The 144,179-nt window shown below is 40.5% G+C and overlaps 1 protein-coding gene and 1 non-coding gene across 2 annotated transcripts; both read right to left on the bottom strand.

Annotated features, from left to right (window-relative positions):
- Window positions 1–53,016: 53,016 nt before the first annotated feature.
- On the bottom strand, window positions 53,017–134,831 carry Sim1 (SIM bHLH transcription factor 1). Its single transcript, XM_042679627.1, has 12 exons — window positions 134,607–134,831; window positions 133,182–133,827; window positions 123,980–124,062; window positions 120,705–120,794; window positions 120,036–120,144; window positions 119,810–119,895; window positions 118,729–118,928; window positions 118,408–118,514; window positions 117,355–117,502; window positions 85,882–86,050; window positions 58,551–58,953; window positions 53,017–55,828 (listed from the first exon to the last, which is right to left on the bottom strand). The coding sequence occupies exons 2-12, from the start codon at window positions 133,354–133,356 to the stop codon at window positions 55,098–55,100; spliced, it is 2,301 nt and encodes a 766-aa protein (XP_042535561.1). The 5' UTR covers window positions 133,357–133,827; window positions 134,607–134,831; the 3' UTR covers window positions 53,017–55,097.
- LOC122107809 lies at window positions 99,348–99,454 on the bottom strand. The gene has a single exon (XR_006147418.1). It is a non-coding gene; the product is annotated as a U6 spliceosomal RNA (small nuclear RNA).
- Window positions 134,832–144,179: the final 9,348 nt, after the last annotated feature.

Here is a 144,179-nt window from a genome sequence, read left to right as displayed (position 1 = left end):
GATGGAAATGCAGTGCTAAGATACCCACATCACAGACATTAGACACCAGAGGGGAAATGGAGAAGCAGTAAGAGAGCCAAGGAAGACTGAAAGCACTAGTGAAGGAACTGGGAAGGGCTAGATGGTCTTTTAGAAGTGCAAGAGGTCTGTGGTAATGACCCATTAGAGCAATGGCTCAAAGGCCTGGGCTGTGCTTTCTCCACCACCTCAGAATATTACCTACCACATTATTGTTTTTCATAGTTGTATGAAACTCTCCTTTTTTGAAAGTCAAAAAGCTTGTTTTAAAGAAAACTTTATACATTTTCAAAAAATATTTATTTAAAGAAAACTCTTCAACATTACAAAAAGAAGTGACATAAATGAGAAGTAACCATAAAAAGGAAACAGTTTTCAAATGATAATATCCTTAAATCCTAAGTAGATGCCATTGTCTGTCAAGGTTCTGAGTGAAAAATTTGATCTTCCTTTTATGAAACATTTCGTGTGTGTGTGTGTGTGTGTGTGTGTGTGTCCTGTGGCTTAAACTCAAGGTTTTTGCTCTTATTCAATATTTTGCTCATGATTGGCACTTTACCACTTGAGACATGCCTCCAGTTCCAATTATTTGCTAGTAAATTGGTGATATGAATCTGGCAGATTTGTCTGTGTTCACGTTGAACTGCAATCCAAAATCTCAGCCTCTTCAGTTTGCAGGATTCCTGTCGTGAGTCAAAATGCCTGTATGTTTGGGAACTGAAAAAAATCTGAAATGCTCAATATAATAAAGGCTGTATATGACAAACCTACAACCAGCATTATACATAATGGTGAAAAACTAAAGCCATTTCCTTTTAACTCAGGAATGAGACAAGGATGTCCACTCTCTCTAATTCTCTTCAATCTAGTATTAGAATGCCTAGCTACAGCAATAAAACAAGATGCAAACATAAAGGGGATCCAAATTGGGAAAGAAGAAGTAAAACTCTCCCTCTTTGCAGATGATATGATGCTGTATTTAAAGAATCCCACGGACTCCACTCCCAAATTACTCAAGCTGATTCAAAACTTTGGCAAAGTAGCAGGTTATAAAATTAACCCTCAAAAATCAATGGATTATCTGTATGCCAACAATGAGAAAAGTGTGGCTGAAATTAGGAAAGCAACTCCATTCATAATAACCCCATAAAAAATAAAATACCTAGGAATTAACTTAACCAAAGAAGTGAAGGACCTTTATGATGAAAACTTTAAAAACTTGAAAAAGGAAATCAAAACAGAACTTAAAAAGTGGCAAAAACTCCCATGCTCTTGGATTGGAAAGATCAACATCGTGAAAATGGCAATACTTCCCAAGGCTATCTACAAATTCAATGTGATACCTATCAATATTCCAACCTCATTCTTCAAGGAAATAGAAGAGGCAATCCAAAAATTCTTATGGAACAATAAAAGATCCCGAACAGTAAAAACAATCCTCAACAGAAAGAACAGTGCTGGAAGAATATCAATACCAAATTTCAAACTCTACTACAAAGCCACAGTAATCAAAACAGCTTAGTACTGGCACAAGAACAGACCTCAGGACCAATGGAATAGAATTGAAAACCCAGAAATGAGCCCAAAGACCTATAGCCATCTAATCTTAGATAAGGGAGCTAAAACAATAGAATGGAAGAAAGACAGCCTCTTCAGTAAATGGTGCTGGCAAAATTGGTTAACTACTTGTAGAAAACTAAAGCTAGATCCTTATATATCACCCTGCACCAGAATGAACTCCAAATGGATCAAAGACCTCGGAGTCAAAGCAGACAATCTGAAAACATTACAGGATGGAATAGGAGAAACCCCAGTTCTCCTTGGCACAGGCAGAAATTTTCTTAATAGAGATCCAGAAACACAACAAATCAAACAAATGGGATTGCAGGAAATTGCAGAGCTTCTGCATGGCAAAGGATATAGCTAGCAAGATCAATAAAAAACCCACAGATTGGGAGATTTTTCACTAGCCATACAACCGACAAGAGTCTCATATCTAAAATATACTTGGAACTCAAAAAAGTAAATGCCCCAACAACAAATTCTCAAGGAAACAACTGCCCAATAAATAAGTGGGCTAAAGACTTACAGAGAAACTTCTCTGAAAAGGAGAGAAGGATGGCCAATAGACACATGAAGAAATGATCAACCTCTCTAGCCATAAAAGAAATGCAAATCATGTGATGTTAGGAAAATGAACCCTTAGATATGTATTTTAATGTTTTTTTTCTTTCATGCATGTGTTTCTAACGCATTTATAAGATTATTTCTTTGTTGCTTTGTATGTCCCTTCCCCACAGTGTAACCCCTGCTTTCACTATATTTGATGTCAGTATAACTTGTGGAGGAGATGGGGAAAAACAAGTCGTTTAAGGATACAGGTGGACCTGTTGCAACAATGAGAAGTACAAGTTGTCATGTCGAAAACGAGCTTTACAATGTTGGTGGGGGGAGAAGGGGGGGGAAGGATTGGGACGGGGGGGGGGAGGGGAGGCTGGGAAGGGATGTGAAGGATAAACAAAGGAGGAGGCTGCAATGCTTGGTAAGAAATGTACGCATTATCCTACCCATGTAATTGTAACCCCTCTGTACAGTATGTTCACAAATAAAATAAAATAAAATAAAATAAAACATTGAGATACCACCTCACCCCAGTTAGAATGACTATAATCAAGAACTCTAATAACAACAGATGATGGAGGGAATGTGGACAGAAGGGAACCTTACTGCATTGTTGGTGGGAGTGTAAATTTGTTCACTTTGGAAAGTAGTATGGAGGTTCCTCAAAAGACTCCACATAGAGCTCCCCTATGACCCAGCAATCCCACTTTTGGGCATTTGCCCAAATGTTCACAAACAAGACTAAACTAAAGTTACCAGCACAACTATGTTTATTGCAGCATTATTTACCATAGCTAAGATATGGAACCAACCCAGATGTCCCTCAGTAGATGAATGGATCAAGAAAATGTGGTATATATACATAATGGAATTCTATGCCTCCATCAGAAAGAATGACATTGCCCCATTTGTTAGGAAATGGAAAGACTTGGAAAAACTTATATTAAGTGAAGTAAGCCAGGCCCAAAGAAACATAGGTCCCATAGTTTCCCTTATTTGCAATAACTAGTATATGTCTGAGTCAAGCAGAAGAGATCAGATAAGTTGATGTTAGGGAAATGAAGTCTAAAATATGTATTCAAATGTTTATTTCTTTCATGAGATTGTTTCTAACACATTTATAAGATGATTTCTTTGTTGCTTTGTATGTCCCTCCCCCACGGTATAACCCCTGCTTTCCCTGTATTTGATGTTGTTATAATTTGTGGAGGGGAAGGGGAAAAACAAATCATTTAAAAAGGGATACAGGTGGAACCATTGCAACAATGAGACGTACAAGTCGTATGTCAAGAACGAAATTTACAACTTTGGTGGGGGGGGAGAGTTGGGGGGAGACGGAAGGGGGAAGGATGGGATGGGAAGGAGAAACAAAGGAAGAGGCTACAATGATTGGTAAGAAATGTACTCATTATCTTGCCCATGTAATTGTAACCCCTCTGTACAGTATTTTCACAAAAAATAAAAAAAAAATAAAGAGGAATGAGTAAATGGCTGAATCCATATTCAGAAAAGAGATCAACAATGCTCAATAGGAAATGTACTCATACACCTTGCTCATGTAAATGTAACTCCTCTGTACAGTATTTTTATAATAAAATTTAACAAAAAAGAAAAAAATATCAAATGAGAAAAAAGTTCTTAGAAAGTGATTCTTTTTTACTTAATGTCATCTTTTTTTTTTTTTTTTTGGCTAGTCATGGGGCTTGAACTCTGGGCCTGGGCTCTGTTCCCTCAGCTCTTCAGCTCAAGGTGAGCACTCTACCACTTGAACCACAGCACCACTTCTGGTTTTCTGGGGGTTTATTGGAGATAGTCTCATGGATTTCCCTCCCTGTACTGGCTTTGAGCTGTGATCCTCAGGTCTCCTTCTGAAAAGCTAGGATTATATGTGTGAGCCACCAGCACCTGGTTCTTAATGGATCTTAAACTGTAACTAATCATTGTATTTCATACCACAATGTGAAGATATCTACACTTTAGGAAACTGTCAAACCAACCTTCCTAAAAGAGCAGCAGAAAACATGTCTCACTGTATGTACATTTTCTGTACCCTATCACACTTGTGACTCACACCTGGAATTCCAACTATTGAAGAGGCAAAGATGGGGCCCATTGAAATTGGAAGCCAGCTTAATGGGGATAAAAGTTTTCAAGATCCCAGCAGAAGATAGTGGTTTATGCCTCCCATTCATGGGAGTGTAAATAAGGTGATCATAGTTTAGGCCAAGCCAAGCCTAAATATAAGATCCTATTCAGAAAAATAATTAAAAGCAAAACAAGCTGGAGCAAGCCTCAAATGATAGAGTACCAGCTTAGCAAGTGCAGGGCTCTGAGTTCCAATCTCAGCACCACCAATAATTAATAATAATAGTAATAGTAATTATTAATAATATTAATGATAATAACTCTTCCAGATAACTCCAATAAGATAAAAGTTTAGAACACTTGCCTTACAGTTTTCTTTCTGAGCCTCAGTTTCTTCCATTACAAACCAGTGATATTACCTCTTTTTTGCTGTGTCGCTGCATGATATGCAAAATAATGTGAATTGAACAAAGCATATGATACATGCTCAGTAAACATCTTTCAACTCAGTGATAGTTTTAAAGATACACCCAACCTAACACTAGTGGCTCATGTCTGTACTCCTTGCTACTCAGGAGTCTGAGGTCTGAGGATTGTAGCTTGGAGCCAGCCCGGGCAGGAAAGTCCATAAGACTCTTATCTCAGATTAATCACCAAAAAGATGGGAGTGGAGCTGTCACTCAAGTACAAAAGTTCAGAGACAGCACCTAGGCCCTGAGTTTAAGCCCCAGGACCAACACACACACACACACACACACACACACACACACACACACACACACACACACACGAGTGTTATTGGATTATACACATGTATAATCCAAATAATATGGTTGACTTGGGGACTACCTTCTAGTGTATTTATTGTTTAGGTATAAATTTTATTCAACATCTTCACAAAATACATGAAGCAGTTGGGGGTTAGGACAATATCACACAATAATGAAGCATCTTAAAAGTCCTTGTTCCCCATCTCTTCTTCCCATTACACCTTCCATAAAGGAATCCTCTTGCCCACTTCCAACACAACTGATTCATCTCTATCTCCAGTCTTACACCTGCTCTGAATCTATTACTATCTATTCTTATTCCTTACATATTACACACATATTTTATGTTTTTGTCATTCTGATTCTTTCTGGTAGAAATATGATTTTGTTCTTTTTCCACTCCTTCTTGACTAATGGATCTCAATTTAAAGGATTGATTGATTGATTACTGGTCCTAGTACTTGGAGCCTAGGCATTGTCCCTGAGCCTCTTTGTGCTCAAGACTAGCATTCTATCACTTGAGCCACAATGCCACTTCTGGCTTTTTCCGAGTAGTTTATTGGAGATAAGAGTTTCTTGGACTTTCCTGCCTGTGCTGAGTTTGAACTGCAATCCTCAGATCTCAGCCTCCTGAGGAACTAGAATTACAAGGGTGAGCCAACAGCACCTGGTTCATAGATTTCATTGCAAGTAAACCAGTGCATTATTTATTCTTGGTATTTAAGATGAGCCAGTGATGGTTCAAGCCTGTAATCCTAGCTACTTGGAAGTCAGAGATAAAGGGATCACAGTTAAATATCAGCCAAGGCAAAAGGAGTCCTTAACCTTCATCTCAACCAATGGCTGGGCACCATAGTATGTGCCAGCAATAGGGAAACACAGGATGCATATAGTAGCCCACAGTTGTCATCCTCAATGACATGTAGGAAGGTTGTAGCCCTGGATGGCCCAGACAAGACCCTATCTAACAGATAAACAGTACAAAAGGTATTGAAGTTGCATAGTGCCTGTCTAGCAAGTACAAGATCCTGAGTTCAATCCCAGTACCATACACACAGAAAATTCAAATTCAAATTAAATTAAATCAAAATTAAATTAAAACAATTAAAGTTGTATTTGACAGCATTGAGATGATGATGCTATTCATACCACCCAAGCATTTATAGAATAGAAACTCAGGCACACATTTCCAAAAATACACACACACACACATTTTCCAAAGTCCATTTTATCGATTTTTTTAATTTTTAGTATTTTATTAGTAAGTTTTTTATTGTGAAAATATCATACAGAGAGATTACAATTACATGAGCAAGGTAATGAGTACATTTCTTACCAAACATTGTTGCCTCCTCCTTTGTTTCCCCTTATGATCCCTGCCTCTCCCCCGCCCCCCGCCAAAGTTGTAAAGTTTGTTTTTCAACATAGCATCTTGTACATATTTTACAGATTTTTTAAGCTGATCTGAATATGCATCTAGTAACAATTACGTAATACTGACAGTGTTAAGTCAAGCTTTCCAAACCATTTTTACAAAGAACAACTGACTAGAGCTTTACAGATGTGCAGGACAGGGCTGGGGAAGTGGATCATTGCCCCAAGTGTGCCTGACCCTCCTCTACTCTCAGCAAAGCATGAGTATGACAAGCAGAGTGTCACAGGTTCCTCTGCTAATTATGGTACCATGAATCAAAAGCTTTCTGTAGAGTCCAGAGGAAGATAGTGTAGAAGACTCTGGGGGCTAAATAAGATCTCATGTAGAAACCAGTTTTAGTGTTCCAGTGAAAAGTTCAAGGCTAGAGAGTCACACAAAATATGCTATCATAGTACAGAGTTTGGCCAGAGAGGAAAAATTCAAGCAGCTTGGTTAAGAAGACAGATTCATGTACTTGCTGGTGTCCCCAGCGGTGGCCATAGCAGCTGCTGCTGCCACGGCTGCCATATCAACAGACAGAGCCAAGGACAAAGGCACCAGAGATGGTGTGCAAGTGGATTCTACTCATTGCCAGCAAAAACTACAAGGAGCAGAAATCTTCATCCTGCTGATCACAGACATTCGCAGACCGTGCATGGCCCAGAAACCAAGGGAAAGGCATGAGTACCCCACAAGACATCCTCACTCCTTCTCATGGAGCAGTGGTGGGAAGGTAGCCCCTCCTCCACCACCTGAGAAGAACTCCATCTTTGATACTGACAATCACCTGACCAGAGCATCTAGCACATAACTCAGGCCTTGGAAGAAGACAATAGGAGCCATTCAATACGTCAAAAGAACCTGATCTGTACGGCTCAGCTACACCTCCACTCCCTCCTCCCCACCCCGCTGTACCCTGAAAATTGCCCTTCCTAAACACAGCAAGCTCCACCCAGGGCGGGGTGACTTTCTTCACTGGACAGAGCCAGAGGCTGCCCCACTCCTCCATAGCACTGGCAGTAACTCAAGTTACAGGAGGGTAAAAGAAAAACAATTGGAAACTCAGTACAAATAAATCCTGAGAATGGCTCCAGGCTGAGCTGTGTGAGTGTCTCAGGAACTGGACCCTCAGGGAAAAGCTACTGATCATTGACAGGCCTCAACCCTAGCCCCACAATCTAGCCCCATCACAGCAACTCCAAGCTAGAGGAAACAGTCATCTCCCTTTTGTGATACTCAAAGCAGATCACCCTCCCAGTGAACTACTCTGCCAGGAGGTTCATAAAGTCCCTGGTAAGGCAGAGCTTCATTCTGCCTGCTCTAACTGATTTAAGGAACCAGTCAAGCCACAGGAAAACCAAACACCACAAGCAAACCAGAGACTCCACCAAGAGACTGGTTAGGGACACAGGAGAGACACAAGATCCGCCCCCTCCCCCCCCCAAAAAAATCAAAGAATTCTTTTTTCTACCTAATTTTTTCTTTTATTTTTCTTTTACATTATTTGCTGGGGTGGGGAGGGGTTGGTTGTGGAGCCTGAACTCTGAGGCTGAGTGCTGTCCCTCAGCTCTTCAGCTCAAGTCTAGTGCTCTACCACTTGAGCCACAGCACCACTTCCAGCTTTTTCTGCTTATGTGGTGTGAGGAATTGAACCCAGGGCCTCATGCATGCGAGGCAAGCACTCTATTACTGAACCACCTTCCCAGACCTCTACCTAATTTTTAAAAATTAAAAAAAATTGTTTTCTTTTTTTTTCATCATTTTTATTTTAGGTTCCCCCCCTCCTTTTACTCTTTTCCCTTTTGGTCCTTTATGTTTTTTAGCTTACTTAATTACTGTTCTGTTCATGCCAGATATATACCCATCTTCGATTATTAGACCTTATCCTTCATTGTGTGCAAACTTAACTCAGATATCTACTACTCAATTCACAAACTCTAAGCCTTAACTCCTTTAATTGTAGTATTATTTGTTTATACTTAAATAATTTTTGTGTTTATTTTTTAATTTTTCCTTTTTCTTTATCTCTCTTCTCCTTTCTTTCTATCCTTTTACTCTCTCTGAATTTAGGGCCTAGTTATTTAACTTCTCTTCCTTTACCTCCTAACATTCCTCTAATCTTAGTTTCTTCTCACAATTCTCCCTAAACCTATTAATTTCTGATCTGCTGACTCCTTCTTTGTTTTTTTTTAGTCCATTGATTCCTAGTTTTTTGTGGTTGAACTAGATTGTATCTGTTGAACTAGAATGTATCAGTACTCATTTTGACTACTTCAAACATCTGTGCAACTACAGGGCTCTGGTTGATGATGTTCTAGTGTGGAATTTGTTTTGCTTTCATACCCAAATGGTCAGAACAAGCCAGAGAAACACAAGAAAATGGCAAGACCAGGTAGCTCAACTCCTGCTTATGATATTCAGGCAACAGAGCAGTTAATGAATAATCCAGGAGACAGTTCCCAAAATGCTCTACAAACAGTACTAGTAAACATGATGAATGAAAAGCCTAAAAGCCTGAAAATGTCTCTGTGTGAGAGTGATAGAGAAATGTGTGAGCGTGAGGAGGCTAATCAAAGACTGATAGAGGAATTTCGTGAGTGGGATGAGATTAATAAAGGCGTTCATGGAATCCACAAACAGAAAGCTGGAGAATCCATGGAGGCCACAAGCAGAATGCTGAATGAAGCCCAACAGAAGGAAAGGAAGTCCAATGAAACTATAACCAATCAACTAAGGGATTTGAGAATGAGCATTGAAAACCAAATTAAAGACTTCCTTAAGTCCAAACAAGATCTAAAACAAAGTGCCAACAAAGAATTTGAAGCCATCAAATCTTACTAATTAGAAGGAAAGAAAATAAAAACAAAGTAGAAATCCTTGACAGTAGGTTAGACCATGCAGAGGATTGAATCTCTGGGATTGAAGACAGCCTAGACATTATAGAAAGAACAGACAAGTACTCAAGACAAATCCAAGAAATATGATAGATATATTCAACATATAGAAGACACCAGCAGAAGACCAAATTTAAGGCTAATGGGTGTAGAAGAGGGCCTAAAGACAGAAGTTAAAGATCTAGGAAATTTATTTAAAAGGATCCTAGCAGAGAACTTCCCAAACATGAAAAAAGGTAGGCCTATTCAAATACAAGAAGCCTTTAGAACCCCAGAGACTAGACTAGACCAGGACATCCTATTGTCACATTGTAATCCACATAGGATCAATTCAGATGAAAGAAAGGCTCCTTAAAGCTATCAGGGGAAAAAATCAATTACCTATAAAGGGAAACCAATCAGAATAACTTCAGATTCTCAGCAGCAACAATGAAACCAATGAGACCCTGAAAGATGTATACCATGCCCTAAAGATCAACTATCAATCAAGAATACAGTACCCAGCTAAATTCTACTTCATAATGGAGGGACAAATAAAAACCTTCCACAGCAAAGAAAAATTAAAACAATATATCTCCACCAAAAAGCCCTAAAAAAGATATTTGAAGATGTCCTACACATAGAAAATCAACAAGAGCACAATAAAGGCCAAGAAACAACCCCCAAACAGAGAATCCAAGAAGCATATGAAGAACTCAATTGGCACAGCCCCCAAGAAGGTGGATAACATGGCAGGAACTACCAAACGCCTCTCAGTCCTAACTCTCAACATTAATGGGCTTAACTCTCCAATTCAGCAACATATATTGTCTACTTGGAGCAAAAAGCAAGATCCTTCTATCTGCTGCCTTCAAGTGACAAACCTTGCCCACCGAAACAAACATATTCTGAAAGTGAAAGCCTGAAATAAAATCTACCAAGCAAATAGCCCCCATAAACAGACAAGAGTTGTAATCCTAATATCAGGTAAAATAGACTTCAAATTAAAATTAGTGATAAGACACAAAAAAGGTCATTACATACTAACTAAAGGATCTCTCCTTCATGAGGATATTACCATTCTAAATAGCTATTCACCAAATAACAAAGAACCTAAATTTGTCCAAGAAATACTACTTTCCCTCAAATCTCACACAGATCCAAAGACATTAATTGTTGGGTACTTTAACACACCAATATCACTGCTGGATAAATCAACCTGGCAAAAACAGAAAAATCTGGATCTTAACAATTGCATAGACCAACTAAACTTAACAGACATCTACAGACTATTTTACCAAGCAGCATCAAAATGCCTTTCTTCTCAACAGTACATGGAACATTCTCCAAAATCAACCACATTTTAGGTCACAAAGAAAACTTTTCCAAATTCAGAAACACTGAAATTATGCCATGCATTCTCTCAGAATAAAATTAGAATTCAATACTAAAAGCCAACAAAGAAAATCTTGTAACACATGGAGGCTGAGTAACACACTGTTGAATCGCCAGTGGGTCATGGAAGAGATTAGAAATGAAATTCAAATGTTCATGGTATTTAGTAAAAATGAACACAAATTACCAGCTTCTCTGGGACACAGCAAAGGCAGTACTCAGAGGCAACTTTATAGCTCTGAGTTCCTATATAAACAAATTAGAGAGATCTGAAAACAAAAACTTAATAAGACACCTGAAGCTCCTTGAAAAAGAGCAGCAAGCTAAACCTAATCCAGTAGACAGAAACAAATAATTACAACTAAATCAGAATTAAATCAATTAGAGTCCAAAAACCATAGAAAGAATCAACAAAACAAAGAGTTGGTTCTTTGAAAATATTAACAAAATTGACAGGCCCAAATCTTTTTTTTTTTTGGGGGGGGGGTCTGGTTGTGGGGCCTGAACTATGGATCTGGGTGCTGTCCTTCAGCTCTTCAGCTCAAGGCTAGTGCCACAGCACCACTTCCAGCTTTTTTCTTTTTGCTTATGTGGTGCTGAGAAATCAAACCCAGGGCCTCAGGCATGCAAGACAAGCACTCTACCACTGAGCCATCTTCCCAGCCCCCCTTAGCAAATTTTATCAGAAAAAGAATAGAACACACTCAAATAAACAAACTCAGAGGTGAGAACTCAAGATTCAGAACATTATAAGGGAATACTTCTCAAACCTTTATGCTAACAAGTTTGAGAATCTGGAAGAAATGGAAGAATTTCTAGCAAACATTGACATGTCCAAACTAAGCCAAGATGAGTTCAATCAACTTAACAGATCCATATTAAGCATTGAAATAGAAACAGCAACAAGACACCTCCCACCCAAGAAAAGCCCAGGACTGGGTGGATTTACAGCAGAATTCTACAAGGCCTCCAAAGTAGAACTCACAACAGTATTCCTCCACCTCTTCAATAAAATTGAAAGAGAAAGTTCACTACCTAACTCTTTCTGTGAAGCCATCATAACCCTCATCCCAAAACCAGGCAGGAACTCATCAAAGAAAGAGAACCATGCAGAGCTTCTGCAGGGCAAAAGACATAGCTAGCAAGATCAATAGAAAGCCCACGGATTGGGAGAAGATCTTTACTAGCCATACAACAGACAAGGGTCTCATATCTAAAATATACTTGGAACTCAAAAAATTAAACCCCCCAACAACAAATCCTCAAAGAAACAACTGCCCAATAAATAAGTGGGCGAAAGACTTAAAGAGAAACTTCTCTGAAGAAGAAAGAAGGATGGCCAATAGACACATGAAGAAATGTTCAACATCCCTAGCCATAAAAGAAATGCAAATCAAAACAACATTGAGATATCACCTCACTCCAGTTAGAACAGCAAAAATCAAGAACTCTAACAACAACAGATGCTGGAGGGGATGTGGACAGAAAGGAACCTTACTTCATTGTTGGTGGGAATGTAAACTTGTTCAACCACTTTGGAAAGCAGTATGGAGGTTCCTCAAAAGACTTCACATAGAACTCCCCTATGACCCAGCAATCCCACTTTTGGGCATTTACCCAAATGTTTACAAACAAGACCAGACTAAAGCTACCAGCACAACTATGTTTATTGCAGCATTATTTACCATAGCTAAGATATGGAACCAACCCAGATGCCCCTCAGTAGATGAATGGATCAAGAAAATGTGGTATATATACACAATGGAATTCTATGCCTCCATCAGAAAGAATGACATTGCCCCATTTGTTAGGAAATGGAAAGGCTTGGAAAAAATTATATTAAGTGAAGTAAGCCAGGCCCAAAGAAACATAGGTCCCATGGTTTCCCTTATTTGCAATATATAGTATATGTATGAGTCAAGCGGAAAAGGTCAGATAATGTGATATCAGGAAAATGAATCCTTAGATGTGTATTTTATTGTTTTTTTCTTTCATGCATGTGTTTCTAACGCATTTATAAGACTATCTCTTTTTTGCTTTGTATATCCCTCCCCCACAGTATAACCCCTGCTTTCACTATATTTGATGTCAGTATAACTTGTGGAGGAGAAGGAGAAAAACCAGTTGTTTAAGGATACAGGTGGACCTGTTGCAACAATGACAAGTACAACTAGCTTTACAACGTCGGTGCGGGGGGGGGAGGGGGGGGGGGAGAAGGATTGGGATTGGGGGGGAGGGGGGAGGCTGGGAAGGGATGTGAAGGGTAAACAAAGGAGGAGGCTGCAATGCTTGGTAAGAAATGTATGCATTATCCTGCCCACGTAATTGTAACTCTTCTGTACAGTATGTTCACAAATAAAATCAAATTAAATTAAAAAAAAAAAAAAGAAAGAGAACTATAGACCCATTTCTTTGATGAACATCAATGCAAGACTTCTCAACAAAATTTTGGCCAATCGACTTCAACAACTCATCAAAAAAACAATCATACACCATGAACAAACAGTATTCACTTTAGGGATGCAAAGCTGGTTCTGTATATGCAAATCAATTAATATAATTCATCACACCAACAAGAGCAAGGATAAGAACCACATGATTATCTCAATAGATGCAGAAAAAGCATTTGACAAGATCCAACACCCCTTTATGATGAAGGCGCTGGAAAAACTAGGAATCCATGGAACATTCCTCGATACAATAAAGGCTGAATATGACAAACCTAAAGCCAGCATTATACTTAATGGTGAAAATCTAAAGCCATTGCCTTTTAACTCAGGAATGACACAAGAATGTCCACTCTCTCCACTTCTCCTCAATTTAGTATTAGAATGCCTAGCTACAACAATAAAACAAGATATAAACATAATGGGGATCCAAATAGGGAAAGATGAAGTAAAACTCTTCCTCTTGGCAGATGACATGATCTTGTATTTAAAGAATCCCATGGACTCCACTCCCAAATTACTTGAGCTGATTCAAAACTTTGCAAAATAATAGGGTATAAAATTAACCCTCAAAAATCAATGGCTTGGGCTGGGAAGGTGGCTCATGGTAGAGTACTTGCCTTGCATGCATGAGTCCCTGGGCTGGATTCCTCGCAGCACATAAGCAGAAACAGCCAGAAGTGGTGCTGTGGATCAAGTGGTCGAGCACTAGCCTTGAGCAGAAGATCAGGGGGACAGTGCCCAGGCCTAGTCCAGGCCCCACTACTGTCAAAGGAAAAAAAAAATCAATGGTTTTTCTGTATGCCGATAATGAGAATAGCATGGCTGAAACCAGGAAAGCAACTCCTTTTTGTGATAGCCCCACAAAAAATAAAATACCTAGGAGTTAACAAAAGAAGTGAAGGCCTCCATGATGAAAACATTAAAAATCTGAAGAAGGAAATTAAAGCAAAACTAGGGAAGTAGAAAAATCTCCCATGCTCCTGGATTGGAAGGATCAACATCGTGAAAATGGCAATACTACCAAAAGCTATCTACAAATTCAATGTGATAGCTATCAATATCCCAACCTCATTCTCAAGGAAATAGAAAAAGCAAACCAAAAATCCACTTTGAACAAAGGAAGACCCCCCAAATAACAAAAACAATCATTAGCAGGAAGAACAGTGCTGGAGGAATATTAATACCAAATTTCAGGCTCCACTACAATTCACAGTAATCAAAACAGCTTAGTACTGGCACAAGAATAGACCTGAGGATCAATGGAATAGAACTGAAGACCCAGAAGTGAACCCACAGAACTATAGCCACCTAATCTTCAATAAGGGAGCTAAAAAAATAGAATGGAAGGAAGTCAGCCTCTTCAGTAAATGGTGCTGGCAAAACTAGTTAAACACCTATAGAAAGCTAAAGCTAGATCCTTATATATCACCCTGCACCAAAATCAACTCCAAATTGATCAAAAACCTCAAAGTAAAAGCAGACACCCTGAAAACATCACAGGAAGGAATAAGAGGAACTCTAGGTATCCTTGGCACCGGCTAAAATTTTCTTAATAGAGACCCAGAAACACAACAAATCAAAGGAAGGTTGGACAAATGGGATTGCATGGAACTGCAGAGCTTCTGCATGGCAAACGACATAGTTAGCAAGATCAATAGAAAGCCCATGGATTGGGAGAAGATCTTCACTAGCCAGACAACAGACAAGGGCCTCATATCTAAAATAGACTTAGAACTCAAAAAATTAAATCCCCCAACAACAAATCCTTAAAGAAACAACCACCCAATTTTTAATAAGTGGCCTAAAGACTTAGAGAGGAAAGAAGACTTAGATGAAATAAGAATGGCCAATAGACACATGAAGAAATGCTCAGCTTCACTAGCCATAAAATAAATTCAAATGAAGACAACGTTGAGATTCCACCTCACCCCAGTTAGAATAGCTATAATCAAGAAATGTAATAACAGCAGATGCTGGAGGTTATATGGACAAAAGAGAACCCTACTGCATTGTTGGTGGGAGTGTAAACTTGTTCAATCACTCTGGAAAGCAGTATGGAGGTTCCTCAAAACACTACACATACAGCTCACTTATGACCCAGCAATCCCACTGTTGGACATTTACCCAAATGATCACAAACAAGGCCATACTAAAGCTACCAGCACAACTATTTTTATTGCAGCATTATATACAATATCTAAGATATGGAACCAACCCAGATGCCCCTCAGTAGATGAACAAGCTCAAGAAAATGTGTGTGTGTGAGAGAGTGTGTGTGTGTGAGAGAGAATTCTAAGCCTCCATCAGAATGACATCACCTCATTTGTTAGGGAAATGGAAAGTCTTGGAAAAAAATATATTAAGTGAAGTAAGCTAGGCTCAAAGAAACATAGGTCCCATGGATTCTCTTATTTGCAATAACTAGTATATGCCTGGGACAAGCAGAAAAAGGTCAAAAGCTATGTAAATTTGACCATATAAGATGATGCTAAGACAAACCCCAAGATGGGGACACAAGTGTTTTTATCTTTCTTACTGTTGTTTTTATTGTACTTATAATGTACTATGTGGATTTTTTTTGTTTCTCTTGTATGTTCTTCCTCCAGGGTATAGCCCTGTTTTTTATTCCAGTGCCCTGTATCTTGTATATACATTTTTTCTAATTTGGGGAAGGGAAGGGAAATAACAAAATGCTGAAACAAGGATACAGGTTGATTCATGTAACAATGAGATGTACAAGACACTACGTTGAAAATGAACTTTACAACTTGGGGGGAGGAGTTGGGGAGATGGGGAGGGAAGGGATGGTAGAGGAAAAATAAAGGAGATGGTAATAATGCTCAATAGGAAATGTACTCATTAACCTTAATCATGTAACTGTAATCCCACTGTACAGTATCTTTACAATTAAAAAAAATATTCAAAAAAAGCTTTCTGTACCAGGCATAACTAACGATTATATTTAAGAACAGAAAAAGAGAAAAGAGTGCTTATATGTACTATAATTATATAGGAACATATTCTGTTTGTATATTATTTAATATTATATTTGTGTTTGGTATTAATGTATTATATTAGATATAATGTACATTATGTAATGTATAACAAGAAGGCATGTATTCTACAATACATATAAAGAGGTTTATAATTGATGGTGCCCATTTTGTATGTGTGTGCGTGTGTGTGTGTGTGCGTGTGTGTGTGTGTGCATGTGTGTATGTGTGTGAGAGAGAGAGAAGGGGGGGGAGAGAAAGAGAGAATACTTGGGCTTCAATTTAGGGCCTGATCACTATCCCTTAATATTTTCACCCAAGGCTGGCACTCTACTACTTGAACCACAGAACTACTCATGGCTTTTTGGTGGTGGATATAAGTCTTGTAAACGTTCCTGCTGGGGCTGGCTTTGAACCAGGCTTCTCCAATCTCAGCCTGCCAAATAGCTAGGATTATAGATGTGAACCACCAGCACCCAGCTGGATGATGTCCTTTTCCATCTATTCTCCCATGGTGGGGAGCTGTCATGCTAGCTCGTGAAGCTGCCACGCTGGTTTTCTGGTTAGATTTGGAGCCCCAGAGCCTATCAAATACTCAGAGGAAGAAGGCCACAGCTGTTTGTCACACTGAATGGTGACTCACCAACTGATTACCATCCCATGAGATATATAGTGTGAAAGCAGGTGGAGCAGAAAGAGAGAACAGACAGCAAAGTATGAAGTCAGATTACAAGAAATCTGCAAAGGACAGACTTGCCATTTCCCCTGGAGATTACCACAGTCTTCATCCAGGTCTTCTTCAGTGCTATGGCAATTTGCCAGGTTACTTACATCCCTTGGGCCCCAAGAAAAACCTCTCCCCTTGCGATTTCAGAACATGTTTTTGTTCTTTACAACTTAAAAGACCCAACACACTGATTTTATGACGTGAGATGTTTAAAAATTTCTCTGGATGCCTAAGCCTCAACCAGTCTCCATCCCTGCTTTCCCCCCTCCCCACCCCCACCCCTTGTTCTGAAAAAGAAGCAGGAAAAACAATAAAGATCAAATACTTCAATACTGGAAATAAATGATTTTATTTTCCGGAGCACAATTCTCTTATCAACTACTGAGTGAGAGAAAAAAAAATCTTCAAACTAGGATGGAAAATGTACTTTGAGCTTCACATCCTTTGTTTACCCTATTTAAATAAAATATGTGCAAAGAGACTAACACAATGTTTGCCATAAATGAACCAAGAGCACAAGGTCTGTGCAGTTTAACAGAATGGGCTGTTCCATTTAGGTCACTGTAAACTTTCATTGAAAATGTGTTACATTTTCCTTATTTTTTGTTGTTTGGGTTTTGTTGTTGTTCTTGTTCTTGTTGCTGTTTGTTTTGGTGTAGGTTCTGAGGTTTGAACCTTAGGCTTGGGCGATGTTCTTGAGTTTCTTGCTCAAGGCTATTGCTCTACCACTTGAGCCACAGCTCAACTTCCAGTATTTTTGTGGTTTTTTTTTTTTTTATATATAACTAATTGGAGATAAGAGTCTCATGAATGTTCCAGCTTGGGCAGGTGTTGAACCATGATCCTTAAATCTCAGCCTCTTGAATAGGTAGAATTACAGGCATAAGCCTGTAAAGAGCTGTTCCTCAGCTCTTTAGGTCAAGGCTAGGGCTCTACCACCTGAACCACAGCACTACTTCCAGATTTCTGTGTGGTTTATTAGAGATCAGAGTCTCACAGACATTCCTGCCGGGGCTTGCTGTGAACTGTAATCCTCAGATCTCAGGCTCCTGACTAGCTAGGATTACAGGCTTGAGCCACCGGCCCCAGGCATGAGCCTGGAATCCTATATTCTGGTACCCAGCATATTTTTGCCTTTTGTAATGATACCAGGGTGCTACTAAATGTGCTGATCCAGAAAGCGCCTATGGTACACATTTCTTTGATTAGGTGCCGGGGACATGAAGACCCAGAAAGTGAGGCTGGAAATCCAGAAGCTTAGGGAATGAGTGCTTCTTCTTCAACACTACTGGCCCTCTGATATTGTGTTAGGATAAGAAGTCAGCTCCTTTCTGGGAAAATGCATTTCATTTCATATAAAGGCAGCCCCCATTAGTATTCAGTTCCTGAGGGGGAATAAACAAATAAAAATTTAAAAGTAAATATGTAATAGAGTCCTCTCTTGTAGCTACAATATATGTGGCTCATGTGCATAGATGTTTTCTTCTTTTGTTCCAGTATTTGGAGGTCATGAAAAATGAATCAGCAAGAAGTGTTTCTTATTTCACAGGACAAAAGCCATGCATTGGTACCAATTTCTAATGAGTAATTCATCTATACATGTTATTGCCCCTTAGTTTCACTGTACTGTCCAACCCCAGGAAAAGGGCAGTCAACTTCTGCCTTCTCCTCCATTTCCTTGACTCATTCTTCTCTCTGTCTCTTGCTTGCTATTTTCTTTCTTTCTTCCTTTCTTTCATTCTTCCTTCCTTTCTTTCTTTCTTCCTTTCTTTCTTTCTTCCTTCCTTTCTTTCTTTCTTTTTTTCTTTCTTTCTGCCTCTTTCTCTCTCTCACACACACACACACACACATACATATATACACACACAGTGTAGAGTCTGAATTAACTGATAACTCAGTTAATTCAAGATAGGAAGTTCTGTCTTGCTCTCAACACCTGTATAACAGTTTGAGTGTCATGAATTGCAGGATAACATTCTGCCATAGCACCAGATAAAATTGAGTTTACAATGTTTAAGATAAACAACACTGAGGAACTCAGACAAGTAAAGGACCTGGAGATAAGATTCCTTCCCAGCAGTGTCAAAAGCAAAGAGAAATTTTAAAAGTAACATTTCTTTAAAGCTAGCCTTATACAATGCTTTATGAAAACAGAAGCCTCGTAGAAAATATAAGCTTGTACTTCAGTGTTAAATCAATCTGGACATAGATTTTTTTTTTACTCAGAATATGAACATTTTAAAACTGGATCAGAGATTGGTCTTCCCAAAAGATGTGTAGCAGCAGATATTGAAACAGGTTAAATTCCGGGACCTTTCCTCTCTGATCTTAGATTTTGTTAAGTAGCTTCAGCCAACGGTCCTTCTCTTCCACAGAGCCATGTCAATTGTGATTCCCATCAGCATTTTCTGGATTGTAAGTTTCCCTCTCCTTCCTCTGTTTTTAGTTGTATATATATGGGGGGGAGAGATACTATTTTTTACTTTTCTGTCATCATCTGAAGATCATAGAGGTTTTCAACTGGTAAGTCCTAAACATGCAGGCTCTGCTTGGAAGGAAGTCAAAACTCATGACTGGTTTGTTTCTGGAGAACTCTCTGTTTTTGTTTTTTGTGCAAGAACATCACACTCCCCTTGTTCTCAGGGTACAGTGCTGACACAGTTCACCAGTGTGCATCCCTTGGGTCGCATACCTCTAGTGTAAGTTATGATATCACTGGCCTGCCATGACCCTGGGTAGGTGTGTCTCAGAGTAGAGATCTGTGAATGTAGACTTCCAAGTAAAAGGTTTTATAATATGTAGTAACTTGTCCACAGAGACAACATTTAGCACTTTGTACAACGTAAATAGATTCAATGCATTTAATATGTTATATCATTAAAAATAGTTTAAAAAACTTTGAAAAGTAAAAAATTAGACACGTTAGTTAAAATTATTTTATTAAAGTCCAAGGATAAAACCTATGGTTTCTCTTCTTGCTTAGTTTAAGGAGCTCTTCAGCTAGTACTCCTCTTCCTAATACAGGCAAAGAGTTATAGCAATGAGTTTTCATCCATTCTTACAAAACTGAGACATACCACTCTGTCAGACCAGCTTGAAATATATGCTTTTGGTGTTTTGTAACCAGGAAGTATAAAATATTACTTTAACTCAAAGTACTGTAATATTTTTGATTCATATCCAAAGTCTATACAAAGCATGGCATTCAGTCTTCCAACAAATGTTTCCTGAATATGTATCTTGTGCCAGGCTCAGCTCTGGGCACTAGAAACTCAAAGATGTATAAGAATATTCAGTATAGCCATTCATTTGACCCAAAATTGGGGTGAAAAGAGCTGGGCACAGGTGATGGTTCGCATCTGTAATTCTAGTTACTCAGGAGGCTTGATATCTGAAGACTGCGGTTCAAAACTAGCCTGGGCAGGAAAGTCTGTGAGACTTACCTCCAATTAGCCACGCAAATGCTGGAAGTGGAGTTGTATCTTTACTAAAGATTATCTTAATACAATCTCATTATGGCCATCTATAACAATGCAAACCAAGCTAACACAATGAACTGTTAGCAATATTAACTGTTGAATAAGTTAAGTAGACATTGGTTGATAATTAATATGACATATAATTAATGACATAATATAATGGATGTTGACATAATTTATACACTTTTAACATGGAAATTATGCTGCTAGATATTAAACAAACATTTTTCTCAAATAAGTTACTCTTCAATGATTTTGTTCATATTGTGAATTTTCTTTTACTGTCTTATAATTTACTGAGATCAAACTTTATTTAACTCAGTTTCTTTCTAAATAACAAAAATTTCTACATAGAAAATAGACCAAGAAGATTTGGCTGGGCGCCTCCTCTATATGTTCTCTGCATTTGGTTCAACTACTCTCAAATATCACCTAGAACTTTCTTTTTAGGGTCTTGATGAGCAAGTCTGGAACTTCTTAGGGTTATATTGAAGCATATAAATATTCAGCTCTCCAATGAAAGATCCTCTGAGCTCAAAATACAAATTCTGACATCTTCACTTAGAGAAATAAAAGGGGCTAAGATGTGAGTACAAATGAAAGTAAGTGTAAAGCTTTTATGTATTGTAAGTATTTAGTAATTTAAATTATTAACATGTGTAAATTATACTAAATAAGTTAAAAAGACACCTCTTCCTGGCTTTAATATCATATTATTAGTATGTTTTATTAATAAATTTTATTTGTTGAAATAATTTTGTGTGAGAGCAATTGACCCCTATCAGAGTATTCATGAATTTAACAGAATATTTTTTTACTGGTGGAATTTGCAAGAATTTTACCTCGTCACAAGTGACCGCAGCATGTTTTTGTTACCAAGCAGAATAGAAAAGATACAATGTTAGGATTTACTTTCCCTTAGAACCCCAAAAGAGCTTTCTACTGCCTTTGCAACTTGAAAGCAAGGAAAACAAGATCCCCAATGCCTTCTTGTTGAACACTATGCAATTTAAATTCACTTCTCAGAATGTAAAATCAGGTCATTTAAGAGAGGGAAACGATCCAAGAAGAAGAAGGGAAAAAAAAATACCCAAGCAAGCCATGTGTCATTAATTTCGTTATAAATTATTAGCTGAAAGCAGCTTCTAGCATTTGTATTTGATGAACAAAAATTGATTGCTTCAAGGGCATTTCAATCCTTTTGATGTTCCCATCTTTTAGTTTACCACAAATCTGAATCCTTAACAGAATGATTATAGCATTATAGTAATCCTGAAAGCCAATACTAAAGGATTTGCAAGAGCAATGGAGATCAATAGTTTGAAAAAAGAATGTCTTTTTGAATTGACAGTGCTGTCTCGCCTGATCGTGAACCTGAACAAAATAAGTGCAGTCTAAGTACACAAACAACCGCACAGGCTGTATGATGAGCTGGTCCTTGGAGCATTTGAATAGGCCTGGGCGCTGAATAGTTCTCAAGGATTAAACCCCAGCTAATGGCAACCCAAAGATATTTTACAAACAATCAGCCTCCTCCAGAAAATAGTTAAAATCATACATTAAGGGTCTTGATTTGGTATTCAAAAGATTGGGTTCAGCTACAGGTTCAACATTTGCTTCTGCATAGTTTGAGATTATGGGAAATTGGATTAGCGATAACATGGCCTTAATGGCTAGCTTCTTTGGGCCATTTTGAAATGGGGAGTCTGTACCAAATTCTAGTATGAACTGGAAAGAACCGCATCCTTAATATATCTCACATTTAGTGACACAAGTGGTTTTTTTCTTTCTTGCTATTGTTTCTAATGTATTTATAAGGTACCACACGATTTTTTTTTTGTTGCTTCGTATGTTCCTCCCCCATGGTATAACCCTTGTTTTCACTGTGTTTGATGTCGGTAGAATTTGGGGAGGGGAAGGGAAAAAACAAAATGTTTCAATAGGGGTACAAGTTGACCCATTGTAACAATGAGATGTACAAGACACTATGTTGAAAAAGGAACTTTACAATTTAGGTTGGGGGGGGGAGTGTAGTTAATTGTGGAGGTGGAAGAGAAGGGATGGTAGGAGGAAAACAAAGGAGGAGGCAACAATGCTTGATAAGAAATGTACTCATTACTTTGCTCATGTAACTGTAACCCCTCTGTACAATATTTCCACAATAAAAAAAAACTTACTAAAAAAAAACCCACTAGAATAGCCTAGAAGTTATGCAAAGACAAAATCGCCCACATCTATGGGATTTCCAAGTTGTAACATTATCTAAACTGTCAAAAGACAAGACAAAAAGACAACTGACTGTAAAGGATCTTTGGACAATTCAAGGATTAGCATAAAATTATACATAAAGGAGAGTTAAGACAGCCGAGCACTCGCTCACCACAGTGGGGGCATTGTTAGTGAACGCAAATGGACTCAGGGAAAGGGTGAAGGCATCTTAACATTGTCTGAGGACCCACAGGCTCTAACGTGATGTATATATTTTCCAATTCTTTGTTTCCCTCAACAAGAGACCAGCTTAGTCCACCGGAGAAAGGAATCAGGAGGCTTCAGATGGCACACATCTGGAGAACATCCCATGGAAAACTGTGAATGGCTAAGTAATCTCTTTCAGTATCAAGACAAGGAGTGGTAATTTATGGCTTAACAGACTACAAAACCTGCCATTAATTCTAACATACAAACCTTAAATGGAATGATTTGGGGGAGTGAAGTATGCAATAGCAATTAACAGACATACAACAATCATTCCTGAATGACACAGGCTTCACACTATCATTGAAAGATGAAAAAAACTTTCTTCTGCCAGAGCTTCTATTGTTGGGCTACTACATGGAATAGCCCAGCTACTCTGTGGCACTGCTGTAATGGTTCAGATGCTCACATTTAAGACATCTAACGGAGTGGCTCAAATTAAAAGCATGTTAAAAATTGCAATCTCAGAGAGTTGTGCTGGACAGACCTAGGCATTTTATGTGGAGGCTGTGCATGATAACATATGATTCTTAAAGTTAACCCTTTTCTCAAGCTGTTTAAAATGTTTTGTAGCTGTTCTTGTCTACATGAATCAAAAGAAGGATAAGCAGGAACTAGCATAAATAATAGCTGCCTTAAAAGAGGGCAGCAAAATTGATAGCTCTGCAAATGGCAGCCACCTGTACCAGGAAAACTCAAAGAAAGAGAAGAAGTATTTGAAGAGAAAGACTAATCGGAGATGTGACAGCGAAGAATAGAAATCACTTCCCAGAAGGTGTTTTAAAAAGCTCTTCTCTCTCCTACTTAATCACTGCTCCCTTAAGCTATAAATTAAAATGCAATGCATATGTTATATGCATTATGAGTAGGAATACTCATGGAATCTAAAGCATCTTAATGCTTCCTGGCTTCTTTTCATACCACCAGACCCAATTCTATTAATGATCTATACAACGTACTATTCCATAACACATTTGATTACAATTGTATTGATCTTATTGATGAGCTGTTATCTAAAGCACTCTCATGAGTGCATAAAGAAAATATTGACTTATTATTCTTTCCTTTAGGAAAACTTTCAGGGATATGTCCCTAAATATGAAAGAAATCTGTATAAGGGGAAAGTACTTGCTAGCAATTTATCTTCTAGAATGTAAACAGTGTCAGTTGATAATAATAATGCTTTCATTCAACAATACCATAATACCTTTGTTGTGTTCAAATAAATATTTTTAAATGTTTTTTTTTTGTTGGTTGTGGGCTTGAACTCTGAGTGCTGTCCCTGAGCTCTTCAGCTTAAGGCATGTGCTCTGCTACTTGAACCACACCACCACTTCTGGTTTTCTGGTGGTTAATTGGTGATAAGGATCTCATTGACTTTCCTGCCTGGGCGAGCTTTGAACCACAATCCTGGGATCTCAGCCTCCTAAGTAGTTAGGATTACAGGCATGAGCCACCAGCGCTGGGCTATTTAAGTGGAGCATATTGTTAGAAAAATATATACACTGTCTCCAAACAAAAATTTATATTAAAAGAATAAAAACACCAACTCTTCAATACATTAACAACTCAATTGAACCTACATAGTTGACATCAACTTGCCTTCTGGTAAAGACCTACAGAGAAATAGGGCCCTCCAAGAGGCTTTCAATCTAGTAATCTACATGCCCTGAAATGTGTTTTGGTATACCACCAAAGGGTAGTCTTTCTTCTTGGTTTCTGAGCCAGAAACCTTTGGAATTGCCTGCATGGTAGGAGTCACTTTTGTCATTCATATTGAGTCCCTTTCTGTCCCAATTAAGTTTATCCAAATGAGATGGCTTAGATTGTAAGGCCTAGATTGTTTCTGTCTAAACTGGTCACCAGAAAGAGCACTTGAATAGCCCACTGGAACTTTCTATCCTACCCAATAAACTCTAGGCCAAAGAGGAAGAGTTGGAGATTAAGTTCAATTAGAAAAAAAAACTCATATTATTACTGAGATTTGATATGCTTCCAGTAGGGTGCTACTCTGGAGAGTTCTGCACATGAACACCCCAGGATACTCAATATCTTGCCTTAAGCATTTTGCTCATTTGGCTTTATTGAGTTTCAGCTTTTGGAATAAAATCATACGCGTAAATAAGTGTGAACTATTTGATAATCCATGCAGTCTGAGGAAGGGGTTTTGGGAGTTCTCAGTTTATAGCCAATGAGTTAGATGTACAGATATGACCTGAGACATATGATTGACAGATAAATTGGGTGCAGTATAAAATCCAGTGGATTTTCCCAGAGAATTGGGGAATTTTTTGGTGTGGGAGGAATAAACTCCACAGTTCTTCCTATTAGAAATGATGTGAATAAAAACTGTTTTCCTTTGATGTCACTAGTGTAATTGTTTCACGACAATGTTATCTAAAAGCAAATCTCATAAACAAATTATGATGATGATGATGATGATGATGATGATAAAACCTGCTTATTCCAAAAGATTTTTGGGATCACTTATAAATGAAAAGGCTACATTCAAGCAATAAGAGAACAAGGGAATCCCAATGATACCAGATGACAGAAACTTCCCCTGAGTAGTCTCCACTCAAACCATGTTCTACACAACATTAGACCCAAAAGATGTTCTCTGCAGAAAAAATGAGTCCACAATAAATTATGTTGGGAGGTATTACAACTACATACCAATGAAGAATCACAACCTGTATCATCCTATAAAGCTTCTTCTGAAAATTTCCTTCAATAAAAGAAAGATATTAACTCTGTTCAAATGGAGTACTTCATAGCATATTATTTCACACTGTTATTAACTTCTTCATGTGTTCCACCATTAACAAATCCTTGAAATCAGTCACCATGCCATAACTAGATGTCTCAGTCCCAAAGCCAAAACACCAGGAGAAAGAATATGGCTGAGTCAACAGCAAACCTTGGCTAAAGAGACACTAAGTGAAGCATATGGAGACAGGGTTCTAAGAGTCCACGCTATGAGGTTGAGGGACCGTTGCCAAAGAATCAAGATAGCGTATGGGTTGAGAAGATGCTTCAAAAGTGTTCACTGCAGTTGTTGTGGCTGTGATTTAGCAACTTATGTCTTCATTAAAAAGAAAGGCAAAATTGAACACAGTGGCTCAGACCTGCAATACAAGCTTTTAGGAAACAAAGTTTGGGAGGATTATGGTTTCAAGGCCAATCCAGAGAAAATGTTCATAAGACTTCCATCCCAACCAATAGCTGGGGTAAGGGCATTTCACACCTGCCAGCCCAGATATTCAAGAAGTGTACACTGGAGGATCGTGGAAGTTCAGCTTTGCCTAGGTAAACATTTGAGACCCTACCTCCAAAATAACTAAAATGAAAGGGCTAGGAACAGGGTAGAGCACCGGCCTAGCAAGCACAAAGTCAACTCTCAATAGAAGAAAGGAATGAAAGAAGGTTGGGGGACTTACAATCCCATCCATATAGAAAGATCACCAAAAGCCATACAAACAGATAATAACCTGATGAGCAAAATACCAATGACAGTAGCAGTGCAGTGGCTTGTGGGGTACTGTACTCTTCGTTTCCCTTTGTAGCTGCTTGTGTGAACTAGTATTTCGATCTGGGAAACACTTTTTAGATTATGCTGCAGAGATGTCCCCATTTAGTAATGATTTGAGACATTTTTGAGACACCCTCTAAGCTTTTACTTGTACTAATTCCAACAACTGTAAGATAATACCATCAATTTTTTTTATTTAAAATGAGGCAACAGATGCCCAGAGAAATAAGTTTTCAAGTGTGACACAGCTCGAAAATGGAAGAACCAGATTTTCAACCAAAGGAAACTTCAGCATAATGAATCTGTTCAAGCCAGTATCCAGGACAGAGGGAAACTGAGGCATAATCACTATTATGCCTATAGCATAGGTAGGTTTCACCTAACCTTGCCAGGAAATAAAACAGAGATACTCAAACTTAAAAGTACAATTTAAGTTGGGTACCAGCTGCTGCTGTCCATAATCCTAGCCACTCAGGAGGCTGAAATCTGAAGACTGCAGTTCAAAGCCAACCAATTCTTTTCTCTAATTAGCCAGGGAAAAAAAGCTGGAACTGGAGGTCTGTCTCAAGAGCAAGCGCCTCATCTGTGAGCAAAAGGGAAAAAAAGCCATGCAAGTGCTTAAGGCTCTGAATGACCCAAGCCTCAGTATGACCCAAAAGAAGAAAAAAAGTACAATTTAAGCCCCCATACCAATAAAAGCTACAAAACACAAAGTTCACCAGCAAAGCAAGATGGAAACTTATTGTCTCTGAAGTCAGTCAGGAACACATGCTTTAGACCATATGTAGAGAAAAATTCAATCCATAGGTCCTGGGAATTACATTTTTTTTCTTGGTTCCTATGAAATGAGGAAGAATTAAAAGATTTTTCTGTTAGGGCAAAATAACTTTCCAACAAGGTTTTGCTCACTGGAGTTAAAGAACAGTTAATTTTAAAATATGTGCACTTACAAAGAGTGTTTGATCCTCCAACAAGTAAACCAAGAATTTTCAGTAAAATGGAAAAAGTTTTATGAAGTCTGGAAGTGATATAAAATTGTCATGAAAAATAAAATGCTTCAATTGTGTTTTAAGGGCTTCGTGCCAAGACTGATAGGCACTGTAGAATCTAGAGATTTCCCAAACCAGTGCATATAGTTAGAAAATTTTATGGATACCAGTTGGGTCTGGGATTGTACTAGCCTTTTAGTATTAAGTCATTGACGGGCACTTGCATATCAGTTTTCCTCTAGCTTTATTCGGAGAGAAATCCTCATAGTCCCAATGTGGTAGCAATGAACATTACTGGTCTTTCAAAGTCATATTACTCTCTCTAGACACCCTTCCAGGTGAGGTGGGTGGGCTTTCTCATCAAAGGCCTCAGGATGCTCCCAAAGATTACCTGTGGTTTTTCAATGAGTTAAGTCTTCTCTCAGGTATGCAAACTTCTGGGTATTGAACTGTAAAGGCAAGTCAAGTTCCAATGGCTTGGAAGGGAAAAACTAAGTTCAAAGGTTAGGATGCACTAGAATTGGAAACAAATTCAAAGAAAGCCTTAGAGAGCTGAACAGAAGCATTTGGTCAGGGCAGAAATCTGAATGTGATTATCACATGGCTTCCTAAAGCCTGACTGGAATAAGGGAGAAGAATGCACAGTGGGAAGCATTATAATATACTTTTCCTCTCTGGTCCTCAGCAAAGAAGCCTTGACATTATCCCCAGACTCCACAACTAAGTACTCTGAGAAAGCTCTACTTCAAGAAGAGAAGGCATCTGAGCTGGAAAAACTCAGAATTCATTAAGTATAAATGATCCACAGTCTTCTAACAATACAATTAATAAAATTTGTGCCAGTTAATACAATGTTGTCATATATGTTATATTCTACATATGCTACTAGTTTGCAAAGATAAGAATAAAAAATGAATTTATACATTAAATGGATTGAGCTTTCTGATATGGGAGGCCCTGAAGCTTTCGTTCACCACAGGCATAACATCATTTAGCACCATTTATCATTTGGCTGAAGATGTGTGAAATTGCTAGTTAACACAATTCCCTTTGACACGCTGTCAGATGAAAAACAAGCTTTCACTGTTTGCAATATGTGTTCCCTATATGAATTAACATAACTGAAGCCTAAACCACAGCTAATACTGGCATTACCACCTCATTAGGGAAAGTGTCACTACCTGTTCAGAAACCCCTTGTTGCAGCCTTACACAGAAAACATGCACACTAACTAGCTCTGCATTTCACCCCTCTCCTTCCTGTCTCTCTTCCACTCTCCCTTCCACAGAGCTTGTGGAAGGGAGACAGGCTTGTATTTCTTACACCCTTTCTCATGTTCCTCTAGTCTCCAAATTAGAATGTAAAAATCCACCCAAAAAGAACCAACTGATAACATTTGATAGAGAATTACTACTGGAAAGTCTGGACACATGGAGAGAAAGAGAGGAGGAGGAGGGAGAGGAGGAGGATTTAATGGCTTGCAGAAAAATCAACCTTCTGTAGGAGCAGAAAGCATCACCCATTAGCATTCCAAACAGGCTGTGCAGAGCTTTCGCGTGAGGAGGCTTTTCCCATGGAGTTGGGCTTGCCCCTCTCCCCAGGCACACACATCCCACGGGCGCCTCCGAGCTGGAACGGCTGCACAAGCAGCGGGCCCAGCATCTGGGACTTAATCACCACAGCAGAGAATGGATCTGGACGGATCCACTGCTGGTTTCTCCAAATTTTTCTCGTGACTGAGTGGTTTGATATGCATTAACTCACATGGTATTCTTTGTAGTTTGACTTTTGCAGATCTTTTCTCTTTCGACACATTTGTTTTACAAAGAAGAACATATGTCCCCACCCCCAAACTATTCTATATGTATAAGTTCCAGAATTTTATATTTGTTTCTAATTTAGCTTCTTTTTTTTTTTAAAAAAAAAAAAGCTTTTTTACACTTTAAAGATGGCTTATCTACAAGGAACACAAACAATCACACTTAAAATACTTAAGGGAGGAAGTGGCACTATGGCTCCAAGTGGAAGAGCACTAGTCTTGAGCTAAAGAGCTCCAGGACAGCAAGCAGCCAAGCTCTGAGTTCAAACTCATGACCAAAAATAAAATAAAATAAAATCCTTAAGATTTCTGGCATTTGCTTCTGTATATTTTACTTAAGCTATAAATAATGATCTTCAGGGGGGTTAAAAAAAAAAACAAGAAGAACAAAGAATGGGTTGTGGAGGGTTGTATTTTTGTCTGTATCCAACATGTCTGCGAGACTCTGCCCCCCCCTAAGTTCACAATATCCACCTTTGTCCCACCATGTCTAGGACACTGGCCTTTCCAAGGCTATTTTTCTTTGATAACTGGAATGCAAAGACAAATGTGGATGAAAGGGATTAATGGAATGAAAGTACACTCAAAATTTAAAAGTAGACAGGCACTGGTGGATCACACCTGTCATCCTAGCTACTGAGGAGGATGAGAGCTGAAGATTGCAGTTTGAAGCCAGCCCAGACAGAAAAGTCCCTGTGAGAGTCTTATCTCCAATGAACGACTCAAAAACCAGAAGTGGCACTGTGACTCAAGTTTTAGAGCACTAACCTTGAGCATGAAGAGATTCAGAAACAGGGCCCAGGCCCTGAGTTCAAGCCCCACAACCAACAACAACAACAAAAGATAGTCCTGAGATACTATGTCTCTGCTGAGGTTTCTTGGGCCCCTTACAGACACATCTGATATATATCTACTTACATCATAATAATTGATGAATAATTATTTCCTAATGACTTAAATATTGAGGTTTTCAGTTATAAAAGTCCTTTATAGCTACTTATCATGAGTTTTTAAAGGACTGATCCATGAGCATTTCATGATTTATTTCTGCGGTGCAAAAATGATAAAAGCATGCTAATAGGCAAATATCAGAGCAAATGATTCAATCCATGGGAACCAGGGTCATTCTGTAGCTTTCAGTTATGGTTCTCTCATTCTTTAGCTGGTGGGGTTGATCAGGTGAGTTACCCTGTCTCTATCATTTAGCTAATATCTATATCTATTGAGATTAGCTTATTTTCAGTCATTTCTGTATTCGTAAATGTATATTTATTCTATTTTAGTCAGGGCAAGTAAAGTTAGTTGATACAACAAACAACTCCAAAATTTCAATGAACTTAATGCAAAGAAAGTATTTCTCCTTCATCTCATAGGATGTGAAGACCGTTCTAATTAGTGTAGGACCCAGATTCCACCTATCTAGTGCTTTCTCCATAGTATCTGGCCCTGGCGTCACTAGATCTTTTCCATTCAACTGCAAAACTGAGTTAAGGAAAATAATAGAGATTTAGGAGCAAGGACTAAAATGGCCTACTCAACTGCCATCACATTTCATTAGCTGGAATTCAATCATGTGGCCTTCTCCTATATGCAAAAATACTAGAAATGTATTTTCGCAGCATGACAAATGGAAAAGAGAGCATGAATTCTGGAGAGCACTGTGGGTTCTGTAGTAACAATATATTCATCTTAATAGACACCTTTGACAACAAAGGGCATCACTGGGAGACTTATGTGCAATTTAAAGAAAGAAAGAGTAAGCAATGTTTTTAGAATTCATGAAAGCAACAGTATGTGTGCTCGCCTCTTGGAGAGCAACTTTTTAAAACATCGAAAAGGAGCACAAAATGAATTTGCTTTATCTGGTTTTTCATTGTCTTTCTAGTTAAACCTGAACACAGTACCCTTTTCCAAAATATATCTAACAAAACTCCTGGTTAAAAGCTCTGTTTTTGTGAGAATGTACAAATTTTCCCCCTTTTTTTTGTACAGTGCTTTACATCTGCTAAAAATAACTTGTTTAATGCAAAACAGAAACTGGAAAGGTCAGTCATCCTAAAAAGTTGTTTTTTTTTTTTTTTTTAGGAAGAAGCTTTTTCCCTATGTAAGATGTCACAATACAGATTTAAAATATGGATTATCAATAAAATGCATAAAGTGATAAAAATAAATGTAAGTTTATGGGTAGTACCTGGCAACAAGTAGATCCTTAATAATTATCAGTTATTTTATTAGTTATTATGTATGGATTTACAAGCCTTAGGCATATCATCTACCAAGTACCTGTTGGGGGACTATAAAATAGCTTTTCAAAACCTTTCAAAACCTGTCTGTATGAACTTTTGCATTCTCCTTTTCCTCAAAACAAAATATCCTCAGCAATAAGCAGTTAAAGCCAAAAACACCAAAAGCATTAAGCATTATATTTTCTAATATCACTACTTACTTCTCCTAGGTCCTAACTTAGCTTCCTTTAGCTATGTTTCTGAGTCCAGAGAATGAAAAGGAGTAATAGTATGAGGTATTTGATGTAACCTGATGTAATCTATATCCTCCACCCATGGAGAACATAATCTTGCTCATAATTACTCTAGCTGACAGATCATGCTTTGCAAAAATGACTCTTGGATTGCACATATTCTACAGAAGTTCCAGACAACTAATGAAATTGGGAGTATCATTTTAAAGAGTAATAAGCTTTTGCCAACTTACTATTATACAATGTAAACCAGTTAGACAAGAAGGAAATATGTGACTCAAATCTAAAGACAACTTGCATTTGTCAAGTTATTACAATGCACTCGCAAATTGTTGCTTCCTTAGTGCTACCCTGTAAACCTTCATGTAGGAATCATGTTCCTTTTGTACAGGCTATGGTTATCAATGGAGCCTGGGTGCTCTCTCACAAAAGAGCATAAATTGCTTTCTGTCGATTTTTTAAAACTTTTTTTTCTAGGAGACTTTGTTTCAATTACCTTCAAGCAAGAAGAATAATATATAATGTTGACAAAACTGAAAGTGCAAACTAAAACTCAATTGTGCTTCCTATACTTGCTAAAAAAATATCAGCTAAGACATTTTTTGAGTTGTTGCTATGGGGAGCAATAAGAAAGAACCTACTTCTAAATCCTTTGACATAGATTCTATTATAAGCCCCATTGTACAGATAAAGAAACGGAGATGCAGAGAAGGTCAATAATTTACTTATGGTCATGGTGCTCACTTAGGGTAAAGCTGGAATTTAAGTAGAAGGAATCTGGCTCTGTCCATCAGCTTTGGAGTCAAAGCCCACATTTTAATCTCAACTCTATCACTAACTATCATGAGAACTTGAGCAAATATTTAACCTCCCAAGCCCTCAGTTTGTTTGGTCTGCAAAATGGAGATAATAATTGAATTTAATGCACAGGAGCGTAGTAAGGATCTGAAGTTCCCAGCACAGTTTGCCATGAAGTGTTTGATCACTGCTAATTATTATTACTATTACTATTACACAAGGAGTGGATTAAGAAAAAAGAACCAATTTCCTTCCTACACTTAGATTCTATGAGAAAATTAGCTCAACATGCCAGAATTACATCTCCCTGGTTTCCTTTTTTTTTCAAATATTTTACTCAGAATATGCAATGTAAATCTCTTTCTCCCACTCTCCCAAAGACCTCCAAATACCTTCTGAGTGGAACAACATTTGCTATTCTTGCTGAGCTACTAAACAAAACAAAGGAATTCAGCCTAACAGATAGTGTAAAATCAAAACAAGAATGATGAATTAAGAAAGAAACTTCCAAATTTCTCTTCTGACTTCTCTCCTTACCAAATATCCCTCCTTCTGAAAGCAATTGTGTGCTCCAAGTATTAGCTGGACCCTGAAATGTATACAAGATGACAAGAAAGGAAAGGGAACTTGGGCTGACAGGCACGTCAGAAGTTTCATGCTCACCCTGCATCTTGGAAACAACATCTTCACCCCCAGATGACCAGTGACAATCACACATAGGAGGCTGGCTTTGATGTGAAGGACAAAAGCTAGCATCTAGGAGTGGGTAAGTTTCTGAAAAGGGCTAGGTTTCTCTGCTCAGATAGGGATGCTGCCCTTCCCCCAGCCCCAAGTATAAGAAAAATTCAAGTTTACTGGCAGCCACAGGGAGGATGTACTTTCTTGCAGTCAGGGTAAATGGGTAACGTATGGACTGCAAAAGAGGATATTCAAATGCCCTTGGTTTTTTTTACTTTTGTCAGTTTTTGCCAATGCAAAGGGTGAGAAGTTTTCCCTCCCTCCCTCCCTCCTGCCCTTCCCTCTCTCTCTCTCCTATTCTCCTCTCCCTCTCTCCCTCCCTCCCTCCCTCCCTCCTTTCCTCTCTTTCTCTCTCTCTCTCTCTCTCTCTCTCTGTACACTGAAGGGTATTAACGTTTTATGGAGAGGAGATGGATTGGTCTTTTTGAAGTGCTTGCTTTGCTATTATTGCTCAAAGAAAGAAATCAGTTCCGCATTAAGCGGAGGCTCTCATAGTAGCCTGGGAGGCCAGAAGGATGTCATGTTTCCACTTTCTGAACTCAACACACACAGCTAAGAGAAAGTCGTGGGATTCCTCAGGTCTACTCAGAGCCACTTGCAAATTGGTTGCTGTAATTGGATCAACACTACCCAGCTGTTGTTTGTTGCTGACTGGGTAGAGCAAGAAGGGGTCCTTTTCCTCCCTTGTTGGAGAATGGGGGAAATGCCTTAATCAGACTGCAGATTAAGCCAACAGGAAGGTGACATCTCAGGCCTTAAACTGTCTGCAGCTTTTATTCCAGCTTTCCAAATGTGTAATGAGAAAACGTGGAAGGCCACTTCAAAAATGCACACAGCCACTCGGGGAAGGAGGAAGTGACATCTGCCACTGGCCTTCCTCACCATTATACCCAAATGCTAAGTGCTTTTCCTGGCTGTGGCTGTTCAGGTTAAGTTCAGAGATGAGACACACACTTATCCTGCATCCTGTTTTCTCCCTGACAGCTCTCTAGCAATCCTCTTCATGTCTCTACTGTCTACCATAGTGGCAGTTTCATGGCTTACATTTGTTCCTGGTCATACAGCTGGTAGGGCAGCCCAGGTTTTCCCAAGGCAGAGGCACAATACTGATATATGCCCTTTATATAGAGAGAGATATATAGATATAGATATAGATATGTATATATATATATATATCAATTTATATCTTAGCTTTATTACAAAGACCAAGTTTCACTGGTTACCCAAGTAATAGTTTAAAAACCTCATCTTCCCAAAGAAGACAGTAAGATTTTGGTAATGGTAAGACATCAGATTCCAAGCTTGTTGCTTGTTTTCTTTTTGTCCATTGCAAAGGTGACTTAACTCCATGCTGTGAGTACAATGAATGCTTCACATATGCTGGAAAAATTACCCAATCAAAATGCCCAGTGCCATTCAAGGTCACCCAACCAAATCTCAGATATGTGTATGCACTCAAATTCTCTATTGCTCAATTAAAGTTCTTAAGGCTAATGATCTCAGCAAGAGAGGGAAAAAATAACCTGAGTTTGGAAACCAGATTAAAGATATTACATAAAACTTCACTCTCTCTAAAAGGTTTTTATTGGTAAGGAAGGAACAATATGCCTGTCAGAATACATTCCTGTGTTGAAAGGAAGAATTAATCATGTGTTTCTCTGCCATTTTCCTCATGGAATGAAAGGGGAACTGTTAGGTAGATAGGTATTAAAAAGTGGCAAACATAAAATGTGGCAAATAACAAATGGCCAGCCCATTATGATACCTCTTGCTCCCATAGTGCCTTGGGCTCCTGATTCAATGCTTCTTCTTCACATAATGCCCTTAGTGCCCACGTAACCAATGAAAGCCAAAGGCCCAAGGGATGAGATATGGGAGGAGCTTCATATTATAAAAATCACTCTCAAAGAGGATACCATTGGATGGCCTCTTTGGGCCACTTTCAACATAGAGAGTCTCACTACTTTCCCTTCATGGCATTCTTTTGACTTTCAAATAAACTTGCTCTTTGTGCTTTTAACACTTTCTTGCCTTTAATTCTTCAATGGGCTGAGAAAATGAATCTCTATGCCATCAGCTTCATTTTTCCTTCAGGTTGACTCCCTTGTCCATCCAATATCTGTAGGAGAATTCCTCTGGGACTCTGAGCCAAATCAGAGCAGTAGAGTTAAGAAACAGTAAATTTCTGTTTCCTCCTGAGCATCAGAACAGCATATTTTATAGTGAGCCACAGCTGCTAAATTATTTGAATCCTTCTTCAGATGTTCCTAATTTACATTGTCTGGGGCAAATAAAAAGATAAGTACAATCCATATTGCAAATGCAGCATGCTATGATAAATCTGCAGCCTCCTTTCTCTGAGTCTTCTCCACCTCGTGGAATTTATATTGCAGCCATAATAATGTCAGATGCACACTATGAATATCTCCTTGCTAATTATGCCTAGTTTTTAAAACAGTGTCCATTTATGAAGACAGTATTATGGTATTCTTGATTATACCCTAAATAATTCTGTAAACATAAAACATGCTGAATAATATTGGAATTCCACTAAAAAGCTGCAATAAAGATAAAGCTATCACATACATGCTAGCATTTATTTTCTTTTCACAAACACCGTGCTCGGTAAGATGTCCTTTTAAACCCCTTGTACAAAAAATAGCCAAACATCAGAATTAGGACTTCAGTGCATCTCTAGAAAGAGAAATTACAGAATTTGGATCAAAGACCAATGTTAAAATAATAACAATTAGATGGATGTGGTGATAGAAGACCATAACCCCAACTACTCGAGAGACAGTTGGAGAGAGAAGATTGCAGACTGAACTTAGCCCAATCAGAAGCACAAGCCTTGGCACCAAAACAAAACAAAACAAACAAAACACAAAAAATAAGGCTCTATCTGCAAAACAAATAAACAAATGATGGTTCAAGTGGTAGAATGTTTACCTAGCAAACACAAGGCCCTGAGTTCAATCACCTGATCCCCAAAGAATAATAGTAAGTATTCTTGTTAGCAAAATACTAATTATAATAAGCAATATTTGCTGAGTAGTTTGCTGACAATGCTCTAGGTACTGTACATCCATGCTATGAAGAAAATACTTTCGCAATCCTCTATAATGTAGGGACTCTTGTTTTCTTAATTTTATGTTTAGGGTATAGAGTTTAAGTACTCTGTTTACAAACCCAGTGCTGGGGTGATAAGAGGAAAGTTTTAAGAGTGGAATAGGCCTTTCGCTCATTAAAAGCTGCATACTACTAATTCTCAGATTTCCCACACTCCAAAATCAGAAATTGCAGAAAGTCTTTAATGTGGTATCTAAATTATCCAATCCTTTTGTGTGTGCACAGAGGTAAGCTAGAAAGACCTAGTAGGCAAACTTACAATGGTGGGTCTTGTGCAAGAATTAGGCTCTAGTTCAAGGAGAGATCTCTTCTAAGTCTGACCTCTCAGTCCTTCCTTAGTGGCAGCAACAAGTTCCACCTTTTGGATTATAGTCTTATGTGACTGAAATCATTGATAGAGCTGCTTTGCTTTTCAAACTGTTCTTCTGATGTAACTCAGATTCGACTCTCATTCCGTTTGGGTAAGTCTTCAATTCCAATGAACATATCCAGTCCTATGGTATGCGATAGAGTGTTAGATGGGGCTCTGACTCCAACCCCTCTATCTCTCCATTCGCCTGTACCTGTGACCTGCATACGAATCTGGGATAGTCCTATGGGTTGGGAAAGCAAAGTGCTGCATTCAGAACACTTGGAAGAAATTATTCAATTTTCTTCAAATGGACAAACCTAAACATAGAGAACAAAATAAATAATAGCTAACATCACATATGCTACGGATGCTAAAATATTATTTTCTGAACTAAAAGACAAATCAAACCTCCTTATAATCTAAATTTTAAAATCGTGTGCTATTAAAAAAACTAATAGCTTCATTAAAACCTACATTTATCCTCACAAAATAGTTCAAATCTTACTCTGTATAATTAAGTGATCTGGCAACTTCCATATAAAGCAGCCAGAAATTACAGTAAATAGTTTCCATGTTCACCCCTCACTCCAGGACATCATCACAAACAAAATCTCACACTTAACACAAAGAAAATGACTCCATGTGCCTTGCAAGAAATTGGAAACATTAGCAGAGATCTGTGCAAATGAATTCTTCTTGATCAATTATAACCTATTAAAAAAGATTTGGTCTGAAATGAATATTACAAGGTTTGAGGTACAGTCATTTTCTTAATCTTTTGAGAGGTTCATATTCTTCCATCCTTTGAAGACTTTTTTTAATCAGTGTGAAATGAAAAAGAAAACCCAGTTCAATTCATTTCCTCCAATACAGCACACTTGGACTTACTCATTTAAACCACAGCCAATGTCCCCTCCCTCCTGTTTTCTCCTCCCCTGAGCCTGAGTCCAGGGAGACTCTCTCAATGTATGCTCAGCCACCAGCTACCTCAAGTCACTTAAGTAAACACAGAGGCACCTTGGTGAAAGCAATTGCATGGTCTGAATACCATCAACTGACACTTCTATTCAGTGACCCTCTCAGGTCTCAGAAATGGTCTTTTCAGATTCCGGGTCTTGAGGTATTGATTTCAATCAGCAGCTTTTCCTAAGAGCATCATTTCAAAAATAGCTCTGTCACAATTTCCACTATCTCATCTTAGTTTCATCTGGGCTTTGTATTCCTATTTGAAACCATTCAACAAGACAACACCAGAGGGTTTTACTGAGGCATTGATTCAGCTTCATACATAGGTAATAGAATTTATTCTCCTGTATATGAAAAAATACATTAATATTTAAGTTTGGTGGATGGAGCTTTGAGGTTTCAACAGTCCTATTTTTTTCTCTTCTTATAAAAATGAAAAGTCTACAATAGATCATTCTCATATGAGTCTTAAGCTTACTGATGAACAGGTGAAAGCAAATCAGTATCAATTCTGCCCTTTCAGGATATATTAGGAATGGGCTTCCTTTTTAGGTCCAAAAAATATGTGTGTGTGTGTGTGTGTGTGTGTGTGTGTGTGTGTGTGTGCGTGCGCACGTGCATGCATATGTGTGCAAGTGTGTGTATTTGTGTGTCTGTGTTTCTGTCTATGTATATATGCATGTGTTTCAAAAAGGAAACAACATCAAGCAATAATCTATATAATTGTAATATAAATTGTCTCTAACTGGCCCTGGTACCTATACTTTATTAAATTTCCCTGGAGTTGCAATTATGAGCTTCCCATACATTTTGCACTAAGAATGTCGAGGCTCAGCATCCCTTACAGTCTTCTCTGTTAAGGAAATTCTTGGGTTGCTCAGATAACTCTGCCATGACAGAAAGAAAAATCATGTTATTTCTCCATTTCAAAGGAAAAAGAAAAGGGCTGACCTTACACAGCTTCAATGCCCTGAACACCATAATAGATACTTTATGTGTGTTCTTTCATTTCAGCACTACATGAGTCCTTTGATGAGGTAATACCACACCTTGCAAATGAAGTAACAGATGTAATATTAAGTGCCTTATCCACATGGATAGTAAAAGGAAAGATTGGAGCCCTGGTATCATGTGTGGTATGCGATATTGGCAGTTGAATAGTGCATGGTTGCTGACCACAAAGGGTCCAAATTCACACAGAGATAGATACAAGGAAATTAATTGCAACTGAAAATATAGAGGAAGAGGCTTGGCTTTAAGCATCAGGTTACAATAAATCCACCTTATTTGTGGTATTGTTAAAATTTTTATTTTATTTTATTGTGAATGTGATGTTCAAAAGGGTTACAGTTACATAAGTAATGAGTACATTTCTTGTCAAACATTGTTACCCTCTTCCTCATTTTTCTTCCATTTTCCCTCTCCCTGACTCCCCTTCCTCAAGTTGCAGAGCTCATTTCTAACTTAATGTCTTGTGAGTATCTTTATTGCATTGGTTCACCTTTTGTCCTTTATATTGCCATTTTGTTGTTCCCCTTCCTTTCCCCAAATCATAAAAACATATATACAAGACACAGGGTACCAAAATCAAAAATCAGTGACAACAGGTGATAAAAGGGGGGGAAAATGACAGGAAAAAAGAAATAACTTCACATTTCTTACATGCTATTTTGACCAAATGTGTCCAAAGAAATAATAAATTTAAGAAAATGAAAATCCCAAAGCAAAAAATTTAAATTTTTGTGCAAGCACATACTACATAGCTCAGTAGTAGAAATGCTCAGTCCCTCACTAATGTGTTTAAATCCCCTCAGTTTTGTGAAATTTTGTCTCCCCCCCCAAAGCAAATGGTGTCACCCAGAACATGCACATGCACACACACACAAATACTGGGGCTTGAACTCAGAGCCTCTTGTTCTCACTTGGCTTTTTTGTGCAAAGCTGGTGCTCTACATCTTGATCCACACTTCTACTTCCATTATAATATTAGGAAGAAATGTTTCTGAGTAAGCAGTTAGGAAAGAAACATACTATCATTCTGAATGCCAAAAAGGCATTTAATAAGATTAAATATTCAGAAAATGACATTTAAAATTACTAATCAAAAAACATTAAAAGAAATGTTTAAATAGTGAAAAATAAATATTGTTTGCATAGAAAATACAAAAGAATGAATTTGACCCTATTGGTAATAACAAGAGTTTAATAAAAGGTGATATATTACGTGCAAAAACCAAGAAGCATTGTTCTACATGACATAAATTCTGAATTAGAAAAAACTATTAATAATTGTATGAATCATGGCTGGGAAGTTGGCTCAGTGGTAGAGCGCTTGCCTTGCATGCATGAGACCATGGGTTCAATTCCTCAGCACCACATAAGCAGAAAAAGCCAGAAGTGGCGCTGTGGCTCAAGTGGTAGAGAGCTAGCCTTGAGCTGAAGAGCTGAGGGACAGTGCCCAGGCCTAGAGTTCAGGCCCCACGACGGACAAAAAAATAAAAATAAAAAATAATAATTGTATGAATCGACCTATGAAACTGTACATTAAGAATAAGACACAGAATGATATACAGTTGAGAGGAGTTTACTTTTAAAATGATTAGAGAACTTGGTGTACTTACCAAATTGAAGAGATACTCTTCGTCTTACCAATTGAAATATTAACTTCCTTCCCTTCCTTCTTTCCTTCCTCCCTTCCTTCCTTCCTTCCTTCCTTCCTTCCTTCCTTCCTTCCTCCCTTCCTCCCTTCCTCCCTTCCTCCCTCCCTCCCTCCCTTCCTCCCTTCCTTCCTTCCTTCCTTCCTTCCTTCCTTCCTTCCTTCCTTCCTTCCTTCCTTCCTTCCTTCTTTCTTTCTTAGCAGTATTTCTTCCTTCTTTATTGGCAGTACTGAGGCTTAAACTCAGGACCTTATGTTGGCTAAGCAGGCACTGTACCACTCGAGCCACTTCATGAGAATGTTTTTGTATTTTGTATTTTCAAGATAGACTCTCACTTTATGCCCAGGACCACTGGATTTTGATCCTCCTATTTTTGCTTCCCTTTGTTGCTATGATGATAGTCATTTGCCACTGCTTGCAGCCATGGTACTTTCCTCCATAGCTTGGGATGATAAGTTATGTCACCCCACACAGGCATTGATTGAAATGGAGCCTTACAAACTTTTATACACAGGTTGACTTCAAACTCCAATTCCACAATTTCTGCCTCCCAAGTAGCTAGGACTGCAGGCTTGAGCCGCCATACCTCCTTGGATACTCTTCCACCAGGAAATATTATTTTGAAGTATTCGTTCTACTAAAATTCAGTCATGGATGTAAAACCATCTATTTTCAAAGATGTTTCTTGTACATATGCATACAATTAAAATAATAAAATTGACAAGAAGTAGATGCCTATCAAAAACATGGTAATAAACAAGTTAGGGCACAATCATACAATAAAATACAATTAATGAGCTGGGCGCCGCTGGTTCATGCTGTAATCCTAGCTACTTTGGAGGCTGAGTTCTGAAGATCACAGTTCAAAGCCAACTTGGGCAGTAAAATCCACGAGACTTTTATCTTCAATAGAATACCCCCAAAAAAGGATGGGACTGGAGATCTGGCTCTGCTTGAGAGTACTAGCCTTGAGCAAAAGAAGTTCAGGGACAGCACCCAGGCCCTGAGTCAAGTCTCAGGATAGGCAGGCACCAAAAAAAAAAAAAAAATCAAGGAAAGAAAGAAAAGATATTTAAATTGACATAAATGCATTTCCATGATACTTTATTGTAGGGGACAAAGTAGAGGTTTCAAATTTGTATGTTTTCACTTTTTTTGCTTTGTTTTGTTTTTTGTACTATTTTATTGTAAAAATGTTGTACAGAGAAGTTACAGTTACATGAGCAAAGTAATGAGTACATTTCCTATTGAGCATTGTTGACTCCTCTTTTGTCATCCCTCCCCCTCCCCACTGAGGTTGTAAACAAAACGCTTAAATAGGGATACAGGTTGACCCATTGTAACAAGGAGATGTACAAGACATTATGTTGAAAACGACTTTCACTTTTATTTCAATATATATCTGTGTATTACATCAGTGCCAACCACCTCTCAGTTTACTAATTTTTCAAATCCTACAACTCATGGTGCAATTGATAGATATTCCAATTGATAGATAGCAACCATGTATTGTAAGAACCCAGGAAGGAAAAAAAAAACTTTCCCAAAGGAAGTCAGACTGAACTATGCTCCTTGAAGGATGGAGAGGAACTTTCCCCAAAGAAACAGCCATGAAACATTCCAAAGAACAACCTGTGCCAAGGACTAGCACAGCCAAAGGCCGGCACATTCCAGGAAGAGTGAGAGCTTGAGCTCAGTACAGCCAAAACATAGTGTGTCCAAGTAGACAGGTAGAGAGAGGGTCAAATGGGAGATGTAAAGTACTTTGCACACAAAGCTAAAGGATTTTTTATTCAGCTACTTTAGAAATACAAACAAATGTGTGTGTGTGTGTGTGTGTGTGTGTGTGTGTGTGTGTGTGTGTGCGCACGCGCGCACGCGCTGCTCCTGAGACGTGAATTCAGGGGCTGGGCACTATCCCTGAGTTTGTTTTGCTCAATGCTAACCTTCTACCACTTGAACCACAGCTCCATTACCAGCCTTTTTGTAGTGTATTGAAGATAAGAGTCTCACAGACTTTCCTGTCCAAGGTGTCTTTGAACCACAATCCTCAAGTCTCACCCTCCAGAGTAGCTAGAATTGTAGGCATGAGCCACAGATGCCCAGCTCAAACAAGCTTTCTAGAGCAGAAAAATGACATACATTCTTTAGGAAGAACACCCTATTAATAATGTAGAGGATGTGGTATATCGAATAAGAGGAAGAAAACTTTCAGGAGAAAGTAAGAAACTTGAATTTGTGGTGGTATCTCATGAAATGATGGTGAGCTTTGGGAAAATATGTTTTAAGAATTTTTTTAAAGTTCTATCCTGTAATACAATGTAGAGAACTAAGGAATATGTATCAGATATACTATGATTTAGGGGGAATTTAGACAAAAGGTGAATCTGGGAAGAAAGCAGAGGTGGAAAAGATACTCCAGTATCAAGCTGCCACACATGCCATCTCCTTTTCTGTATAAATGGCAAGTCAAAATCAACCACACACATGAGATGCAGAATGACTGCTATTCAGGCTTTAAAATCTGAAGATTGTACATAGCTTCTGTTCCCCTCCAGCAAAACAAATAATAAATAAATAACCCTATAATTTTATTTATAAACACCAGAGTATTAACTGAGTAGCAAATATCACAGGAAGTTTTATAACATTGACTCTATACCTAGATGAAATAGCCTGGAATACATCACCATTTGTAAGGGTGAAGTCAGGTGCTCATCCAACATCAATTTATCATGTCCGATCATGTACCAGGTACTGTTCCCAGAGCTAGGGTTTGCAGGTATCAGGAGGCAGAGGGAACCATCTGTATAGCAAGGGCCTTGGCTGCTAATGAAAGAGTTCAGACATACTAAAAATCATGAGGGTATAGCTCCCCCAGGTTGGCAAAAAAAACATCTGGAGTTCAAGAAAAGTGAGTCCTGAGGCAATAGGAAGAGGGATCAAGAGAAGCCAGTTTCAGAGCAAGGCAGCATCTAGGAGAGTGAAGGAGTAGTCAGGGCATCTGGGCTCTCTTATCACCTCCCCAACCCACAGTGTTTTGGGTAATAGTCTGCAAGGCCAGGGTTGGAGGGTTGTCTGTAGTAGCAGTGGCTAGCTCAACGTCAGCTCATGGAACCATGTGGTATGTGTCAGTGCGTTGCTAACTGGATGTGGGGGTGGGGAGAGGAATTGAACTGCATGATCATATTCTTAGAGGTCTTTCACATTCAGTTCACATCTATTGAGCACTTGCTGTATCCTAAGGCCTCCAAACCACAAGCATGGTCTAACTAAAGGCTGACTCACAATAGCTTTTCAAGGTATGTCTGCATGGCATCTCCATAGGGAAACAGCTGAACCAGAGTTCCCCAAGTCACATTACTGGAAAGGAGTAGAAATTCTAGTGGGAGCTAAGTCTGATTATGCATTTGGTGTGTTCACTGTCCCCCTCCAAGATTAATGCTCAATAAGGCATCAAGACTGCACCTGTGCCTTGTGCATGACTGATTTTGTCGCAAAGGAATGAGAGACAATTTAGAAAATGGTGGTGGGGGCCAGATTGCAAAACTACTTAAAAGAGTCGAGGCAAAATGCTTTGAGGGATAGATGGTAGTTTGTGCACAATAAAAGAAATACTTTAGAAAATGTGTACGTTAGAAGATTGGGAGAATGCATAAAGAAGGAAGTAAAGTGTAAATAATTCTTACCAAAAACAACAACAAAAATGTTGGTAATAGGAACAGGAGAATAGGAAGTCAGTCAGACTGCTTGGATTTTTGTAACTTTCTGATTTCTTTAAAAAACTGAATGGTGAACATATGTTCAGAAACAGAAGCAAAGGAGCCAGTGAATAGAGAAAACAAAGGAAAGACTAAGGATGAAGTAGATCTTGTGTTACAGAAAGAAAAATTGTAGAATAGACTGGGAAATCGCCTTCCACAAGATGCACATGTAGAAAAAAAGGAGAAGATACAAGTATATTCTGAAGTTTTCAGAAGAGATAGCAAGCTATTTTGGGGAATTTCTGCTGTGTGATTCAATCAAGTGGACTTGTAGTTAATCTTAGTTTGACAGATTAACCAAAAGAAATAACAATTTTCAGTTTTGGTTGCCTACTAAGTACATTTTCTCTTCCTTTTTTTTTTTTTTCAGACATGGGGCCTGAACTCTGAGCCTGGGTGCTGTCCCTCAGCTCTTAAGCTCAAGGCTAGAGCTCTACCACTTGAGCCACAGCACCACTTCCGGCTTTTTCTGCTTATGTGGTGCTGAGGAATTGAACCCAGGGCCTCATGCATGCAAGGCAAGCGCTCTACCACTGAGCCACCTTCCCAGCCCTCTCTCCCTTCTTTTAAACAACAGAATCTTAGTAGTTTGTGAATTTATGATTTTATCATAAATTCAACTAAAATGTTAAAAAAGTGTAGCTTATCAGCAATGAGGCCCTCATGACTTGAAGACTGAACTCTCATTGGAGAGAAAAAGGAGACACACACACACACACACACACACACACACACACACACACACAGAGAGAGAGAGAGAAAGAGAATCTGTATACAGGGCACCAATGTACTTAAAAATGTGGGGCATCTGAGATGAATCAAAATGAGAGGAAGAGTGAATAGAACTGTAGAAGAACAGAAGATTGGGAAAGTCCAAAGAAAACTGTAAGCTCTTTAATCCTTAAAAGAAAATTGCACACTGATGTAACCCCCAGCCCCTTAAGTGTCATTAACAGATGAATGGACAAAGAAAATGTACCATTTATACACATATTCAATCATTAGGAAAAGTAGTCATGTCATGCAGCCAAAGCGAGTGGAACTGGAAATAATCGTGTTAAAACAAGGAGCTGTCCTCAGAAAGACAATGATCACATAGGTTTTTTCCTCATATATGAATCGTAGAAGAAAATACAAAAGACTATAAAAAGTAAAAAGGGAGCCATTAGCAATATGGAAGAGGCAGGGTGTAAAATAGGTAATAGAGGGAGATAATGTGATTAACGTACATTATATGTATGTATGAAAATGTCACAATGAAATTCTTTTCTTTGTGCAATTAACATATGCAATTAACAAAAGAAAAAAGTTGGATTAGCTGGAGTAAACATTGAAAAAACAAAGTTTCATAATAAGTACTATGTATGAGGTGACAAGTTATTGTTAATGTTGGTATGTGTGAAAATGATGCAGGATTTTTTTTATCATTTAAGCTGGTACACAAAAAGAAATACTAGGATATCTGCAAGTTAGGAGAGCTTTGGGGAAAAAATGTAAAAACTGGCAGCAATGCAATCTGATATCATATCTCTAAAGAGGGAAACCTAGCCATAAACCAATTAAAAAGGAAAATGAAGAGTGGCAGAATTTTTACATCACTATGTTTTGAAAAAATGGCATAGCAGCAGTATCTATGAAAAGGAAATAAATTTCAAAAGTAGGACATTAAATATGCCTTCTGAATATTTTAATTTCACATAGGAAAACTGTCAAGGTTAATTACACAGCAGATGCAAGTGTTTAAACAAGGAACAGGTGTGGCCTATAGATGTCTGTAAATAGTGTAAAACTGGCATAAGCCTCGTTGACTCCCAACCCTGAAAATTTTTACTTAGCAATGGACAATCTTTAATTATGTAACAGAATTGCAAATGTGCATGGGAAATGCATCTTTGACCTTTTAAATTAAAAAATATGTTTTAGCATGGCACCTTAGACGAGCCCTGTCTAGCCTAACTAATGCGACATGTGACTGACCTGGTGCTGAAATTGGAAATTAGAGATGTAGAAATGCACGGAATAATAAGCCTCAATTATTTCCTGAATGATTTCTTCTCACATTAGATTCCAATTATCCATCACTACGAACCCTGGAGACTTCATCCATAAGGGAGTCTTCGGCTTTTTATTGTTTAAGTATGTATAACCAAACAAAACTATCAGAAAATCCTTACCAGAAACTGAGAATGGTTTCCTTATGGCTCTGTAGATATTGCCAAGATTCTCTTTAAGATTTACTTAGATGGCACTCAAATAAGATTCCCATATGGAATTACTCCCCACACAGGAGCTTGACCTGGGGGAGCTGAAGAAAGCAGAGATTACTTAGTAACTTCCAAAGCAGGAACTGTTTTACATTTCTCTCACCCTGGATCTAATTCCATTGGTAAATACAATGCATATTAAGTTATAAAGCATTAATTATGAAAAAGGCCAAGAAGTACTACAGACCATCAACCCTCCTGGCACTGCAAAGATAGAGAGGCTGGCGGCCAGGAATGGCTAGATGGGGCTGGAAGACTGCTGGATTCCTGGCACCAAGAGCTGTGTCATAATCAGAGGCTGAGAGAGACAGACTGATCCCAGCAGGAACACACCATTCCTTGAAGACAATTTCTAAGATTCACCTGTGTTTTCAAGAAGGGCTTTCTCCAGCTAGCTTGTGGGAAGCGTCCTTTCAAATAGGAATGTAGGTAATGTGATCAGCACAACAAAGCCTTAAGATCTGTATGCAGAATGCCCTTAAATAATACAGTTGTTGCTGACACGTCTTAAATTTTGGTTAAGTGAACTTGGTTGGGTTTTTTTCCCAAGAAGTAAAGATTGCTATGAAGTCAAACAGAATATTTATAGGCTAGCATGAAAATATAATGCTTCTGTTTAGGCTTATAACCTGAAAATAAAAACATATTTTTTAAAAAAAGTAATACCAGAACATTCATTTAACAAAAGTTGAGACATGGGGGTGAGTAGTGCACAATTATAATCCAGATACTTGGGAAGCAGAAATAGGAGGACCACAGTTTGAAGACAGCTTAGGCAGTTAGTGGGGAGTACATCATAAAAAAAAAATAGAAAGCAAAAGTGTTGTAGTTCAAGCGGTTGCTAACAAGCACAAGATCCTGAATTCAATAATCAATACTTAGTACCACAAAAGAAAACATGGAGATAAAAGAGAAGAGAGAGAGAAGGAAGGAAGGAAGGAAGGAAGGAAGGAAGGAAGGAAGGAAGGAAGGAAGGAAGGAAGGAAGGAAGGAAGGAAGGCAGGCAGGCAGGCAGGCAGGCAGGCAGGCAGGCAGGCAGGCAAAAAAGAGTGAGTTGATCCATCTTTCTTCAAGACCATACATGGAACTAATGGAGCCACGATTTGACTGGATTGTTGCCATCATCTAACTATCAGCTAAGATAGTTTGCTTTCCCTTGATCTACTATTTTGACTATTATATAAGAAAACCAGAATAAAGTAAGGCAAAGTTTTAGAGTAAACTTGTCTGGGGTCAAATTTCATGTTCACTACATAAGCAGCTTCAAAGACTAGTTAACTGAACCATTCTAGGTCTCAGTTCACTCAATAATGAAATGGACACAATCATAATTCTTTCTATGCAGATACATCTCCCTAATCTGACTTCTCTGTCAATGTGAGCTTGATTCAGTACTGGATGCACATTGGTTCAATACGTCTTTTTTTAATGATTATTTAAAGAATTTTATATCAGCAAAACGCTATTAAATGAGATAAGCATTGGTTCCTCACCCATTTGCTATGCATAGACCATTGCTCTGCTTTGGGTCTGAACATTCTCCAGTGGCCCATGTATGAAAGGCTTAGTCCCAGCCTGATACTATTGGGAGGTGGTGGAAGCTTGAAGAGGTGGAGCTAGTGGGCAGTCCTCTCCTCATTGGTGCACTGTCTCTTTCTCATTTTCATGTCCCACCTGCTTTGCACCACACTACCTGCTCCCTGCATGACACACTGGGTTATCCTTGGGCTCAAAAACTGAGCCAAAATAAGTCTTTCCTCTTTGCAAATTCATTTTCTCAGGTATTTGTTAGTGTCACAAGACTCATGACCACAACATTGTAATAAATTTTGTGGATTAAATTGAAGTGCAGTTATCTCAGAAAAAAATAAAGTCGATGAAAAACTTATTCCTAGAGAAAAACAAACATGACTATTTTAAAAAATAATGTTGGAGAAAAAAGTGTTGGCTGGGCACTGGTGGTTCACACCTATAATACTAGCTACTCAAGAGGTTGCCATCTAAGGATCACCATTCGAAGCAAGCCTGGGCAGAAAAGTCCCCATAAGACTCTTATCTCCAATTAACCACTCAAAAACCTGAATTGGAGCTGTGGCTCAAAGTGGTAGAGCACCAGCCTTGATCAAAAGAGCTCAGTGACAGTGCCAAGGCCCTGAGTTCAAACTCCACAACTACAAGAAGGAAAGAAGGAGGAAATAAGGAAAGAAGGAAGGAAGGAAGGAAGAGAGGGAGGGATGTTGGGAGATATTGTGGTAGTAATGATAATTATATTTGAATATTTTGTTTAGCTTTAAGAAAAAAAGAACTGAAAAGTACAAATGATCTTGTGTAGGTTGGTTGAATTGGCAAGTGACAATTTCTGGAACACATTAAAGGCAAATCATAAATTCTTGAAGGGGGAACAAAGGAAAGAAAAGCATGAGAGGCACTACGAAAATTCTCAAGAAAAAATTTCCTAGAAATACATTTTTGTTTGACTTCAATTCCTAACTTTGAATTTTAAAAATACTTTGGATTCCAAAACAAAAATTATTCAGGATGCAATGTTTTAAATGTACTTTTGGTGCTTTTGAATGGCAGCAAAGTAAATCATCTCAATATTGTAGGTTTGCTTTTCCCTTAGGCATTAAAAATGCACTCTATACCTTCAAATTTTTACTTGGCAAAGGGGAGAAAGAAGTTCTGCTTAAATATGCTGATGAAACCGTGAGAAACCACCCTCCAGTGTCTAATATGAAACAGACCTGTTACTTAATAGTTATTATGTATATGTGTACACTTCTATTCTTAATTCTTATGTGCATTATGTGTGTTCATGTTTGTGCATGTATTGCATTGGGGTTATCCATTCCAGCATATCTTAGAGTTCAAATGGTCCTTATTTTTTTTATAGTACAAGGCTCTGCTTTTTGTGTTTTTTTTGTATTTTTTTTTGCTCTAGATATTTTCCTTTCAATGAACAATTCAGACTCAAACTGCATATTGGTAACTATATTTTGAACCAAAAATTCCTCACATAATAAATACATTTTATGCACATTAACTTCAAATTTACTTCAGAAAGCTATTTACAATATAAATAATTATAAAGGGGAACACTTTGCAAGATATCATTGACATAGCTAATATTTTCTACTTTACATTCCAAAGTAAAAGTTCAAATTACAACTGTATACTACAATATCACTAAAAACTATACATTGCAAGGTGGTTATTGGAATATTGGCAATCAGTATCTTTTCTCACAAATATAATCCCTTTTATAGCATGGCAGTCAAAAACAAACTAAATATTTTATCTTTTCCTTTTTGAAACGCCTACTCATATGTTTTATTTTTTGAAATATTTCCCTTTGGAGAAACAAAACAGAAAAAAATTACAGTACTTCTAAAAATTTTTCCACACCAATTTCATTTCTTTCAAAATGTAAACACATCAAGATTGTTGGGTATAAATTTAACAGTTATTAAATGTGTCCCAGAACAAACTCTTCCCATCCAAGTTTGTGAAGCAATGCAAAGTCCCATGCAGCAAAATTGCAATAAATAAAACTACAAAGGTCTGGTTTAAAGTTATCAATTAGAATTTCTTGTGTGAACTATAATATATATAGATGTATATATAAAATTGGATATAGCACATTCTATAAATCCCCAAGATGATACAAAAATCATACTCTGTGTGTGTGTGTGTGTGTGTGTGTGTGTGTGTGTGTGTATGTGTAGCTTCTGCAGTCTTAGAGAAAGAACTCTGAAAAAACACCTATTTGGAAATGAGTACAATCTCATTTTTTTACTTAAACACTACCCGTACAACCCTTGTGCACAAGAAATGAGCACTACACAAAAATTTCCCCCAAAGAACATCCTCTATGTATGATATTTTTGCATATGTCCATAGCTGTTCTATCACTTGTTTTAAGATTTAGAATGATGTTTTATTCACAGTATGTTTCAAAGAAAGAACTAGCCAATAGATGTTGCTTAGATTTAAATGCCTATTCACAAAAACTTGACATTTACAAGTTACATCACTTAATTGGAGGATCACAAGGTTTATGCTCTTTATCCAGTCATTCAGAAAACAAGATGAATATCTATACTATGATTTGGGTCAAGTTAGGGTGTCCAATCTGGCCACTCAAACTTAGTAAATCAAAGGACTGTATTAAAGCATCGATTCCAATAAACAAGGTGATGGGCTCCCAAATGGCCAAATACTCAGTTTTCCAAATGTCAGCATTTACTTAGTTACTCCCAACTACTCATACTTATACATTACACCTAGCATCTTGGTAATGCCCTGCACTTGAAAAAGAGAGGGCAGTTGGGCTACAAAATAGCAAATCCATATTCAGAGTGTCTCTCTAGCTGTATTCCTCTATCAAATTTATTTGGTCTAGATCTTGAGTGGGGAGCCGTCTTTCATGTTATTTTAAGATAGCTATGCATGTTTTCCAAATGATTTTGTATTAGCATTGATCCTCATCCTTCAACTTAAAACAGAAAGAAAAGTGGAACATATTATCCCTCTCTGGAAGATGCCATTAAAGTACATTTTAAGTGGGATTCTCTGCCCAGAGGCAGCATGTGGCAGCAGGGTGTAGATAGAATTAAGAACAGTCCTCAGTGGAAATATCCTGGCCCTATAAAATATAATCAGGAAATAATAAGTGGTTTTTCTGTATAAACACTGAAGGCAAATCATTTATTGCATCCTGTCTCATTGTGAGTGTCACATCAGCATTGTCATATTGCCTTATACTAAGAAATTAGTTTAGAAAGCTAGCACATTATACTCATCATATTATCTCAAAGGAATGGTGGAGCAGAAACACATCTATGTTTGACCTGGAGTGACTGTGACCATACTATGATGTATTTAAAATAATACATCCATAATAATTTTAACCATTTTACCAAGAAAGATGGGAGACATATTCATTTACTTCTTTGGTCATCTAAATTTTTAAATTGGCTCAAGCAGGGAAAATGAGCATTAAAGATATTCATACTAGAAAGCATGAGTTTTGTAATATCTAATGAATTATTACACATTGCATCAGTATAATGGGATATAATATGTTTCTATGAAACCCCAAGGTGATTTTTTAAAAAGCATCCTTTGCTCTATTTCAATCAAGTTTCATAGTTTTCAGAACTTGAGCAAAGTTATGAAAGTGACGGATTAAACTAAAACCAAGTTTAGTTTGATTTTCACCAATTAAGTTATTGAGAACGTATTTATTTATATCCCATATCTTTAAAAGACACAAATAATACCTTCCTTGTGAGGAAGTATGTTCCTGCACAGAATAAAATAGTGCAGATTATAAACAGATTTGTACACATCTACATGATTAGGAAGAAGTCACCTTGTCATAAAAATGTCAGTTTATTTTGGATCATTTTCATAATAATGTCTTTTTGCAAAAAAAAAAGGTAAACTAGAAGGCATTATATGTAATGAAATGAAATTGCTGCTACAAAATTATTGACATTCAGCAAATTAAGCAAATGGTCTTTACTTGAAACTAAGTCAATCTATCAAAATCCTTAGCGAAGATGTAATTTAGGTAATTTTCCCTCCCTTTAAAAATAGTGGTTATGGGTTGGAAATGTGGCTTAGTGGTAGAGTGCTTGCCTAGCATGTATGAAACCCTGGGTTCAGTTCCTCAGTACCACATAAATGGAAAAGGCCAAAAGAAGCATTATGGCTCAAGTGGTAGAGTGCTAGCCTTGAGCAAAAGAAGCTCAGGGACAGTGCCCAGGCCCTGAGTTAAAGCCCCAGGACTGATTTAAAAAAAAAAGTAGTCACTAGCTAGGCACTGATGGCTCATTCCTGTAACCCTAGCTTCTTCAGAGGCTGAAATCTGAGGATCACAGTTCAAAGTCAGGCAGAGCAAGAAAGTTTGTAAGACTATTCTCTCCAGTCAATCACCAAAAACCTAGAAGTGGAGTTGTGCTCAAGTGGTAGGACCACCAGCTTTGAACAAATAAAGCTCAGAGAGGGCACCCAAGCCCTGTAGTTCAAGCCCCAGGATCAGCTGAAAGAAAGAAAAAAGAAAGAAAGAGGGAGAGGGAGGGAGGGAGAGAGGGACAGAAAGAGAAAGAGAGAAAGGAAGAAAGAAAGGGGGAGAGGGAGGGAGGGAGAGATGGACAGAGAAAGAAAGAGAAAGAAAGAAAGAAAGAAAGAAAGAAAGAAAGAAAGAAAGAAAGAAAGAAAGAAAGAAAGAAAGAAAGAAAGAAAGAAAGAAAGAAAGAAAGAAAGAAAGAAAGAAAGAAAGAAAGAAAGAAAGAAAGAGAAAGAGAGACAGAGACAGAGAGAGGCAGAGAGAGAGGAGAGAGAGAAAGCAAAACTGTCATCCATCCTAAGAAACATTATTCTCCTGATGAGCCCCTATCTGTAGAATCCATAATTTATTCCTCCCATTAATTAGCCTACATATAAAAAGCCACTGGAATTACTTTAGTGACAGACTTTTCTTTAATAGCAGTTCCTTTACTTTGTTTCCTGTTTCCATTTCTTTTCCGGTATTTGTTCTTGACAAATTTGGTGGAAATTTTTCTATAAGTAGAAAACAGCTGCACAAATTTCCTTTCCTTTGTCAGACACTCATGTTTTGAAACATTTATCTGTCTATAGAATTCTGCAAAACCTTTAGCATTCTTAAAACCTTATTTCACATTGCAAATTGATCAGTCTATTTTAAATGTTTTGGAGGTTCAATACAAATAGTTGTCTTAAAAGTACTTACTAGTCTTTGTTTAGAAATTAACTCAAAATTGACTTTTATTGTATTTGAAACATTTTTAATGTAGATATGATTACTCCCTTTCTTATTTCTTTTTAGCATTTATATTGACAAATGTTGCTGTTACACAAATGATTAATTATATGTAACATCTTTTCTCCTGTACAAAAACCCCGTATTCAACTCTCAAATTATATCATACAGATTATCAACAATCTAGACTTCCAAATAATTGTATTAAACGAGGAAAATATAGTATTAATCCCTGAGTGTCCAATGTCATGTTCTGTTTTCAAAATGGTAAGTCATGTTCTTCTAGTACATTCCCCTCCTTGAATATGGCAAAAGTTTCAGACATGAGACTCCTACAAAATATTTTCTATGAGGCTTCTCTGATCAATTGTGTCACTTCACTTTGATTACTAGAGAATAGTGCATTAAATGAATTCTATTCTCCCTTCCCCTTATGAATTTCTAGCATCTACACTTTGTTTGATTCTAAGAGAAGTTTAACTGTTACTATACCTTCCTAAAAGAGCCCAAGTACCTGCTTAAGCTACAAACCATGAAGATCTTTGCATGTCCTGGCAAAACCAGGACAACTGGTCTTGACAACTCAGTGCAGAGTTAAGTAGCTCCCCACTCCGATTCTGCTGCACCAATGAACCACAGAGCCGTTGACCATTAGATCTGCCTTTCAGCACAGAGATCTGTGACCCAGACATGCCATGTGACCCATCTGAGATCACAAGAATCATTCACAGGCAGAGTCAGAACCAGAACCAGAACCCAGAGATCTTGGCATGTAGTTTCATTAGTCTTTCTGCTATATAGCACACATATAAAAAGCAAATTTTTTTGTTTTCATTGTTAACAAACAATAAAGAAACCCTGCTTATTATTTCCATCAGAGTACTCCTCTCACCCCCTTAACCACTTGCTTATCTGCTTTTATCTTAGCCCCTCTCCCTCACTACGGCACATCTGTGCTTTGAAATGTTTTCAAACTCTTGCCCAGCTGTCATATCACACACTTCACAGGTTTGCCTTCATTAATTCTACACTTAGCAGCCTTTTTTAATTTCTTAGGGAATTTGGTTTGAATTTTCTACTTGGTTGGTTTATCAGCAAGCCCCCAAACATGTTGCTTACTTAATTCTGAGCCATCAATTGTTTCGAGATAGCATTTTGTCCTTCTCTGACCCTGGCCTTGCCATCTTCATTAAACTACTTTCTGCTGAGCACACCACACTTCAGATGTGTTTCCTACCATCTCAATGCTGCTACTTAGAAAACCCCTTACTCCTATGACAGTGCAATTCTGGCCCTTGTCTATCTCAAAAAGTAAGGTGAAAACACACCACTTTCTGATTGTTTATACTGGATTGCAGGTGAAAGCACATTCTTGTGCCACAGCCAGACCATTTCTTTAATTTATGCCTGAACCAAATGAGATGACTGGTTTGAAACCACAAAGAAGAAATCAATTTATGAGATGTATCTCTTTCTTCCTTAGTTATTTTGAGCAGGGACATTTTGTTTAAGAAGCTTCATATAGTAGAGTTAGGGAAAGGTGCCCTGGTCTGGTGTGTTTATCATATATGTTCTCTATTTCTGCATGGTTAGGTGTGTTTCTGGCATATATTCTCTATTTCTGCGTGTAAAGTGCACATAGCATTTGTGAAGAGTGAGTAATCTGTCTGTAGGAATTTAATGGATCATTACAATACAACATTGCCATTCTTCATCCCTTCCATGTGGCATATATGCTTCCTTGATTTACATGAGTATTTTTCAATTCAAATACGTATCGATTTTAGTTCCCATATAATTGGATGGGCTATTTATGTAGTCACTTTATCTCCATTATCTGTATATAACCCAGAATGTTAGTGCTATGTTTTCTTCTTTGATTTCATGGGAACACATGTCATATACCCAGGAACTTAAATTACCCTCTCTTGACAATCTGTGGTGTAGTAAGTGCTGGTAATGGGACATTAAACTATAAATATGTTTCAGAGACCCTTGAAGAACAAAACATTTTAGAAAAACATCAGCTTCCATTGGTTATTATAACAGATGTTCCTTTGTGTCCTTGTGCTGGGTCTGGCTGCATCCTCAGATGGGAAGTTACATCAAAGTGGGAGCCATTACAGCCCAACGAATAGTTTCTGATGGTTTCACTGTCATATAAGTGCTCCAGGGCATATCCAGTTAATGTGTAAGCATGCTTATCGAAATACTGCCGGTGGGAGCCAAAGCAGTTTGGAGAGACAGCAGAATGGTCTCCTCCTGTCTGATGAGGAGACATATCTGCATGCAGATAGTCTTTAGCTAGGATCAAACTGGATTTTGAAATACGATCGGAATTGGGGCTACTTATCCGAGACAGTGCGGTGGGACTGTTGTCATAGTCATTTTCATGGGGACTCAGCATCTTTCCCTCTCTCTGCTGGATGTGGTCGCAGGGTGACGTGCTGGCAAGGGTGGAGCTATGGCAGACTTCACCTGTTGTTGGGGGCTGTGGGTAGTTTGCAAAACAGAGAGAGTGTTTTTTCCCAGCTCCGTTTATGGAAGCCAGTTGGTCTGGGGGAACTTTTCGGAGCTGCAATCTGTTCTCTTCTTCTTTAATCATTTGTTGGGTAGCTCTGATCAGAGTTTCAATTTTGCTTGGTTCCTGTGGGCTGCTTTGATACTGCTCCGTGCGGTATCTCTCACCAGATTCACTGGCTGACCCTGGGTCTGGGGAACTAACCACACTATCTTCATCCCAATGACCTCGTCCTGGAAATCAGAAAATGTAAAAAGTAAATCGGTTAAAAATTCATGCATATGTGCACGCATGCATGTGTGCACGTGCGCGCACACACACACACGCACACACACACACACATTTCTTTTCCTATTAAAGTATATCATACACGTTTAGTTTTTTTAACGTAAAACTTAAGTTAGACACACACCTACGTGCCAGAATAGTTGCTTTATTGTGCTGGAACTTGTGTTGAGATCACATAAAGTTGGTGGACATTAAGTACAGATAAGATTTATAAAAATATTTTTAGACCATAGCCTTATTGTGGGTTGTGAATGCCAAATGGCAAATTAGGAATGTTTCTACCTCTCTCTTTGCATTTTATTGGATCTTTCCAGCTTCAAAAAAGAAGGAAGGAAGGAAGGAAGGAAGGAAGGAAGGAAGGAAGGAAGGAAGGAAGGAAGGAAGGAAGGAAGGAAGGAAGGAAAAGAAGGAAGGACATAGAAATTGGTTTATGGTATTCTTGAGAGCGGTGTTGATTAGAGTGATGCCTGGAAAATGCTTTCAGTTAAGCTTGAAAAAGACAATAGCATAGACTGAACCTTTTTTTTTCTATACTACATAAAATAAATCACTGAAAATGTTAATGTCATTCAATGAATCTAAACAAGGGTTATATAAAAGCCCTTTAATCTTAACTTTCAACTAGTCACGGATTAAAATATATCTTTTACATATATGTGTGTGTGTGTGTGTGTGTGTGTGTGTGTGTGTGTGTGCGTGTGTGTTGATGGATAGATACAGATATATTTTGTCCCAATCAAAATATAACACTACTTTATTAAAGGACAGGGTAAGCATTCCAACTTCCAAGGTCATTTTATAGGAACTCTGATATCTCAGATGGCTTCTGAAGCAATATGAAGAATAAGTAAATATTAGCCGAGTGCCAGTGGCTCCCACCTATAATCGTACTACTCAGAAGGCTGAGATCTGAGAATCATGGTCCAAAGCCAATCTGGAAAAGAAAGTCTATGAGAGTCTTATCTCCAAGTATTTACCAAAAAGCCAGAAGTAGAGCTGTGGCTCTATTGGTAGAGTACTACTCTTGAGTAATAAAGCTTAGCAACAGTGCCAGGGTCCTGAGTTCAAGCCCGGGATTGGCACGAGAAAAAAAAAAAGAGTAAGTAAATACTAACAATTTGAATAACTTGCTCTGAACCAAGGAGAGAAACATAATATAAATAAAATGGATACATAATGCATCCAAAATATATTCCAAGGCAGTCTGATATCAATGTAAAAAGCAAGGAAAACAATCAAGCAGAGACATACAAAAACTGAAAGCTTCCTAATGCAGCAGAGTTGCTGTGGATCACGCCATCGCTGCTTGCTTCCCTTTCCTCTTTCTTTCATATGTTATTTCTAATATTTTCTTACAGACCAGGTAGGTGAAGCCAGGATTTCCCCTGCCCTTCTTTCTTTGACAAGCAATTGCCCTTTGATCTTCATTACTAGACTACTGAAATGTTCCTTGATTCAGAACAGCCTGTCTACTCAAAATAAAAGCTGAAGACTAAAAAAGCAAGAATGGAAACAAATTAAAATTATTCCTAGAAGGCCATTAGTGTCTGGGTGGCATCTGACAGGAGACTTTATCAATGGATAAAGACGAGGAGAGTCATTGCCGGCCTTCTCATCAATATGTGCCACTGACTGACTTTTAATGAAACAGTGAGGGTTTCAAAGAACCGGCCTGGACCCAAGCTTGAAATGCACAGGGTGGGTTCTCCAGCTTACTTTGAAATGAACAAAGAAAAGCATTTCCAATGATCAAAGCCTTAACTTCAGGGCCTATTTCCATGTGTTGCAAAGGCTGTGTGATAATCCTAAGGTGAAAATCTCTGTGGTTACTAAATGTCCTCCATCCTTACTGCAGGCCACTGTGGTTGTCATCATGCGGAGGGACAGTGGGTGGGGCAGTTAATGGATCTGGGTACTAAATGCCAGAGAGGCAGAAGACTATGGCATCAGTGACTGACCTCACCAATCTATCGATAGTCCCCTCACTGCAAATAAACCCTGTTATAACTCAGTGAACCACTATTCACCTCCACCTTTGATTCCTGGCACACAGAAATACATGCATACATGCATGCATGCATGCATGCATGCATACATACACATGCATGCATTTACATGGACCTATATGCATATATGCAGATGTACACACATACATATATAGAGATGGCAAGTTCAATAGGAAAAATTTGACTTTGATTTCTACTTTTCATGATTTTGGTTTTGTGCTGATACTGGGACTTGAACTCAGTGCCTGGCTGGATGCTGTTCCTGACTCTTGTTCAAGGCTAGCACTTTACCACTTTACACCTCCACTTGCGTCTCTTCGGTGGTTAATTTGGAGATAAAGATCCTTAGATCTTTCCTTAGATCCTGGGTTCTCAGCCTCCTGAGCAGCTAGGATTTCAGGCCTGAGCCACCGGTGCCCAGCACATTTTCCTTATTTTTTTTAAGATGAGAAACTTGTTGATCTCACTTGTCACATGTTCTGCAACTATGACCCAAATGAATACACTCAGCCCGAGTGGCCTTGGTTTTTTAACATTCCGAGCGAGTGCCAAAGGAGAGGCCCCCTGGAGCGGGCCACTCCAGACTCCGAGGTACTCGTGGCACCTGGCCCGGGAACCCTCCTCCCGCGCTGGGGGCCGCAGGAGTCCCAGCCGCTCTTACCCTGGATCCTGTGCACCGAGGCGATGTGCGGCATGCTGTTCTCGTAGGCTTCTCGGCTTTCCGGGGAGGCCTTGGTCAGGGGCAGGGCTGCCCGGGAGCCCCACCAGGGCTCCCTCCCGGCCTGCGGCGTCCCCAGGAAGTACCTGCCGGCCTCGCAGCGGCCCCCCTCGCAGGCCTGGGTGTGGAAGTGCCGGTCCTCCACCAGCCGGGAGTGGTCGAGCGCGAAGCCGTAGCAGAGCGAGCTGCGCTCCGAGAACTGCCGGTAGGCGCACGACGCGTCGTGCTGGGACCCAGCGCGCTCCGCGGGGTCCAGCAGCTGCGGGGACGCCGTGTCGGTCAGGGGGCTCCCGCCCCACTGGCTGTCGTGATCCGACTCTGATCGCTCCGTGTGAAAGCCCGAGTACTGAAACGGGGAGAGGGGGAGAGAAGGCCAGGGCCAAAATACATAAATGAGCTAAATACACACAAACAGACTTGGGTGCCCCCCCACCACACACACACAGCACCCCTAGAGTCAGGTTGGCTTGAGGCTGCCAAAATAAGAGTCACTGCAACTCCTGGCCAGCACCACCAACGTGGAATCGCTTAATAAATTGGATGATGCCTCCATAGAGAATCCTAGTGGTGGCCGAAAGCAGGAGTTTAATAATAATGATGAGAGGAGTAGGAGTAGGAGAAGTAGTCAGCCAAACTTTGGTAGCTCAATCTGTAACCCTAGCTACTCAAGAGGGTGTGATCTGAGAATCAAGGTTAAAGCTGGCCTGCAAGGGGTTGGGGACCCCCCGGGGGTAGGGGGGTAGGGGGAAAGAGGGTGTAAGATTCATCTCTCCAGTTAACCAGCAAAAAAAAAAAAAAAGCTGGAAGTAGAGTGTGGCTCCAGTGGTAGAGCACAAGCTTTAAGCAAAAAAATGCAAAAGAGAGTGAGATAAGAATGTGAGACTCTAAGTTCAAATCCTAGAAGTGGTTAAAAATTAAATAACAACAACAATAATAATAATACATAGCGAACATTGAAGTTGCAGTAACTGGATGAAGTCTTCCCAGTGAATTAGTCCAGCAAGTTCCTCTAGGAACACATTACTGACAACTTTGCTTTCCCCTTTGTATGCATAAGGGAGCTACAGCTCAGAGAAGGAAAGTGATCTGCCCCAGCCCACAGGGTTAGTCTGAAAAAGAATCAACAATCAACCCAAGTTCTTCATCATGCCCAAATGGTCTAATTTTAATTTTTTTCCAAAAAAAAAGCCTTATATTTTATTTCTTTTTGCTTTTGCTTTCCACTTTTTTATTCTTTTTCTTTACTCTTTTTTTTGGGGGGAGGGCAGATCTTGGGGCTTGAATTCTAGGCTTGGGCACTGCCTTTGAGTTTTTGTGTTCAAAGCTAGTCCTCTATTACAATGCCATTTCCAGCGCGTGCTCTCTCGCTCCCCCCCCTCTCGCTCTCGCTCTTTTGCACTCTTGCTGCGCTCTCTCTCTCTCTCTCTCTCTCTCTCTCTCTCTCTCTCTCTCTCTCTCTCTCTCTCTCTTGCTCTCTCTTGTTAGTAGTTAATTGGAGACAAGCTTCTCAAGAACTTTCCTACCAGCCTGGCTTTGAAGTGCGATCCTCAGATCTCAGCCTTCTGAGTAGCTGGGATTACAGATGTGAGCCTGTACATTTTAATTAGAAAAACAAAATACCAGCCTCTCCACCCTTTCACCAAAGGAAGTAAGGATGGCGCCCCTGGCCATACTGAGTAGGGCTCCCTGTATTACACAGCATCCTCCCCCATCCAGCCACTTGCCTCGGGGAAACAGAGCATCCGTGCTGTTCCAATATAGGAATTGCCCGCTCTCTGCTTGTTTTTGTAAAAGTAAAAACCAAGCCTATTTCTGAAGTACCCCAATCAAGACTTCTGAGCCCTGTTGAGAGGGAAAAGCCTTCCTGAGTGTACACGGGGAAAGTGCAAAGAACATTCTGCCCTTCACTTACAAAGGAAATTCAACACAAAGCATCCCTGCCATATAGGAGATGCAATTCAAGAGCACAGAAAGAAGAGTTGAAAAGATAAGCCTCTTGTCAATAGCCCAGAAACAACAACAGTAAACACACCACCCTGGGATATTCAAGTGAAGTTGATGGTTCATTGAGACCAAGACCTCATACTGCTTTGGAGCTACAAAGAAGAAGCTTAATCTCAACTTTTAGTGGGTTCTATGGTTGCGGTAGTTAAGAAAACCTATGGACATGAACCAATGTGCATCCTCAAAACTGCCATCCATCCTCACTCCTTTAAAGTGAGTTGTACTGCATGTTAACTCTTTTGAGAACATGACAACTTCATTTCTCAGTATAAACTATTTCAGGTGTTCATTAAATAACAGAAGAAGAAGAAAAAGAGAAGACTTAAAGAGAGGAAGAGAGCCAGCCAATCTACGCAGGAAGTGCAACATCATGATGGTGAATAAACACTGCATAAGAAGGCTTCTGGTCTTTCTTATCGCCCTGTAGCCATTTCTGCTTTCAAGTCTTAATTTCTTTTAACAGGAAATAATGTCATGATGACAGTAACCTACCAAGTGCTAAAACAGAGTTGGAGGTATTAGTGATGGACAGCCAGGCAAACTTGTTTCCAGGGCCATACCTACTATACCCTGCAGGATCATCTTGGGTAAATGATTATGTGTTTCATAGTGTCCTCTTGAAAATGATATGTTAATTTGATTAGACATTTTCTAATTTTCTGATAGTCTTTGTGCTATTGAAATACATGATTTCTTTGCTACTCTGTACATTCCACTAATTTGAAGAAGACAATCACAGACAGGAGGTGGTTCACACCTGGAATCCCAGCATTTGGGATGATGAGGCAGGAGATTCTTGAATTTGAGGCCAAGCTGCACTACATAGTGAGCTGCAGGCCAGCTCTGTGACTTTGTCTCTAAATAGATAAATACTGATAACTATAACCCAAGTCGAAGAATTTTTATTGTCCTAATAAAAGAAAGTCATGGGGCTGGGAAGGTGGCTCAGGGATAGAGTGCTTGCCCTTGCATACATGAGGCCCTGGGTTCAATTCCTCAGCACCACATAAGCAGAAAAAAAGCCAGAAATGGCACTATGGCTCAAGTGGTAGAGTGCTAGCCTTGAGCTGAAGAGCTGAGGGACAGCACCCAGGCCCAGAGTTCAGGCCTTATGACTAACTAAATAAATAAATAATTTTACTGCAATGCCAATTTTCCTTTCTATCCTATTATTACACAAGTTAATGAAGGTACATGCCTTTTGGTCTGTAGTACATTCTAGAATATAGAGGACATTTTATCCTTTTGAGCATAGAAAGTGATGACAAGTCATTTAAACCTAGCGATAGCATACCTTCCTTTCAAACTACAGAGTCAAGAAGCACAAATTATATCACATGTAACTCACAACATCACTAATATCAAAAAGCAGGAAACATAACTAACTTCAAGTTATTTATAAGTGAAAAAATGTATTTAAAAATTAAAAGATCAGCATTAGTTACTATGAACGTCTGGATGTAGAACTGGTAAACATAGTATAAGGGAAGGCAGAAGAGACTTAGAAGGAAGGGTGTTGACTTCAGTACATAGACTAAGCATTGATTTTTTTTAAAAAGTCACTTCTTGTTATAACTTCTTTCAAAAATAATTTAAATTTTTTAAAATCACTCTCAGAAAGGCAAATACAATTTTAAATGCCAGACTATAAACACAAGTCAGAATCTGGTGGTTTGCCAGTCACTGGGAAGGATGTCACAGGTGTACAAAATTTAAAGTGACAGCCTTTTTTAAAAGAGTCATTTCCACATGAGGAAAAATAGTCAGTTATTCCTCAGAGAGATGGCAGTGAAGGGAAAGAAGGAAGACGGAAATTTAGGGATTCATTAGATACATAAAGCATAAGACAGGCTAATCTAATTCTAATTTACCCCTTTCACCACACCATCATCCACCAAAAAAAAAAGCCCCTATTTTACAAACTGATAGGAAAAGGTAGTCTTATAATAGTATCACAGCCTATGAAGCATTAAGGAAGAATGAAAAATTAAGCTTCATATGAAACCCAGGGTGAAAGAAAACACAAAAATGAAAATGCAAATGCCTTGAGCTAATAAAAATTTTTAGCAAATAATTATGAAAGAAAAATTGTAACACTCCAAATTGAATTAAAATACCTCATAAAGTGTTTTCAGGTACACATACATAAACACACATGTGGCCCACTTGAAACCAGAAGCTTTTGCTTCACATGCACAAGGATTGGCTTGGTACCCAGCACAGCAAAAATAAATTACTACTACTATTGTTATTATCAGTGCTATGATGATTCACAAGTTGGAAAAAGAAGAATAGATGTGGTTGAAAACTTAATAGAAGAAATTGAAGAAAATCTGGAAAACATCTCAGAGGATTAAATTACAGAAATTAAAAATACCAGAAAGATTATAAAGAAGATATAAAAGGTTTGATATATGTATGTTTACATAGAAAGAAATGGAATTAGAATTGTTTAAATAAAAAAAGAGAACATTGTTTAAACACAAGAGGAGACTAAACTTAGAAAATCGATGTACATAATTTCAAGATTTAGTATATAGCTACTAAAATAAAGAGTGGTATTTATGGAGAAACAGAGATTGATAGAACAGGATAAAAAGAAGCCTGCAAAATCAGACCCACACAAATATTCTCAACTTATTTTTGAGAATTTAATGAAGGAAAGTTAGATTTCACAACCAATGATGCTGGACATTCATAAGCAAAAAAACAACTGGACTTCATCCTATGTGATCTATTAGTGGTTGCTTTAAAAAAATAGGTTAAACAATCACAGAATTAAAAATAGCACAAGAAAATTTCAAAATCTAGGGAAAAGTGAAAAGTTCTGAACTTGACAACAAAAGCACAATGCATATAGAAATATGATAGCTTGGACTTTAAATTTTAAAATCTCATCCTACAAAAGAACCTATTCAGATTATGAATAACAAACTACAAACATGGAGAAAATATTTGTAAACTATATAACTAACAAAGTACTAATTATCTAGAACATATAAAGAACTGCCTAAACTCTATGATTAAAATACAATAGGAAAAGATATCCAGATGGCAAATAATCACATGAAAGATGTTTGAAAACATCAATACGTAGGGACATGCAAATTAAAACCATTAACAATACAGTGAAATATCACAGCACACCTTTCAGGCTGGCTAAAATTAAAAATAATGATTCTACTAAACTGGCAAAGGGAACTAGAATACTCAGACACTGCTGATGAGATAGCCACTCCAGAGACAGTGTTACTGCATCTTAGAAACCTATATGTGCACATGCCACATGCAATCCCAGACACCTATCCCAGAAAAATTAAACTACATTTATTAAAATACCTGTGCATCAGTATCTATAACAGTTGTCCCCACATCCAGGTTCACTTTGTTTCCTTAGGACTTATCATCTGGCAAACGTTTAGGTACACGGTGGTATTATGTACGTTCACCATCACCACTATCCAGCTCCAGAACCCTTCACCTTGGAAAACTAAATCGTGAGCCCATTAAACAAGAACATCACCCTCCCCTCTCCGTGTGACCCCTGGAAACCATTTTTCTACTTTCTGTCTCTATGAATTCAACTATTCAAAGTATCTTGTGGAGGTACAAACATACATTATTTATCTTTTTGCAAGGCAAGCGCTCTTTTTTTTTAGATTTTTAAAGTTTTCTTGTAAGTGTGACATCCACAGGGGTTACAGTTACTAAGTCGGGTAGTGAGTCCATTTCCTTTTGAACAGTGTCAGCCCCTCCCTCACATTCTCCTCCCAACTTTCCTCCCCCTCAAGTTGTATAGCTCGTTTCCAATATACTATCTAGTGATCATCACTGATGAATTAGCTCACCCTTTGTACCACCATTTCTGTGCTCACTCTTCCCCTCCCCAAATCGGATAAACGTATACACAAAACAAAGGGTACAGACATCAAAATTTGCCTTTTTGTGACTGGCTTATTTCACCTAGAATAATATCCTCAAGGTTATCTAGAAATGTTAGAATTGCTTTCTAAGGTTAGCTGATAGTCCACTATACATCTATATTGCATTTTGTTTATACATTTATTTGTTGATGACTTGCGTTATTTGACTATATAAATATATGACTGTACCTATGAATCAAATAACATAGTACCATCATGTATATAAAGTAGAAACTATAGGAGACATAAGAACAAATGAGGAAACTTTATAATATTATATGTTGTATTAGATATATATGAAGAAAGATACTTTATATATTGGAGATTAACATCACTCTCAGTCTAAGACAAGTGAAGTTTAAACTATAATAAATACTATATATGGTTTTTAAAAACAATTAAATGATATGGCTATATCTCAAACTTTACATATTACCAATATAAAAGAAACTCTAGAAGTACTGAATTAAATTACATTGAGAATAGTCAAATCAAATAGATCACTCCATGGAATAGGAATAGTCACTCCATGGAATGGGATTAAGTTTGACATAGGCATATTAAATGTTAGGAAAACAAGATATTTAATTTAGTCTCAGGAAAAAATTAATTACTTTAATTTTTTTTGGGGGGGGTCCGGTCGTGGGGCCTGAACTCTGGGCCTGGGCGCTGTCCCTCAGCTCTTCAGCTCAAGGCTAGCGCTCTTCCACTTGAGCCACAGTGCCACTTCCGGCTTTTTTCTTTTGGCTTATGTGGTGCTGAGGAATCCCCAGGGCCTCAGGCATGCAAGGCAAGCGCTCTACCACTAAGCCACCTTCCCAGCCCGACAATAATTTTTTTAAAAAAAGGAAGAACACTTGTTGGTAGTTTTCAAAATTGATCAAATGTTAGCCCACAAAGAAAGCCTTAGTAAATTTCATGATGTGGGAATATTATAAAGAATGCTCTCTGATAGCAATAAATAAAAATAAAAATTTAAAACAAAAAAAATTAAAAAGACCCTTCTACCTAAAAAAATGTGTTAAATAACAGCTGGAGGGCTGGGAAGGTGGCTCAGTGGTAGAGTGCTTGCCTTGCATGCCTGAGGCCCTGGGTTTGATTCCTCAGCACAACATAAGCAAAAAGAAAAAAGCCGGAAGTGGTGCTGTGACTCAAGTGGTAGAGCGCTAGCCTTGAGCTGAAGAGCTGAGGGACAGCGCCCAGGCCCAGAGTTCAGGCCCCACGACTGGACCCAAAAAAAAAAAAATAACAGCTGGAGAAAATAAGCAAACACAAACACAAATTGCTCAAATTAGATTATAGTTTTTTGGAAAAATGATCATTGAAAATGCTATATATTCAACTGTATAGGATTAATAGTATTAAATATCCAAGTCAACTTAACTAAAAGAATAAGAATAAATTCATTCTCAGTTCAAATCTTGGAAACCACTACAAAGCAAAAGAAATCATAATAAGAAATGTTCAAAGATATAAGGATTGGGAAAAGAGCCCAAATCCTAAATTGAGACTTCAGGAAGAAAGGAAAGGAGGGAGGAAGGAAAGGAAAGAGGGGGAAGTGAGGGAGGGAGGGAGGGAGGGAGGGAGAGAGGGAGGGAAAATGTCCAAAGATACAAGTTGCTTATCCACAAAAATATAATACCTCTAAATACGTGACAGCATATTTAAATCTTAAGATAGTGCAAATTAAAAAAAAAAACACTAAGATATGACTTTTTGGCTATTAGCTTAGCAGCAATTTCAATGCTAGACAATGTCCTGGCATGGGGGCAGGTAGCAGGTGCCCCCACATCTCCTAAGTGGGAATGCAAACTGGTATACCCCCTGTTTAAGGAAATCTAGCAATGCCTTGCAACCAGCAGCATTTACTCCTTGACCAAGAGGTTTCTCACTGCAAAAAAAGACATCCTAAAAATACACCTCCACTATTAGTAAATAATCATACATAGGTTGTTTACTATACCAACATTTGCATTAGCAAAATAGCAATCACCTAAATGTTCAAATACAGGTGCTAATTGAATCAGCTTACTATATATGCATTTATCGTTTTTCACAGGAAAACATATATGAGAGAGAATTATATAGACATATATAGACATGAATATTCTTATATAGACATAAATATATGTGTATATAGACATAAATATTTTTATAATATATAATAAATTATATGTGTATGTGTGTATACATAATATATTATAATATTTAATGCACACATCTAATATACTGTTGTACATGTAAAAATAGAACAAGTAAAACATGCATGTATGTTCTAACTTTTATGAAAAGAAATCAAAGAAGGAGGCTAGAAAACAAGCCGAAGGATGGAAGGTAAAGGGAAAGAAGACAGAAGGATAGCGGTTGGAAATATAAATTTATTCTGCTACTGAAAAAGCCTAGAAGCAATGATAGGACATTAATACAAGCACACTTAATATACAGACCTTAATTTCTTAATATCCTTTTCCACTAAAAGGAACCAGAGCTTCCTGAAGAAATTGCTGATTCCAGGGTTGGGGTATGGAAAATGAAGGAGGATTTGAAACATTTCAGTAAGTCACAAAACAGGAAAGTGTGCTCACAAAATAAAAATGATGGGGTTGTTCAAAAAACACATGAGGCAGCTTGAAGAGATTCTCATTCACATACAGGAAAATTTTAAGCAAAGAAAATTCACAGCAAACTGTGAATTTTAATCCACTAAACAAAATAGTTATCAGTGAATTCATACAAATAAGCAAATTGATAAATGGAGGAGAAAAGAGAAATCTTCTATATAGAAGAGTGTTTGTCAACTGGTAAGTGTGGAATATTTAAATTAGAAAAAAAGTACTTTGCAATCAGTTTGAAGATTTCTGTGAGTGCAAGTTAGCATAGATGGTAAATCTAGGGAGGAAAGTTTTATAGGGAATGTGATGTTTTATAGTTTTAAAAAGTTGTCCTCAGAAAACTGTTTTAATTGACAGGGAAAATAACACTAATGATATCATAGAGAAACCTTGACCAGGTAACCAAAATTAGTATCTCCAACTCACTCAGAGTAGAAAGACATCCCATGCTTCTGAGTGTGATAGTCTGAAGACAAAATGTTAGTATGGAGTGTTCTAGCAGATAATCTATTGGAATCTGCCCATGAAGAAGCAGCACACAAACTCAACTTTTTAAAAATTGAGGTTTGCTGGGCTGGGAAGGTGGCTCAGTGGTAGAGCGCTTGCCTTGCATGCCTAAGACCCAGGGTTCGATTCCTCAGCACCATATAAGCAAAAAGAAAAAAGCTGGAAGTAGCTCTGTGGCTCTATTGGTAGAGCACTAGCCTTGAGCTGAAGAGCTGAAGGACAGCGCCCAGGCTGAGTTCAGGCCCCACAACCAGACCCCCCCCCAAAAAAATTGAGGTTTGGCTGAAGGTATGGCTCAAGTGGTAGAGCTCCTGCCTCACAAGCACAAAGCCGTGAGTTCAAATCACTGTATCAGTATCACCAATAATAATAATAATAATAACTGAACTGTAGTCCTCAAAAAACCTATAATCCCAAGGCAGGCAAAGATTGTAGGAATGAAGTTCAAGGCTAGCCCAAGCACAAAAGTTAGAGAGACTCCATATCAATCAATAACTAGGTGTCATGGCATGTACCTGTTATCCCAGCTATGGGGAAAATGTAAGTAGGAGAAACACAGCCAGGGTAGTCAGGCATAAAGAGAGACCCTCAAAATTAATCAGTACAAAGGAACCTCAAAAATAACCAATACAGGGGCTGGGAAGGTGGCTCAGTGGTAGAGCGTTTGTCTTGCATGCCTGAGGCCCTGGGTTCGATTCCTCAGCACCACATAAGCCAAAAGAAAAAAGCCGGAAGTGGCGCTGTGGCTCAAGTGGTAGAGCGCTAGCCTTGAGCTGAAGAGCTGAGGGACAGCACCCAGGCCCAGAGTTCAGGGCCCACAACCGGACCCAAAAAAAAAAAAGAAAAAAAAAAAGAACCAATACAAAAAGGGGCTGGAGGTGTGGCTTAAGTGGTAGGGTGCCCGCCTAACAAGCATGAGGCCTTGTTCAATTCTCAGTACTGAACAGAATCGAGTAACATGTAAGAAATAACAAGGAAGAAGTACTGGGCTTAAAGACATGAAAAGTACCTGCATATAAAATCCTAGACTTAATCATGTACTGAATGAAAACAACAAATGCTATTAGGGACAATACTGGTAAATTTTACATCTGGATGGTAAGATTAGATAAAACTATTTATTCACATTATACTTCTTAAGTGTGATTATGTAGAGAATATAAGTCATTAGGAAATCTACTTGTGAACCTAGGTATAGTACACAGGACCTAAATCTACTGTGACTTGCACCAAAGTCATCTTTCCTTGGGCCTTGTGTTACCCATTGCACAAAAGTAGGGACTGTTTTTCAGGATTTCAGTGAGAAGCAAAGAATTTATATCACAGCACATTTTAAAATGCAAGCATCAGCTGGGCCTTGGTGTTCACATCTGTAATCCTAGCTACTCAGGAACTGAGATCTGAGGCTCATGTTTCAAAGCTGGCCTGGGCAGGAAAGCCCTTGAGACACATCTCCAATTCACTACTAAAAAAGCTGGAAGAACTCTTGCTCACGGGGTAGAACTTTATTAGTCTTGAGCAAAATCAGCCCAGGGAGTACCTAGGCCCTGACTTTAAGCTCCAGGACCAGCACCAAATATTTTTTAAAAAGAAGATAAAAGGCCAATATTAGGATGAGGGAGAACAATGAAAGGCTGGACTTTGATTAAGGAGCACTGGACACCCTGTGTCTTGTATATGTTTATCTGATTTGAAGAAGGAAGGGGAAATCACAGAAATGACGAGACAAAGGGTAAACCAGTGCAATAGTGATACAAAAGACTATGTTGGGAAAGAACTTTACAACTTAACGGGGAGAGGAGAGTTGGAGGAGAGGAAGCAGGAGAAAATGAGTTCTGTTCAAAAAGAAATGAACTCATTACCTTACTTATGTAACTGTAACCCCTCTGTACATCACCCTTATAATTAAAAAAAAGCACTGGACATTTAAATGCACACATTAAATTGCAGCCCCTTGTAAAACCTTTTGAAGTCCAGAAAAAATAAATAAATGTATAAATAATCAATTCCATCTTCACAGTGAGATGGGTGAAAAAAAGAAATATGTGAATGCAAATATAAAAATGCAAACATATTGCAAATATGAGCCTATCATATAAAATATCTCAAGTCACTTCCAAGAAAGCAAAACATTATGTAAAAGTGATTTATCTTGTAGCCTACATTATCTAGAGGCCAGAGTTTTAGACCCATCTTACAGACATGTTAGAGGGTTATAAATAAAACAAATATATGTGTATGTGTCTGTGTATATATATATATATATATATATATATTAAATATATACATATTACACACACACACATATATATATATATATATATATATATTAAAGGATCACAAATTCAACATTCTCAACAGCCAGTCACTAAAACAAAGACTTTTTCTTGCAAATATTCCAATTCTGCCAGTGTTTCTTATCATTAGTTTGGTGAAAAGTCGTGGGGTTTGAACTCTAGGCCTGGGCACTGTCCCTCAGCTCTTCAGTTCAAGGCAAGTGCTGTACCACTTGAGCCACTTCAGCCAGTTTTCTGGTGGAGATAAGAGTCTCACGGACTTTTCTGCCTGGCTGGCTTTGAACCAAGATCCTCAGATCTCAGCCTCCTGAGTAGCTAGGATTACAGATGTGAGCCACCAGCACCAGGCTTAGTTTGGTAAAAAGTCTAAAAATGTGTTGTAAGGATAACAAGAAGGAAAAATCATGGTCAGTTAGGTTACAAGCAAGCCTATGGATGTTCTCCTAATCATCCTTGGTATCTACTATTTTCAAGTAAAATACAAATCATGTTTCATGAGCTACTAAGGTACCTGCTCTTCTTCCTTTGGAAAAAACAAACAAACAAAAAAAAACCTTTTCTGCTATATTTAAAGCTGAGAAGCCGGGTGTTGATGGCTCATGCCTGTAATCCTAGCTACTCAGGAGGCTGAGATCTGAGGCTCGCGGTTCAAAGCCAGCCCGGGCAGGAAAGATTATGAGACTCCTATCTCCAACAAACCACAGAAAACCAGAAGTGGCACTATTGCTCAAGTGGTAGAGTGCTCGCCTTGAGCTGAAGAGCTGAGGGACAGCGCCCAGGCCAGAGTTCAAGCCCCATAATCGACCAAAAGTAAAAAATAAAAAATATTAAAAAAAATTATTTAAAGCTGAGAAACTGAACAACTTAGTTCTCAATTTTGAGAATTTACATTCACTAAAGGAAGTTCATGGAAGATGAGTTTTTGGTTAATTTTTGTAGAAAATTCTATTTTCTCTTCATAGAAAATTTGGTGTTGAAAGGGGTAACATTGATCAAGACATATCACATTCATAAACTGCTTTGTACAATTACTTAAAGATAATAAAATGTATTTAAGAAAAAAGAAAAGAAAGAAACTTTGGGCCGGGCAACGGTGGCTCACGCCTGTAATCCTAGCTACTCAGGAGGCTGAGATCTGAGGATCATGGTTCAAAGCCAGCCCGGGCAGGAAAGTCCATGAGACTCTTATCTCAAATAAACCACCAGAAAACTGCAAGTGGTGCTGTGGCTCAAGTGATAGAGTGCTAGCCTTGAGCCTAAGAGCTGAGGGACAGCACCCAGGCCGACATGAAGCCCCATGAGTGACAAAAAAAAAAAAAAAGGAAAAGAAAAGAAACTTTGGTGTCATTCTGAATAGTCTTAATTAAGCCTAGTATCTGTTTTTAATAGTTAATTTACAGAACAAGCATTCATGTTTGCAAATTTTAAAACAAATCTATAGAAGAATGCCCATGTTCTTATAATACATGAAAAAGATGCAACCCCAAAAGTTCTGCCCTTGGGATTCACCTTATAAGACAGTCATGCCTGCATGCTTAAACTTACCACCTCCTTAGACAAAAGGTCTGAATCACAGGGATTTAAATGTACCTGAAGAGAACTATTTGCAATGATTTCTTCTAATATTTATTAAGCACCTCTATTTTCAAGGCAGTTAATATGAAAAATATAGCCTGGCCTTTAAGGAATTCACACTAGGAAGGGTGTAAAATGCACAGAACAATTAATGTAAGATAGAAGATGGCAAACATAAACAGAGGAAGTATAACAGAGGAGATAAAAGAAGAAAAGTAGTCTTCCATACCTTAAGTTATTTAAGAAAGGGACATGAACTATGACGGATTAAGAGACAATTATAGTCAGATGCCTGCATCTCATGCCTGTAATACTAGGTACTCAGGAGACTGAGATCTGAGGATCCCAGTTTGAAGCCAGCTGGGACAAGAAAATCTGAAACTCTTATCTCCAATAAACTACCTCCATTAAAGCTAGAAGTGGCACTGTGGCTCAAGCAGTATAGAGCAAGCCTTAAGCAAAAGAAGCTCAGGGACAGCATCTAGGCCCTGAGTTCAAGCCCCAGGACCACACCCTCCCACCCCCCCCAAAAACTATTTGCTTCATGCTTCGTATATACTAATACTCATAGCAAACAATAGTCATCCTTAGAAAATACTTGTTACTTGTTCCTATTTTGCCAAGATATCCTTGACAAAGTATTATTAAAGTCACAGAAATGTGGCTATGTCTTGCTCCAAAGAAGCACAACTATGAAGTTTGAGACAAGAGACAACAAACAAGACCCTTTTTTACTTCCCAATTCAATCTACCTAGAGAACACGTAAGCAAGTCCTACAGCTAACGTTTTTACAGAGGAGATTTTTTTTCCTCCAGCTTCCCACCCTAGTCAACTCCACACACCCCTAGGGTGTGCTTTAGTCACTAACACAGTCTTCCAGCACAATTATGCCCACAGACACTCCTCATTTAGTAAGGAGCCTGAGATCCAGTCCTGCTTCAGAGGCCTCCTCCAGACAGGTGCGCTGCATTCGTCTGGATGTGGCAGCAACAATCCACTCAGGAAACATGCCAGATGTTCCAACAATAGACGTTACAGTTATCTATTTTTGTTCTGGCAGCTTATTGAGGGTTTTTTTAATCATTTTTAAGCTGTAAAATATAGAAAGAGACCCTCTGATGGCAAAGCCCTGTTTTCCATGAAAAAACTTTCACTCTATCAGGCCAAAGCAGCTTTCCTCTTGATTTGTGTCTGAACTGTAAGAAAGAAAAAAAAAAAAAAACTTCACAGATGCAGACTGTGCATTGTACGAAGAACATATGCATGCTTTTAAATCACTTTTATCTTACTTTTTACTAATGTAACCCTGAAACATAAAATATGTTCTCTCTTTTTTTTTTTCATTCGCTGTTATGGGAAGAACAGATGGTGAAAGAGTTAGATTAAAGTAATATGGCATGTCCATTAAAATAACCCCCACTGCTGGGTGCTGGCCTCAAACAGGAGTCCTGTTTATGATAAGGAACGGCATGGGTTTGCACTCAGTGGAAATTACCAAGGATTTTCCTAAGGATAAGCAGAAGTGTAAGCAAAAACCTAATGGCAGAATCAAATGACAATAATGCAAGTTAATTTGCTCATTTGAGAGGCTGGCTGAACCCACAAGCCCGTAATCATGAAATTGAACAATAAGGTACACTTGTAATTTGAGAAATTTTAGGTCCTAGGAAACAACTAACTGAAATTGCAAAGAGAATGTAAAGTAGAAAATATGGTGCTACATTTTTGGACTCCTATAAGAAACCTTGCACTGGCTTCCATCTCTAATTTATTGGCTTAGAAATAAACAGTAAGGATTGTTCTGTAGATAAAACACACTAAGAAAGGTTAGATGTATTTACATTTTTACCCAAGTTTGGCAAATATTTAGCTTTGGAGAAGAACCCTCCTGAGATTTTCTTTTAAGGAATTCACTTTAATTCCATATGGCTCAAAAGGTGTTAAGAGTTTTAAAGCCAGTTCAAGTCCAAGAAAGACTGGACACTTAGATAGATGAATTAAATTATCATTCCTTTGTACAACCTTTTGAAGTTTATTTTTTAAATGAAGTAATAATAAATGTGAAAACAATAAAGGAAAGATTAGAGTTTTTTTTTTCTTTTCTTGATACTGAGAATAGAATCTGGAATCTTATGCATGCTAGGCAAGCATTCTACTACTGAACTACAATCCTCCTAGCTCAGAGAATATATTCTCTTTTTTTTTCTTTTTTTTTCTTGTTGTTGTTGTGGCGCCTGAACTCTGGATCTGGGCGCTGTCCCTTAGCAGTTCAGCTCAAGGCTAGCACTCTACCACTGGAGGCACAGCTCTACTTCCAGCTTTTTCTGCTTATGTGGTGCTGAGGAATCAAACCCAGGGCCTCATACATACATGGTAAGCACTCTACCACTCAGCCACCTTCCCAGCCCTGAAAATATACTCTTGAAAACATCAATTTTAAGTGACATTCCAGAGTTGAGAAAATGGATAGTAAATATATACATTAATACTATAAATTACTGGAAAGGAAATACTGACTCAAAAGTTCAACTGTAAGTAATATAAAATGTTTTAGCTATTTATTCTCTCATTTTTAAGAATTAGTATAAACTATCAGCTTCCCACAATCAATATTTATGAATGGGTTCACTGACCAACATTTATTGTTTTCATAAACTGACATGCTGAATCAAACCCCTTTTGTGCAGCTACTTAGAGATAATAAAAATAAATGAAAGCAAGAAGAGAGGATGGGTTCATAAAAAATAAATTCACTCATTTTAATGATCACAGTATATTCTTCTATTATTTATTTGATTTTTTTGTAAGTTTAGTTCATATTTTTGTTATTTTAGACCAAAAATATCCTGGCAAGAAGTTCTACATACATGTAAATACCCTGATGTATTTTATAAGGTTAGAAACATGGGAAGCTATTTGAATATGCCTCAAATACAGTTTGGAATGTCATAGGCCTTCTCTTAATCCACCCCCTATAGTTACAAAAATGTTCCTGGGATTCCATTCACTCATTGTTCTCACAGAAAAGTAACCATAGTCGACATCTCGTTAGCTGTCAGAGTGACATGCAGCTGGAAGGGAATCCGCTCACAGAGCAGGGGTCAGGTTTCCTCCAGCATAATTCTATAAGGAATGGCCTATACGGAGAGAACTGTTCCCAAACCATGAAATCCACTCTCATCCCTTTTGTAAATCCAAAGGTGAAGTCTTAAAAAGACGTATGCGCATTTTCCATTGTTCTGGAGATTGTGAACAGGTAATAACAAGCATGCCATAAGCCTTTAATTACATCCTTTACCTCATGGCATCCTCAGCTGTAAGTGAGCAAGAATATCCAAACTTGCACAGATAATATAGAACGAGCTCTAGCTCACTGGGGAAATCCTGGATTTCCAGGACCAGTAGCATTAATTTTAATGGTAATTATCTTCTGTGATAGGCCTCGGCCATGAGCCAGAACCACTTCGACAAGCCCTTTGCTGATGGATGCACTCTCTCTCTCTCTCTCTCTCTCTCTCTCTCTCTCTCTCTCTCTCTGATTTTCCGCATGTAAGTGGCAGATTAGATGGGCTTGAGTTAGATGGGCACAGGTGGTGCCACCTGCTCCAACTCCAGACTTCAGTGTTGCTTGGCCTTCCCTGCTTTATTCTAGGAAGAGACAAAGAAAACGCTTTCTGAACTTCACTTGGCAGTATCCTGAAGCTGCGTGTCAGGTCAGCAGGCTAACCTGATGGGCTCTTCATACTCAATGTGGAGGACTCAGACTTGTGACTTTGTTGGGGGGGGAATGAAAATTGAAGGACCTCTACCAAGATAATCCATTTCAAATTGGTGACTCGAAGTGGAAGAATGGGCCTACCTTTTACTCTTCTAAGTTAAGCACTATGATAGGAATATTAAGGAAAAGGAAAAGAGCATGAACTGTGAAACAAACAATTCACACCAATACCTTCTCCCCAGCTATACTGAATTAAGGCCTAAGCAACAAGTATAATTATCACACATTTGACATATACAAAATGTTGATTAGCTATAAATATATGTTCTAAAATTATTAGCACAGTCACATTCGCTAACATATCCATCACCTCCTTCACTTTCCTTTGTGTGCCTATATGTATGTGTGTGTATGTGGGGGGCGGGTAGAGACAGAGAGAGAGAGAGAAAGGAGGAAGAAAGAAAGAAAGAAAGAAAGAAAGAAAGAAAGAAAGAAAGAAAGAAAGAAAGAAAGAAAGAAAGAAAGAAAGAAAGAAAGAAAGACAGAGAGGAAGAGAGATGGAAACTCAGAAGAAAACTCAGAAATTTCAGGTATACAATAAAGTATTAGTAACTTTCATCACAATGCTCTGGAATAAATCCCCAGAATTTATCCTTCTTTTATTTTTTCTTTTAGGTGGTACTAGTGTTGGAACTCAGGACTCGAGCCTTGGCCATGGTAGGCAGGCATCCAACCACCTAAGTCACACCTCCAGCTTTTTTGCCTTTTTATTTTTCAAATACTGTTTTATTTTTTGCCCTGGCTATCCTTGACCACAATCCTCTTATTTACACATCCTGCACAGCTGGGATGACAGGCATGAACCACTGTGTCTAGCTTTATGTACTTGAAGTAATTGATTAAGATGAAGAGGTCTCATTAATTTTTTCCAAGCCTGGCCATGATCCTCCTCTTCTCAGCCTCCAAAGTAACTGGTAATACAGGCCTGGCATAGAATGGATTCGTTTTATAACTGAAATTTTTTTACCCTTTAAACTACATCTCCCCATTTCCTACATCATAATTTTGACAAACCAGCTACTCTGTATCTGTGACTGCCTTTTAATGGTCCATAAATAAGTGAAATCATACAGTATCCATTGTCTGGCATATTTAACTAATTTGTCCACAAGAGACAGGATTTCCTTATTTTTTATGACCAAACAACCTTCTATTATATAATCACATTATCTTTGTCCCCTCATCTATCAGTAGATATTTCACTGACTCGCTATTGGGAAAACTGCTTCAGTGAATATGGGGATACAAATACCTCTTTGAGATACAATCAAGAATTGGGGTTGCTAGATCACATGACAGTTCAATTTTAACCCTTTAAAAGAACTTTCAGACATTTAAAATACTTCCTAGTTTGTCAATGTCCTTGATCTGTTGGAAAAACAAACTCTCTTCTATTGATCTTTACTATTGTTTTCTACTCTGAAATTCATTAACTTCTGCTCCAATCTTGTTCCTTCTGCTAACTTTGTGTTCAGTTGGTTCTTTATCTTATGTTTCCTTTAACACAAAGTAAATGAAATTAAGATCATTTTGCTTTTGTTTTTTGTTTTTGTTTTTCTGGTGCCAGGGATCCAGCCCAGTGTCAAGTGCTATATCACTGAGCTACATTCTCAACTCTTATTTGTATTTAAATGTTTATATTTAGCCCAGTAGAGTAGTTCTAACCTATAATCATAGCTACTTGGAAAGCAAAGATCAGCTGATCATGGTCCAACATGGAATAAAAATTTATCAGATTTCATTCCAACGAATGGTTGGGTATGAGTGCACATGCTTGGAATCCCAGCTTCAGGGAAAACATGATGGCTCTGCACAATGGTGCCTGACGGTCATCCTCAGTAACACAGGAAAGTAGGATCTCAGCCAACGTCAGCCTGGCAATAAAATGAGCCACCACCTCAAAAATAACCAAGGCAAAAAGGGTGGAAGGTATGACTCAAATGGTAGAGTGTCTGACACAAGGCTTTGAGTACAACCCCCAGGTTGGCAGGTCAACCACCAACAACAAAAACATTTACATTTATACTCTTTCTTATTGGAATTATTTTCACTGCAGTCAATAGCTCTGGCATGTTCTTTTTCTGTTTTCATTTGTTCCCCTCTTTTTATTTTTACTTCAATATATAAGTTGTTCAGGAGTTAGGTTGTTGAATTTCCAACTATTTGTGAAATGTTTCAATTTTCCTCCTGTTACTGATTTCTAGTTTCATACCACTGTGGTCAGAAAAGATACTTGATATGATTCCAACATTCTTGAATTTATTGAGGAAAGGATGGGCCAAAGCCAACACCCCCAGATACCACTGTCTGCTCCCCCTCCAACCAGTTGTCAACAGATAAAGAAGGCAGAAACTGTGATCATGGCGCCCTAAGACTGACCACATTATGTAATTTCCCTCCAAAAAAAGTTGTTTTGGCTCTTTATCTGATCCACAGATATACTTTGTTAAGGACTCGACTTTAGCATTGTATTTAAGCAAATACAAGAGTTAGTAAAGGCCAAAGATCATACTTGAAGCACAGAGATCTTACTTTGTTGAGCAAAAATTTTCTAGCTGGACACCAATGGCTCACACCTGTAATTCTAGCTACTCTGGAGGTTGGGATCCGAGAATCACGGTTCAAAACCAGCCTAGACAGAAATGTCTGTGACACTCTTATTTCCAATTAACCACCAGAAAAACAAGAGTGGAGCTATGACTCAAAGTAGTAGAGTGCTAGCCTTGAGCAAAAGAGCTCAGGGACAGTGCCCAGGACCTGAGTTCAAGCTCCACAACTGAAAAAAAAAATTTTCTACCTTCTTTTTTTTTTTTTTTTTTGGGTCCGGTTGTGGGGCCTGAACTCTGGGCCTGGGCGCTGTCCCTCAGCTCTTCAGCTCAAGGCTAGCGCTCTACCACTTGAGCCACAGCATCACTTCTGGTTTTTTTCTTATGTGGTGCTGAGGAATCGAACCCAGGGCCTCAGGCATGCAAGGCAAGCGCTCTACCACTGAGCCAACTTCCCAGCCCTGAAAAAAAAAATTTTCTAAAGTAATGTCCACATACAATGATCATCTGAAAAGACCTCCTTCTCGCTCTATAGTAGGGGAGACTAAATCCAAATTTACATATGTCCAGGAAATAGAAACAAGCCAGTGCATTACAGACTTCCTGGGAACATGACTTTTTTTTCAATCTTGGTGGGGTATTTTTAATAAGTTTTTTATTGTGAAAATAGTGTACAGAGGAGGAGTTACAGTTACATGAGCAATGTAATGAATACATTTCTTATCGAGCATTGTTGTCTCCTCCTTTGTTTATCCCCTACCATCCTTTCCCTCCCGTCTCCACAACCACACTTCCCCCCCTCCATGACTTTATTTTTATGCAAAATGCATTTGGGATTTTTATTTTATTAGTGATCAAGGATTACATGTTTTTTCTGTCACCTGTAAAAAGGAAAAGAAGGGGTATCTATGTTGGCAATGGTAACAGTACTGTGTAAAAGAGACAAGTTGCCTGCAAAATAATTGCCACTTCTTTTCTCTGCCTCTCAGAAACTTAGATTCTCAAAGTAGTAATCACTAGTGTACTTCTGAGGCCAAGAACAGTTGCAGAGACAGAGTTTCTACATTCACCAAAAGTGAGCAGATTGCTGGTAATGAAAATTAAGAGGGTTCTGTGGGATTGTTTAAGGTAACAGATGCAGGAAAGATCTGTAAGCATTATAGTGTATCTGAAGAAGTGATTGAATGCTTTCAGATTTCAGAAGCCTGAAGAGTGCAATGTATGGATTATTAGGAAATAATTCAGTGACTGTATTGGTTACTACTGATTAGGGAAAAGACAAGAAGAGACAGAATGATATCATAACGTAGTGTGGTGTGCTCTGACTATATTAAACACAGCCATAAACATGCTAAGGTTAGAAGTTCAAAAGGAAACACTGAATTCCAAGGCAATTTATCCCTGGTGGACATGAACAAAACAATAGCAAGATAACTTCCAAGACAAAGTAGTGATGACTAGTTGCATAAAAATAGATGGAGCCAGGTGCTGGTGGCTTACACTTGGAATCGTAGCTACCCAGGATATTGAGATCTGAGGATCTTCGTTCAAAGCCAGCCTGGGCAGCAAAGTCCCTGAGACTCTCATCTCCAATTAGCCACCAGTAAACCAAAAGTAGTGCTGTGGCTCAAAGTACAAGAGCACTAGCCTTGGGCAAAAAAAGCTCAGGGTCAGCACACAGGCCCTGAGTTCAAGCCTCACTACCAAAAAAAAAGAAGAAAAAAGGTAAAAATAAGTGGAAACTCTTATTTCACAACAATTTCTTACAACAGCTTTTCCAAAATCATTCAGAACAATTCTATTTTGACCTCTCCTGTCCTATGTAATACATAGAGGTACAAAGGTGGCTGAGTCATTCATTAAGTGGCTATAATACAATCAAGTTTAAAATTGTTCCTAAGGGTATCTGACACCAGGAAGGGAGCTGGAGGTTCATCTGCTTCTGCACACTCTGGGTGGTGGCAGTGAATTTTAATTAGTGCCTGTCATGATTGTTCATTTAAAGATGCCTGAACAATTTCACAAAGCAATGTTGCTGTTTGTCATTCATCAGATATCTGTCGAAAATTTCTAAATATGGACAATGTACAATAGTCAGGGGGGAAAAGACATTAGTAAATAACACAAATTATTAAATCACCATCTGCTTAACTAATAAGAGACACAAGATAATACCCTCTGAACTCAGTTCTGCTGTGGAAAGTGACATCGGAAGAACCTGATGAGAATTGCTATGCCAAAAATGTGTATCCACAAAAATAATTAAGAAGAAAAGATTACTTTGAGCTAGAAGCTGGTGTGGCTCATGCCTGTAATCCTAGCTACTCAAGATGCTGAGATCTGAGGATCATAATTTAAAGCCAGGTCAGGCAGGAAAGACTGTGAGGTTCTTATCTCCAATTAACCACCCAAAAGCCAGAAGTAGAGCTGTGGCGTAAGTGGTAGAGCACCAATCAGGCTAAAAAGCTATGGACACACCCTGACTTCAAGCCCTAGTATAAATATGCAGAAGTATTTAAAGTTAAACATGTACAAATAAAACTTTCTTCAGCCAGTAAAAAGGAATATATTGTGTATCTGTTAATTTATATGAGGGAATTCAACACAAGTTTAACAACTGAAAGCAAGTTGTAAAAGTAATTTCAGAATCACTCTATAATGTCGGGCACTGGTGGCTCACACCTGTAATTCCAGTTACTCTGAGATCTGAGGATCATGGTTCAAACCCAGCCTGGGAAGAAAGTCCCTGAGACTTGAATCTCCAATTAACCACAAGAGAACTGGAATTGGAACTGTTGCTCAAAGTGTAGAATGTTAACCTTGAGCAAAAAAAGCTCAGGGACAGTGGCCAAGCCCTGAGTTGAAAGCCCATGACTAACAAAAAAAAAAATTCCTCTGTAATGAACAAATTTTATCTATATCAAGAAAGGACAAAGAAGTCAAAGGTAAAAAGATTTTTATCTACTTCTTCCTTTGCATTATTTTTTACATCAGGAAAGAACTTTAATTTACATCTTCATAGATGTACCTCAGAAGCAATTAAAATTACTCCCTTAAATAGTTTTCTTTGCTTGACCAGATTAGTCCTTCCCTGTCCTATTCAAAAGTCTTCACTCTTTCTTTACAAGATGAATGGAACTTTTAATTCAGTATATATTTGGAACCAATCAGTGTGTCTAACATATTACTACGAGTGCTCATTCAGAAATGTCACCACACTAACAAGGTCTTACTACATTTCCTCATAACCATTTTCTCTCTGAAATCCCCACTCCTTTCTTTCACCCCAAAATGCCTGAACCCTATCCTCAAAGACAAGTTACCCACATCTTTCTTAGACAGGCTGGAGTCCATGTTACCAGTCTATTCACAAAGTCTTCTGTATGCATCATCTCTTATATACTACTTCTTTTATTCTGTTCTGTACCATTTTGAACCATACTGCAAAACTTCAGGATATTTTTTATACACTCCTGTCTAGTCAAGCACCTTTTACATAAGCCGTAACACCACAATGATTATAAGCAGCATCTTTCCAAAGCAGACATTCCACTGGAGTCTTCTGAGTTCAAAACATAGAAGAACAATGATGCTCAAAAATGTAAAGTTAGAAATTGTGTGTATATATATATACATATATATGTATATATATGTATGTATGTGTGTACATATATATATACATATATATAACCAGCTTTACAATTATTACAAATTTTTATTTTGCACAGTTAATAATAAAGATATTTATTGCTACACATTAGTGGTTCCTACCTGTAATCCTAGCTACTTGAGAGTACAGACTGGAAAGATCATGGTTTGAGGTGGGCAAAGGCAAAGAGCTCATGAGACCCTATGTCATCTATGGGGTACAGTGGTGCATGCGTGTCATCCAGGTATGTGGGGTGGCTAAAACTGGGAGGAGAATCTTAGTTCCAGGCCAGCCTTGGAAAAATAGTCTGAGACTCCATCTCAAAACAAAAACAAAACCCTGAGTGTGATGCTATGCGCCTATCATCTGGCTACAAAAGGAAGTATAGAAAGGAGAAGTGAGGTCCAGGCCAACCTTCATAAAAAGCAAGATGCTATTCAACAATAACCAAAGTACAAGAGGCTGTAGGCATAGCATAAGCAACAGAATGGTCTGCCTAGCAAGCATAAAGCCTAGCTCAAATCCTAGTATTACAAAAAAAGTATTTATTGAAATAGAGTCTAAACCATCTCTAAAAAATAAATCACTGGGGGGGGGGGGGTGGAGGGGGGGTGGAGATGGGAGGAGAGGGCAGGGATGCGTAAGGAGAAACAAAGGAGGAGGCAACAATGCTTGATAAGAAATGCACTCATTACCTTGCTCATGTAATTATAACCACTCTGTATGGTATTTTCACAATAAAATAACTTAGTATTTAAAAAAATATAAATAAATAAATAAAAATAAATCACTAACAGTTCTAAAAAAAAATGTAAAGTTAGTTATCCATTAATGTTAGAGGAATACTTTGGACCAATTATTTTTTTCAGTCATGGGGCTTGAACTCTAGTCCTGGGTGCTGTCTCTCAGCTCTTCAGCTCAAAGCTAGTACCCTACCACTTGAGCCAAGCGCCATTTCTGCCTTTTTCTGCTTATATGGTGCTAAGGAATCGAACCCAGGGCCTCATGCACGCAAGGCAAGCACTCTACCATTGAGCCACCTTCCCAGCCCCCAAGTACTTTTTTGAGAAGCTAGTCGTTTTTCTTTAAAATTTCTGAGGGGCTAGAACACAAGATAGAGGAATTTCTCCGTAGTTTTCTTCCAGCAGAAATCATGCTGAGTTTGCCCTGAATGTCAGCCTTTGTCCATGGAGAAAACACCCTTACATCATGACAACTCATTGCAAATGTCTGTTCATTTATCTGCCGAAACCAGTGGCTCTTTGAAAGCAAAAGATGTGTGTTCCATCTGTATGTTAGCAGCCCACAGAGGATGAATTCCGTCAATGGTCATCTAGCAGGATGATTATCTAAAGTAAATACAGTTTGAAAATCACCTTTCGTAGGCATATAAATGTTTGGTAAATTTAATTTATGACTATGGTGCTTCAAATGGGAAACATAACCAAAATTCTAAGGACTGTGTTTATGCAAATAGTAAACAAAAGAATGGATGTACAAACATCAAGAGAAATCCTACATGAATTTACATATCTGCATGTATGTAATTTTTATACATTGTGGAACATTATTCTAAAAAGTAAAATGTAAAGCTGGGTGCCGGTGGCTCACGACTGTAATCCTAGCTACTCATGAGGCTGAGATCTGAGAATCACGGTTCAAAGCCAGCCAGGGCAGGAACATCCATGAGACTCTTATCTCCAACTAATCACCAAAAAGCTGTAAGTGGTGTTGTGGCCCAAGTGGTAGAGTGCTAGCCTTGAGCTGAAGAGCTCAGGGACAGTGCCCAGGCCCAGAGTTCAAGCCCCATAACCAATAATAAAAAAAAAGAGAATAATGGATAAAGGAGGATTTTTCTACGTCTCAGTTTGTAGGTTTTTTAACTATATAACATATGTTTTAACTATTCAACACAATGATTAGTTAAAATATTTTTAAATGATGCCAGGAGCTGGTGGCTCACACCTGTAACCCTAGCGACTCATGAGGCTGAGATCTGAGGATCACAGTTCAAAGTTAGCCAGAGGAAGGAAAGTCTGTGGGACTCTTATCTCCAATAAACTTCCAAATCATTGGAAGTAGACCTGCGGCTCAAGTGATAGAGCACTAGAGAACAAAACAGATCAGGTACAGTGCCCAGGCTCTGAGTTCAAGCCTCAGGACTGGTACAGAAATACATATATTTTAAATAAACATCTACTGTTAAAGTGAAAAAATAGAAATTTTGGATGTTGAGACAAAAGCATGAAAGAAAGTATAGAATGAGGATTTAGATACCCAAAACAAAGATGTGCCAAAATGCTTAATTTTTTTTATAACAAGGGACAAACACAAATCTCTTGTTAACTTCTTATTTCCTAATTTAAATTCTTTTATATGTCTGTCCAACACTGATCTATGGGCCCAGCTGTTGGCAGTATTTTGGAAAATTCTAGAAACTTTGAAGGTGGAACCTAACTAAGGGAAGTAGATCCCAGGGGGTAGATCCTTGGAGTAATCTGGTCCCCAACCTCTTCCTCTGCCTTCCTTTCTTTTCTGTCCACAATGACGCTAAGCTTGCTCTGGAACACCTTCTCCACCAGGATGAACTGACACCTCTGAAACTGTATGATAAATAAATCTTTCCTCCCTTAAGTTGTCTCTGTGTCACCACATTTTTAAGTATTATTAAAAGTAATTTAAAACAGTAATTTAAAAGTACATACAGCAGGGCACCGGTGGTTCATGCCTGTAATCCTAGCTACTCAGGAGGCTGGGTTTTGAGGATCCCGGTTCAAAGCCAGCCCAGGCAGGAAAGTCTATGAGACTCTTTATCTCCAATAAACCACCAGAAAACCAGAAGTGGCATTGTGGCTCAAGTGGTAAAGTGCTAGCCTTGAAGTGGAGAGCTCAGGGACAGCACCCAGACCCAGAGTTCAAGTCCAACAACCAACAACAAGAACAAGAAAAAGTAACTAATATAATATATAAAGTTCTCAGTACTCCTAATAGAAGTTGTGCACTGAAAAATATGTAGATTTTGTATATTTATTCTCCTTCCTCTCACTGAAGTAAAGGAATCTTGTTGTCAGAGAAAGAGTTCAAACCATGTGACATAAGTCTCTTGGAGATAGGGATAATGGTCTTCTCAACTTTGTATACCAACTTGCTAAGATACGTTGGCAGTTATTTTGTATGCATGTGTACCATCAGGTCAATGAACATTTCTTCAAATAATAAACACTTGCAGGTATCAACAAAAAATTCCTCTGACAAGTAGGGAAATCACTTGAGTAAGTAAATGGTTGAGAAACTAGTTTAGTATACTACCATCCTTGGAATCATCTCCGGGCTTATCCCCATGTATTTCAGGCAGTTTGACATGGCACTCTTACAGAAAAGGAATGGAGGAGAGGTTACCACAAGATGCTAGCAATTGAGCCTAGCACCTGTGGTACATGCTGGAATCCTAGCTACTCAAGTGGCTGAGATCTGAGGATCACAATTAGAAGCCAGCCCCAGCAGGAAAGTCTGTGAGACTCTTATCTCCAATAAAGCATTCAGAAAAAGCCCAGAAGTAAGGCTGTGGTTCAAGTGGTAGAATGCTAGCCTTGAGTAAAAGAAGCTCCAGGTTAGTGCCAGGCCCAGAGTTTAAGCCTCGGACTGGGGGGCGGGGAGCAGCAATGGGAAATCCACACTCATATCCAACTTCCTTAAGGCCAGAGCAAATAGACACATACCTTTACTCAGTCTAGTTTCTATATCTATGATGAATCAGAATGATAACATTTTTCCCTCTAAGACCCCAGGACTTTGCTTTGTGTCTTGCAATGTTACTAGAAACTCTCCTTTGGTCTCATCTCACTACCTTACAAAGATGAGAATAGAAAGCTTGCCTTCTAGAAGGTCCTTCCTGTCTGATTCCCACACACAAATATTCAATCCATGCTCAAAGTTCATAGCGAAAACAACCTTCATTCTTTGCCTCCACCTCTTAGCTTTCTTCTTTCTTAGTTTCTGGTCAATTTATTTTTCTGTATCAAGCTCTTATTTTCTATATTTTGGGATGTTGGTTGTATCTTTCTTTTTATCATTGTACGTGGAACAAAACTAGGATCAATACCCTTGAAATAGCAAAGAAGTTGTGGTTTTGACATCCAGACTCTCATGACCTTTATATAAAAGCAGTAAGCCACAAAAATCATTTTAAATTTTTTACTAGCCCTACCCTTTTCAAGGAATCAGAGAAGATAGTTTGGAAACCCTTCCAGATTTATAAATGTATCGACTCTATTAAAGCCAGATGATTAATTCCAAATAGTTTTAATATTTCTTCAACTCCAAGATCAAACTCAGTGTTGCACACACACAAAAGCAAGATTTTAGAAAGTCAAAGCATTTACCTGAGGGTATGGAGATGTCCTGGATTTTGACTTGGAGCTGGAGAGCCTTGCCTTAGTCCCCTTCCTGCTGTCAGCCATGGTGGGTGTGGCGCTGCTGGCATAGGAGAAGGCTGGTTTGGAGGCTGAGATCTGATCCAGAGAGAGCTGCAGCCCTTTGTATTCTGTGTCTCTGTGGGGTGGGAGGACAAAGCCCTTCATTATCCACTGCAAGAAAGAGACTCATGCTTTATTCTGGAATGACAGCCATCCATATGTGGAAGGGGATGCAAGCAAATATTAGCCATGTAAGCCATTTCCAGAACAACTGGAAAGTGTAACATTTTAGCTGATGTGTGTGAATGTAACTGCCACACATCCCCAAACCAAGTTATATGCTAAGTCACAAAGCAGTCTGTATTTTAATTTTCTTTTCAAGTAATAAATAGAAACCTTTAATTCAGTTCCTTTGAGCTTTTGCTCTAAAGATTTCTTAGATGAGGAGAACCCAACAGACAACTCATGCTTCCTAGTTATTGCCAAGAATTCTTCTATCAGCCATTCCAAGATCAGCGATTTTGGTAAACCTTAGAGACATTCTTTGTTTTTTTTGGGTCTGGTCGTGAGGCCTGAACTCTGGGCCTGGGCGCTGTCCCTCAGCTCTTCAGCTCAAGGCTAGTGCTCTACTACTTGAGCCATAGCTCCACTTCTGGCTTTTTGCTTTTTGCTTATGTGGTGCTGAGGAATCGAACCCAGGGCCTCAGGCATGCAAGGCAAGCGCTCTAACCACTGAGCCACCTTCCCAGCCCCTTTAGAGACATTCTTATAGCTGGCTAAATAGCATAACCAAGCTTATATATAGTTAAAATATAATTATAAGCATAACCAGTATAAAAACCTTTTCTATAGCTCATCAGGGTACACTTTACCACCAGACTTATTTATTGAGCACTTTGTCTGTGTACTGTGTGGAGATGTGAGAATAAGTTAGACATCTATAATCCCTGCTCTACAAGTTATAATGTATTGGGAAGAAGTAAAAAACAAATAAGTCTATATAATAACTGCAGGGTATGGGTTGGAAGGGATAAAGAGCTTATGTTAGGAAAACCATTACAAAAGTCTTGCATGAGATATTTAAGGGCATAAGATGACAGCCATGGTCCTGCTCATGGACATAATCCCCGTCCCTACACCCCCCCAACCTTCCAAGCAGCAGTTTTAGCCACAAAAGTAGCAAAAATTTAGAGGGGTTTCCATAGTGTAGTGGTTATCATGTTCGCCTCACACAAAAGTAGCAAAAATTTAGAAGGAAGACATGCATGTTATCTTCCAGGCTCACAAAGTCTGATTGTGTCACAGTCTGCTGAACTGTTCTAACCACCTTCCGAGGACACCTCAGATGACCATACCCTTCTGTCAGAAATTCAAGGTCTTCCATCCATAATGTGGCTCCCACCCATTTTTCCTACAAACTCACAAATGTAATAGGAAATCCAAATAATATTCTCCCAAGCTGACCTTATACTTTTTAAACTTTCTCCCTCCATGAATACACACCTATACAATTACTCTTATAAAGAACCAGCTCAGCTCCCACTTGTCTCCAGGATGCCTTTCCTCACTGACCATTAACATCATTCACCCAATTTATACTTGATGAGTATGAGTTGATCTCTTCTGTATGAGGCTATCCCCTGGAGGCTAAGGAGACATTGATACACAAAAGACTTAAGTCTCTTATTCCTCATGAAGAAGATGAGGTCTGGTTCCTGAGGGAAGTGACTAGAAACTATGGAGGTGTTTTTTCCTTCTCTAACGCTATTTTTTAAGTGATTATGTCTTTCCCCATGGATTCTAAGCTCCTAAAAGACAAGAATCAAGAGCTCTTTTATTATATTTCAAGGATCACTGCATAGATTACCAGAGATGGAAGAGGAAGTAGATAACAAGGATGCAACTAAGGATTGTTTTCCCTGATAAGGTCAAGTAATTTGCTGTACAATAGCCTTTTCCAGTAGGAAAAGAAATGTTATGAACTGTGCATTCTCACTCACATCTTCCATTTGATAATAGTAGACCAAGCAAACTAGACTTTGACACAGGTTAGAGCCTTTGCCATTGGCCATCTTTTGTGTCAAATCCATTTCTAACCACTGGCAAGCAGAAGCTCCCATCTGACAGGACATACACAAACACCAAAAATCATTCATCCAAGTAAATGTGGCCAAATAACTTTGTAATATCATTCCTAATGCAAAATCTCAGCCAAGGAATTAAGTAAGCAAAGATTCATTTTTCTCTTGCACTTTCAGATTCAAGAAGGTATGCATCTCAGCTATTGAAAGGTATTTCCAAGGAAAACTAATCTGCTCCATACTCATACTATGAAGCTAACATTATCATAATACCAAAACCAGATAAGGATATGTGCAAACACTTGCTTGCATGTAACTACAGACCAATATTCCTGACAAACACGTTATAAAATTCTCAGGAAAACATTAGCAAATCCAATCCAATTGCACATCAAAAAGAGATATACAATGATGGAATGGGATAGCTCAACACATGTAAATCACTAGTGTAATGTATCACACCCACAGAATGAAGGAAAAAAATCATATGATCATTTATTTCTTCAATTGATGCAGCAAAACAACTAGGTAAAATTAAACATTATACTACCATCAATTTTAATAAGTTTTTTATTGTGAAAATACTGTACAGAGGGGTTATTAAAATCACAGGAGCAAGGCAATGAGTACATTTCTTATCAAGCATTGTTGCTTCCTCCTTTGTTTTTCCCCTACCATCCCTTCCCTCCCATCTCCATGACTACCATGACTATATCCCCCCCCTCACCTAAATTGTAAAGTTAATTTTTCAACATTTCGTCTTGAACATCTAATTGTTGCAATGGATCAACCTGTATCCCTATCTCAGTAGATGAATGGATCAAGAAAATGTGGTATATATACACAATGGAATTCTATGCCTCCCTCAGAAAGAATGGCATTGCCCCATTTATTAGGAAATGGAAAGATTTGGGGGGGAAAAACCCATATTAAGTGAACTAAGCCAGTTGCAAAGAAATGTAAGTCCCATGGTCTCCCTTATTTGCAATAACTAGTATAGGTCTGAGACAAGCAAAAAAGTCAGATGAGATGATGTTAAGCAAAGTGAACCCCAAGATAAGGACACAAATGGCTTTTTCTTTTTTTATTGTGAAAATACTGTACGGAAGGGTTACAAGATAATGAGTAAATTTCTTATCAAGCATTGTAGCCTCCTCCTGTTTCCCCTTCCCAACCCATCCTCCCCTCCCCCCGGCCCTCCCACCCAACCCTCCCCCTTCTACCAAAGTTGTAAAGTTCATTTTCGACATAACGACTTGTACATCTCACTGTTGCAATGGGTCCACTTGTATCCCTATTTAAATGATTTGTTTTTTCCCTTCCCCTCCACAAATTATAACAACATCAAATACAGTGAAAGCAGGGGTTATACCATGGGGGAGGGACATACAAAGCAACAAAGAAATAATCTTATAAATGTGTTAGAAACAATTTCATGAAAGAAAAAAACATTGGAATACATATCTTAGGGTTCATTTCCCTAACATCAACTTATCTGCCCTTTTTCTGCTTGACTCAGACATATACTAGTTATTGCAAGTAAGGGAAAACTATATAATTTTTTCCAAGTCTTTCCATTTCCTAACAAATGGGGCAATGTCATTCTTTCTGATGGAGGCATAGAATTCCATTGTGTATATATACCACATTTTCTTGATCCATTCATCTACTGAGGGGCATCTGGGTTGGCTCCATATCTTAGCTATGGTAAATAAGGCTGCAATAAACGTAGTCGTGCTGGTAGCTTTAATGTGGTCTTGTTTGTGAACATTTGGGTAAATGCCCAAAAGTGGGATTGCTGGGTCATAGGGGAGCTCTATATGGAGTCTTTTGAGGAACCTCCATACTACTTTCCAAAGTGGTTGAACAAGCTTACACTCCCACCAACAATGCAGTAAGGTTCCCTTCTGTCCACAAGTGGTTTTTTCTTTCTTGCTATTGTTTCTAACGTATTTATAAGGTATCAAGTGATTTGTTGTTGATTTGTATGTCCCTCCCCCACAGTATAACCCCTGTTTTCACTGTATTTGATGCTGGTATATTTGGGGAGCAGAGTTTTTTGTCGGTCATGGGGCCTGAACTCTGGGCATGGGCACTGTCCCTCAGCTCTTCAGCTCAAGGCTAGTGTCCTACCACTTGAGCCACAGTGGCACTTCTGGGTTTTTCTGGTTATGTGGTGCTGAGGAATCAAACCCAGGGCCTTGTGCATGCAAGGCAAGCACTCTACCTCTGAGCCACCTTCCCAGCCTGGGATCAATATTCTTAATTCAGTATAGAAAGGACATATCCCAAGAAAACGTATGATAAACCCACAACCAGCATGATAAGGATGGGAAGAAGGCTGAAAGCATTTCTTCTAAGATCTAGAATAAGGCAAGGATGTTCACTTTCACACTCAGAGTTGACATAGTACTGGATATATTAGCAAAAGCAATCAGAGAAAGAAATAAAAGATTACAAAAATAATAAGGGGAAAAGACCACAATTATTCCTATTTCAGAGCACCTGATACTATATAGAGAAAAGCTTCAAGACTCCACCAAAACATTGAAAAAACTGATAAAACAAAATCAACATACCAAAATTAGTAGCATTTTTTACACAAAAATAATGAACTTGGTAAGAACAGAAATCTAGGGAAAGCAATCCCATTCTCAATTGATATTTAAAAAAATAAGTTTAAACAAGGAAGTGAAGAACTTCTGCAATTAAAATTGAAAGACATAAAATAATTTTCCACAAAGACACAGAAACATGCATTTGAGAATATACAGACCCTTTAATAAATGATACTTTATGAAGTACTAGGATTTCAAGTGCTCCTGGCACTGTGGCTTATACTTGTCACCCTAGCTATTTGGGAAGTGGAAAAGGGAAGATTGAAATTCAAAGTCAGTCGGGGGCAACGAGTGGGCAGTGATACCTCAACTCAATCAATAAAGCAAGCATGAGAACATGAATCTATAATTCCAGCTATGAAGGTTAAAGTACAAGAATAAACCAAGAAAGTAGCTCAAATGGTAGAACACTTGTGCAGCAAGTTTAAAGCCTTGAGTTCAAACCCCAATAGTGCCAAAGGGAAGGTAGGGGGAAGAAATGATAGAGATTTTTTTTAAGTCCTTATTACTATCATTCAATCAGTAGGCATCATGTGTTAAACACGTGTTAAAGCATGCATTAAAATATCACAGTGTACCCCCATAAATATTTGTTTTTTTGTTTTTTTTGTTTTTTTTTGTCAGTCGTGGGGCTTGAACTCTAGGCCTGGGCCTGTCCCTACACTCTTCAGCTCAAGGCGCACAATCTACCGCTTGAGCCACAGTGCCACTTCTGGCGCTAGTGGTTTATTGGAGATAAGAATCTCATGGACTTTCCTGCCCGGGCTGGCTTTGAACAGTGATCCTCAGATCGTAGCCTCTTGAGTAGCTAGGATTACAGGCATGAGCCACTAGCACCCAGCTCTTGCAGTTTTTTTATGGAAAGAAATTTTTTTTTAAGCCTTTCTAAAGTTTTTGTGTATTTCCCAACAACAACAAAACTACAAATCAAATAAGTCTAAATAATATTTTAAACCCAGTATCAGATTTAAAATTCTACATATGCACATGGAAACACTGTTAAATGTAAGCAGAGTTGATGAATTAAAATTAAAATAGTAACAATTAAGATTAAATTAAGATTAAAATAGTAACAATTTGGTGCTCCTCAAACAATATTTTCTTTGTTGTTGTTTGTAATAAACTATGTGATTTTTTTATTTGTATGTTTTTCCCTCTATGGTATATACCCTGTTATCACTGTAATTGATTTTGGTATTGTATATACGTTTATTTGAATTAGGGAACAGAAAAGGAACAACAGAAGGACAAGTGGAAAACCAATGCAATAGCAATATACACAAGACAATGTGTTGGAAATGATCTGTACAACTTGTGGGAGGGATGGCTGGGGGACTGGGGGGAAGGGAAAGCAGGAGAAAAAAATGAGGGAAGGGGTAACAAATTTGACAAGAAATGTACTTATTACCTTATTTATGTAACTAACCCCTCTATACATAACCCTGATAATAAGAAAAAATTGCTGAAAAAATTACAACAGGAAAAAAACAGCAAGTGGAGCAGAGGCTCAAAGTGGTAGAATGGTAGAACACTAACCTTGAGCACAAAAAAGCTCAGGGGCGGCAACCAGGGTCAGTATAAATATACATATATACTTGCGTGCTCACCCACACCGTACACACACACACACACACACACACACACACACACACACACATATTCTATCAAATTTTTGCAGAAGTTAGGTAGATCAAGGGTACAGCAGCCTCTGCCTGACTGTCTAACAGCCCATATGAGGCTTATCTTATCCCGGGGACATGATAAGATTAAGACTAAATAGTGTATGAAAAACCCATAGCACAGTACCTAGAACACAGTGAATTCTCAATAGCCATATTATCTCTTAACTTCCAAACTCTGTAACACTTTTTAGCACATCATAAATACCTCTCTGTGCTGTATTACTTGACCTTTCACTCCAAATTTACTACCAAGTTTACTATATTATTTTTCAAATCTACTGCAGAGCTGGGCACCAGTGGCTCATGCCTGTAATCCTAGCTACTAAGGAAGCTGAGATCTGAGGATCGAGGTTCAAAGCCAGCCCATTTGGGAAAAGTCCCTGAGACTCTTATCTCCAATTAACCACCAGAAAACTGGAAGTGGTGCTGTGGCTCAAATGGTAGAGTGCTAGCCTTGAGCTTAAGAGCTGAGGGACAGCTATCCCCTCCACCCCCCCCCCAAAAATATATATATATATACTGCAGAGCTGGCAATGTGGTTTATGTAAGGTCTGCTCCTGGATGGTGAGCAGACTCCACCCTCTTCGCAGCAAAGTCTCCACCCAATACCTGCATTACCTAGACAACTGGCACACCTGGAAGAGGTCACATCTGCATCCGCTGAGGTCACATCTGGATTCTATGTGGCCACACCTTTCACCGCCCCTACCTAGATAAGGCCTAGCCCAGGGCCAGACGCCCTCTTTCCCAGGCCTTTCCCAGCCACATGGAGTGGCACTCCATGGAGTTGGCAACATGGCCTGGTGCCAGCCAGAACGATGAATAAACTTAACCCTTACCTGCATACCACTGGTATGGTTCTTACTCGGCAACCTCTCTTTAAAAACCTAACAGTGCAATGGTAGAGTGTTTGTCTAGTAGCATGCATGAAGCCCCAGGTTCGATTCCTAAGTACCACATAAACAGAAAAAGCCAGAAGTGGTGCTGTGGCTCAAGTAGTAGAGCACTAGCCTTGAGCCCTGAAAGACCCAAGGACAGTGCCCAGGCCCTGAGTTCAAGCCCCAGGAATGGCAAAAAAAAAAAAAAAAAAAAAAAATCTACTGCAGCATGGTCAAAATGTTTATCAAAAAAAGTTCTTTATTGCTAAGTTTTCAAGTGAGGACCTTTAGAGAAATGCAATCACTCTGAGAGGTCTTCCTGTTTCACTGTTCAAAACCCCAACAGCTCTAAAGATATATTAATATGAAAAGCATTATATATATACATACATATACATATATGTGCCCACTTAGATTTCAAGTGTGGTTGATGTGCTGCCGAGAGCAGCTCCAAATACAGATGCACAAAGAACAAAGCATTTGTTTTACTTTTAGAATTCTATGAAATGGAGCTTTTCATTTGTAGAAGTTGCTGGAAATCACATTTACCAATTGTGTGTCCATCTCCAAACTCAAGCACACAGAAGAGCCTTGCCCTACTGCTCACCCTGACATTTGGAAGTGTATTCTGACATCACACATGCCCTCAGAGTTTCCCATATGCTTAGCGAAGCCATTTATTTCATGTTTCCCCCATGAAGTGGGAGAAAATTAAAAAAATTAGTTGACAGAATTTGAACTTTAGAGAGAGAAAAATAGGCCCTAGCTATGTGGATAAAGAGCGAGAGAGAGGGAGAAAGGGGAAAAAGGAATAGAGGGAGAAAGGAGAGAGAAAGAGAGGGAAAAAGACAGGGAAAGAAGGGAAGAAGGAAGGAAGGAAGCAAGGAAGCAAGGACAAGGAAGGAAGGAAGGAAATTAAAATTCTCTAATAGGAAACTCAGAAAAGATAAAGTTATGTAACAAGAATACTGTAGAAAACATAACTGATTTATAGACAAAGGACACGGCACTTCCTTGGGAAGTGCTACCTAGCCTCAGTTTGGAGTGCCACAGCTGATCTCATTAAGGGCAGTGCGGGCTGTTTCCCAGACACAATTGATACAGTGAAAGAGCAACTGTGGCATACACGATCCTCTTCAAAATAGTAGTGAGAACAATCTACATTTGGCTTTCTCTCCTTTTAAGGATGTGCACAAAAGCTACAGACACCTTAGGTAGCTCAGTGCTGAAAGCAATGTGACATGGGTAATTTTGCATTTCTAAGACTGGGGAGCTTGCTAGTCTCACCCATATTTGCATAGGCCAAAGTAATCCTCTTATTCCATTATGGACATTCAGAAATCACTCAATTTGCAGAATAAACCACCAGAGTCTATTTTAAACTTTATAATATTCATGTACATATTTGGAATAACTCAAATACCAATAGAAAAAGAATGAAACCATTGTGCATCATGCCACAACCACTCATGAGGTCAAAGCTACTTGTTATAAGAAAAACTCAGGCTGATACCAGCCAGAGCTAACTGAAAGGTTCTTCACCACCAGATGCTACCCTTAGCTTCAGAGAAATTTGCATTATTATCCCTATATTCCACCTTGAATAGTCTTTTTTTTTTTTTTTGGTCCGGTCGTGGGGCCTGAACTCTGGGCCTGGGCGCTGTCCCTCAGCTCTTCAGCTCAAGGCTAGCGCTCTACCACTTGAGCCACAGTACCACTTCCGGCTTTTTTCTTTTTGCTTATGTGGTGCTGAGGAATTGAACCCAGGGCCTCAGGGATGCAAGGCAAGCACTCTACCACTGAGCCACCTTCCCAGCCCCTCCACCTTGAATAGTCTTAATGCTGATAGCTATACTAACATATGCAACTTTAGGTGAGTTGGAATAAATGTACAATGATTCAATCAATACTATTTTGATAGTTCAAGTTAAGTCAAGATTCTTTGTAACAATTTTTCTTCTCAAAACCATACTTTAGCATGCTGGTGGCTCATGCCTATAATACTAGCTGCTCAGGAGGCTGAGATTAGAGGATCAAAGCTCAAAATTAGCCCAGACAGGGAAGTTTGTGAGACTCATGGTTAATAAACCACCAGAAAACCTCAAGTGGAGCTGTGGCTGAATGGTAGAGCCCATGCCTTGCCCAAAAGAGCTCAGGGCCAACACCCAGGCCAAGTTCAAGCCCCAGTTCAAGCCTCACACACTTTTTCCCACTTGCATTTTAGACAGATGCATTTTTGCTTTTGTTGGGAGCTTCTTGGTTGACGGGATGCTATGTGACAATTCTTAAAAGATGCTTCCAGATTCCTGAATTGAGCTAAAGGTAATCAAATTATGCAGGCAAAACATGGAAACCAAAACACAAAACTGATTTGGCTCCAAGGGCACTGATTGAAATAAGCAGAGGATTGCATTAAACTGTGATCCGATTAATCGGGAATGACTGGGCCTTACACTAAACTTTTTAATTGGATTCTAAAGTCACTGTTACATCAAGTGCATGACCTTCTTTATATTCTGGCAGAGTGACTGCCTAGTCACTGGGTAAACCTCAGCAGCAGAGAGACCTGTTTTATGCTTCAATTTCAGGCTCCCATGGAGCCAGGCAGAAAGATGAGAAGGAGAACTCCATACTGTGTGGAGCTCACACACTAAAGCAATCTGCTGGAAAATTAGGCTAATCTACCCTCCGAAATGGAACAATCTCATTCTAATAAGTGGATTTGTGTTCATTTCTAAGAGTTGTTCTCCCACAGTCTTTGACTTTGCATAAAGAATGCCTTTGCCTAGAAACCATCTTTCTCCTCTATTTTGAAAGTTTCATTTATTGCTCGGTGGTTCAGATGTCACCTCAAGAGCAATGAATGGTTTGGACATGAAGTTTATTACTGCATCTTGAGATCAAGAGGGAACAATATGCAAACAATAACCAGAACATAAGGCACTAATATATATATATATATATATATACATATATATATATATATATGTATATATTTATATACCCATCTGTAATATGATATGGTATAATCATTCATCTTTATAACGGAAAAAAACATAAAACAGGTGAAATATAGCTAAGTAGATCACTTTTTTCCTTCCCCTGCATGGCCACAGTGATTTCTCTTTGCTTTTCTTTTGGGTTCTGTCCATACTCTACTAATCACATAGCACGTCTACTATTTTGTCTCACAATATGGCGAGTGTGGAAACTTCACCACCACCTCCAAATTCCTTCTTATATGATAGCTTTCTTTTATTGTCTAAGACAATATTTCACATGGAACAGTTCCCTTGTAAGTGAGTAATAAAAATAATGTTCATTGCAATAAACACCGACTCATGTCAATCCAAATGACTGAAAATTAAGCTTTCCATACAACTTCTGTTTTGGCAATACTAGGATCTGAACGCAGGGCCACATACTTGCTAAGCAGGTACTTCACCCATTGAGTCATTCCAACAGTCCCTTTTTGGCACTGATTATTTTCAAGATATGGTCTCACTACATGCCTGAGCCCATCTGGATTGTAGTTGTCTTATATGTGATTCTTTTTATTGCTAGCTAGGATGACAGGCATGTATCCAACCATTGTACTTTCCCTGTAGCTTGGATAAAAGGTACCCACCATTGCACTCAGCCATTGGTTAAGATGAAGTTTTGTGATCAATTTTTTTTTTTGTTTGTTTTGCTGTTCCTGGGGCTTGAACTTGGGATCTAGGTACTGTCCTGAACTTCTTTTGCTCAAGGCTAACATTCTAGCAATTGATCCACAGCACCACTTCTAGCTTTTTCTGAATAGTTTAGTGATGATAGGAGTCTTTCCTGCCAGGTCTGGCTTTGAACTGTGATCCTCAAATCTTAGCTTCCTGAGAAGCTAGGATTAGAAAGCATGAGCCACCAACTCCTGGCAAGTTTTGTGAACTGTTATGCCCCAACTGGCCTTGTACCTTGATCCCTGATTTCTGTATAAATAAAGCCTAGTTCTATTTGAATTAGGAAGAAATATCCTCTAAGCTGAATTTACATGAGATTTTTCATGTAATTTCCAGATTCTAATTAATAATGAACATTCAGAAATTCTGTGAAATACTAAATCAAATAAGCAATATTTTCCTGTTTCAATGATATGCACACTAATAAAATAAACTTATTTTATCAGATAATAATTTTGGCACTGCATACCTGATATCATGTAAACTAGAATACTGAAGTTAATTTCATCCCCAACCACGGACCTTGGAACTATTGTAATTTTATTGGCAGAGGGAGGAGAAATAGTGCTTTGACTCTAAAGAGAAATACATTCCACAAATCAGTAGTGAATACAGATATCTCCATCAGCAAAATAAAAGGAGGTAAACATGTACAAGTTGTTGAGAAATGGTTTTTAAGAGTTTTCACCTTACAAGTAATAACCTATAGGAATTAAAGCAATTGAGAAATGACCATTTTTGCTTTTATATTAACAGGGTGTCGTTTTTTTTGCCTGTGGAGGGGATTGGGGGCTGGAGTCTTTTTGTCCCCTTTTTGACAATACTAGGTTTCAGTTCAAACCTCAAGTCCCGAGTTTCTTAGTGCTCTATTAGGAGCCACACCCCAAGCATTTTTTAAAGTTATTTTTCAGATAAAGTTCTCCTGAATTTCCCTGAGGCTAGCCTCAGATCTTAATTATCCTAGCATTGCTTTTCAAATAGGTAGGATTAAAGATACGTGCTACCACATCCTACCAGTAAAGAGTATTTTTATGACGAAAGGTAATGAGATCATTGGAAATAAATGAGTGTGCCTTTACCATTTGGGTTGCATGCCCCTGGAGCAGGATAAGATACAGTGATGTTTGAATCTGCATGGTTTACCAGGCTCTGTTTTCTCAGTGTGGTGTTGCATAAAGAGGCTGTTACACACAGAAGCATCCCTCCCTCAATTACCTGACTGAGTTACACTTTGTTCCTAAGCTTTTGGTACTTAGTTATTCTGTCTGCTTTCTATGTGTTCCACTTTGTACTCATCTATATACTATATTCCTGATTAGATTTGTTTTTCTTATAAACAGGAATTCTTTTTTAGGCCAATATATGAAAGTGTGGCTATACGATAAAGAAACTAAATGCAGGTGTATTTATTTTTCTGTAAAACTATAAACTGTAAGATACTCTTATCTATATAGTTTTCCCAATTCTATGAAAATAAAACTTGACATACATAAAGGAAAGAAAGGAGAGAGAGAGAGAGAGAGAGAGAGAGAGAGAGAGAGAAGAATAGTACTCTGAAGAGTAAGCAGTAATATTTATCAAGAGTCTAAATCTCCATGTTTGTAAATCAAGTAATTTTACTTCTAGAATTGTAAGGTCATAATCAAAGGTGAATATCTACATTTATATTAAGTTGCTTAGCAGTATAATTTCTTACCATTAGAAATAATGAAATAAGAAGTAAATAAATTGCAAAATTGTAGTAAATCTATTTGATAAAAATGTTATGCAGTCATTGGATATTTTTACTCCAATTTTATGAAAAATACTATAATTGAGTGAATTTTTTGCTCTTTTTAAGTTAACATGTAATAGGTGCAACAAGAAGCTATGAACTAAAATGTTAAATGCAGATGTCTGGGATATAAATTTAAAATCTGTTTTCTTCCTCTCTTCACTTCAATATCTTAGGTTTTCCTTTAGTAAACATGTATGACTTTTGTTACCAAAAAATAACTTTATTAGAAAACATACTAATTGAGGCCAATTTCAGGAACTCTCACCTCATATTAAAATGGCTCCCCAACCTCTTTCTTTTTATTTTTAGGGTAAATACAAAAGAAAAAGCACTGCTAAATTTATCTTCTCACGGGTTCAACTTCTCTGGAACACCCTTTATAATGTTTACATGTCCAAATGTCCACAAACTTTCCCAGTAGCAGCATATTCCACTTCTTGATCTATTTTCTACCCTTCTGTTCTTACAGAATTATCTTTCTGGGAAGGTTTTCTTATGAACTATGTGACTTCAGATTCACTTTTTTGAAGAGTACAACTTAAGTTATTAGCACAGTTCAAAGGGAAAAGTTTTCTTTCACATGGTTTCTTAAAACAAGTTAGATTTGTGTAAGCTAAAATAACACATTTATCAGTGTTCAAATAAAGTAAATCCTAAGAAGCTGTTTTGTTGTTCTAAGGAGGCTTTTTGAAATACTTCATGAATTTGCCTGTCATCCTTGGGCAGTGGTTATGATAATCTTCTCTGTATCATTGTAATTTTAGTATATGTGCTGCTGAAACAAGCATAGGATTATTTTTTCTTTGAGATATAGGGTCTTGCTATGTCTACCAGGCTGGCCTCAAATTCTCTGGCTTCAAAAATCTCCCTCTCTCAATCTTCTAAGTTCCAAGACTGCACATGTGCATTACACTGTACCTGACTAGAAAGTTAATGTTTATGCTTAAGAAAAAATTATTCTAGGGCTGGGAAGTTGGCTCAGAGGTAGAGCTCTTGCCTTGCATGCCTGAGGCCCTCGGTTCAATTCCTCAGCACCACATAAGCAAAAAGAAAAAAGCTGGAAGTGGCGCTGTGGCTCAAGTGGTAGAGCACTAGCCTTGAGCTGAAGAGCTGAGGGACAGCGCCCAGGCCCAGAGTTCAGGCCCCATGACCGGACCCAAAAAAAAATTTATTGTATAGTTTATTATTAATGTTATAAATATATTTGTGAGTCTGTTAGGCTTAAGATCTAAACTCTATTGATTCATTACTTTTCTGTTCTTTTATTTTTACTTTTCTTTTCTTTGGAAGTAGGAAAGATTTAGGATACCACCTTGAATTAACCAGCAACACAATGGAGGCTTGGCTTAAATAAATGGTAGAACACCAGCCCTGAGCAAGCAAACTGAGTAAGATCACTAAGCCCAGAGTTGAAGTCCTGGTCTAAGAGAGAGAAAGAGAGAGAGAGAGAGAGAGAGAGAGAGAGAGAGAGAGAGAGAGAGAAAGAGAGAGAGAGAGAGAGAGAGAGAGAGAGAGAGAGAGAGATTGTATTGCCTGTTTCAAAACAGGAATACATTTTTAAAAAAATCAACATTTGCTGATGCTGGTGGCTCACATCTGTACTACTACTCATGAAGCTGAGATCTGAGGATCATGGTTCAAAGCCAACTGGGGTAGGAAAATATGAGAGTCTTATCTCCAATGTACAACTACAAAGCCAGAAGTGAAGCTGTGGTTCAAGTTGTAGAGTACAAACTTTGAGCAAAAAGCTCAGGGACAGTGCTCAGGCCCTGAGTTCAAGCCCTAGAACTGGAAAACAAATGAAACAAAACCAAAACAGCAACAACGTTCTCTTCTTCCACAACATGAACCCCTGATATGGATCTCTTCTGGCAAGGTCTCAAATATAAACAAAGAAAAAGTAATATTCATATTAGTCCACTTTTGTTGCTTTTTAAAACACTTCAACAAAGAGTCAATAACATGCATGCATTCTTCTGGCCTCTCTTTTCCACATCTGCGCTTCTTTCCCATCTATCTACCCACCTGTCCATCCCTCATACTAGGCAATTCATGGCTATTTATTAAGCTGATGCCTTTCCAATGTGTGGTCCATCTGAACTCTTCCAGGTCTTCTGAGAAGCAGTGGCACATGTCATCAACCTCACACCTTAGCTGTGCCTAAGACTGTTCTCACAAGAACAACTTTCTCATCTGGTTATTCAAATCCACAGCAAAGCTGATTCTTAAACCCTAAAACTATCTCCTGGCAGAATGGGTAAAAAGGGTACATCTTTTGTAGTTGTTGTTTAGTTCCAGACCAATTTCAGAACCAAAAAAGAAACAGCTACAACCAAAAATAAACCATCTTCACACCACGTTGGTAAAACTGACCCAATCACGAAGACCACAATGTACTCAAGTTCCCCATATTCTGTGGGGAGACCTCACAAAGCCAAATATCAGGACACAGTTTGAGGCTCAATCCTTTTCTGCCCAATGCAAATCTGCTGGCATTTCCGTAAATCATATAGATGTAGAACCTCAGACTTTGAACTCCCCAGGAAAAGACCCCACAAAACCAATAGTGTGATTCAATGCTTTCTGATACACAAATCATTTGTTTAAATTAAATATTTTTAAAGATATCCTATAATATTGATTCCTGATTAAACCTCCTTTAGATCATTAATCATTAATGGTTTCTTTACAGTTGTTGTGCAAACAGTTCATTCATACCTATGACATATCAAATCTCAGAGACATGTTCTTTAATTGGATTCATTTATTTCTAATCTCCTTAAGCCTTCACTCCAGTAATGCTTGACTAAATATACATTAAACTCTATTATTTAAATGGCTAAAATAAATTTAAGATGTTTTATGAATAAAAATTCACAATTCTGTGAATGTTCTACCTTCATCGTTACTGTATGTGCTGTGGGCATCCTTTAAAACTGACTGATAGGTCAGCCATGTTGAAACAAAAGAAGTTCTGGTTGCTAGAGATTTTGGATTGTCCACTAAAATACTAAAAAGCTTTTCGGTAATTGGTGTCAGAGAGTTTTCTAACACAGAGTAGTTATCAATAGAACCTATTGAAAAGGACAGGCTGGGTAGTGGCATCTTGTTATAATTTGTTGCGTTGAAGAAACTTCCCTGTCCATCTCTGTGAAGACATCTCAACAGTGGTCCACAGGCTGAGCTTAAAAATCTATTTATTTCTTTGATTTTACATAGTTGACCCAGAGACAGATAATAATGCATGCCTCCTCTGTCCTCTTAGTCCATCAGCTCCTTCCTGAAAAGCAGTGGCTTCCCAGCTTCAGTGTGCATCAAAACACAAGGGCAAGACACAACCTGCTGAGCTCTGCTCCCGGAAGTTCTCACTTGCAGATGGATATTGGCCATTTACCTTTTTTTTTTTAATGCTTGTCTTGGGGCTTGAACTCAGGCCCTGGGCACCATCCCTGAGCTTCTTTTGCTCAAGTCTGGTGCTGTACCCTTGATCGACAGCTCCACTTGCAACTTTTTTTTTGGGGGGGGGGAGGATTAATTGGAGAAAAGACTCTCATGGACTTTCCTGTCACAACTGGCTTTGAACTGTGATTCTCAGATCTCAGCCTCCTGAGTAGTTAGGATTAATGAGTCACAGTATCTGGCACAGCCATTTGCCATTTTTTTGAGGTATGAAGTGGTGCTGATGCTGCCAGTCAAGGCCAAGGATATGGGGACAGACAGCAACTATTCAGAGAATTAGAGTAATGTTATCTGAGATGAGAAAAATGAAAGGAATGGGGTCTGAGGACCGCAGGGAAATGAGAAATGGAAAGATCATCCCAAAGACAAAATCAACCTCAAAGCCTAAACTCTTCACTGAAACTTACCTCATCTCCTCATCAGGTTGCTCCCTCTCAAACTCCTGTTGCTTCTCTTCTTTGTTGACACATAGTCTCTGATGATCTCATTCACTCTACCAGCTTCAAGTTCTGCACACTAATGACCCTGAGTCTGTGTGTGTATGTGTGTGTGTGTGTGTCTTTGTATGCGTCTGTGTGTGTTCATCCACATGCACATGTTACTAGGGCTTAAACTCAGGGTCTGGGCAAGCACTCTACCATTGAGCTACATGATGACTTCTGGCTTTTTGATGATTAATTGGAAATAAGAGTCTCAAGGACTTGCCCAAGGTGGCTCAACCTATGGTCCTCAGATCTCAGCCTTCTGAGTAGCTAGGATTACAGGTACGAGCTACTAGCACCCAGTAGATGACCCTCTAACTTTACCCAGACCTTCCCACAGACACCTAAGTCCACTCTGACAGATGCCATCAAATTGCATTTCAAGGTAGACACAGCCCTACAACCCTGATGGCTGTCACTGCTTGCCAAACTTCTTTTCCTACCATGCACCAGTTGCTCAGGTTACCATACCAGGTGCTGTTCCTGACTGCTCACCTTCTCACACTCCATATCCAAAGATTCTGCAAATGCTATCAGTTCTGCCTTGAAATGTATCCTGAATGTGATCCCTTCACACTGCCTCTTTCTTTCAAACCCTCATTTTCTCTCACCTCAGTGATTACAATTATTACCCCACTGTTCTGCCTGCCTTTATCCTCTCCTCTTCCCAGTGCCTATTCTTCATGCTACATCATTAGGAAAAAATTGGATGGAAATGAAGGTCGTGGTGTTGAGTGAGATAAGACTCAGAAAGACAAACATCATGTTGTGACTCATGCAAAATTTAGACTCAAAATTGTAATAATAATAATAATAGAATATATACCATATTGAGAGGGTGCTGTTTGGCAGAGACTCAGCAGATGGGAAGAGAGGGAAAGAAGACTTTGCCAATGACTGTCATCAAAGCATATTATTTGTATGTATGAAAGCAGCACAGCAAAACCCAGTTAAAAACTGTTCAAATATCAGAAGGAGAAAGGAGGGAATTTTTTTTTTAAAGCCATATTGGGCTGGGAATGTGGCTCAGTGGTAGAGCACTTGCCTTGCATGCATGAGGCCCTGGGTTTGATTCCTCAGCACCACATAAGCAAAAAGAAAAAAGCCGTAAGTGGTGCTGTGGCTCAAGTGATAGAGCACTAGCCTTGAGCTGAAGAGCTGAGGGACAGCACCCAGGCCCAGAGTTCAGGCCCCATGACTGGACCCCCCCCCCAAAAAAAAGAGTCATATTGAAAAAAGAGAGTAATTTCAAAATGTGAATTTGATCAAAGTACATTACATCCATGTATTTAATTATCACAATGAAACCCTTTTTGTAATTAATTTATGCTGCTAGTTTTAAGTAACATTTGTGCATGTGTTTGTATGCTGGTTTGGGAGCCTGAAATCAGGATTGGGGTGCTGTCCTTTAGATTTTTTCTTTGCTCAACACTGGCAATGTATTACTTGAGCCACAACTTCTCTTCCAGATTTTTAGCTGATTGCAAGTAGTCTGATGAAATGTTCTGGCGGGACTGGGTTCAGATCACAGTACCCTGATCCTGAGCACCTAGTATTACAAGTGTGAACCACCAGTGCCTGGCTCAATAATATTTTTTTCCCAAGTCCTGGGGCTTGAACTCAGGGCCTGGACACTGTCCTTGAGCTTCTTTTGCTCAAAGTTGGCCCTCTACCACCTGAGCCACAGTACCACTTCCAGCTTTTTCTTTTTATGTGGTACTGAGGAATTGAGTGCAGGGCTTCATGCATGCTAGGCAAGCCCTCTACCACTAAACCACATGCCCAACTCCTCAATAATCTTTTTTTAGGTAAATCATGACATTTCTTTGCTCAGAACTCTCCTATGACTTCCCACAGCTTTCAAGACCCAATGATGTCTAAGTCTATCTATTCTAGCCTTCTCTCCTTCCAGTCTTCCCCTCCCTTAAACAGCAGCCACCATGACTGATGGTGATTTTTGTTCTCAACATGCCAGGCTGACTTCCGTTTCTCAGCCTTGAATTTGCAACCTTTTGTTGGAAAGTTCAGCTCTTTATCTTCCTTCATGAGCATTCAGAGAGGCTTTTGATAACTTGTCCTGTGTCTCTGTCCTAGTAATTTGTTCCCTCTCACTTTCTGACATTATATATTATTAATTTCTGTTTCTTCCCATTAAAATTGGTATACCACGAGGGCAGGGTTCTGGTCTTCCACCTTTACATTGTAGCCCTCCCACAGAGCCTCCAATACTGGGGAAACACCTGCTGAGTGAATGAACAAAACATCCCAGCTCCTCACTGTCAGGCTACACCCCAAAACATTTCTAACCACCTCCTTAATTGCAGCAACAGAAAAATAAAAAGCGGATTCTAATGACAGACATTTGTTTATAATGAAAATCCTATTGAGTTAACTGAGAAGACACAGAAACAGAAAAGAGATTACACCGGAAGATACCATGTAACATCTCTAAATAGTTTCCCTTGGTTTTCAATTAGCCTTCCCAATAAAATGCTACCCTGCACTTTGCTATTTTTTTAAGTGCTCTAATTGGTAGAGTGAAATTGACACCCATTCTGCTTCCCCTTTTGTAGGCCCCATTCTTACACCATTTTGAGCTGTAAATCTGCGGGAGGCCATTATCAAATCCTGCATAACAAATGCTGCCCTTTGCCAGGACTGCAGTAAGATTTCCACAGTGAACTTAAAGTATTGTGCCTTCCAACACTGTTAGTTTTTAATGGCTTGTAAAATCGTTTGATGGAGATGTGTGCAAAAATTAAAACAAAGAACACGGTTGAATTTCTTTATATGTGAAAATTTAAAAAAGCAGCTCGTTACCTGTGGTATATTTGGATAGCTATTCAATTAGTAGGAAGTTTTTGAAAGATGAGAATCTCTTGGCTTTCTCCCTTCAGTCACCAGGATATATTACAATCATCTCATAGAATAAAATGAATGACAGAAGAGCAGCAGCAAGCCACAAACCTCTAGGCATGCTCAGAACCAAGGATTCTACTTTTGTAATGGCTTGCAGTAGCATGAGACAGATGAGAGCCAGCAGATTCGAAGGCTGCATTACCAGAGAAGGCTGCTATTCTTGGTGAGATGTAAAAAGGTGACAAGGGACTTGGATTTAAAAGTACAAACACAGAGAGAATCCCACCTTAATGGGTACCATGATGACATCCAGTTCAATATAATGAGGCTATTTCCAAGATCTGGCCAGCAGCCCATATTAGCATGGCTTTACTGATGTGGATACAACAAATTCTGTTTGAACAAGAAATCCCTGAGAAAAAAAAAAGATCCTTTTACAGGCTCTGTCCATATAGCAATCAATCAAAAGAAAAGTATCTGTCCTGTAAAGATAGCACAGCAGTTCACACTTGAATCCTAGTAAAATATTAGATGGTCTAAATAAAATAACGTTCTGTAGGAAACACTAATCAATTGCTTTTTGTAGAAATGGTATTATTGCTGATATGTTGATAGCTTAGGATTGGACCTGGGATGTGAAGATATTTCTGGTGATCGAAGTATATCAGAGAAATGAAGAAACTGACTTACAGTATTAAACAAGAGAATACCCTTCCCATAGTCCTGTGAAAAATATCTCCTATGTGTCATAAATTACTTCATAAATACAAGGTGGAATCATGAAATTGCCAACATTGGGCTGCTCTAACATATAGAAATAGCAATTCCCCATGGCATTTTCCAATACAAGGGTTTGAAGCCAAAGAAGAAAGACACCAAGCGGATCCTGGAGCCAGGACTCCAGTATTTAGTTTTCCTTCCGGTCCACATTAGCTGACTGTGTGGTATTTGGCTAAGTCACTTGACCAAACTTAGTCTCTTACCCCAAATAGCTGTCTCAAATATGAGTCCATTAAGCATGGTAATGAGCAGCAGAGTGGCTACCCTTCCTTTCCCTTAAAGCCGGTAATCATATTACAACTTGTCCCAGAGCAGAAATGCCTGCAAGATAATCCTTATAGGGAAATTTTTTAATGTTACAAAACAATCTAAAATTGCAAGCAGCATTTTAAAAAATATAATAAATATACAATGGACTATTTGGGATCTAGAATGATTATTCGATACTAAAATTCACTAGATTCAGAAACCTGTCAGACATCTCCTATAAATACTGAATATTGCTTACAAAATGTAAGCAATAGATCAGCTCAACATCATAACAACAGGACAATATTCAACTTGGCCATCAGCGGCCATCCCTCCCTGAAGCAATGAGAAACACAAGGACCACCCTGGGCAATGTCTCTGGGAAAGTTCAAGTTGCACTCCTTACCTTGTGGCCAGTTACTCAACTACTAATTAGCTACCTCCTTGATCCTCACTTCTTTACCCTGCCCTCCTTGCCCCCACCCTCCTCCCTCCTCACCCTGCTCCTACCACTGCCTCCACTTCCTTCTCCACCTAGTTAGAGCTCATTTCCCAGAAGTGACCTATCCAGGGCCCAGGCACACTGGCCCCTCCTGTTTCTACTGTGGATGGAAGAATTTTCCCTCATTGCAGCTGCATTAGGCACCAGCCTATTAGGGAAATCAAGCTACCTTTGTCTATGCTTGTGTTTTTGCAAACTTCTTTTTCCTGACCACACTGACACTCATTTTCTATCTCTCAAACTTTGCACAGCACCTGCTACATGATAAATGCTGAATTAATCTTTGATGAATGCTTAAAGATCTGTTAGTGCTAGGAAACTGGAAAGAGAGCTAGCAATCCCTTTGAGACACATCAGAATGACTTCTGGTTTGTTATTCTTGGTTGCCCTCCTACCTTCCTAAGGGGAAAGCTTTTCTTCCTACAGCTCAAAGACCTGCACATCCAGGCTTGCAAAACAACAGCAACAACAACAATAACATTTTATTTCACTTAAATAACCACCGAATATTGGCATTTATTCATTGTCACTTGTGTTGGGCACAGTACCAGTAACCTCACATTCTCATTTAATGTTCAGAACAATTCTGTGAGGTAGAACCAGCAATATTACCTCCATATTACAGATTTTAAAACATAGAAAAATTAGCCAGGTGCCAATGTCTCATCCATGCAATCCTAGCTACTCAGGAAGCTGAGATCTAAGAATCATGCTTCAAAGCCAGCCTAGGCAGGAAAGTCTTTGGGACTCTTATCTCCAATTAACCACCAAAAAACCAGAAATACAGCTATAACCCAAATGGTAAAGCACTAATCTTGAGCAAAAAAGTTCAGAGACAGCACCCAGGCCCTCGGGAATGGGACTAGATAGATGGATGGTTAGATAGAAAGGTAGAATGATAGATAGATAGACAGACAGACAGACAGACAGACAGACAGACAGACAGACAGACAGACAGACAGACAGACAGACAGATAGATAGATAGATAGATAGATAGATAGATAGATAGATAGATAGATAGATAGATAGATAGAATTAAGCAATTCCCACAGTCCTAGTACTAGTGAAAAGCAGCAGTGGATAGCAATAGACTCAAGCAAAATGCTTTGTTACATGACAATATATAGTGATGCCTTCTTTCATAACACATTTTCCAGAATGCTGATGTTCCTGAACACTTTAAAAATCTGTGTTTTCCTGTGGATAGGTACTTACAGAATATTTAATAAAGTTCAGTGAACACATTGGGAAAAAAATGTCAGTAACTCAGGAAAGACAAGAGGCTTGGAGAAAGTTTCTGATGAAACATGCTATGTTCCAGCAAAGCAATTCATTAAAAAGGAAAGAAAACCTGGAAGTGGTGCTGTGGCTCAAGTGGTAGAGCGCTTGCCTTGAACTGAAGAGCACAAGGACAGCGCCCAAACTCAGTGTTCAAGCCCCACAGCCGACAAAAAAAAATTGAAGTAAAAAGGAAAGAAAACCTGTGCATAAGTGGCTCGCGCTCATAATCCTAGCCACTCAGGAGTCTGAGTTCTGAGGATCATGGTTCAACACCAACTCAGGCATAGAAGCATTGTTTACCATGGCCAAGATATAGAATTAATCCAGATGTCCCTCAGTAGATGAATGGATCAAGAAAATGTGATGTTTATCCACAATGGAATTCTATGCTTCCATCAGAAAGAATGACATTGCACCATTCATAAGGAAATGGAAAGACTTGGAAAAAATTACATTAAGCAAAGTAAGCCAGAGCAAAAGAAATATAGGCTGCAGGTTTCCCTCATTTGTGTGCTTATAAATCTACGAGTAAAAACACTGAATGATTTTTTAAATATGTATATACACATACACACATATACACCAAGATATGATAAATTATATAGGACTCTAGACATTTACACACTGAATGGGAGTGGTTGACAAAGGCTCAATAGCTATGTGTATACGATCATATAAAATAATATTTTATGAAATGAACTCCAAGAAAAGGAAACAAGAGAAATTTTAGTTGGCATTAATGTTGTTTTGTTTTATTTTTCTTTTGTCTTGTTTGTTTGTTTGTATTTGGGAGGGTTTGGAGGGGCACAGAAAAAGTGAAACAAGGGTGAAAAAATACAACGGTGTTATTCACTAGACACTGTAGAAAATGAACTGCACATCTTGTGGGTGGAGACAGGAGGGGAAAACAGAGAGAGTGAAGGAAAGGGAGACATGATTCAAAAAGAATTGTACTCATTACCTGATTAGTAACTGTAAACCCTCTGTATATGAACTCTACCATAACAACAAACAAGCAAACAAGGAAAATCTGTGAGACTCTTATTTCCATTTAATCACACACACACACACACACACAAGTGGAACTGTGGCTGAAGTGGTACAATGCCATCTGTTAACAAAAAAGGTGAAAGACAACACCTGAGCCCTGAATCCTAGCCCCAACAGACACAGACACACACAGACACACAGACACACATACACACACAGAAGAAAGGAAACTCTTGTTTCAATACAAGCAGTGAACACATCACTGTATAAGATGATACAGATTGTGCTACAATAAATACTGGAGAAAGAACCGTGAGGTGCATGGACACATGTCTATGTCCATGTCAAAAGATGCTACTTGTTTCCAGCCCTTAAAAATCCCATTCCATTCCTGAGGGCTACATCCTCACTTTTAGCACCTTTGAGTTCCATACCCTTACCAAATAGTACAAGCATTTCTCACCATTCTGATAAGGGCTGATCTGGCTTCTTTCATATTGAAGTGGGGCTCTTCTATTTTGCCAGTGAACCATAATCTTATTAAAAGGCACCAAGATTTCTGCTTGCTATGCAGCCATACCCAGTCCACACACAATAATGAGATACAAAGCTCCACAGAACATCAAAAAGGCCAGTGTTTCATGTTTTACTCATTTAATTATAGTTAGTAACCTTAATTAGGTTGACAACATACTGGCTCTAACTATATTAGAAATTTGCCAGAAGCTTTGCTTCTTAGAAACTTCTTCTTTCTCTAAGAAAGTACCCTAGGTAAAGAACTTTAAGCCATCCTGGTACTAAACAAAGCATTGAGGAAACTCTGGTTAATGTCTCTCCATGCACAAAGCTCAGAGCCCTGTATAGTCCATGATGACCACAGCAAAAACCAGGAGAGCCTAACCAAACTGCTGGAATTCACTATATACAAAGACTAGTTCTGGGAGCCTATGAGTTGAAGAACTAAGGAAGAGAAAGACAATAAATACCAAAATTTGTGAGTGTGAGGATTTAGAAATTCAAGTTAAAAACTGCTCTATTTTTCCCCAAAACATGTTAGTTGGCATCACAATTGACAAATGCTACTAGTGTTGTAAGGTAACTCATCCAAGAAGCCTATTTTAAAATATAGAATATTGGAGTCTTTAATATAGAGTTAACAGGCTTCCAGTTGTTACAAAGGCCTGCAGCATACAAATACATATAACATAGCTAAGAAACATGCTAAAGAGGAAAAAAATAACAAAAACAATACCAACAAGCCAATTCAGCTCCAATGGAGAGCTGAATTAGGACTCCATGATGACTGGAGACAAGTCAGAAAACAGGATACAGGACACAATCACCAAGACACACGTGGCATTGAGTCCTGGAGGCTAGGCTGGTCCTGGCCTAAATAGGTCCATGCAGGGGGCAGATCCTCAGGAAATTCCCAGTCCCAGGCACTAGACTGACAGATTCAGTAACCTATCAGCCAAGTGCCTGCCCCTGCCTCCAGGGCCAGAGCACATCCATTACCTGGGAGGCAGGTGATGGGGGTGGCAGGAGGGCCGTGTTCCTTCCCCCAGCCTGAAGACAAGATGCCAGACCTATAATCTACTATGTGGCCAATATGGTGCCAGCCAGACCTGACCTCCTTACTTCAATAGTAACAGCCAAGACCTGAGCACCTGCTTTCTGCTACATATTGTGCTAGCTCTCTGTGTGTCTACGTGTGTGTGTGTGTGTATGTGTGTGTGTGTGTGTGTGTTTCCTCATATAGTCCTCTCTAAAGCTCTGAAGTTGAATATAAACGTCCACATCTTACAGATGGGTCAAAAGGATACAGTGGTCTATGCAAAGTGTCACAGATACTATGTGGCCATCTTGATTGTAATTCAGATTCATCTGATGCCAAAATTCATGGCTTGCCTGCACAAGTTGCTTAGAAGGATTATTTGGGTCTTTCTGAAAACAAAATCACAACCTCACTGCAAGATCACTTCCTGGAGTAAACGTCATAGGTGGTATCACTCAGGCTCAACCAGACCCCCAAACACTGTCAGTACCCTGCAGAGCAGGCTCCTCCATCCCCTAGCTCTGCCCTCACCCCCTCCACTCTGCCAGCTCCTTGGAATGCCTGTGATGGGGGAAAGGGAGATGAGGTGAGAAATTGTTCCCCTAGGCAAGGCAGAGCGTTTAGTTTCTTTATTGACATGTACTCCAGTACATCAGATTTCAGTTAAATTCTAATCAATCCTTTTTGCATGATTGCTTAAGCACAAACATCCACACTTTAACTCCGCGAATTTTCTAGCACCACCTGTTCATCCAGCTAAATATCAGCAGCTAGCAGAGAACATTGAGTGAATCAGTAGAAAAGGGAAAAGCAGTAGCAGCCATTTACTAAATTATAAAGATATGTATACTCCATGCACACAGCCTCACATACATCTAGTACCAAATGTAACAGCATTCCCCAAATGAATAGACAGTCAAGAGAAAGAAAACCACGTTTTCCTGGAGCTCAAGTAAAGCCTTATTTGAATTTCTCCATCTATTCACAATATCACATCTGAGCCCTGCCTTAAAATAAGGCAATGATTCATGCGTTGCTGTAATGTGACTCAAAGATCAGAACACTCTCCTCCCAATAGGCAGGGTAAAAGGAAAGCCCCAGGACGGGTAGTCAGGCTGATCACTTAGCCCTCAATGGTTATCACTGATGAACTAAGGAAAAGGTTCTGAGTCAATGTCCTACAAGTCAAAGAAATAATGAAGGAAGGAGCAGAGGCCAGAGAGGCCTGGGGAGGAGAAGCCAGGCAGCAGCAGTACAAAAAAAAAAACAACAACAAAAAACAGAGAATGGCATAGCAGCCCAGAGAATGCTGGGTAGTTCTCCATCCTAGCTACTGAGGAGAACCTTACAGATAACTTCTGTTACTGATAAACTTCTCCATTCTTCATACACACACACACACACACACACACACACACACACACACACACACACACACACACACACACACACACACACCAGCCAGACAATACCCCAATGCCATAAGAAGTAGTTCATGTCAAATTTGAGAAAAAGCGTAACTTGGCTTACCAATCTCCTGATATTTGGTTTAAGGCTTTTATTTAACAAGAATGGAAAATGTTGAATTGAGTTGTAGAAGCAATTAAGGTATTTTGTTTTTCCTGTGCTACTGAAGTTCGAATTTAGAGCCCTTATACCTGTCAGGCAGGATTCTACCACTTCAGCTGTTCCTCCAATGTTTCTTATTTTAGTTTTCTTTGTTGTTGTTTCATTTGTTTCTTTGTTTTGTATTGTTCTGTTCTGGTGTTAGGACTTGAACTCAGGGCCAGCACACTGGCTTTTTCACTCAAGGCTGGCACTGTACCACTTGAGCAACACCACTTCTAGTTTTTTGGTGGTTAATTAGAGATAAGAGTCTCATGGACTTTCCTGTCTGGGCTGGCCTAAAACCATCATTCTCAGATCTTAACATACTAAGTAGCTAGGATTACAGGTGTGAACAACTGGTACCTGGCTGATTTACTCATTTTTCAAATGAGGTCTCACAATTTTGACCATGATTCAACTACCTATGCCTTCCTCACAGTTGACATTACAGTCATATACCACTGGCAACGAACTCTTGAACACCCATATTCATTTAGTACTATTAGCAAATTCGGAAAAACAACCAATATATGTATATTTTAATGTTTGCTGCAGTAAGAATATGTAAAGTTTTATATTCACACAATATGTTGACATTTAAAAATCCTTTTCAATTGTGAAACCACAATGGTTCTCACAATAGTTGTGAGAGCATACAATAATATGCAAATAAGAACAAAAAGTAATCCTTATAATAATTACAATGTGGACACCTTTTAGTTCTGATATGAAGTAAGTCTGTCATTTCGCCTTTGCCTAGACATTTCTACAAATTCAAAGGGAACTAAATCACAAGTGTTGTACCATGAATTGAATTATCTGTATTTGCTCGGAAATCAGAACCTGAACACAGAAAACTACTTCCTTTTATATTCTCTGGAAATCACTGTGCAACATAATGTGAGATTTTCCACGAAAGCACTCTTCTTTCCTCACTTTAAGAACAAGAGGAAGTGGAAGTGTGGCTCAAGTGGTAGGGAGCCAACATTGAGGAGAAAAAGCCAGGAAAGACTATGAGCACACACACACACACACACATACACACACAAACACACACACACACACACACACACACACACACAGAAATACAAGAGGCATCCATCTTTACTAACAAACAAAAAAGAAAGAATCAAAATATTAAACCTGTCAAATCACTAAATATGATCTCTTTTACCTTCCAGGCCCAATAACAGAATTGCAGAGTTGCTTATAATTCTCAGAGAAATCTATTGTTGAATTTTATTGTCCATAAGTAGTTGTACATAAAGTTTTCAGTTCAAAATGTCAGTTTGTGTGCATAAAGCATCTTGATCAATGGAGAAACCTACTTTAAAATATTCTAACACTTAGACCTACATCCTATAGAGGTCCCCCCACAAAATATTGTCTATCAGCCTACTTGATGTCTTATATCAATGAGTACTTGATGGATCTTGGTAGCAGATTGTTTTTAATGGCATCAGTAAACTAGCTCTTACCCTATCTTTGCAAGCTTTGACTCATAGTCATTATGAACACTAATTTATGCCATCATAAATGGCATGGTGGCTAAATAGAATACTGTGTATGAATGAAATACCATAAAGTCTTCATCTGACTTAAAAATTACCTAGTATGGGGAAACACACATTAAAATGGACATGCAAACAAATGCATACAGAACAAACATGGCACGTGTTCACAGTGTTAAATGTAAATGGTACGTATAAGGATCTTTGCTGTGTGGTTCTTTCAGCTTCTGTGCTTGAAAACTTTGAAGTTCTAAGATGTTTCAAAATAAAAAGCTTTATACCTCATTTTTGAAGGCTTATCCTTGAACAAAGAGAAATATTTCATGTTTTTTAAATATATGAAGCCTGAAATCATAGAAAGAACTGATACTTTCCACTTCCCTGGAAACTACTTTCCATAGCTTATTAGGTCCTCCACAACTTCAATTTTCTTCACACTGCTACTAATGTTTCCTATCTGAACAGACTAGGAATAATTACTACCAATCAATGTCAAGTATGTATGAATGCAAGAAAACCACCCAAGGCTTAAAAGATGGTATACATCCTCCTATTCTCCACACCTTGCCCACATTCACTAATACTAACCACAGTCTCCATTCATCTATCCTCTTAAAACCAAGATCAGTCCTGCCATATGTAGCATTTACTTCAAAGCCTGTGGGTACTCATGATATATAAGATGTTTTTAACGTGGAAGATAAACCTCCTATCATATGTGTGTATGGTAGGAAAATCACAAACTGTTCTGGGTTTTTATTTAGAGAGAAGAGGAGGGAAGGAAAAGCTATAGGAGTTCCATTGAAACTCAAAGACCAGAGAAACTATGAAAAAAATTGAAGTTTGAATCATAGTGTTTTCTCAACCCCTTCAGAAATTGTGGGAGGAGACAACACAAAAACCAGCAAAACACATCAAGACATTCACCACGTGCCTCTAAAATCACCCCCGTTTCCCTATGTACTATTTCCAGGTGCTTATTAAAACAAGATTACTGATTAATTCTATTCATTGTTGCCTTCGTTAGGTAATAACTTAGACAATAAATTTTATCTTTGGGAATGTAGAAAAATGAGCACCTAATGAAAAAAATCATACCTTCATGTGATCAATACTTATTTTAAAATATCCTCTACTTTCATAACATAAAAATCCCCTCAAAGTACGTACCATAAAAATGTTTAAGTTTGAAAACCATATGGCATGCCAAATTATTTCAGAGCTTAGTTTTTAAGCACATTGTTTGAGGTGGGGCATTTGGAAAGCATTCACTTCTCTGTCATCATAGAAAAGTAGCCCTAAAGACAAATGCATGTGCTAGTTCACTACCACCCAAGAGAATCAATAGCCATCTATTTAATTTGCTAAGACAATGTAAATTAGTAACTCACAGCCAGCTGTGTGATATACACATCAAACAAACTGCAACCTGTTCATTATGAAAATCCTGTTGACACACACACGGAGCCACTTGATGGCATTTCATCTAGAGCAGTTTCCACATTTGCAGCCATAAAAATGGTTCTAAGAATTTTTTATACAAGGATTTGGAGCTGAGACTCATAAAAGGGTAATCAACTTCAGCTTTTCGCCTTGTATGCTTCTGTCTGTTTATTTCTATTTTCAGTTAGATGTACAAAAAAATCAGAAAATATGTGCCATGATATTTTTTCCTTCTATAAATTATGTATCCTCCCTAAATGGAAAAAAAAAAATCTGACGTAGAGTTGATGGTCTTATTCTGCAGCTCTGAAAAAGTGTGTAAAGAATGGTAGAGTCAACAGAAGGAAAAAGAACACTTACCCACTGGAAAACAAAACAGAATATTTCAAAATGACTTCAAACATAAATTAAGTTTACCCATTGGGAGGTAGGTCTAACTTGCATTCAGATCATTTGTAGGGGTCTGTGTGACTTTATACCCTGCTGTTTGATAAAGAATGGTTTCTAACCGCAGGCACCCACCAGAGAACAGAGTGCATGTGTAATGCTTGTGATGTCTCAGACATACAAAGCACCTTCTTAAAGAATGTCTGATTTCTTTCCATACTAAGCAGACGTAATTTTTCACCCTTTAATACAGAGCTTTACAGAGCGACTTAATTTACAAGGTATACCTTGCCATCTTCTTATGTTTACTTTTATAATATGAAAAACTACATTCACAAGATCGATGGTTTCATTCAGTGATCCCCCAAAATAGATAGGTTTTCGCTCTGTATTCTAATATATGTCCTTCTCTCTATTCCCCAAATCCAATGAACATGGTGAACATGGTTTACTAGAACGAGAGAAAAGCAAAATTCTTCATCATCACCAGATATTATTCTTGAATATTGAACTCTTTCGCCTCAACCAAACTCATTTCCAAAGTCTATTGAATTGTATTTTCTTATGAAACAGTGCACGGATTAGTCTTATTGGCTAAGCCTATTTCCAGCTACTACATGTTTAATCTGGCGGTTTGAAACAATGTGGCATGGGTCTAATTCTCATTGACCATGATGGGATAATCGATTCCCAAGACCATCCCCTGACCAACTTTCTGACCATCAAAACAGCGTTTTCTCCATCTCGTGAGTCAACCCTTCGAAAATAAATCCTGTCTTTAAGTCCCCTCCCAAGTCCCAAGAAATCCAACCTCTTCTACAAAACCCAAACGGCAATTGGGCCCCCAAGAGTTCTGGGGAGGGCTTTGGGCCCTGGCCAACACTGAACGTGCTTTCCTCCGCCAGGGCCTCGGAGGCCACGCGATCCGCCACGCCCCACGCGCGACCAGAAGCCAGAATTGCAATCCTGTCACCGCGGCCTCCGGGTCTGTGGCCCCCGCAGGTGACACCGGAGCTGGGCTCGGACCCACCCCACCCCACCCCACCCCGGGGGGATCCTTCCAGCCACGCGAGGCCTCGGCCCCCATCGGCAGAGCAGTGACGCTACGTCGGGGGCCCCGAGCCTCCCAGAGGTCTGAAGTGAGACCCTGGCGATCACCGAGGCCCCCCGTTTGTGGCTCAGGGAAAGAAACGCTCTCTCAGAACTCTCAACTTTGGTTTGGAGACTCTGGTTGAAATTAAGAACTTCAAACCCCAGATCTGAAAAAGTGAAACAGATGTCCTGTTCTTCACCATAAATGGGGTCCGTACGTCGGATCCCCACTCCCCCCCCCCGTCTTTCTCTCTGCACCCCCCTGCCCCAGCATTGAATTCAGAGAAAGGAAAGCAAATGACGGACCAGGGTGCAAAAACTCCCAAATCTTCCCGCAGGAAATAAGGAAGCCTCTTCCGAAAGATGGAAGTGCTGCCATGGCCTCCTCTCCCCCAGCCCGGCCTACCCAGGCGGAGCGCACCACCCCAGCCCTCCCCGAGACCAGGCTCCTGGGGTGTAGGAAACGGGGGTGGGGGGCTTGGCACTCACGTGAGGACGTAGTTGACGCTGACGATGCAGTGCGGCCTGGACGAGCGGCTGTTGTGCACGATGGTGGCGTAGCTCTGCACCCACACCCAGCCCCCGTGCTTCGCCAGGAACCTGTAGTACTTGGTGGTCACCTGGCCCTTCACCAGCACTGGGGGAGAGACGGAGGCGTGGGTCCGCCTGCCCGTCCCTGCGTCCCAACGGCCTGCCGGGGGGGGGGGGGGGGGGCGCCGACCCCCTGAGAACCCGGCAGGAGGGAGGGACAACAGGCAAATTCCCAATCCCCTTGATTGTTCCGTTCAATTGCAGGGAGCCCAGGGGGCAGGCAGGGGGTTAATAGGTATGCTAATGGACTTCCCCCACCGGGCCTCTGTTTCCACGGCCAAAGCAAAATGCTAAAAATGGAGAAAAGGTTCCCCTAAACTGACTTTTCTTCTTTTGCTTTTCTCCCCGCCCCCCCCCCACCCTGTGTATGTTGAGGGAGGAGTAGTTTTCAGGGGCTTGAACTAGCTGCACCCAGGGGTTCTCTTTTTGCGCAAGGCTGGTGCTCCACCACGTGAGCCACACCTCCACTTCGGGCCTTTTGCTGACTAACTGGAGGTGAGACTCTCATGGACTTTTCTGTCCAGTCTGGCTCAGGACAGTGATCCTCAGATCTCAGCCTCTATGAATAATTAGGATTGCAGGCGTGAACCTCCAGCGCCTGGCCTCTCAGATTGGCTTTTCTAACCAGGGAAGGAGTTTGCTCAGGTGAACTCTGACATTCAAGTTCCCACTCACGAGAAATTCAGCTCCAAAGAAACCTACACCTAAAGTCCAGGTGAGAGGAGAGTTGGTTTCTGCTCGCATTTTTGTTAATGAGGTGTCCAGGTGAAGAAGCCTTAGTAGCATAATAAAATCGCTTTGGGGGACACTTTGCCCAGTGTTAGCAGCTGGGGCAAGGCAGAGAAGCCAGATGGGGTTCAGTGGCCCAGGTGGCCTTCCTGGGAGGCCTCACACACAGGTGACCCCCACTACCCGTCTGAAAGGCCCAGGGGAGGGGCTAGGGGGTCTTACACAGGTGGTGCGCGCAGCGTAAGTGGAAGGTGTCGCAGCCATGCACGTGGTGGTACAAGGTCTTCTCAATCAGATCCTGAGGTTCGTAGCCTGTCAGCTCTGCCACCCTGAGGAAAGCAATCCCCAAAAGATGAGTTCGAGGGTGTTACCTCCTCTCCCACGTGGTCGTAGATCTCGGGGTGCGGGGAGGGAAGGGGAAGGGCGGCGCCCTTACTTCCCGGCACGTAGACAGTGGAGTCACCTGTAAAATGTGCTCCTGACACGGAAGGAAAGCTGTCCCTCACCGAGCAGGGCCAGCCCTTCTCAGCCGTTTCCACACACCTGGAGTCCAGGAAGATGAGCTTCATGTCCAGGCTGGCGCGGAACATGAACATGTTGCTGTGTAGTTTGATCTCGGTGACGGCGCTCGGAGGCAGTGAGTGGCCCACGGCCACCAGGCCCACATTCTGGTAGCAGCCATCGAAAGGGGACATGTCCAGGCTATACTGGCGGATCTTCAGGTAGCCGCTACAGTGAATGACCTAGGGTGGATTCGGAGGGCGTGAGACCCAAGCCATGTCCGGAAGAACCCACAAAACACGCGAAGGAATGGAATCTTACTGACATTCTACTTGACCACACATTCTGTAGGAATCACGGGCTTCCTTCTATGGGGTCCAAAGTTATCGGTGAGCCACGGTGTCTCAAGAGAGCGGATAAACCCCACACTGAGCTCACTTGGAAGCTTGTTTTAAAATAAAATAGATGCATGTTGCTGGTGACTCAAGCCTGTTATCTTAACTACTCTGGATTCTGAGATCTGAGGATCCCGGTTTGATGACAGCCCAGACAGAAAAACTAAAAGCCAGAAGTGGAGTCGTGGTTCAAGTGGTAGAGCACCAGCCTTGAGTGATAAAAGCTAAGGGGCAGTGTCCAGGCTGAGTTCAAGCCCTGGCACTGACACAAAATTAAAAGAATAAAATAATGTGTATATTTATTTCCAAATGAATGAACCCATCTGAATCAAATCTGCTTTCTACTGATGTTAATCCCACTAGACTTTAGAACCACAGTTTGTAACCACAACTCGGGTTCTTAACCAATTTTGGGGGTGTCATAACTCCGATGGAGTTTCCCACCCTGGAGACTCTATGAACTCCCGCCACAGCCTGGTATCGGAGTTGAGTCACACTCTGCTTTTTCAGCCTTGTCCGCCAGGTGTTCTCAAAGTCAGACACCCTAAGGAAAGATCGCTGCAGATGCTTCCAAACTTTTGGGGACGCAGAGGGGGGCGACCCAAAGGCATAAACGACTTCCCTAAGCCGCTGGATGCCTGGTGTCCTGCCCCGCCCACTACACCTGCTGCCCCTCCCCGCGTTCCCTCCCCCCCCCCCATCGTCTATCTTGCAGCTCTGCCACACACCTTGTAGCCCCCGCAGGTGAGGCCAGCGTTGCGCTTGGCTAAGACGCACTTCATCCTGAGGAAGAAGGAGCGCTCGATCTCATACTCTGGGAGAGAAGAGCAAAGAGAAGCTCAGGACGTGAGACTGACAGGGTGGTGCCCATCTCTCAGCTATAACGAATTGCGGGCACAAATCCCAGTTGGACTCGCAGGGACATTCAGGGCCTGGGGCACGTGTCCTCCTTACCCTGTACGAAGTGGGAATGGTAGGGCTGATGGGCAGTGAGCACAGCCGTCATCTCGTCGTGGTCGGCAGGGTGGATGTATTCATAAATGCTGTTTCCAGTCAGCTCTACCTGTAAAGAGGAGGGGATCACCGTCTCCCCGGTGGTACAGTGCCCCCCCACCCCACCCAGAGGCTGAATGCTTCCTTGGGCCAGGGAATCTGCAGGAGAATGCAAGCAGCAATTGGAATAGGCCAGCTGCTATGGACTGCATCTAGCAATGGGCAGGGGGTAGAACTTGCTACACATTTGCTTCTTACATAAACCACTACTTCCTTATCTGTGAAATAATCTTAATAGCAGTAGTGAAGATAATCATAGTAGTATTTGCTCCCCGGTAATGGTAATAAAGATATAAGTACACAACCTCTTTCCACAGAGTCTGGCTTATGGTAAGAGCTCATAACTATAGCAACTGCTTGAGCCGGAGATAGAAGACAAGGAAAGACAAGTTCACAAATGGGGAGATCCAGGCCTGCCTGTTTTAAAAGTCCTCCTTCTAGCTGAGAGTTTTTCAGACTCAGAAATGCAGCTTTAAGGGGGGAAAAAAGGAATTGAGGAAACACCTTCCCTTCCCTCCACCAGCTCTGGCTGTAAATACCACAGGCTGGAAATATGAACCACTCACCTACCTGAGAAAGACCCAGGTGAACCGAGGCTGTCTCTGAGATGTACATGATCTTCCCATCAGGAGCCACCACAAAGATGAAGCCATCCAGGGTCTGGGGAAGTCAGAGAACAGAGTGAATGGAGAGGCCTCTGAGCCATTTGGATAAACAACAGAGGAAGGGGTATAAGTTAGAGGTGATAAGAGGTTCAGCCAGAAAAAAGTGCAAAGAGAGGGCTTGGAGAGAGAATGCCAAGGAACAGGACATAGAACCAGCCACCAACGTCCCCTCTTTGGGTCACAACAAATTCGTAAACATCTGGGGCATGTAGAAGACTGAGAGAGATGCAGAAGGAACATGAGACAAGCCTAATGCCCTGGAACACTCGGGAGACTCCCAAAGGAAAGACACATTTTTAACAGGCATATATGAAAGGGGGCCAGAGGTAGTGGGTCATAGCCTTTAAGCAAAGGTAAGTTAAGTTCTTGGGGTGATGGTCATTGAAAGAACCAGCATTTCTAATGTTAGTCTAGAAGAACTCTGCAGTAGCAGTGTTCTCTAGTGTTCTAGCAGGATTTGGGAATGATCCAGTGGAATAGCCTTTAAGCAAAGGTAAGTTAGGTTCTTGGGGTGATGGTCATTGAAAGAACCAGCATTTCTAATGTCAGTCTAGAAGAACTCTGCAGTAGCAGTGTTCTCTAGTGTTCTAGCAGGATTTGGGAATGATCCAGTGGAGGAAGCACTGGTTGACATGGCAGTATGAAGTTTGTAGACAGAAGGAAGCTACCCAGTGGCCCTGGAAAGAATCCAGGAGAGGGAGATTTAGGAGATGAGAGGCTTTTTGAGCAGCAAATCCAAAGAGTAATGTTATAGTGTGTCTGTGTTGCAAGGAATGACTTAGATTTCCCTCTGTCCCTTCATCTCTGTGAATGAATCCACACAGAAGACAGTGGAGAATCAGGATGGGTCAAATCTTGGAAGTCACCTGGGGCAACTGGCCTGAAGACAGACTTAATGCCATACAGTTGAATGGTCTAGGCTGAAATAGGCAAGAGAGCCTGAAGCTGAGCACCCAGAGGCCTGAGGGAACATCACAGAGGCTTTCAAGAAGTTGATGTTTGAGTAGCACCTTGGAGAAAAGGTGATTACTGGAAAAGAGAACACCCCAGGCTGAAGGAATTATGTAGCAAAGACAAGAGGTGCAGAGAGAGTGGATCTGATGTATTCTGAGTTTAGTCATGATGGATTTTTGGAGTATGGCACAACAAGGAATCTGAATTTGTTTAGGGACCTGAGGTTTCTAAGCAGGACTAACATGTCCTTTGACATGTGGGGGGGGGGAGGGGGGGGCGGGGACAGGGTTCCTCAAAGTATATGGACAACAACCTGCAGGGAGAAGGAATGAAGATCAAGAGATTGAAGTAGGTAGCTCGCTGCAGTGGAAATTTGATTTTCAAGCCCGAGAATTTCACAAAGGAAGGAAGGGGAGAATCTAATTCAAAGATGGTATTGGCTGTAGGCTTTATGCTGATTAGTGGCAGAAAGGCTAAATGTTGATTTCTTGATTTCAGTAAGAACATTGAGCAGAAAGTGGTACCACTGACCCAGATTAAAAACTCAGAGAAACAGCCAGGCACCAGTGGCTCACAACTGAAATTCTACCTACTCAGGACACTGTGATCTGAGGATCAAAGTTTAAAGCCAGACTGGGCAGGAAAGTTCATGAGACTCATCTCCAATTAATCACCAAAAACCTCACAGTGGAACTATGGCTTAAGCTACTCACCTTGAGCAAGAGTTCAGGGACAGCTAGGTTCTGAGTTCATACCCCAGGACCAGTCAAAAAAAGAAAGGAAGGAAGGAACAAAGGAATGAAGGAATGAAGGAAGGAAAAAAAGAAAAAGAACATTTAAAGAAACAGTTTTTGTCTGAATGGAGGTCTGGGGGGAGATAACATATGTTTGTCCTGAAGATGCTAAGCTTCAGGTGCAAGCAGACTTTTACTTAGCTGTGTCCAGTGGGCAGTAAAATCTCATTGGTCTCATGCCAGGACAGTAGCTCATACCTATAATTCCAGCTACTCCAGAGACTGATTGGGAAGGATCCTGGTTGGCCAGTCCCAAGCAAAATGTTATCAATACTCAATCACCACAACAACCAGAACCATAACAAAAACTTCAGCATGGTGTTATATGCCTGTAATCCCAACATGACTGCTATGAAGGCCTAAGTTGGAAAGCCTGACTGAGAAAACAACAACAACAAAACAAACTAGAGGCCCCATCTGAAAAATAATTGAAGCAAAAAAGACTGGACTGCAAGAGGCAGAATATCTGCCTAGCAAACAGCTATGAATTCAAATCCTGTAAAATAAATAAGCAAATAAATAAACAAATAAAAACTACTTGGTCTCTGGAAAAGAAAGGAAAGAGGGAACTGACTGAGTCTGCAGAGTGGTGGTATGATGTCATAGATGCCCTTTCTTCAATCCCAAAGTGGAGAGAGAGCTAACTGGCTGATTCCACTGAGCTTCCTATCAGTCCAGGAGCTCCCAGTGGACTTGAATAATAATAAAGAGGGTGCAGTATTGGGGACAAGTGTCAAACCTAAAAGTACCACTGGGAGTTTTACTATTTAAAATATTTGTTCTTCGACATAAGGGGCAACAAGCTATTTACAGCAGTGTACACTGCAAATAACAAGGTAAGTGGCGCCTCACATTGGTTAAACTCATTACCTAAGGGGCTGCGTGTGGGTAAGAGAGCGTTCATTCTCAGTCTGGACTGGCCTGAGGCTCGGGCTCCTTGGAGAATCAGAGGAGCCTGGGAACTACAGGGAGATGAAATGAGTTGCAGACACAGCTGGATCGGGGAATGTGTGGGCTTGAAGCACTGTCCGGTGTTCCTACCAGATTCAGCTTATTTCCTCTGCAAATCCTTCATTGCAGACGGTTGCTTCTGTGGGCCTCGCTCTGCCGCCTGGCCCAGGGCATTCCAGTTTCCTCAGCTGAAAACTGACCAGTGGTGCCCTTTCCCTTGGTCTGAGAGCCCTGATGGGGCCTTGCCACCATGATTATTTTTCCAAAGCCCAATTTCTGGCTGCTCCTTTGCTTCATCCTCAGCCCAGTGAGCTGCCATCACCCATTCAGTTGAAAGTTTTAACTTTGAGGGAGCTGTTGGGCCGAAAGTGCGCTAGGTTTAGCAAGATCCACCCCTCCACCCCACCCAACCCCCTTTGTTCCCTGGAGAAACAGAAAGAGCACCCCGGACTCAGCAGCGCCCCGAAACTGCAGTCAGTACCTGGAGTAGATGGGAACCCAGTTCTCGGCCAACGTTGTCCAGGGGACTAGTCCGACTGGAGTGACCCCACGCCTCACCGAGCCCTGTGGAAACACACAGTCTTGAGTGACAAAACCAGACCCAGTTGGCTAGTTGGCGTTTTATGATTTGTTACACAGGGGCCACCGGTGCTGGAGAGTACCACTGGATACTACCCTCCTTCTCCCACCCCCAGGTCACACCCCTGCCCAGAGCCAACCTGCTGGGGGACAGGAGGGGGCGTGTCCGAGCGTGGACACGCAGACCCCGCCCCTTCGCCTTGGGAGCAGAAATCGCAGGTGCCCCCCACCCGCGACCCAACTTTTCAGGGAGGAACTCTGAGCGCCTGCCCAGAAGGACTGCACCCCGCAACCCTCCCCCACCACACCCCGCCGTGGTAACTTGTGCGTGGGTTCAATCGTGTTTCTAGGGACACTTAAAAGTTTTCCTTATGGACCTCATCAAACACGGGAGGGTGTCCCCGCACCCAGAAAACACCCCCGGAGAGATCTGAAACAACCCGCTCATTCCTTCTGGACCCAGACGCCTTTCTGATTGGCTGTGTGGCTTTCCAGCCATTCTCCTCCCTTGGATTCTGACTTTAATCCCCTTTAGAAGGGGGGGGGGGGGGGAATGTTGAGGGCTGACTTCCAGACATCCGTTCACAACTCTTCTTCCTCCTCCTTTCCCTTCCAAGGACGGGCTTAGCTCACAGCTCACCCTCCCCACCCTCCTTAAATTTAAAAAGAAAAGAAAAAAGAAAAGAAAAGCATAAAGATCCCGCGGCGCTTCTCTGAAGCCAGTTACAACCTCGAGGTGGGAACAGCTTCTCAGCAATATTTTTACCCTATTCTAGACCGAGGGAATCATTGTTTTCTCTATGCCCCAAACTACATCTCCTATTAGCAAACACAGTCCATTTTTCTTCTCCATATTATACACTAAGATCTTTTCAGGCCTTGCCACAAACTTTTTTTTTTTTTACTGGTGATGCCTAAAAAAATAAAACACTTCAGACTCACCTGTCAGATCAAAACATAGCGACTTGGCTTTATTATATGTGTGCAGAAAGAAATCAAAATAAGACAGGAGGAATTTGTGAAAGCCTATATTAAACTCTTGGGGAGAGGTAATATAACAAGACTGCTGCTGAAATTCTTTTAACTATATATATAGTTAAATCCTTTTATTTTTATACAATTGAACGCCATTTAACATGGCTAGGTTTTAAAACTGTGGTCTATTTCGTTAGGAGCAAATACATCATAACGTATACAATGACAAATACTCATTTGATTTATTCTCATACAGGGCTGGAAAGAATCTTTCACGATAAACCGTGGAGTCATATTTTTTTTAAGGTCTTGGGCAGGGGCTGGTTTTAAAGCAAACGATCAAAACCCTGGCCACGAGTGACGATGAGCTCGAATAGGATCTTTCTGGCTGTTTGCACATCTAAATAAATCTAACGATTGCCCCCCCCCCCCGCTGGGCAAACACAGATGCCCCTCCCCCGACTGCAAGTGCCCTCCCCCCACCCTCTCCGCAGGTTTCTTCCCAGACTCTTTAGCCCGCCCCAACTTTCCTCCCGGGGTGACTCAACTGTCCTTCCAGGGGGCCTAGTCGTCCCCGTCCTCTGGGACCTTTACTGAAGTGCCCTGTCACACACCTGTACTCACTCCAGCGTCTGTCACCTGCGTTTCATTCTTGACCTGCCCAGTCTCTGCTGGGCGGTGTCTGGCAGGACTTGTTTGGTTTTGATCCGGGCTAGGACACCCTCCGCCCACCGCACCCCACTGGTAAGCCGCGGGAGGAGCTGGCTACAGAGGCCACACTACGAAAAAGAGCGCCCAGGACTCCGCGGTGCCTGCCTTTGGGACCCTTCGCACTTGGCCAAGGCCAACTTCCCCAAAGCGTCGCCCTCCACCCCAATCGCCGCGCCTCGTGGCCGCCACTGGTGCGCCCAAGATTGCGCTGGGTGGGAGACCCGCCTCTCCCTGCCCTGCAGCAAGCGTGCGAAACCCGAACTTTGGATCCACAAATGTCTTCTCTCTAACAAGTGGTGGGTCTTCGGGAGCTACCTCCCGACTCAAATAATTTGAAGGGTCCCCGGGGCTAGGCTGGGGTGGAGGGTAGGACGCTGGTTCGGAAAGCCAGGCGCCTGTGTGTTTGGACTGGTTGTGCCCTCATTTAGTATGCTCCGGCAGGGAACACCAGCCTCCCTCCCCGCCCCCCCCCAGGTTAATAAGCAGCGGGGCCGGGTGTGGACTAACCCGGGGCCTCGCTCACTCTCCCCGGCTTCCACCACCACCACCACCACGATTTAAGAAGCCGTTTGCGTTCACCGAGCTCTGCCTTCTCTTTGTGTTCTGGAATCTCGGTCACATGGTTAAGGGCTGAGTTAATGTTTTGTAGGGAACTGGCTGTCCGGGTCTACCTGTCGAGATTTCCAAATGTAATCCCAGGGCTGAGCTCGTCCTGGTGGTGCCAGAGACTCTTCCTGCACCCCCCGATCAGGGGCCTGCTTCCCCCAAGTCCCCCAGTAGGACCGAAGACACCCCTAGCGCCCTGGACCCCCTCTCCTCTCGTCTTCGGTGTCTCGAGCTGTACCCAATTTCAGTTGTTGGAGCTACGGCGAAAGTGTGTGTGTGTGGAGGGGGGAAGCTGAGATTCCATTTCTGCACTTGACCTACCGCAGAAAATTCGCAAATCCTTTGATTGTCTGTTTAAAATGAGGAGGAAAGCAGCTCCTTTTGCGGCGGGATTACAGTGGGCACAAGATCTAAAGATTCGCTTGTAATTTGGCGAGGGCCGAGGGAACCGGGTTTTCCAAAGGAGAAAAGAAGCTCCGAGAAGGAGGCGATAACTAAATCGAGTTTTAGACAAAAGGATTTTCCCCAGCTAAAGTGGTCGAAGACAAAGGAAAACATAATCTATTTTGGAAGATTTCCAAGATATGCTACATTAACCTTAGCAGATAAATTTTGCTTCTTCCAGCCCCCCTCCTTCCCTTAAAGTCTGGTTTATTATATTTACATAAGTAGCATTAGAAGCGATGTATCTACGATGAATCTAAAGGGCTAGCTCACATTTCATGTGAAACCCCGGGCAAGTTTCACTGTGGCTTTACCCTTGGTGCTGGGTTGAGCCATTTCCATTTAAATACCCCCTGACCCAAGGATTACCTCAATGGACTGACTGCACGGGTTTTGTAATTTCCTGAAAATGAGATTTCGATTTATAAAACAAGAAACCAATTAGTAACCAAATGAGGCGAAGTAGATCCACTAAAATTGACCTAATCCCACAGGCACCATTTAGGCCCGTTCTTGGCGAATGAATGATGAGCCACAGTCTAGCTGGAGCTCAAAGCATCATCCAGCTGTGTTATTGCAAGGAGCAAAAATAAATTGATCGCGCTTTTCCTTCGAATGAATTTCATACCCTTGACAAAATATAGATTACAGACCCCCGCATTATCTCCCTCCTTCACACTCAAACTGGGAGCAAAAGGAACAGATTCTCTCTCTCTCTCCCTTTCTCTCTTTCTCTCTCCATCTCTCTCCCTCCCTCCCCCATTGCCTTCTCCCCTTTCAGGCAAAGGGAGGAGGAGGAAGCTGCAGGAGCTGTCCCTTAGATGCTACACAACCTAGAGACTGAGGCACACAGGTTCTCAGCCACTCCTAATACTGAGTCCCTAAGAGGCTACCTGGAACCTCGGAGGCCAGAGGCAGGAGGGAGGAGGCCGGCCTGGGGCATACCCACCCCCTCAGCCCCCAAATCCTGGGAATTCTGCAAGGCCTGTGATCATTGTTGGATGCACAGTCCAAGTATTTCCCAGGCTGGTGCCCAAACGCCTTTGTGTTGAGCTAGGGGCACAGGTCCCCGGTTGGGCTCTCTGGGAAAGAGAGGAAGAAAGCAAGAATAGGTGTTACCAACTGGGACCAGACTCCTGGAACTCTCTCAGAGCAGAAAGTCCCCTCAGGCACCAAGTCGCACTAGGGCTCCCACCTCTCGCTTTGACTCTTGGGCTACCGGGTGAGTGCTTGTCCCACGCGCCCGGCTGGAACTCAGTGTGTGTCCTGTGCTCCCCGGCTGGCTCCTCGGAGGCCAGCTCCCGTGCGCCCTCGCGGGCCCGGTTAGCGCAGAAATGGGGTGAAGACCTACGGTCGCGGCGCTGACCCTTTCTTTCTGCGTCCTCGTCGGGCTCAGTCCCTGTCAACCAAACTCCCCCGGCGCCGAGCCAACCGCCAATGAACAGAAAGCTGAGACGGCGGGGGAAGGTTCTGCCAGGCCCCAGCTAAAACTGGGGACAAGTGCCTGAGTCAGAGCCCTTCGTGGGGGCTGGGGAGTATCAAACAAAATGGTTATCAAACTTCGGACTTCCATCATGACTGAGACTTGGCGGCATCACCGCCCTGGAGACCCGCGCGCGCAAGGCGGAGAAACCGGAGGCTTCGGTCTTTAGTCGGCTTGGAGACCCGAGACCATCAAACCAAGCCTGCCCTCTGCACTAGGGCCGGATTCGATCTGAATGCCCTTTAAGTTTTAGGTCACTTCCTGTGCTTGGCAACAGTGGCCCGGGAAGCAGGAAGGGTGGCTGTCACACGGCGCGTCCCACAGGGGCGACCCAGCAAAGCCACCACAATAAAGAGCCTGGGACTTCCCAAGACAGCCTAGTGGGCAGCGAACTCGCACCCTGGGGAAGACGCAGAGGCGTGTCGCCGAGGCCTGGACGACCTAACAGTCCTTGGTCATGGAGGTGGGGTGGCGGTACCTGTTGAAGAAGTTTGCTCCGCTAGATTGGCAGGGTTAGTACTTACTGTCTTGATTATCAAGACCATTCCTAAATAATTGGGGTTCCATTTAACGCACATGAAAAATTCCACGAATCAGAGACTGGTAGTGCGAGACCCACTCAAATCATTGTTATTGGAATCCAAACCTGCCTTTTGTAAGAAATACCTGGGTCCACAGAGAAATGCAGGGAGAATTCAGGGCATCCCCATTTGTCTGTAAATTGGAAGGTGCCAAAGTTACCCAGAACTGGAAAAAAAAAACAAAAACAAAAAAACCCCACAACTCCTCTAAACAGTCAGCGTTGTTATCATTTGAGCCTCAGGTTTGTGACTTATTCGTACCTTCGTTGTGGAGTTTTTCTTAATGATACTTCTTTTTTTTTTTTCAAATAAGACATAGTTTTTCATTGATTGGCTCTACAATTTCCAGTACATAAATCTGCCTGGAAATTCTCTGCATGGTTGTTTGCCTTTACATTTTCACTGCACATCAAAACTAGAATTAAACAGAGATAATCAGCGTGGACCATAAACTGGGCTTAAAGGCCTTCAAATGAGAAAAACTTCTGTAAGAAAATAAACATGGAAACCTAATGCTCAATCATTTCCCTGAGCAGCCAAGAAAACAGCCCTAAATCATCCAACCACGTGGGAAATGGGGCCTCTTTTCTTTTCTTTTTCCAGTTATCTCCTTCAAAACATACAATGATTATGTATTTTAATTTTGAGGAAAATGTTACAGAAAAGGTCTATGGAGGTTTGTTGAATTATTCCTGGCCTTTGAAGAGACTCTCTTTCCTGAACAGTTACTAGTTTTCATCTCTGTGGTTATTTTTACTTTCCAAAGACACCTTGACAATGAAATACGGTGTGGTGTTACCAAGATTCTGAATAGCTACTAATTCAAAAACACGTCAGATTCTTTCATTGTGTATTGTCCTCACCACTATACTCCCAGCCAAAACTATGTTAGGGCTGACTAACACATATGTATTTCGATGTTGAATGTGTTCTATTGTGCACACAAATAAGATCATACCATCTCCTTTTAAAAATCTAATCTATTTGGCTTTGATAGCACCAAACATCTCTCCATGCTTCAGCTGTTCCTTTGCAAGGCTATATTAAAAGGAAATATGTTATAAATCAGAAGATGTGCTCTTTTAATTATTTCACAGTATTCTTCCCTTTTCTTTTTCCTATTAAATCACCAGTCCAATGCTTATTCTTAGTTACTTTAAGCACATATATTTCATTCCTCTCTCTCTTTCTCCAATATTGCCTAATTAGGTAAAAAAGTAAAAGTTGAAACATGCCCTTTAAAAACCTATTAGATCCTAGAGGTAAAAATTGTATTAAGCAAGCGAGGGGGGGAGGGACTCTTTCCATAGAGGAATGACCTGTATTTAAATTTGTCCCTCTTGTCAAGTATCCATGGGACAATGTTTTTTAACATTGTTTGTTAAACAAACATGTTTGTTTAACATATAACACTTGGCATTGCAGGGTGTAAGTGAAATGTGAGCAAAAGCTAGATTTTGATGCTGTTATACATACAGCAATGTCACCAGATTTATAATTGGGATCATACATCTTGCAAAATCTGCATCACCTGTAACCGAGTATTTACCATGATAAAGTTGCTGTATTCTATTCCTAAAACAAAATTTTGCTGAAGACCTACTGTGAGCTAAGACAGTTTTAAAATAAGTGAAATTTTACCTTCAAGTTCATGAAACAAAGGATCCTAGCCATAAAAAGTGCTGCATTTCCCTCTATGCCCTGGACTTCAACTTTGTGCACCCACTGCCTTAACCCAAATTGGCACCCCCTATAGGTTGTGTCTGGCTTTGCCACTTGTCACCAATTCACTCCTTTGGTAGTACTTTCAAAAGAGCTGCTTTGGGTTTTTCTTTTGTTGTTGATGTTGTTGTTATTTTTCTTCTCCTTGCTTTCATACTTTAAAAAGCTTTGTTTGGGCTTTGTGGTTTTTGAAATGTGTACAAAATACGCTTTTACTCTCAAAAGCAAAGCCTTATCCCTAGAAGCCAGCTGCTCCAGTGACCCTGTCTAACTCAGCAAGTGCAAGCTGAGAGTGAGTTATGAGCTCAATGGTAGCTGGAGAAATAAATGATGTGCCCAGAGTTCACACATTGTCTGTCCCCTCCTCCCCATAAACTTGCCCTCACCCAAGAAGAAGGGAGCTTGTGGGAGGGCCTGGGCCTGGGCCTTGGGAAAAGGTGGGGGCATTGTAGAAAATACAGAGAAAATTAGCTAGAGTAGGTCCAGCCTGACCTCCTAGAGGACTCTCCAGTCTTCAGTGCCAAACAAGACGTTGGTTATAAAAAGTTTACTTTTTGTTCCTCCTATGCTTTATGATGTGGTGTGATTTATAATATGTAAAGTTAGCATCTTAAACAGGAAAGTTGTGTGTGTGTGTGTCTGAGAGAGAGAGAGAGAGAGAGAGAGAGAGAGAGAGAGAGAGAGAGAGAGAGAGAGAGACCCAGTTATCCTCTTCCTGATGCCCCAACCCAGGGCCTGTACTAAGCTGACTAGGATCTCTGGCCCAGCTTCTCCCCGGGCTCTCCAGTCCTATGTGAAGTCTGCCCTCCAACTCTGAACGCTATTCTTCTCCTGCTATTACTCGCAGCTCCACAAGCAGCACCATATGCTGCTCCTGATCAAGCAGCCAGCGACATCGGCACCAATAATTGATGAGACCGGCTAGAAATCACGCAGAAAGGGAGCCTACTGAGACCGCGGGAGCTGACAAATCACTGCTAATAATCCCGTTAGGAAGAGCGCGGCCAGCCGAGTTCGCAATGGCTTCATTTTTATAAAGTAGGCGCTGACAGTATAAAAGACAACGAGATCGCTCGCTCTTTTTTAAAAACACAAGGAGTATGGCCTAATGGTAATTTTCCCATCAGCAATTCTCAGCACTGTTTGAATGGGAAATGTGGTGTTTGATGTATAGATCCTCCTTCCTTTCTTCTTTAAAAAACAAACACCACCACCAACTACAGCAACAAGGAAAACTACTGTTCAGGTACTTTCAGCATTCACTCTTCTCCTCCCCCATTTCCAGAGTCAAATAAGACCCCTCAAAGAACTGTTTTAAAAAAGAACTAACTCTAATACCACTTATAGTTTGAAGGCCAAGTGGACTACAGTTTAGTTTGAAAGTTTTCCCACAGTGGCCCTGACTAATTTGAAGCATGTTGTACAAGTGTTTACATCACGACCAAGGAAAGCAAGACTTCAAACCCAATAATTACTACTTCCTCTCCCTCCAAACACTGTTTCTTGCTGATTTTGGATGTTAACTCCCAAACATTAAAGATCAACAAGGTAAACCTCTATTAGGCCAACTAAGAAGTTCGCTTTGTAAATAAACAGGTTTCTTTCTCTTAAATCTGTTTGCTTGTCTCGTAATCACTCCTTTACATTTCCAAATCTTTGTCTCCTAGCAAAGGCATATCTGAAATATTTGGGGGCCATCTATTTATTTGCACAGAGAAATGGAAAAGAAAAGTGAGCACACATGGTCATTCACAGGATGTGTTCTAGAAGCCAGGTCTAGGTCTTAGCCCTCACACAGGGAATTCTAGTCACCTAAACTGCAATTTAAAATGATGTCTATAGCTAAGCTACTCTAACTTCTAGGCCTTATTTTGACACCCCCTCCCAGCATTTGTTTGCCAACTGGCCACTAAAAAGAGATTTTTCTAAGTGAACCAGCTATATTAATTTAATTTTATGTATTGTAGTTCTAACCTTGTATTTTACAGCTAATCTGAGGGCCAGAGTTGCAAATTACCGAGCCCCCACAGTTAAAGACTCAGCGATCATGTTAAAAACTTAGAACAAATTTGTTATATGCAGTTGAAGAGACTGGGTAAATTCAGTATATATTGTTCACACATCTCTGTGCTATCACTTTGCAGAACGATAGACATACAGAAGAGTTGTTATCTGACTTACCTAGCTCACTGTACATAGGTCTAGTTATACCTAGCAAAACTACAGAATTCGGCGGAACTGTTCTCTACTGGGTGCGTTTCTAACAGGAGGAATAAAATGGAAAGGCATGTTTGGATTAGTAGTACTTTCAATTGAGCCTCATATCTGAAGTGTTGACAAAAGCACTGTTGGGCTGCTTCCCAACCAAACAGATCTGATGGACTGGAGAGAAAGTATTAGTAGAGCCTAGAAAAGGAACTCGGAGTTCAGAGAGGACTGGTCAAGTATCAGAGCTAAACTTGTCGCTAGGGAGAGGAATATGTAAATACTAACACACTAGTAAATACTAGTGTGCTACTCTTGGGCCCAGCAATTCTACACCTTTTCTACCTTTGACATTTCATCTAGGCAATAGCACTTACCTTCCGGGAATACCACCCTCATTTTGAGATAGCTGGTGGTGAGTCTGATTATGGATGCTTTGTCCAGCTGAGAGGTGATAGCCGAGGGCAGAGGCAATAATTTAGCCAGTTCATAAAACTCACTATTTTCTTTCTCCCTCCTAGTCCGAGCAGCATTTTTGGACTTTTCTTTCATTGTGTCTCGTTCTCCCTTTCTTCTTACACCGTAAACTCCACAGAATCATCCAACACGGGGGGGAAAATATAAAGAAACTTTCAACTAGAAATCATACTTGGTGAAAACGGAGAGCATATTTTGAAGGAAGAGGCTGAAATCTGTACCAGCGGGAAATATATTAATTGTAGGGAAAGACCAGGGCGGCAAACAAAGTATTTTCTTTGGAAAAAAAAAACACGAAAAACAACTCGGAGTCACAGGTATAAGAACGTTGCCGATCGAAGACAATGTGGACAATCCTGAGGATCTTTAGGTATCAAATGCTGGTCGGACCCGTAAGGAGCCAGCCTTTTCTCCTGCTCCAAGCCGAGAACCTCGCTCCTTGGAAAGTCGGCATAATAATCCCCGACAATGTTTGCTCTTCAGGGGACGCAGGCGGTCCGAGCCCGGCTGGGCAGGACAGCAATCTGGGCGAACTCCTCTGGACCACTGCGAAGAAAACAGCATCCGAGTGTCAGACATTTGCCACCCCAGCGTCAATCTCACCCTTACCCCCGTTCTGAACAAAACAACACAACACAACGGCCAGAAAGCGATTCAAGGGGCCTCAGGACCCATGAGGTTTCTCTCCCCCCCCCCTTTTCCTGATGGTTATTATTATTAGTTTTCCTAAGATATAGAGAAGTTATCCACGAGGCTGAGCCCCCTCTCCCGCCTCCAACAACTCTCCCACCTCTTCCCCGTGCCAGCCACATTCTCCGGCCCTCCCTTCAAGTTACCCAAACAACAAAACGCATATTTTCAGAGACCCTCGAGAGCCCTTGGGCCGCGGGTCCTCGCTCCCGCGCCCAGCCTGGGCACCACTCCCAGCACAGCAAATCAGAATTCCTCCACACCGCCGCGGGAACCCTTCGGGGGGCTCCCCCCCTCCCCAGTTCCCGCCCCCCCCCCCATCTTGTCAAATCGGGAGCTTGGCTACCTTTCTGACACCGGTCTCAAGTCGGAAGGATTCCTCAAAAAGTGGCACTTCCACCATCGACACCCCCCCCCCCCCAGGACCCCGCGGCGACCCTGGACTCTCCCTGCCCAGCAGGGGCGGTACCACGCTGGGCCGACCGCGCCAGGTTAACAGGTGGCACACGCGACAGCCCCCTGGCAGGCCGGCGCCGGGGAGGGCGGCGTCCCAGCCTCGCCCCCCCATCCCCCCCGGGCAGCGAGGCCGTGCACTGCCGCCCCGAGAACTTGGGGCTGTCTTCTGCATCACCTACCTTCAATCCTCCAAGGGCTGCAGCGGGTACCTCTTAATGGTACTCCTGCCTGCGGCCCCACTAAGCAAAAGTGCCGGCCTCCCGCTCCCCGCGCGCAGAGAGGCGCAGCGCACTCCCCAGGCTCCTTTTTCTTGGTCAAGAATTGGGGGAGGGGTACGTGGCAGGAGGAGGAGGAGGAGGATGAGGGCTTCGGGACGGGCGAGGTGGTTTTTAGAATCCTCCTCCTCCTCAATAGTTCCTAAGAAGCCCAGTGATATTCCTAATTGGAAGTCGAAAGACCTCCCCTCTCCCTCCCCCACAATCACACCCTCCCCCCCCCCCCCCCCCCACCTCCTTAACTTCTCTACAGCTCCGTGGGTTTAGCTTCAACTTCACTCCCGGGCTCCCTTTCTCCCGCCCTCTAGCAATGCCACTCACAAGTCTTCTGGCCTCCCATTGGCCTAGCGCGCCCTGCGGCACGACGCCAATTGGTGGATGCGGGTGAGTGACGAGTCCGTCGTGCACCGCCCCCCCTTCTCTGTAGCGGGCTCCGAGTCCTACCACCAGCCTGCCAGCCGCGCGGTTAATGAGCCCCCGGACGCGGGGGTCGACGCTGCCCGGTTGCCGCTGCCCTGCTCCGGACCTCGGACCTCTCGGGCTTCCGGATGTTGTACGGGTGTCGAGCTCTCCGAGGTCCCTGGGGTCGGGTGTGCAGAACCCTCAGTCCAGGGCGCTGGGGGCGGCGGCCGCAGGGAACCGACGGTCAGATTGGGGCTCCGGGCTGGCGAGGAGAAAATCACCGGGACCGGGAACCGGCTTTGCCCAAAGGCCGATCTGAAGGACTCGCCCCTCCTGAGGGCAGATTCTGGGGCCCGGGATGCGCGCGAGGCCGATGGTAGACTTTATTCTCTGTCATGGTTCCCTGAAACTAGTGTGATGCCGAATTAATCTCCAAAAGAAATAAATGCAATACTTGCCTTAACTTATCCCCCCCCCCAGGGCCCCCACCACCACACCATGGTTTGTGTTTGGGGGCTGATTGGTTTCTTACAGGAAAAGCTTTCCTACAGGGAAGAAGCGAGTAGGGGTGGGGTAGAGAGGAGAGGTTCCCTTTCCGGGCAAAACAGGAGTTGATGGAGATCGGGAGAGAGCTCTGGGAACGATCCAGAATCCGTGAATCCGTGTCCACTTGGCGTGCGGCTTTGTTTTAGGAAACAGGAGTTCAAAGTTCAAGATGTTCCTTGCAGAAAAGACAGAGCCTTCAGGAGACGGCCGCGATTCCCCGCCGCCTTTTAATGAACTCGCAAACACTGACAAATTATAGCTCCACGGCCCACTCATTTGAATCTCCCTCTCCTTTTATCATGTGAGAAAAGAACACAGACAGCAACGAGGAGGGGCGGGGGGAGGTGAAGTTATGCCCAAGAGAATTGCTGCTGCTCCCTTCTGACCGGTTCAACACCCGCTTCGACGAGGCTGTTCGCACCCAGCCCCAGCTCGGCTCCAGGAGGTGTGCTTGGAGACCGAGGTTCCCATCGCCATGAAAAGTATGCGAAAACGCATCTCCTATGTGACCCAGAAAGCAAATACTCCAGTCAGGGGCGTGTGCCATTCTGCTGTTATTTGGGACACCTTCAAGAGTGTCCCAAATACAGACATCTGCTGCCTCCTCCTTGCCCAAATGACAATAAGCTCCCGGGACAATGGGAGCTTCCGGATGGGTTATTGACACATCTGGGCCACACCTGGCAAGAGTTGAGGAATGTTTTGGAGAGGGGGCCAGGAGGAAGAACAGCACTAAACTGTGTAGGTGTTTCAAAACTGGAACCAGCTATTGGGTTGTCATGATGGAGAAATCATTTCCCCAGTGGCTGTAGCGGCTCAGCTACCTGGCTCTGGATGGTTCTGGGTGATTCTGGCCAGTAAAGATACACAAGAAAACAAGAAAGGAGGGCTTCTCAGACAGAGATGAGCTGTGGCTCACACACAAGATTCCCAAAAGACCAGATAAGCTCAAGTCATCTACTGCAAGAAAAGAGAAGGGAGGGGAGTGTGGAAAAACCCTCTTCTCTTTGGCAACCTGGACAGATCTCAGGAGAAGATGGAGCCAACTGACTAAGCAATGACACTTCAGAGTTAAGGAACACTTGCATCTGGGCAGGATGCTGGTGAGAATGTCAGACAAGTGGGCAGTGGCTCTAAACGCTGTCTTTACTTCAAACAACTAGCATGTTGTGGAAAGTGATTTTCTAGGGTCTGAAACTGGACCGTGTTCCCTGTAAGGAAGGGAGAGGACCGGTTTGGAAGGGGCCAGGCTTCACATACACGGGGGAAATGCAATCATAAGAGGAAGCAAGATAGCCCAAACGAGTCTGGACGGGCTCTCATTAAAGTGGGCACACTGGGCCTGGCTGGCTTCTCCCGGGTCCCCTTGGCAGATCAGCGCTCCACCAGCCACCGAGCAGAAGATGGCCTTTAATAAACAAAGCGAACGCACGGCCCGGAAAGCGCTGGCCCCTCGCTAAATCCTCTGCACACATCTGTCTCGCGTTCGTTTACCGAGAGAGTGAATTAGCAGGGCGACTCAACACCTGTTTTTCTAATCTTTGAACTCAGGTTGGAGCCGGAACTGGACTCCTCCACTTCCCTGCCCGGCACGGGGTGCTGGCTAGCATTGCACCCTCCCTCCCGGTCACCCCGCCAGGCGACCCCGCCCGCCAGCCTGGCACGCGAGGCCCCTCCAGTTGGGGACTTGAACCGTGAACCAGAACCTCAGGTGCCTCCCACGCGTTCTGAGAATTTGCGATCGCCTCTTGCATGGGAAATTTTCAAGTCACTTTCTGAAGGTTGACAGGCTAATCCTTTCCTCCCTCTTTGCCGACCTAGGAAGGAAGGGAAACCGCTGGCCACAAGGCGAGCCACCAGGACCAGCCTCACAGGGTGGAGGCCTCCTCTAGGCCGGGGTGCAGAACTCAAGCCCCGACTCCAGGGGTACAGTCTCCGTACGCCCGTCCAGAACGTGGTGGAGGGCAAAAGGAAAGTGACTCGATCGAGCGTAAAAACATCGCTTTCCCTCACCAATGTGGACAAACTGCCTCGAGGGACGGACTCGTTTGTCCTCTGAGCGTCCCTTCCCAGGGGCGACCAGGGACTTTTGCCTTCCCGAAGGCCCTGGGTGGCTGGTGCTGGCCGCTGCGCAGACGCCTAGGGCGGTGGCTGGTGGGTGCAGCGAGTTCGCTCTCTGGGGATTGGGGAACTACCAGTGCCAGTACCAGAGACGTCCAGAACTCAGTGTGTGCTCAGAAAGGGGGGGGGGGATCTCTGAGGGCTGTCTGACCTCTGCCAACATCTAGCAAAGTCCAGGCTACAGAGGCTGAACCTTGGTTTGTAAAAGTGAATTCTGATCGGATTCCACCTACACACTGCCAAGCTGGGTTTAAGCGTGGTGGCAGAGGGAGGGGGAAGGGAAGGGGCGCAGATATGGACGCACGGAGGGCATCACCACTGTTCAGGCATAAACTTCCCTCCCTCCTGCCAATAGCCTCTCTCCTGTCAGCTATTTGGGCATCTTATCAAAGCTACAGTGATTTCTGAGAGATTGTCAGAGCTGTGCATGGGAGCGCATGCGTGAGCGTCACATATACACACACACACACACGTACATGCTCTTGCATCACATATTCAAGATGCACAAAGAACACAGACATAGGTTTTACTCAATGGCCAAGGTCAGGATGAAGGACATATTCATAATCAAGAAGAAAATATTTAAAGATGGCCACTTCAGTGTCTTATTAAGTTATATCCAGATGTTCACGCCAGCACAGAACAGGACATCTAGGGAAATATTAGTCTCAAGAAATATTAACCATTTTCTTTTCACATGTACAAGTTAATTTTAATACACTATGAGACGCATGTTATAATCACATTTAGATGTGCACATCTCTGTGGAGTAGATGTGAAATCCAGGGCCCCTTGCAATTTTGACCCCATGGGGTGAGCCTGACATAAAATAAAGGTGCAGGAAAACTCCAGAAAATATGCTCAAATTTACTATGTTAGAAATAACTGTAAAAATATGCTCAAATTTACTATGTTAGAAATAACTGTAAATATTGCAGCTCTAATCAGGAGATATTTTAAAAGATTTAACTTGTACCTGCCCCCCCCCCAAGAAAAAAAACCCACCAACTTTTCCCCCAAACTGTTTCTCAAGCATCTGCATGAATTGCTCCACAAAATGTATTTGAAAAAACTAGTTCTAGAAAGAATTACTGTGGTGGGATACAAGTAAGTATTTTATAAGTTTCTCTAAATGTTCCGAGTATTTTTTTCTGTCCAGATTTCGACACTGTAAAATGTAACAGTCAATTGGTGGCTGGGAAGAACTTGTTTCCTATGTTGTACAGCACTCTATTGGTAGACCTAAGGTTTTAAAATAAAACATTTATTAAAGTGGTAGCTGCAAGAAAACTGATCTGCACGTTCTGAAAACAAAAGGGATGGGTGCCTTCCACTCCAGTAACAGACACTTTCCACATTTTCTTCTTTCCAGGAACGGAGTTAGGAGCAGTGGGTGGACATAACTCAGTAAAGGACAGAGCAGTACTGTGACACTTCAAAGCTAGCAATAAAACTGGTTCACAACTTCAAGTTGAAAGACTTTTTTATGCCTAGATCCTTTCCTGAATTTCAGGGAAAACTAAGCTCTTACTAATGCAGGTAACACCAGGACTAAGTTGGGGGTGGGGTGGGGTAGGTGGGGATGGGGAGAGGGAAACTGGATCCAGTCTAAGAATTGTGGCATTAGAAATGTTGGGGACCAAGAATGGGCTGGATTCCTGGACCTGCACCTCAGTATCTCCAAGTGAGAACTTTGTAATCTCTCTCCCCCTCCAGCTTTCAGTCTATGGAATAGGTCTTTAGGTTTCCCTTTTCTTTGAGCCTCAACTTTCTTCTAGCCCCTTTTGCTAATACACCCCCAAGCTATATCTGGAATGCCAAGCCTGCACTCTTTAAGAAAAGTGGGTAAAGAACTCTGGTAAGGTAGCTCAAACAGATGATCCACTTCCAGACCTGGCCATTGGATTGACAGGGTGATATGGGGGTAGAGTGGAGGCAGAGAGAAGCTTTTGAAAATGAGTCTTACCCTGATTTAGGAATCAGAAGTCTCTTCTGGACTAGAGATAAAGGAAACCCTGAGGAATCTGACCTTCAGGGAAACTCAGCCTCCAGGCTGTCTGGAACACACCTGAAAGTTTGGGGGACAGAGTATGGATGATCTTGGTTAATGGTGGGCACCACCTCTGGTATTACAGTGTGCAAGGCCTGGACCAATCTTGATCTCTGTAGCTTAACCAGTATGTGGCCTTGCTCATCTGACTTTGCTCAGTCTTCAGAGCTTGGGCCCTACGTGGCTGAGGCCCCAAGTGGCCCTTGAAGTGTCTCCCTAGGATCCTACAGAACCATTTTTGTACTCATTTGAACCAGAGACAAAGTGTCTAAGACCTGGAGAGCACATTCCTGGGTCTACCTTGGCCTGGGGTCTGGCATGGTTTATCTGCCCTTGAAAATCTAGGAACTTAGCATGGTAGGTTGGGAACTTGACAGTATATGGGAATCCCCTGGGATTTGGTTAAAACAAAATCACAGGACCACATCTCCCTATTTTAGGATCCAGTAGACCTAGAGTATGTCCCAGTAATGGCACTTCCAAGGTTCTGCTGTTTTTTTTTTTTTTTCCCAGTTTCTTTGAAGAGAAGATTGTAAAGATGGAAAAGGTTGGAAATGCTGGCCTTGCAGTTGTAGGATGTCAAATATTGTGTGATACCAGTGGCATGGGTGAGGCCCAGGAGTAAGAGGATCTCCCCATGATAGTGTGGGTGTCTAGAGATGACTCATGTTTCCCTAGAAAAAAGATGGCCTCAAAATAAAGGAGCAGAAGCTAGAACCCAGCCTAGCTAGCCCCCTTTTCTGCGGGGAATGTGGCCTCAGAAAAGCAGAAATATTTGCTCAGGCTACCTTAAAATGTTCCAGGATTTGGGGTTCTCAGCTAGGTTGCCAGAAAGAATATTCAGAGAGTATAGGGGAAAGTGGGAAGGACCAAGTAGGGCACATTGGAAGGAAAGAAGGTTAGCATTGATATTTCTGTTGGCCTCAATTCTATTCCCTAGTGTTTAAAGAAAGCTTTAGGATAAAAGCACCAATGTATGTGAGTGGTATCGGTATAAGGAAACGGCCTTCAGAGGAAGAGGCTCTTCCGGTGTATAATTCGCCTGTAAGGTAGAGGTCTCCTCTGTTACAGTGCTAAGTCCTTCCTCCTCTGTTACAGTGCTAAGTCCTCCCTCCTCTGTTACAGTGCTAAATCCTCCCTCCTCTATCCGCCACATTGCTACATTATATGCCATTACAACTCTGTTGGCCCTTTAGCACTTTTGTTACTTGTTTTTATAAGCGCCTTCCTTTATACAACTATATTAAAATTTTTAGTTTGCCAATGATGGATGCCATTCAGGCTGCATTCATTATCACCTGTCTGTTGTACCTGTTTGTTTTTCTTCTGATTTGTAAAATAAATTGAAATGCAAATATTTTCATGACATATAAAACCATATGGGCTTCAGGCACTGTTCATGTTTTGTAGAATGGATAAGGGAGCACTGCTTTGGGGAACACCTGAAAGAATAAGGATGCTGGGTAAGCTTCTGCCCAGCTGTGGTCCTTAAGTCTCTTTAGGAAGAATAGGAAAATGGTTTGGGACAAGGGTATCTGTCTGAGTTACAGCTACACTTCTGGTAGGAGACCCATGAGTCCCTCAGTATTCTCACTGCAGAGTCTCTCTACTCTAAAGCTAGGCAGAAAATCCAGGCACATTAGCTTATCAGCATCATTTTTTATCTTAACACCTGGCCTGCTTCACTCATTTTCCTTACCTAGAAATCCAGATTACTAAATGAAATCCAATTTTAAAACGGTATGCAAGCCAGGTATCTTTGGGCTGTTAGTTTGTCTGCTTCTATACAACTACTTAGCTTCTTAATATCTTTCTGGAGTTTCTTAATGCATTTTCAAGCAAACATTAAGAGGGATATTTGGTACACTGTTCTGAACCTTATTTACTTTTCATGTCATCATTTGGAGAATATCTTCAACCTTTTCTTCCTAAAAATTTACTTTAAGGCGATACAAGGAGAATTTACTTGTCGTCGAGCATTTAGATTTATTTCTTCTTATAGATATCACTAATAATGCCATAATGAGTAAAGTTGTGTACATATCATTACCTTTGTACATGGCCTCACAAGATATTTTTTTTTTTTAAAAGTGGAGTTGCTGGGCCAGAGGATGCATGGGTGAATGTTTCTAAGAGACTTTGCTAAATTGTCTTCTATGCAAGTTGTGATCATTAACATTCCCACCAGCTAGTGTGACTATTTCCCTGTGGCCCTATAATGAAGCATATCATAATTGTTTTGTCCAATCTGGTAGGTAAAAATACTCAGTCCCTACTTTTAATTCATCTTTTGTCAGGAAGATTCAGGCTCAAACCATTTTGAATTTCTCCACTGTGGGGAGTTCAGGGTGGGAATTTCTTGGTTCTCAGATGGACAAAAGTCCCCTGGGTCATGATTAAGTAGGAGCTGGGGAGTGAGCTTGCTAGTTGGCCCTGGTCAGTGGAAATAATCAGGAACACTGGCTCAATGTTCTGGAGTTATCTACCAAGACTCCCCCCCCCCCCCCCGCCCCCCGGCCCTCGCTGCCTCCAAATAACAATCTCTATTCAGAACACAGAAAAAAGATAAATATACAAATGTAATCTCAACGGTTTTCATCCGACAGATCTCCTGATTAATTATAATCAATTATATTGCACGTATGTTAAGATAGTGGTTAATTGTTGGATTCTGTGTTTTAAAATTCAATCATACAAAGTTGATATTTGATCAACTTACTTTTGTATTTTTACCTGCAAACAGATGGGGATGTCACCAGAAAAACAACTCAAGGATTCACATATGCTGGCCAATCACTTCTCATGATTTGAACAAAAAAACGTAGAGGAAACAAGGGGATAGATTCATTCTAGCAGCAGTTTCACTGGAGGAAAAACCATAATGATCTGGTTAACCATCTAAATAAAAATGATACACAGCAGAAAACAGGAAAACAAGTGCACTGCAAATGCGCAGCCTGTCATGGTTTAGATCTGTTTTGATATTTATTTTTACTCTTGGAGATCCAATAAGTTGTTTGCCATGATAAATGTCATACCTGAAGCCATCGTGTATTTTCCCAGAATAAGAAAAAGAAACCTTCATTGCAGTGGGAATATTTGACTCCAAATCAGACAGCAATAAAAATAGGCATTGTGTTTTTATAACAACTTTTCTTAAGATTTTAATTTTGTATTCCTTTTGAGGGTCCTCAGAATCTCGGCATTAAAACACAGTTGTAGATCAGATAGTGCACTGTCTTTCTCCCCCATCCCCATCCTGCTCCTCAGAAAGACATGATAATGAGAAACCATTCCAGCAGGAGGAGCTGGTTTAGACACAAATGGATTCCATGGCAACTCCTGACTCCACATGACTTCTAATAACTGGCATTTTAGTTGAAAATTGTCTGTCTGATATTCTGTCCAACACTGGTGCTTTATGTGGGATTCTCCCTAGTTTACATCTCAGAAACAGAGTCTTAACCTCCGCTTTCATGAATAAGCAGCAGCAGCAGTGGATATATGTCACCACCTGTAACCATGAGGTAGCTGGTGATTTGTCAAGTATTTCTGGTTCCAATTTTCAGACTAGCTGACAGGGATGAACGCTGAATGAGAAATGTCCAGAGCTGGTACCACATAGTGTAGAAAATCTGGGAGGTGTGTTCCATTTGATAGAGAGTCAAATGTTCTCATTCAACTGCAGTCCATGCATGGATTAAGTCCCTGACAGCAGGCCAAGAGTACTGGGCTTCTAGTCCCTGACCACTGCAGTGGAAGAGGAAAACTAACCCGGACTAGAAATAACCAGTGTTCCCTTTTCTAATGAAAGAAAACCAAGATGATCTGGTTTTGTCCTAGATTCAGTGATTTGTGAGTGCCCAGTGAATATTGACTCCTTTGTCACGGTGATGAAGACAGGTGTATGACAGGTTCTGGAGGAGGTGGGTACCAGTGGGAGAGGAACGGTGAATAGAGAAGGTACATGGCTGAGTCCAGTGGTGAAGTGTGGCTTATCTGTGCAGGTAAGGACTAAAATTCAACTCTGGTTTAGTCCTGTGTCCCATGCAGAGGGAGTTTACACGTATGAAGATAGAGCAATGACACCTGTTGTAATTGTTTTAAGAAGTCAGAGGGAGCCTGATGCCAGTGGCTCACAGCTATAATCCTAGCAATTCAGGAGACTGAGAATCAGAGATAGCCTAGGTGGGAAAGTCCATGAGACTCTTACCTCTAATTACCCAGCAAAAAGCCTGAAGTGGAGCTGTAACTCCAGTGGCAGATCACTAGTCTTGAGCAGAAAAGCCCAAGGACAGTGCCCAGACCCTGATTTCAAGTCCCAGTATCTGCACCAAAAAAAAAAAAAAAAAAAGAAT

The sequence above is a fragment of the Dipodomys spectabilis genome, unplaced genomic scaffold, assembly GCF_019054845.1.
Source record: "Dipodomys spectabilis isolate Male_0828 unplaced genomic scaffold, ASM1905484v1 ptg000053l, whole genome shotgun sequence".
Classification (NCBI taxonomy): Eukaryota; Metazoa; Chordata; class Mammalia; order Rodentia; family Heteromyidae; genus Dipodomys; species Dipodomys spectabilis.
The sequence above is the reverse complement of the archived record's forward strand: the minus strand, read 5'-3'. Positions and strand labels throughout refer to the sequence as shown.

Bases quoted from the DNA above. Each gene is read 5' to 3' on its own strand.
- Sim1 (XM_042679627.1), bottom strand. From the start codon at position 133,356: ATGAAAGAAAAGTCCAAAAATGCTGCTCGGACTAGGAGGGAGAAAGAA. The intron at 58,954-85,881 runs GTAAATGCTTTG...TCCCCGTTTCAG, and splicing joins GGACATCTCCATACCCTCAG to TACTCGGGCTTTCACACGGA. The intron at 55,829-58,550 runs GTAAGAGCGGCT...TCTGATTTCCAG, and splicing joins CTCGGTGCACAGGATCCAGG to GACGAGGTCATTGGGATGAA.